Source organism: Coloeus monedula, assembly GCF_965178545.1.
Source record: "Coloeus monedula genome assembly, chromosome: 11".
In the NCBI taxonomy this organism is placed as follows: Eukaryota; Metazoa; Chordata; class Aves; order Passeriformes; family Corvidae; genus Coloeus; species Coloeus monedula.
The window spans coordinates 399,773-521,668 of NC_138791.1; the positions used below are offsets into that span (position 1 = coordinate 399,773).

At 46.0% G+C, this 121,896-nt stretch overlaps 1 protein-coding gene across 8 annotated transcripts; it reads left to right on the forward strand.

Moving 5' to 3' along the window:
- Positions 1–8,151: 8,151 nt before the first annotated feature.
- Positions 8,152–111,485, forward strand: WNK2 (WNK lysine deficient protein kinase 2). Of its 8 annotated transcripts, none has more exons than XM_082288851.1 (29): positions 8,152–8,333; positions 8,593–9,376; positions 46,479–46,651; positions 47,615–47,835; positions 52,209–52,366; positions 60,568–60,656; positions 60,895–61,114; positions 63,588–63,876; positions 66,928–67,124; positions 67,911–68,054; positions 71,514–71,705; positions 72,747–73,289; positions 76,231–76,545; positions 79,351–79,400; positions 79,985–80,150; positions 80,231–80,347; positions 80,500–80,667; positions 80,871–80,916; positions 81,093–81,209; positions 81,636–82,657; positions 84,119–84,191; positions 85,483–85,538; positions 85,612–86,303; positions 86,788–87,002; positions 88,474–88,689; positions 89,605–89,703; positions 95,204–95,248; positions 96,734–96,987; positions 110,337–111,485. In XM_082288851.1, exons 2-29 carry the CDS (start codon positions 8,666–8,668, stop codon positions 110,436–110,438), a joined length of 6,690 nt encoding a protein of 2,229 aa, XP_082144977.1. In that variant the 5' UTR covers positions 8,152–8,333; positions 8,593–8,665; the 3' UTR covers positions 110,439–111,485. The 8 variants fall into 8 exon arrangements, with proteins under 8 accessions (XP_082144977.1, XP_082144971.1, XP_082144973.1 ...); XM_082288845.1 differs by lacking the exon at positions 110,337–111,485 and adding an exon at positions 102,651–104,833; XM_082288847.1 differs by lacking the exon at positions 110,337–111,485 and adding an exon at positions 102,651–104,833 and having other exon boundaries at positions 84,119–84,170.
- Positions 111,486–121,896: the final 10,411 nt, after the last annotated feature.

Sequence of the window (121,896 nt, forward strand, 5' to 3'; positions counted from 1 at the left end):
CAGATTTAAAATCTTATTTTAATTTCCCTTGCAGATTTTTGGGATGTATCTGGGTGGGAGACCTCACATTTGTTTGAATGCATGTTTTTACTCAACAAGCACAGGGACAATGAGCACAATTAAACAGGGAAATTGTTATATCACACGCTGATCCTGCCTTCATTTAAATCAATGGCCAGTCAGTGCAATTACACCAGAACTGGGACCTTGGCTCAGACATAGCACTTGTGCTTAGAGCCTACGTGGAAATTCAGGACATTACACCAATTTCACTCAGTTGTCATCTGAACTATCTGTTGTTAAGTATAAATTAGTTGCTCTTCAAATCTTACAGAGTTTTAGTTTTATATATTTGTCCAACACTTTTACTTATTCTGAATTACCAGACAAATACTACCATCCAATGAATGATATCTGATGTTTTCAAAATACCGAATTTTAACGTCTGAACCTGGGCTCCAGACCTTGGTGTTTGGTACCCAAAGTGAGATATGTTGCTTTTATTTTTGGAGGTATGTTGTAATTAGGAGGTCTCACAGGCTCTTCTTAAACCCTTTCTCATGCAGTATGCCGACTGTCTAGGCAGAGAGAGATCAAGGATTCATGTGCAGCCTTTTGCTGTTGTCAGGGAAAAGAAGGAGAAAGAACAAAGGGCCCTGGAATCTATTGTCTGTGGTCTGAGGTGTCTTCAATGGATTTCTGGCTTCCTCTTGGGAACTGGAAATGATAATTGCAGCTTCTCTACACCGTGGTATTTCTCAATTTCTCTTTTGTTGTGTTGGACTGACAGATGAGAAGGAAAATTTTGACATAGCAATGTGCCATACATATTCATCAAATACTGAAAACTGGTAATGTATCAACGTTCTTCTGGAGCATTATTTTACAAGGCATAAGAGTAAGAGCAAAATTCTATTAGGAGCTCTTACAGCAATTCAGAGCTGGCTGTGACTCTGCAACACGCATGTACCAGTGACTGGTGTCCAATGTCTCTCCACTAATTCTTATTACAAGAAAAAAAGCCACACATAATTCTGCCCCAAAGGATGATGCAGCTTAAATTGAGTTAGCCTGGAGAAAATGAGGCTTGTGGGGGGGGCCTTTTCACTCTCAGCAACTCCCTGACAGGAGGGTGTAGCCAGGTGGGGGTTTCTTTTCTCCCAAGTAACAAGTGAGAAACAGCCTCAAGTTTCCCTGGCGGAGGTTTAGATCGGGTAATGGGGAAAATTTCTTCACTGAAAGAGTTGTCCAGCTCTGGCACAGGCTGCCCAGGGCAGTGGTAGAGTCACCATCCCTGAAGGGATTTAACAGATGTGTAGATGTGGCACTTGGGTTACTGGTGAACAAGCCGGTGCTGGGTTAATGGTTGGACTTGATGACCTTAGAGAGCTTTCCCAGCTGTACTGATTCAATGACTTTTTCAGATGTTTGCAGGGGATCCAGCAGAGAGAAGAGCAAGAGTATACTGAGCAACTGCATACGACTGCAGGAGATGACACAAGGCCACCTCTCCTGTGTAGCCCACGCTCCGTGTCTGAGCACTGAGTCTATGGATAGACCTCTTTATCCTGATTGTACTGCCTGCTTTCCAGTGATGCCCTAGCGTGCCAGCAGAACAGTCAGGACTGAAAGGCCTGGTCATGTATCTCAAGTGTCGTGTATCTCAGTCACCCTGGGACTGCAAAAAGTTCCTTGTCCTTGTTGTGACCCCTAAACAGGTTTGGAGCTCTGTGTCCATGTGGTGACACCCCTCAGGAAGCCAATGGTGTTTGCTGCTTACTTAAAAGTACTTAAAAATGAAGTGTCAGTGTACTAAACAGGAGGGTCTCATGAGGAGGGTAGAAGATGAAGGTTAAAAATGAAGTGTCAGCATACTAAACAAGAGGCTCTCATGAGGAAGGTGGAGGATGAAGGCTGTTTGGAGCACAGGCGTTGACTCCTCAGGTCTTTCATTGCCATCCGTGTGTGACACAGTTTCTATATTACTTAACTGGTTAACCTTTGTAAATATTGTTTTAACTGCAGGTTTAATCCATAGTAGAGGTACTTGTGACTTTTGTCTGTTCCTCACAGTGGTGTGCTCAGAGTCACTGGAACCAGTCGGGCAAATGGGTGCGATCCTCACAGCACTGCGCTGCTTCTGACTCATTTGTGACAGGAGCCCTTCACTAAATGCACATTGCATGGAGGGAGGGTTTTGTGCTGAGGTTTTGTGCTCTCACCACTTCTTCAGTTCATGGAAAAGCCAGGATCAAAGAGCTCAGTATAACGAGCAGTGTTGCATGGAGACGAGATCAGCAGATGTTCTTATTAAAGTTAGAAGAACTTATGCCCCATCTTTTATGTTGGGAAGAGTAATGGCACTGTCATTACATCTTAAATCTGCCTATTTTGCAACACAATATGTTAGATGGGCTCTTTGATAAAATACAGCTTCATGCTAAAAATAAAATGTAAAGGCTATTCACTTGCTCAACTCAAACATTTTGGAAAGTCCTAACCATGCTATTAAGTGTTGCATTCAACTCCTTGATTTGGTCTATTTTGCTCTGTTCCTTGTTTTGATCTAATTCTTACATTGCTCTTTCCATCTATTTTGTTTTCATTATAAAGGTACCTGAGGGATCCCAGCAGGAAACAGCACAAGAAGTGGAAGAGGTTTTCAAAAAACCCAATCTGCTCTTTGAACTCTTGCAATCCCTGTGGCCACACGGGAGCATTGGGAAATTAATTGGGTCATTCATTTGAGTTTATGGCAGGCTGAAAGCCATTGTTTTCTGGCAAAGAAAAGCAGATAAATAATTAAATACAAACTTTGGAATTATGCAGTAACTTTAAATCAAGTATTCATCATTGGGGTGGGAAAGGTGACAGGCTGCCTGTCTGGAAAATAAACCTCACCTTCGTGATGTGGCATGGAGAGATGATGCTTGATGTAAATCATAGAATTGTAAAATAACTGTATTTTTGCTGACTAAGCTGCCCTTCAGGGAGGCCTGAACAGAGTTCCCTGGGCACAGCTGGTTCCTGGGCTGGGGAGCAGCAATCACACCTCATAAATCCATACAGCAATGAAGATACTGTCCATTAACTTCTGAGCAGCACCATTAAGCTTGTTTATTTAAGGAACCTGAGAGGTAATGTGGTGGCATATTGTTATGCCTATTAAAATCTGTAGGAATTAAAAACATGGAACGTTTTTTCAGTCTAAGCTTGTCATGGATGTTGGAGTGATGTGTTGTACCAGCGTCACACTGCAGGACAAACAAAGATAAATGGAGATCAGCCCCTCCTGAGGAGGGTGACACACACCTTCCCACCCATTGCTGCCTGGCTCCCTGACCTGCAAGGTGAGTTTGCCAACTGCATCCATCATTTTGACATACAGACATGCTTTTTTACACCTTTGTGATTAGTTTGTATTAACTCAATGACTTAGAATGATAGGATTAGAGTCATTAAGGTTGGAAAAGACCTTTAACATCAAGCCCAACCATTAATTTGAGATCAACTGACACTTAGGAAAAAGTTCTTTGCTATAAAGGTGGGGAGGCCCTGGCACAGGGTGCCCAGAGAAGCTGTGGCTGCCCCATCCCTGAAGGTGTCCAAGGCAGGTTGGATGGGGCTTGGAGCACCCTGGGATAGTGGAAGGTGTCCCTGCCCATGGCAGGGGGTTGGAATGAAATGACCTTGAATCCTTCTACGATTCTATGCTACTTGAACTACTGTATCTATATTGTCTCTATAAACAAATAGAACAGAACACAGATGACCTAACAGAGAATATATTGTGAAACTGGGTTTTTAAATGATCATTCTTGTTCTTTCAAAGAAAACACAGTTACTACATAACACTGCCTTAGGGCCCATAGCACATGTGCAGGTGTAAGAGCGTACCCTGGGTGCAACTGAAAGTAGCTCTCAATAGGTATCTGACCTGATTTCAATCAGGTTATAAATGATATAAAAAACCAAGTTACTAGAAAAGTGGAGGCCTGTATAGAGGTTTCCATGGTCCCCTGCAGGCATTTATTTTAAACAAATAAAAAAATTCTCAGTATCTGAGAACCTGAAAGTCAAGCTGGTCGAACTGGACTGAACTTCCTCACACAAAACTAACAAACACAGAAAGAGAGTAATGGCTGTTATTATGAGAAAATGGTTATTTTTCTCCCTTTTAAAACTAACACTAGCTATTAACTGGGACAATCTGTCCTGCTCTGTGTCAGTGAGTGACTGACTGCTCCAGCCAGCAGTGAGAGGAGTCAAAGACAGACCTGTGTTAATCTACTTGTCAAGTGGAAATGCCCATCTGTGCTCTGGGGCGACGTGTGTCTCACTCAGTGCCGTGCATGGAGAGAGAACTTCACCCAGGGGATGAGCATCTTGGCTTTCATTCCTGCAAAGAGCAGTTCTCCGAGTTAAAGGCTTGATTAAGGTCACTGTCTGAGGTAGCACCTTCACTGCCAGTTAGTTGAAATGTGCTATAATTTCCAATGCCATCTGCATACCAGTCAGCTCTCAAGGGTGAAGCTGCTTCCAGCTTACTCTGATGATGGTTGATGATCTAACAACCAGGAAACTGCAACTGTTCATCTTTTTCCATGCCCTTTGCTAATAAAGCCCTCTGATGTAGTATGCTGTGCTGGTAATACAACATCCTTGTGTCTGTGTGTCTGCTGGCTTGCAGACAAAGGACAGGACAGCAGGAAAATCAATAACATGCTTCTGTTCTGGGTAAACTGAGGAAAGGAGAGGCAACCCAATAAAATAGCTTATCACAAGATGGGTAAGGTTGGAGGGGACAACAGTGGGTCATCTGGTGCAATCACTCCTGCTCAGGCAGAGTCATTCTAGAGTACCTGGCACAGGACTGTGTCCACAGACAGTTCTGAAATATCCCCAGTGAGGGAGACTCCGCACCCTCTTTGTGCAGCCTGTTCCAGTGTGAGGTCACCTGCACAGGAAAGGTGTTCTCCCTTACAGAAGCGTAGCTTTAGGTGACTGTTCCCATTGGCTGAGGGCTTTGGATAGAGGACAGAAACAAGGAGTGAGTCAGCCCCTACTTTGGGTTTCATTCCTGTCCACCGCATGTGCTCGCTGAGCATTCCTCACCAAGCAGGCGTGTGCTTGGGACAGGGGGCTGGCTTGGGACTGCTTGAGCACAAGCCATGGGAGAACCGGGCCCTGGATCTCTCCGCAGCGATGCGTCCATTGTGGTCATTGACACTTAGGAAGGCCTGGAATGACAGCTCCTGATGGCTAAGGAAAAGTTCTCTGTCTGCTGGGGAGCATCCCTCTGCTGGGATGGGCCATTGTTAACTGCCATGGAATGCTGGATCGGACTGTGGGCCAGTCCCAGAGCTGCCCACGCCCTGCCACGCCACCCCGCAGGCCTGGGTGCGCTGTGCCCCCAACCCTGCGGTGCCGCGCTGTCACAGCCCTGCCCAGCTCGCCCAGAGCGAGCAGAGGGCAGCGTGGAAAACGTCAAACAGCACAAGTGGGAAGAGGCTTTTTCTTTCCATTTTAGTAGTATTAAAGATCACTCATGCAACAGTCTCCGAGCGCTTGATAGTGGTTCACAATTAAGTTTGTGACATGCAAATGATTGCTAGGTTTTCAGTAGACAAATGGGCACAGGAAGAGCCCTGGGGACCATGTGGCACCGGACAGAGCGAAAACTCAGCTGTGAGAACAGGTCTTGTTTCATCTGTGGAGCCCTCGGAAGGGGTCAGGGGACACCGGTGCAGCTTGGCAGTGCTCACGTGTCCTCCTGAGGCTGGGGTGGGATGCTCCCTATACCTGAGAGTGTGCAGATTCCCACTTCCTCTGAGAAGGCCTGGCAGACAGGGAAATCCAGTCTCTTTTCTTTTTTTCCCCCCACATTTTTCTTGATTGTGGGTTTTGGGGTTGGTATTTGGTCAGCTCTAGAATATTCCCCATTTTCTCCGGTCCACCTGCAGAGTGAAATGCTGCCAGCTACATTTAGCCCTCTCATTAGCCTGAATCTTATCCTTTTTCTACATGGTGGTGGGAATTTCCATTGCCAGGAAGAGAGTTCTAGGTCAATTTATGTAATAAGTAGGAGAAGGTGTCAGAGCTCTTCACCTTCCCTGATTTCTCCTGGTAACTGCAGACTGCTCTCTGTGTACCAAATCTCCATCTGCAGAGAGGTGCAGAGCCCAGCATACAGGACTAATGTTTGGGAATTTGGGTTTCTATACATCACACAAATCTGTGTTTCATGCCACAATTGCAAGTCCTAGAAATATCACTGATATTTGAACACTTCAAAAAGCAAACCACTGAAAGATCAAATGGATCCATGAGACTGAATTATTAGCGAAGTGTGATTTGTAAAAATAAAACACTAGTGATTCTATTGACAATAACTACCTGGTTTCTTATTCTAAAAGGGTCTTTTAAAAATAATTCTTAACAAAAATTAATCAATTAAAAGAAGAACTAACTATAGTTGCCTGACAGTCAGCTGCCTTTCCCTCAGAAATCTCAGGGAATAATTACTTGGTAAAGCTTCTCTTTTTATTTTTCTTTATTTACTTAAATTTTAATTATGAAAACATATGGTATTTTTTAATGAATCTAATACTTGAAAAAGCCGCTTGGCAGTAGTGGCAACCAGAGTCCTTTTGTGAATTTACAGAGCAGAAATGTCACAGCTGCCACAGGGCACAGCCTTTGGCAAAGCCAGTGTCCCACATCTCTGACCTCACCTAAGGGTGAGTTACAGAACAGTTTGGGTTGGAAGGAATCTTAACACTCATCTCATTCCTACCGCCTGCCATGGGCAGGGACACCTTCCACCATCCCAGGATGCTCCAAGCCCTGTCCAACCTGGCCTGGGACACTTCCAGGGATGGGGCAGCCACAGCTTCTCCGGGCACGCTGTGCCAGAGCCTCCCAACCCCCGCCCCCCCCGCCAAGAATTTCTTTCCCATATCTCATCTAACCCTGCCTTCTGTCAGTGGGAAGCCATTCCCGCTTGTACTGGCACTCTAGACCACCACCCAAAGTCCCTCTCCAGCTCTCTTGGAGTCCCTTTAAGCAGTGGAAGGAGCCTTGAGGTCTCCCTGGAGCCTTCCCTTCTCCAGGTGAACACTCCCAGCTCTCTCATCCTGTCTCCAGAGCAGAGGTGCTCCAGCCCTCCAATTATTTTTGTGGCCTCCTCTGGACCAGCTCCAACAGGTCGATATTCTTCTTGTGCTGAGGCCCCCAGAAGTGGAGGCAGTGCTCCAGGTGGGTTCTTCAAAGCACAGATGGGTGTCAAGATCCAAATTTCCCTCTATCTAGGCTAATTCCAAGTGTTGGTCACAGTGAATGATGGGGTCAATATTCATAGAGTGATTAATGAACTACCTGGAAAAAAAGAAAAAAACCCCAAAAAAGATAACTCCAGGTCGTGAGGCTTGTCATGTGTTCTGACCTGCTGTAGCACGGGTGGGCTGTGAGGTGTTTGCAGTGGCCACATCTGAGTCAGTCCCTGGTCACGTTCTGCATTTGAGGAGTGCTGAGAGATGCTGTGTGGAAAGAGTATCCAGTTTCCCTCAAGTCACCTTCCCTTTGCTTGCAGCCGTGATAATCGGCAGCTTGGCACACCCACCTCCTGGATCCAGAGATCGGATGGAGCTGAGGCCGGCGCCCCGCACCCACCCCACACCTGCACGGGAGATGCTCTGGGGGAGATGTCTGGGGTGGATGCCCTCGCCGGGATGCTCTGGAGGGGATGCACTCGGGAGATGCTTGCCGGGAGGATGTCCTCGGAGGACGCTCTCTGGGGATGCTCTTGGGCCCGTGTGTGCACCTGCCGAGGGGGCGGACGCTGTGGGGCGCGGACCGAGGCGGCGGCGGGGCGCGGGACCCTCCCATTGTCTGCGGTGGCGCCGGGCGGGGCGGCGGAACCGGGGGTCGAGAACGAGGGCCGGCCGCCCACCCTCCGCAGCCTCATTGGCGGCCGCCGAGCGCCGGTGCCTTAAATGGGCGCTGCCCGGGAGCGCTCCCATTGACAAAAAAAGCGGCGGCGGCGGGGCGGGGGCTGCGGGCGGGGGGCGCGGCGGGGCTGCCGCAGGGTGCCCGCGGGCAGGGGCGCGGAGCCGCCGGGTGCGGAGCGGGAGGCGCGGCCGGGCCGGCGCTGCGGCGGGGGCGGGCTGCGGCGCAGGGGCGGGCGGAGCCGAGCCGCGGAGCCCCGCACCGACAACGGCTCCCCCGGCCCCGCCGCGCACCCGGGCAGGCGCACGCTCGGCGGAGCCGCCCCTCCTCCGCCACACGCCTTCCCCCGCGCATGGCGCTGAGCGCGGCAGCCGCCGGCTCCGCACGTAAGTAACGGCCCCGCCGCGCCTTTGTGCGCGGGCCCGCCGCAGGTGAGGCGGCCCCGCCGCGCGCCGCAGCCCGGGGCTGCACCGGCCGTCCGGCGCTCTCGGCCGCGCCCCTGCCGGGGACAGGGAGGGAGCCCGGTCTGAGCGGCCGGGGCCCGGCCCGGGGGCCCGGCTCGTCGGAGCCCCGGGGCCGGGGGAGGTGCCTGGGGGCCGGGCCGGGCCGTGGCGGCGCTTCAGGGCTGCGCTCTGCCCCGCGCAGGTGGCGGCGCGGGCGCGGCTCGCGGTGACTCCCCCGGGCCGGGGCGGCGGCGGGCGCTGACACCTCGGACCGGATGGAAACTGGGGGCGATGCCAGAGCGGCACCTCGGCGGGGCGGAGGCGGCGGCCGTGCCGGGGTTCCAGCGACTGCCGAGCCCGGCGCTCCCCCGGCTGCGGAGACTGGCGTGAACATGGATGGGCCCGGCGGCGGGGGGAGCGGGGCGGCCACGGCCACGGACGCTGCTGCAGCGCCGGGAGCCCCCGGGGCCCCCGCGCCGCCGCCCCGCGGCCCCGGCTCCAGGGACCCCAAGCTGGTCCATCAGCGGTTCCTGCGAAGGAGCGTGGTGGACTCGGACCAGGAGGAGCCCGCCTTCGACCTGCCCGAGGCGGAGCACCAGCGGAGAATCATCCTGCTCCCCAAAACCAGGAGGATAATCGCGGAGCGGGCGAAGGCGGGGCAGGGGTCGGTGGAGGCGGCGGGCCGGGAGGCCGAGTGCTCCGGGGAGCCGCGGGCAACGCCGGCCTCGGGCAGCGCTGCGGGCGCCGAGGAGCAGAAGGAGCCAGGCAAGGACGCGGAGCGGAGAGAGGCGCAGGATGCTGCCAAGGACCAGGGCAAGGCTAAGAAAGAGGAGCCCGAGGAGGAGGCTGATATGAAAGCGGTTGCCACCTCGCCGGATGGCAGATTCCTAAAGTTTGATATTGAACTCGGGCGGGGATCCTTCAAAACGGTCTACAAGGGTCTGGACACGGAGACGTGGGTGGAAGTCGCGTGGTGTGAACTGCAGGTAAGCCCAGCTGACCCTCCTGTGCTTTTTTTTTTTTTTTTTTCCGCCTTATGAGCCGGGAACTAAAGGCACCGTGCCGGTGTCATCCAGAGCAGCTCAGCCCTGAACAGCCTTTATGGTCACCATCGCTTAGGATCCAGTGTCTAACTATAGCGCAATATCCCCATTGGCTCCGGATCCACCACCTTATGTACACTCCTCCCACGCTTAACCCCCTCGGCCCGGCGCTGCTCCAGCCGCGGATGCCGCGCAGGACCCGCCTGGCGCAGCGAAGGTCACGCGTGGCTCCCGCGGCCGTGGGAAAGGGCGGAGCGGGGCTCCTTGGCCCCGGCCCCAGCCCCTTCTCGAGGCAGCAGCTCTGGGTCAAAGTGACACCGACCGCCAATGATTTCGAGTGCGTTTGCAGGAGCAAAATTTCCTTTTGTGTTATGGCCTCATAAAGGCTGAGGAGCTGCTCCCCCCCGACCTTCCTTCTCCCCTGCCATGGAATTGTCACTGTCCTGGTGAATCAAACCTCCCAATACGCCCCAGTGCTTGCCTTTTTTAAGGCATCGTGTGTGCAGTGCTTTGGTTAGGTCAAAGACCTAGCTGTCCAAATACCTTTTAAAAAGGCAGATTTTTACATTAAAGTTCTAGATGTTGAGAATGAAGTAATATCATCCAGTAATAGTTGAAGCCATCCAGTAATATGTAAAGAGAATGAAGGCTTAGATGCTGTCTTTCCTTGTTACCCTGTTCTTGGTGGGTTTTGTAGCCTTTAGTAAAAATCATAGTAGTACATGCTTAATTTTTCTTTTGCTTATAGTGTCTGTTACCTCACTTTCGTTGGCATCCATTGGAATGAGACCTAAGAGAAAAACCTAGTAAAAACATTTTTTTATTTTCAGCGTGAGCTACTCTGTAACTTAGGTGAAACGAAGTTTAACCCTTCATTATAATTTGGGGTCTTTAAACTCCCGCTGGGTGGCTGAGCTTTATGGCCTGCAAGAGTATTTGAAACTGACATGGAAATAACGTGTTATTGTAAGACTGAGCTCCTGGGTTTTTGTTTATATTTTAATGTTGGCCTAATCTTTTTGTAAATTACTCCTGGCTGCCTGGGATAGCTGTGGATGGATGTGCAGTCACATCTTTATTTGCTGATGATTTCATTACACAACATAATCATAATTCACTGCAGCACTGCTCCCTTAATAAGAATTATGGGGAACACTTCTCTCTTCATAGTCATGCATTCCCTGGCTTTTATGGGACAGGGATGCAGAATGGGAGACACAGCAGCCAGGCAAGGTGTGGTGGGCTGGTGGTGAGGGGCTGAACCCCTCTCTCCTCCAGCCCGGGAGGTCTTGGAGGGTTTGTGGGGAAATGGGGGAGCCTGGGGGATTGCCAAGGGGATTTAAAAGAGGGCTGCTGGAGGGAAGCCTGGGGGCAGGCCTGGGCTTTGTCTGGGTTTGCTGGGAACTGAATCCTGAATATGTAAGGCTTCTACTTCAGCAGACTGAAATCCATGAGGGATGGTGACTGGGATGCTGTTGGAAGGCAGGTTGTCCGAAGGAAAAGGCTGATGCTGCTCCTGTCAGGCCAGCTCCATCACTGCAGAGCCATCGCACAGACCCAGAATTCAGCACGATGCCAGGTTTTCACAGAGTGCTCTAGCAGGGGGATTGACATAGATGTATTTTCCACATATTTTCTGTAATAGAACATCTTTAATGACCAAAGACTGCCAAATGTATTGCAGACGCGGCATGGAAGTGCTAGGCTCTGGGTCATGTACACCTAAGGAAGAGACTGGGAAGGCAAAACTGCAGTGTGAAAGCTTTCTTACCTGGTGAATGGCCTTCTTGTTCTTAATTACACTTGCTTAGGAATTCTTGAACTGACTGCATGTGAAGAAATCTGTATAATGCTCGAATTCCCATTAGTTTTCACTATATGTGCATCAGCCCAAATCAGATCTTATTGCTAGGTATTTTCAATTTAATAAAGGATTTGCTTTAGGCCTCTAATCGTGGAAGGAAAACTATTGTTTGGCTGCTTTAGAGAAATTGGTGTGAATCCCTAGGAGGCAGGGGCTGCTGGGTCTCCTTAAACTCCGCTGTATGCAGACCAGAGGTAATGTGAGATGGTATGTGACTCTGGAAACCAATACTTTGGTCTGGATTGGGAAAGCCTCATTGAATGACAAAAGCCTTTAACGACTACAGGATTAAAGCCTGTGCCTCTGGGCTGGATTTGCATGGAGGAGGCGATGGGAGAAGGTGTGAATGGCTGTGTTGTCTCCAGTTTGACTTGTAAAATACTCTCTCGGTTCAGCTGGGGAATTTTAGGGAAAACATTCAGAGGGTGCTTTCAAGTAAATCACTTTATTAATGGCTTTTTTTTTTTTTTTGTGAGCTGTGCCAGTTAGATCTGCCCCTATTTGTCTTTCTCCGCACAAATTTGAAGTTCCCTATAGGTAGCAGAAGACTGAGTGGAAGCCATCATATCACTATGCTGCTGGAGACAAAATGCCTTCCTCTGCAGCCTCACACCATCAGAACCCAGCCCAGAGCCTTTTTGTGGAAAAATTGCTGCAACCTGTAGTTTTTTCTTCTGGAGATGCGCTTGTGCTTGTTACAGTTGGAGCGGGGAAGTTAAAGCGAGCAGCGTTGAGGTTCCATGCAGGCATTAATCCTCTGCCCTGGCTCAGCGTTTTTTCAGCCCGGTTGTGCTGTTGCCTGTGTGTCTGTCTTTGTCCATCTGTACAAAGGCCTCGCGAGCCATTCTTGTTCAGCGGCTTTATTTCATTGAAAAGACGGCTTTAGGGTTCAGAACTGAAATCATGGCTCTGATTAGGGCAGGATCCAAGCGCTAACCAAATGATCTGGGCTTTAGACCTGTCTGAAGAGGTGAAAGCTATGGCTGAATTCTAGCTAGAAAATAAGGCTATTGTTCCTTCGTGAAGCTGAAGTGCCAGAGCAGGATTAGTGTGCCCTTGCAGTTTTGGAAGGGTTTGCGTTCCAAGGTTTTCAGCAGCTGTAATTAATATTAATTGATGGCATACAATCGCTGTGTGGTGAGGCTTTGGCAAAACACTATTGAAGTGTTGCACTCCTAAGTAAAATGTTGGGTCATGAATAAGGAATACAGGCTTTGCCACTCCCCTGCTTACAAGCCAAATACTCCTTTTAGTTAGATGAATGGTTTCAGAATGCCCATCATGTTTCCCTTTGGGGATATATAGGGACTCTGCAAAGAGTACTATGGTACTATGAAATGCAGGGGCCTCATTGTGCTTTGTGGTTCTTGCTTTGACTGTGAATACTGACACTGTATTTAATTTTAATTTTTTTTGTTAAGAAATGGGGAAAGGTTGGGCTGTCTTATCCTGTTGTTGCAGGAAGGTGGGAAATGCCTGGTGATCACCCCAGGGAAGCCAGGCTTTCTCCAGTGCATAAGGGTGCTTAGATGGAGGCAGGACATTTGGTGCCCAGGTGCTCCGTGCTCTGAGAATGTGTGGGAGTCCTGAACTGGGCTCAGTCCCAAGATGCATCAAGATGTTGGATGTTGGAGGTATTTGGGTAGCTGTGTAAGAGCAAAGGATGAGCAGAGGTCAGTTCTCCTTCCACACCCAGATAGCTGAAGTGAGAAATCCTGGGTATTAGAGTAGTTCTGACAGCATTTTCCAATGGCCACCAAACCGTGTGTCTGCACTGGTAAAACAGCCAGGAATAGCCATGCTGCCCTAGTGGCAGTGTTCTGCTTCCCACACTCACAGATTTGCTGTGGGCTTCTGGTAGTTCTGCTATAGTTATGTCGGGAAAAACTTAAATATCTTTAAAATAAGTGTTTTAGTTCATGGTTTCATAGCACTTTTCTGCTTTAATGTCACTACCAATCTCTTCAAACTGCTTGAACCAAAGGAAAAAATGTGGAATTACACTGTATATTACACAGTATATTTGAAGTGACTCAGTTATTTGGGAGCTTCAGGTTTTTGGAGGGCATGGATCTTAATTTTCAGTGAAGTTCAAATGTGGATGTGTTTCTGGACATATCTTAAATTATCTCTTCCCATATTAATACTGCATATGAATCAAATGAATTTTCTTGATCTCAGTTTTTGTCCCTCTACACGAGAAGCTCACACAGACTTGCTGCTCAATTTTCATATGGCATGAATGGTCTAAAAGTAAAAGATGAAATTAGACTTGGTTTTGATGCAAGGTGAATAAAAGGGACATTTAAAATAATTAATGCTGAACCTGAGTGAACTTGCCTATACTTGTTTCTAAGGCCAATAACCTTTCCTTGAAGCAAGATTTAAAGTTTGAGCGGGGAAGGGAGGAAAAGCTATTTATTTCCAAGTGTGCTATGAGAGCATGCTATGATCCCTATATAACTATTTTCTTAACATTTTAAGCAGTGTTTTCATTCTTATGTTCATTTAGAAGATGTGCAATAGTAAGAGACATCGAGGACTTTAGCTCAGATGTTTTGATGTAAGCAGCTATGTTTGCATGCTTACAAGTGGGAGCCAGTGTAATGGACAGTGTTAAAGCAAGTTTGCTTTGCTTTAGCTGGCAAGTCACTGCTGGCTGAAATAATGTGGAAGAGGGAAGATGTCTTATGCCCCTGTATCGAAATTCCAGGGTGGTTCTTCCTGAAAAGGGTAGTAACTCCAGGATTTCCACAGGTGTGGTAGTTTGGCTTTTAGTGTCCTTGCTGGCTGGCAGCATTCATCTGATGTTGAAATAGTAGCAGGTTACTATCTGTGCTGGTAATTTATTGGCCAGGTAAACTTTGTAGTGTAAATGAACAGAATAATTTAGAAAATCTGGGAGAAGAAAGGAGAGAGAGATTGTACCTGAAAGCTTGAATCTGGTATTGCTGTCTGCTCACAGTAAGTAAATTCCAAGACCAATTTTGTCTGTTTCCAGTTAATTCTTGTGAAGGTGTCGTCTGTTTAAATTGAAACAATTAGTTTAGCTGTGCTTTACAGTGTCAGTATGCAAGTGTGTGCCTGTATCACTGGTGTTTGTTAGCAGAGCTGTTGCCCTGGCATGGAGAAGCAGGGCAGGGATATGGTAGTGAACTATTAATAGATGGCTTCTCAAATTCAGTAAATGAAGTAGAGCTGGGTCAGGCTTCACATTCTACTTGTGAATCACACAAAACTTCTTTCTTTTGCTTTCGAGCACATTGTGCCTAAAGGTTGGTCGTGTGCTCTTTTAATTCTGGGGAAACTCTTCATACTAAATGTGTGGATCCAGTTGCCATAAGCAGAAATGACTTCAAATCAAAACTCGGTGTAAAGGATATTTCTGGTCCCTTTGGTCATCTCATATCCACAGCTGATGGGGGGTGGAAAAAGTTGATGTTGCAAGCGGTCACCGTGGTGACCCTTGCAATTGATATGCAGCCTGACGTGAGTAAGGTTTGCACTGACGGTATTGTTTTGTGGTTAGGGTGTACCACAGGTTTAAAAGTTCAGAGGCAATGGTAATGATGTGCTAAAAGATGTTGGCTACTGGAGTTAATGTGTTTTGATAGTCTGAATGATTAGAGATGCTGCAGGGGTTTGAGAAAGTGCCTTCTGGAAGGGTAGGTGGAAGGTAGAAGCCCTGCTGTAAGGATTGGGTACGAAGGCATTGTTGAGGAGAGGAGGTAGGGCTAAGTCTCTCCTGCCTCAGGAGCCTACTGCAGTGGTTCCTGTGGGTTCGGGTGCTGAGAAGTTTGGGTTTTAGATTTGCCATTGTATGGCTGTTGATGGCCAGCAGCAGGACACTTACCTGTGTGTGCATTAAGCTCTGGGCTAGGTCTGCTGGCCAGAAGACATAAATATAAGCTAAGTGCTGATGTGTTGTGATCCTTGGACAGGCCGTAGGTGTGAGGAAAGGGCAGCCAAAGGTGTGTCACGCGAGATGTGTGACACTTGGTGCTCCTGCTGGAAGAGACATCTTCATTGCACTGCAACAGGAGGGGCTTGCAAACAGCAGCTGGAGAATATCCAGAAGGGTCATGTGGAAGCAGGACTGTTTTTCTTCATGTTTAAGTTTATATATGTGATATTGAAGTTGTGTTTGGAAATGTATCTTTTCCCTGAAGTGACACTGGTGGACAGCATGGGTGCTATCCCAGTGTTGATTTTGGTGTGCCTGAAACTGACCTTGGCCAAGAAGAGCAGCCTAGGATTTTCCTTGTGGGGTTGAGAAATCGACTGGAAACAACCTTCAATCCAGTACCTTGCTATTCCTATGTAGCTCTGAAAGGAGGGAACCAGCTCCCTGCTTCCTGCTGCCCTCCTGCCTCCTCGGAAGCAGAGGTCAGCCTTCCTGCAGGAGGGGTTCACAGCCGCGTTCTTCGCAGCACTGCCTGGAGTCTGCACCAGTACAAGAGTACCTGTAGATCCTTCTAAATCCAGTTTCCACATAAACCACAAAATAGAGCCCCTTTTATGTGACTAATCTTCAAACCATAGGAACTTCCCATATCCCTGATCAAAATCTTATTGTCCTCCAAAGGAATCGGGTCTGTATCTGCTTCTGGCATTATGCTTACCCAAACTCTGCTAGTTAGGAATTTAGTCCATTCAGAATTAGCTGCATAGCTTCTTAGTGGTTCTTTTGACATGCAAATGCCCATGGCCTGTAAAAGACACTTCGAGTTTGGGACAAGGAGTGGATCACAAGTCCTGCTTGTTCTTCCTGTCCCCTGCTATCACCTGTGTTGTGGATACAAGTTGTCACATGCCACTGAACACCTCTAAGCCTTAGGAAGCATCTTATTTCCCAGTTAGTTGTCTGTAGGGATTGGTGAACCTAGACTGAGTTTTAAATCAGCTGGTAATAAATGTGCCCTGAAAACTTTCAGGAGTGACTCTTATGTGACATGCAGGTAGTGTGGGGTGGTGATGTCTCTTCTACTCAATCCCTTAAAGAAATATAAGTAAACTCATACCTGTACTCAATATATATTGAGTTTTATTTTTTGGGAGATGCTCCATCTTGGTCTTGAATGGTATTACCTGTTCTTTCAGTTCGTCATCATCCCCAAAATGCTTTAAAAAAAAAAAAAGAAATTACACCCTCTGGAAAATAATTGGTTGTATAGTGTTAGTACAGTAATATGGCTGTGTGATGCAGTGGGGGTAGTGGGCAAAATGAAAGGCCACATTCTGGGAATGTCCTTCTGGTTTAAACTGTCAAGGAAGGAGTCACTGAAGACTTAATACCATCTGTTCCTCAGTTGTTTGCTACAGAAGGCTACAAACCACTTATTCATGAACTCTGAGGAAAACAGATAGGAGAAGGCAGGGTCAAGTAACACTAGGGGAGTTCTAACTTGGCCATTTTATGTGAATTCAATCTGATCTTCATTCTTGACCTTTTTGAAGGAAAATTAAATGCTCTTGGAATGGTATTTGATCCTGTGATGAATCTCAGCACCACCTTACTAAAGTTAATGCGAGTTTTAATGTAGTTTTTGGTTAGATAAGTAAACTTAATGTCTTTGATTCATATTTTTTCTAGAAAAATGAACACCTAGAAGGAAATGAGCATGTTTTTGTTACACACCAGTCCTGTTTTGTAATGCTTTTTTGGGGGAGGAGGCTGTACAGTAGCTGGTTACTAAAACTATTAATAAATCTTTTTCAGATTCTGAAAGTCCTGATATAGTCCATCTCTATTTTAAAGGCCTTTTGTTTCATCATAATTCAGAGATTTTGAATGTAAATCTGTCTGGATGATGGCTGCCTTATTGTTTGTTTGGGGATTTTTTTGTTTTTAATTTATGTATTTATGTGGATTTGGGGAACTGTCAGGTATTTTCCATTAACTTTGAGCAAAGTGTGAGCCTTGATAAACCGTGGTTCTGAACTGAGCGTGGTAATGTGATGTTCTGTATTCCTGAATTAACAGGGCTTGTCCAAAGGTAGTGTCAGTGTATCTCAAATGCTTAAAACTGCCTGAAACCCAGTCAGACTAAACAGATGGAGGAAGGGTTTTTTTCTTTAGCTGAATAATAAAATTTTGTCTATATTCTATAAAGAGGATTTATTAAAAAGAACAGACAACAGTTGGTCACCTCATGTATTGAGAACTGAGTATTGATTTTACAGAAGCAGCATAAACCAGGCATTGCCTCTGTCTGCTTCTGAAGTGGATGTTCCTTTCTCTCACCAGCGCGTGCTCGAAGGATTAAAATTACGGTGTTTATTCCAGATTTTTATACAATAAGCAGCTTTTTCACGTTGCCTGTCCTGATGCTGGATTGTCTCAGTTAGAGGAGCATTTCAGGTGCCCCATTGTGCTGGCTGGAGCTGGAACAGCTGTGGTGCTTGACTGAGCAGACTCAATCCTGCTGTTCAAATAGAACCCTGGGGAGAGTGGGGGGGGAAATCACAAAGTTTCCAGTGGATGTAGCTCATTGCTGCAGGCCTGTGCAGCACTCTGCTGAAACACTGGAATCAGTTTTACAAGAGCCAGATATTATCAAAATAGGTTTGTTTTGTTTCAGGCTTTGCTGATTAATTAAGGAAAACAGGCATGGTTGTGTGCATCTGAACTTGTTTTGTTTCTCTTTCGTATCACTGTGTGTTTGGAGAGCTGTTGTAGATAATAAAGCGAGTGTTACACAAATGAAATGGACTTGCTTTTATCTCAATTATGATAACACTTATATTGCCTTTGATTGCTAGTGCAGGATGAGGATATAGAATCCCAGCATGGTTTGGGTTGGAAAGGACCTTAAAGCTCATCTTGTTCCAACCTCCTGCCATGGTTGTGACATCTTCTACAAGCCCAGGGTGCTCCAAGCCCTGTCTCATATCTTGTGGCAAACAGCACAGTTGTGACTGACACGGATGGATCTGCATGTACTTGATGCTGTTTGTGCATATAGAAAATTAATAGAAAAATACAAAACCACGTGTTTTAAGTCACAGGATACAGGGCAAAATGAGTTGGGAAGAGTGACCTAGAATGGCTGTTCACATCCTATCTGTGATGCTGCTTCTTGGATTGTGTTGTTCTGGGGATGCAGCAGCAGTCCCACTGCCCTCCAGGCTTCTAACATTTTTTTTTCCTTGCATGAGTTGTGATACCTTGTGTAACATCTTTCACTGACCTTAATGAATGTAAAAATCATTGTGGCAGTTCAGCCTAACTGGAGCCTGTGATCTCCAGGAACATCCAACACAGGCAGAGGGGAGTGAGTGAAGAGGGAACATAAAGCAATATTTGGGAGTTGTTTGTATTGTAAGGGCCCTGTTGAAGCTCATGTAGTACCATTCCAGGAAACAAATGAGGATTTTTGTGTAACTTTCCTTTAGAAACAATGAGAGGAAAGCTTCTGCTGATAATCTGCTCATCCCTGGATGTATGGCAGACTCCTGAACGGGACAAAAGTCACAGAAAGCAAGTTTGAACTATAAATTCTTTTAGTCTGCTGGGATCTCAGAGCCCCATGGGTGTCAAGTAGCAGTGATTGCTTGGTCTTTAAATAGAAAACTCACTTTGGAGTCTCCATTTAAGACTTGGACCCACATCAGGCAGTTGGAGATAAATGTGGGCATCCAGGGCAGGATCCTAAGAAGGTGAGCAGGGGCCTGAGGGAGCAGATGTTGGGGGGAAGGCTCCATCCAATAGCTGGTTGCCCCTGTCTTTGGACGTGTGAACTGCCTTCAGGAGAGGTCAGACCTGTGGTGAAACACTGCTGTCTGTCCAGCAGCTCCAGCATTTCCTCCTGGGATACCCTTTCCTAAGAACGGAAGAATCTTCTGTCTTGAAAGCATGAAGTTGCAGGAGGTGTGCTCCTCATTCTTTCCTTTGCTGCCAGGGTGGTAGTTTAGGGGGTTTGGTAAAGGCTTCAGTGACCCTTGCACATGTGAGAGGAGCTGGGAATGAATCTCCCCTCTTGGTGTAAGTTCTTTAGCCGACGTTTGGGTGTTGTGGCAGGGGAGATGGGCAGGACCTCTTCCAGGTATAAGAGAAGAGTAGGTGCCACCACTCGGCTTTCTCTATGGGATAGGTGTGCAATTTGAGGAATGGCTGCAGAGTTAATTTCTGGGTCCCAGCTGTGTTTGCACACAGGGGGCACATACCGAGGCTGAGACGTGTGCTGGAGGCTGGAGCTGTCGCAGGCACCTCACCTTGAGGAAAGGCACAGAGCCTTCAGCGTGCTGGCAGCTGCAGGACTGGCTGTCAGAGCCCCAAGTGCCTTCAGGAGAGTGCATTTGGACCCAGATCAATTTTATGCCTTATTTTTTACAGTCTCATGTTAAATTAAGCCAGCTGGATGGATTCCCACGTGATACAAGATGCTATGGAGGCACGCTGTGGCTTCCTCTGGGCTGTAGACAGCTCTCTGAACCCCTCTCTGTGGAAGAGGATCAAGCCTTCTTTTCCAAGTATAGAAGGAAGAAACTTGTAGCAAATAACTGTGGTTGGGAGAGGGAAGTGAAATGTCTTTTTAACTCAATGGAATAATTGGTGCTTTTTGGGACTTGACTGCTTGAATTTCTGTCCCCACTTGTGACCCACTCTGCCAGAGCCCATTCTCCTGCCGTGCAATAAGTACACGACATCCCCACAGGGGCTGCTGACAGGGAGGGCTTTGATGAGAGGCTGACATCCCTTACCACGAGAAACAGTTAATGCTTAAAACGTGTGTGATTAAGATGTGTGTGTATCTGTTCACTTAGATGAATCTAACATGGCAAGTTTTTAACCACTAAAGCTACCAAGCTATTAGAAACAGCAATTCTTCCTCTAAGTAACACACAGGCATTAAATACAGCTTCATTTACTGAAGTGTGGATATCCTTTTTTCTAGTTATCTCCCAGGTAGTTTGAAGGAAGGAGATAAGCTCAGGTTTATTCACCTGTGGGCTTCAAAGGAAGTTTTGCTCCATAGCTTTGTTTTAAGGCTTTTCTGTGTGAAATGAGACACTTGGTATGATGAAGCCTGAGTATTCAAAAGCAACTGCCACAACGAGGGGACTGGGTATTTGATTTTAGCCACACAAATACTATCTGGACTTTTTCTTTTATTTGTGATGTTGCTGGCTAACAACCCCATTTATAACAAACACTGCTAGGGGTTGTAGTCCATGGTGGGAGGGCATCTCTCAGCATGGAGCTGTTGATGGAGAGCAACTGAAATGGGGAGGTCTGTGCCTGGGGCAGTTGGCTTTGTCCAAGCAGGACACCACAGAAAATACACACTTTACTGACTTGGGACCTGCAAATTGAATCCAGTGTTGCTGCTGAACCCCACATTCTCTGTGGGTGGTGGGTGTGGCTGATGCTGGTCTGGCTTTGTTACAGGTTAGGGAAGGGTTACAGGGTGCTTCATCAGCCCCTTCCTGCCTGCCTTTGACAATTTTAGAATCACAGAAGGGTTTGGCTTATAAAGGAACTTAAAGACCATTTCATTTCAATCCCCTGCCATGGGATCAGACAATTTCCACTGCACCAGGTTGCCCCAAGCTCCATCCAACCTGTCCTTGAACATGTCTAAGGATGGGGCACCCACAGCTTCTCTCAGCAACCTGTGTCAGTGCCTCATCCCCCTCACTGCCTTTTCAGGAAGGCTTTATTAGTAAAATGGATGCTACTTCACAGAAACTTCCAAGTAGGCTTTTAAAAAATTGTTTAAATGACTTTTTTCCTTCTCATTCCTGCTCTTTCCTGTCTTCTGCCACCCCTTCTTAAAGTTACAAGGACATGGTTCTGCTCTTAACAGCTTCTGCACTGCCATAGGGTATATGCCTTTATCCTTTTCTCACATCCCTTATTTTTCTTTAGAGGGTCATCTTCACAATTGCATGAAATTATCTCCTGTGATTAATCCAATGAGCTGCCATTTCACCTGTCAGCCTCCCAGATGTGCAGGGTGTTTGTGCAGCCTTGGGACCATCAGTCGGTGACAGCTGGGACAGCATCTGGTGTCTCTGAACATCCTGATGAACCTGAGATGGAAATCAGGATTTGCAGAGAAACAAAGGAAAAGGGGGTGGCACCTAGTCTGACAAGATGCAAAGGCAATTTGTAACCTCTTGTGCAATAGTTGTTTCTGATTCTTAGCAATGACTGATAGTTATGATCTTTCTGCCTGCCTTTTTGATGCTTTGGTACTGCAGTTCTGCTCCTGCAGTTACAATCCACGTGCTGGAAAGGCTTTTCTTAGAAACAAGCTTTGATAAAACTTATGTATTGTGCATTTTTGGTGTGCTTTATGCTGTTTGCTATATCTCTGATTTTTACAGTTGAAATTGTCATTTATGATTTCTGTTAGAGAAAGAAAAAAGTCATTTAAACATTTCCACAAAGCTAATTTTTGTGTGCAAAAAGAGAGAACAATGCAATGTTTTATGAACTGTGACCTTTGTGCCTTGAAAGATGTATAGGGCATATTTCCAGATGGCTTTCTGTCAGCAGGGTAACTAATGAAATCCCCTGGCAGTGGGAGTCCTTGGTGCCTAATAGGATGTGAACTCCCTGTATGGCAGCTTCAACAGTTTGGTTATTTCTGAAAGTGCCCTTTTTTTTGGGTTTTGCAGCTACTAGGGTGGGGCTTTTGCTGCAGTTTTGTATTCAGTGGGTCCAACTGGAGAATTTCTCCTTCCCTTTTCTATCAAGTTTACTGAAAATTGAAAAGTGCTTTGTTGCCACGTCTTGCTACCCTGATTTACTCACTAAATGTATTGTGGAACATATTTTCCTCAGGAAACAAAGGCTGCAAATCAACCTTTGAATGTGTTTTTGACAACCACTAGAAATAACAAGAAAAGGGGAGTTTTCTTACTCTTACAGTCACGCAGTGGTTAGTGTTAGAAGGGACCTTGGAGCTCACCCAGCTGCAAACCCCTCCCATAGGCAGGGACACCTTCCACTGTCCCAGGTTGCTCCAAGCCCCATCCAGCTGGGCTTGGACACTTCCAGGGATGCAGGGGCAGCCACAGCTTCTCTGGGTACCCTGTGCCAGGGCCTGCCCACCCTCACAGGGAACAATTCCTTCCCATAAAGGAATTCTTGTTCTTCCTAAGTTCGTTCAGTTGGTGCCAGATACCAAAGTCCCCGTAGTTTTGTGTGTATTTTTCTTGCAGGATACATATTTCAATAATCTATAATCTGTGACACAGCAGAGTGTTTAAGTGTGTGACTGAAAAAATTGAGAGACTGGTTTAACTGGAAGATCTTACACATGCTGGAATGTTAATTAGTCATAGAGGTCAAAGACAGCCAGATGAATAATTAGTTATGAAAACCTGTTTACCTGTTTTTAACATGATCAGTTTAAAAAAAAAAAGTTAGAAAAGAAACATACTGTTTCTAAGGTGCTTGTGTACCAAAGTTTTAGCCCCCCAAAGTTTTAGCCCCACTGAGGCAGGGTTTATGCATGTTTCAATAAGCGTTCTGTCTAGCCTGTTCTTTAAGGATGTGACAGATTTTGAATTGTAGTAGCATTCCCAGAGCAGAAGCTTTTATTCTTAGGTTGCCCAAAATTCCCATGCAAATTTACCCGCTTTAAAAATGATTGCGTGCAGTGGTCGTGCTGGGATGATGGCAGGTCTTGAGAATCTGGCACCATCAGAGTGAACGCGGGGTTTTCTTTAACCGATGGGAGCTATCGAAAGCATCGCTGTAGCTGGGTGGAGTCCGCAGCAGGGTGTGAGCCTGGGCTGGGGCTGGAACCCCCACGAGGAAACCTCCCGGCAAAATCAGTGTATTTGCAAATAGATGTATTTTTATAACATTAGGTAGAGAGTTCAGGGGGTTGACTTCTCCTTAACCTTAGATATGGAGGTGAAAATATAGGCTTGAGTGCTTCCTTTGCTTTTCAGAGAATATTCTGGTAATGCTACCTTTCTTTATGAAACTGATTTAAGGAACATTGTAGCTGCTCTCTGGCTTCATTTTTTAGTGCTGCACCTTGTTCAGTAGCTGATGTGGGATAAACCTGGGAACAACACTGTGAGTGGAGCAGGGGGGAATCCCTAAGAAGTGCCTGTGGAGGGATTTGACTGGATTTAGGTTGCTTTGGTCTCACTGTTGGGTTGCTGTTTTCTTCCATATTCATGGCAGGTGTTTGCTTTTTGTTTTCTTGGGCTTTGCTTGAGGCTTGTCCGTAAGATGGATGTGAGCATTCCTTTAGAAGAGCACACACATGTGCAGTAGTTACCATAATAAAGTGTTTGGACAGGTGACACAAATACAAGACTCTAAATTTGTCAGTGTCCTCCTAAATATAAGAACTAATAAATGAGTTTATGGCAATGAGTGCTATTCTTTCTTAAAAGTTGTTTTGAAGTGTGTGGGGTTTGAAAATTAATTGCAGTATGTGGCATTCATGGTGGAATAGGTAATGTGCTTCTGGTAGGTTGAATGATTTAAAAAAAAGTATTAAATCTTGTTTAGCTTGTGAGTTCTCAAGTGCTTTCTTTAAAAAGGACCTGGAGTCGTTTAGGTGGGCTGTGAACTGGTTAGGTAGTTCTACCTAAGGCTTTTACAAACACGTGGAAGTTTACTCTGTGACTGATAGTCAGCTCTCCCTTGAGCACTGTGTGTGACGTGCTGATCATTTGCTCTCATACTCTAAGGTGCTAGAAAGTTAAGAAATTTGGGTTTTAAAATGGAATTGTAGCTGCAATGAAGGCTGTGCTGAAACTTTTGTTTCATTGCAGTCAATAAATTTTTCATGACAGTTCTAATTTTGAAAGCTCATGAAAACAAAGCTTTAAAATATTTTAAGTGAATTACTTCATGACTCATAAGTTTTTTTCCCATCTTGAAAATGTCTGGGGCTTTGTATGGGATGGTAATCCATGTCTAGATCTTAATGTTTTATTATTATTATTTGTGTGATTTTGAAACCATTGACTTTCATGGAAATCAGCTGAATCTGCTGGCAAGACTAATCCAGCCTCCTGCTGCAAGAAGTCCTTTGCTGAATCCCTCTGATCATCCTTTCCTGAGAGATCTAGAATTCAACTACAGCTTCTTGGAACCTCTTAGAGCTCCAACCTGTACATTTTTCATCTTGTAGACTAACATAATCTACAAGAGTTGGAGTATTTAGTGTATTTTTAATCTTGTAGACTAAAATAGGGATACCAAATACAAACCCCTGTTGTAAAGGGATCCCAGTTTACTGATGCCACGGATAATATTTTAAAGTACTCTACCTGAATTTTAGTCTTGCAGACTAAAAATACATGTTTTTGAAAAAGACTGCTATGCAGTAAATCGTATTCTGTTTGTTTCAAGAGTGCTAACACAAACTGAGTGTTGTCTGAGAACTTTCTCATCTAGAGCTTGATGAAAACCAAGCTTTTGTCCAGATGAAAGGCTCAGCATGGTGTGCTGCTGATACTGAATCCCCAGGGAGGCTGCCCACTGCTCTAGTTCTTTGCACTGCAGCAGAGAAATGCCACAGATTATTTCTATAATCAGGTTAATTGAAAGAGTGGAAAGGATAAGGAGAGATTTTCTGGATTTATAGTTGAGGGAGAGTGGGAAGGACTGATGTGGCCCATGCTGTGCCTCTGTAGCCAGCAGCTGGGAGTGCATGCTCGGGGCCAGTGCCTGGAATGCTCTTTTAATAACATATTTTTTACGTGTACATTATTGCAGTGGGAATTAATGTGTTTTTGTCCCATAGAAATGTCTTGGGAGAAAGGTGTGATAAGAAAAATCTCTTTAGCTAGCCTTGTCTCAGTTTCAGGGAGAAAACTTCCAGACTCTCTCACTTGAATTTCTCCCACTCTAGGTAAGGTGATGGGAATTAAACACGAAAAAGAAAGTACCCTGGCGTTGTTCAGTTTTTTTCTTTGAAAGTTCAGTAGGTAAGGGCATTTATTTTTCACCCTGTATTTCCTGGTTCCTTTTAGAAGCTGCAGATCAGGACTGGTGTTTTACCTTTATCACCTGCCCAGTTGAAAGTTGAAAATACTGAATCCTATTCCAGGCTGAGCTCACGAGATTTTTAGAAGAAATTGGTTGTGCATGTTTATTAAGTTGCAAAATCTTATTTTCATGTGAAGTCTCTTAGTTTTGTGGTGCATGGTCTTGGTGTTTGGTTCTTGTAGGGCTCCAGGTCTATCATTGCAAGGCCAAAGACTCCCCTTGGTTGTCCACAGGGTGCATATCTGGGAGATTTGTCAGTTGAATCATAGCCCAAACCTCTGTTGATGTATTTGTTTACTATCCTATTTTTTTTCTGTTTCATTTGAAACCATTTTTATTCAGGGTAATGTTCTGGAGGACCTAATGCGTAGTTAATAGATTAAAAAAAAAAAGAAAAACCAACTAAAATGCCCCATTGGGAATGAGGGGTCATCACAGAGCTTTTAATTTCATATCCAACCAAGCAGCCGTGGTATTTAATCCATCCTTGGAACAGCAGCCAACATATAAAAGCCATAATAAGAAAATTATTAGTTATATCCTCTTCTCAGTTTAATGGGATGTCCTCTAAACTAACCTGTATGGGCCTGTGGTGGCTTGGTTTTTTCCTCTAGGTTTTTAGTAACTAATGAGAAGCTGTCTGGGCTTTACAGGATAATTCATTGTGCTTCCTCTGTTTATTTCCAGATAATTATTCTTCACAATGGGTATCCCTATTGTAAGGGATTCCAATTACTAATGCCACAGAAAATATTTAGTTATTCTGAACAGACCTATTCCTCTAATTTCTTCAAAGTCCCATTTTAAGTTAGTTAAGTTCTGCTGAGTTGAATTAAGAGGTGTTTTTTATTCTGGTTTTAAGTGCACACCTATTTTTTGTAAGAGATCGTTTATATTCTTTCCATCTGTTTTGCATAATTTTTTGGTTGAAGTATTCCTGAATTTCTTTTTCAAGAGTCTGCAAATTAAATTGAGTGAGGAAATCTTTTCCTCACTTTACATAACAATTTAAATAAACTGTTATGTCTCAAATCAAACTTTTATTTTAATGAATGCAGGGTGCATCATAAGATGTGGCTGTGCCGTATAATACACTGCAGTTAATGAAAAATCTTCTGTCTGAAGTTAAAAATATGAAAAAAAATCAAGCAGGTTCTTCTATGACAGACAGTAGCTCTTCGGAGCATTGAAACCGTCTTCGGAGGAATGTATTCAGATATCTTTTTTAATCATCAGAAATGAAACATTGGCAGAGGTGGCTGCAAATGTCTCTGGTGTGCAGGGTGGGCTGGGCCGGGAGCGTGGGGGCATCTCCATGGGACCGAGCTCTGTCTGCAGGGCAGCAGGCTCAAGGAGAGGGGTCTGGCAAAGCCTGGGGCATGGAGCAGAGCAGGAAAGCAAAGATGGGTTGGGTTCCCTGCTGTGAAATGTGTTGGTTTAGCAGCATGTGCGTAGGTATTTTGGGGATGGGAGATAAACTGTGGTGGGATCAGTGGGTCCTGCTGGGGCTGGGTACGTGGTGATGGCCACGAGGCTCCAGGTGGACCCGTGGGCACTGCCCTCCTTCTCTGTTCAACTGGCATGGGCAAACAGAATCATAGACATCTAAGGTGGGAAAAGATCTCTTAAGATCATCAAGTCCAACCATCCCCAGCACCACCACCATGTTCACCACTAGACTATGTCCCCAAGTGCCAAATCCACGCATTTTTTGGGCACTTCTAGGGATGGTGACTCCACCACTGCCCTGGGCAACTTGTGCCAGGGCTGAACAACCATTTATGTGAGAGTTTGTTCCTAATATCTAACCTAAACCTCCCTTAATGCAACCGTAGGCTGTTTCCTCTTGTCCTGTCTCACTTGTTGCCTGGCTTGTTACCTGCATAACTCGTTGCATGAATAACTTGACCTATTTGGAAACATGGAATTGTAACAGAGCCTCTTTTAAAGCACAGCTGCAGGTCAGGCTGCCATTAGGGCCTTTTCTTCCCATGCACAAGTTGTTCCTACACAGGCTGTTTCTCAGTTGCCTGTGCTATTGAGGAAGAGGATGATTCATAGGAGAGAGTTCCTAATGTTCCTTCTTCTCAAAACTGCTGTGAATGTGCATGGGGAAATGCAGTTAAAGCCGATCGTGGAGAGCTCTGTCCACATGCAAAGGCACAGTTACATAATGTGGGCATGAAGAACAACAAGAGCTGTTGTCTGCAGCGAATTGTAGGACAGCGAAACTGTGAGTGGTTGGGAACAGCAAGCTTGGCATTCCACACCAACACACAGGGCAAAGGGAGTGGGATTATCCCAGACACCGACTGGTTTGCTTGATCCCAAGTGTTTGCATAATATTCAGTACTCTTTGGACACAGCAGAGGGAAAATGCAGTGCAGGAGAGAGTTAATCAAGGTCTTAAGATGAGTGAGCTGTGCACTGCCTCTGCCTTGTCAGGCACGCCAGGGCTTTCTGCCCGGCTGGTTTGCCATGAGCGGGTTATCCTTAGGGCTCTGCAGTAGCCTGGGACCTGACACACACCCAGCTGGTGTCAGGTTGAATTTGGGTTGCTGCTGGAAATCATGTTGCACTGACTGGCTGTTTGGTTTTGGGTTTTTTTTTCTGGGAGGTAAGGAATCAAGTAACGTCAGTGCAGCGGAAAATTGAGATGGCACTCCAAGTGTTTTTCCAGGGAAGATATGGTAAATGAATGAATGCTTGCAAGAAGGGTGACTCAGGGACTCAGGATGACTGAGGGAGGAGAGGAAGGAGGAGTTGGATGTATTGGGGTGGATGGTTGTGGAAAGGGACAAGCTCACAGGTCAGGAGCTGCCAGCAGCATGCGGTCAGAGCAGGGATGCCTTCTTATCCCCCTCTCTCCTGGGATGGCTGAATCCTCTCCTGGTTCCTTCACCTAAGTGGAGCTGGCTTGAGTCTTCAGTGTAAGATGGGGCTTGGAGGATTTCTTCCCTCTGGGTAGGATTTTGCCTGAATTACTTTCTCCTTTTGCATTACATTTGCAGTGAGTTGTGGAGAAAGTTCTTGCCCTTTCTCTGCCTTTCAGGTGGGATGAAGGATCGAAGCTGCCCTTCAGCTGCTGCTCTGAGCAGCACCTTTTGTGTCTGCCTGGCCACTTGCCTTGCCACGGTGGTCAGGAACAACAGGCACCACATGAATAGAGCAGTGGGGCTGGGGGGAGATGCACATGAGTGGGCTGGCCCAGGTGGCTTGGATGTGAACACAGTTGCTGGGAGAGGAGGATGCAGAACCTCCTCTGAGGTGTTGCTTTAGGAGGGATGTATCTAATTGGGATGTATGAGCCTCCTCAGGCCTTTCTGAAAAGCTGTTTCTGTTGAAAGATTAATATCCCAAATGCTGCAGTGCCTGTAGCCTTTCCTGCATTTTCCCTCTAATTGGAGTGCCTTGTCCTGTGGTTCTAAGGCAGAGTGAGTGCACCAGGAAATGAGTTAGAGCTGTATTGTGTACCTGGTCCCACAGGTGAACTAAACCTGTGCCTCGAAGTCTGAGCACTCACGTTAACCTCAGCTGGTGCTGTGTTGCAATGCAATGTCTGCTTTTCAGATTATTTTTAATTAAGAATCTGTTGAGCACCTGCTGGGGCTCTGCTCTTCCCAAAGCTGGTATATGTATCAGTAGGGGAGTTGTGAACCATGAAAGATGTTCCCCAACCTTATTGTACAAAATGTTGGGCACTTCCCTTGGGTAGCTGGCCACGTGCTATCTGGTGCAAACCACTGCGTCTCACTTGAAGAAAGATGTGGACTGGTCCTTCAGAATCCAGCATGTGATTATGACAGCACAGAGAGATCTCAGGTACGTGGCTGGTAGTGAGAGATGGTTTGTCCATTTGAAGAATAGTATCTGAAAAAACCCACAAATACTTTCTTAAAGGAGGAGTTGAGTGAATGGCCACCATGTAGAGGCAAATAATTAATGGGCTCAAAATGAAACTAAGGACATGTAGGTTAGAGAGCAGGGAGACCTTTCTGACTAAGAGCAGTTAGGCATTGACAAATATTCCTTAGGCAGGCTCACTGGAGCTGTGTGCAGGTCTGTCAGGAATAGTTTAAAAATCATGGCTCCTATCTTGGAGCAAGGGAGCAGACTGGTGATATTTCCTGGTGACTTCCAGATGCACTTGCTGCAATTCTCTTACTCTACCCTGTGGCATTGGTCACACACTCAGTGTCACAAGGTTTGCATTGACATTGATATGGCCAGTCCTGTGAGCACTGTTATTTCAACCAGCACATGGATAACATAAGTTTGGTTTAGTTTGGTAAGGAGCCAACCTAAACTGAATAGCCAGCTCATCTTTAAACTGAGATATTGGCAAGTTCTGTTTACATTTATTTCATAAAGAGTGGGTTGAACTGGTTTGAGATCATGTAGGGCTTATGCTGCATAACTGCAAATAACAGCCAGTCCAAAAAACCGTCCCTGTTCTGCTCCGGAGGAATCAAGCACCTGAGAGCAGCAGGGACTTGTCTGGGTGCATGGACTGCCCTGACAGTCTTCAAAAAGGAAGAACCTATCATGAAGGGCCACCAGAGTGAGTAAATGAAAGGAGAATCTTGCTTCTAAAGCAAGGCTGGACCTCAGCTCAGTTAGCCTGGCAAGCCAAGAGGTCTGTAATAACTCTCTAGAAAGGCCAAGGGAGGGAAAAGTCACTATAAGGAAGAGAGCTGTGAAGGCTAGAGGATGAAGTTGGCTCGAAGGACTGTATCTCAGCTGACTTCCAGCAAACTAAACAAGGAGGAGGAATAAAGGTTTAGCACAGCAAGAATTCTCAATGTTTTAATATGAAGATTGCTAAGTTTATGAACAAGATTGATTATCTGGCATGTCCTGCACTTGACCTTGGTTGTTCTCACGTAGGAGGCTTCCACAAGAAGAATCTCTTTCTTCTAAGACCTTGAGCTACTGCTTGTCTCTTTTGTCAAATGTCAGGAGCATATTGTCACGATTTTTAGGTTTCATCCAACACCTTGTACTAGTGCAAGGTGGAAACTTCAGAAAGAGAAAGATTAAAACCCCCCCACTTAAATTAGTAAATATCTTTTTTAAGTGCTCATATTGCTTCTGAATTGCGAGGTTTTGCCTTTTTTTTAAGATCTGTAGTATCTTGAAGTCATGCCAAGTTTGCAACTGCATGAACCCTTGAGTTTTGAACGTACTTGTAAAAATAGAGATTTCTGTTTTCCAGATAGTGCTTCCTATTTAAAAAGAAACAGCAGAAAAGGCTCTTTTTCTGCTCATGAGCCTTGGTGCCTCTTGGGTTGTTCATTTACACTCTTGTTTATAGGTTTGATTTTTGTTGGAGTTGTTGGTGACAGCTGGAGGCTCAGAATCAGAAAACTCACCCAAGTGTCTGATGCCGGTGGACCCTTGAACCTGAAAGCAGAGATAAACTGGTGTGACCTGATAGTGGTTTATCCAGCATGGAAGATCTGGACAGTTTTTAAGCAGAATGTTGCTCTGCACAGGTAGAGGGTGTGACTTGTCTGGTGTGCAGAGATGGTCACGGTGCCTCGTCAGCTGAGGCACTGGAGCCTCGGAGCAAGGGGGGGGCAGCATCAGTGCTTGGCCCTGGCTCTTGGGGTCTTGCCATTCCTCTGGGATTTGCCTTCCAGCCCAAAGTGATGGTGTCATCTGTGAACTAATTTTGTCATCCTTACTTGTTCAAGCTTCATTGTTATAGCTGTGGAAGTGATGTTAGGGTGTTCCTAGATGCTGATGTTTCCTCCTGTCTTTCTGATCTTTTTTAAATGGCCTAGTAGTGGTGATTCTTTTTTCCTTTTTTTTTTTTTTTTAGTGACAGGGTTGAAAAAGGTTTTCAGCCAGTGTTTCTATGACTTAATTTGCCAGGGTAACTGCACATCATACAGAATCCTGCAGAATGAAGGAGCCTTATCTTGATACCTTCTAGAAATGCTGTGTCTGGGAGCATCTGCCAAGGTCACTCTTGGTAAGAACACAATCTTCCCAAGGAGGCCGTATCGAATGTCTTGCTACTTTCTGCTCAGCATGATCTGAAAGTGTTGAGCTAGTGTGGATACTGTCAGAACATACGTGGTGGGGTTTGGTCATAGCAGAGGAAAAATGCAACACTTAAATCTCAAAAGCAGTGAAGCGTTAATGTGTCATTTTTGGCTGTGGCTGAAACACTGAGGTTAATGCTTGTTTTTCCGCAAAACCTCATCTCTTGAGAGCAGGTCTGTTCCTGGCTCAGTGCGTATTTAGTGAAGCAACCAAGTAAATAGACTAGAAGAAATCGTTGGTTATTAACTTAAGGCTGGTAAAGAGAGACAGTAGTAATAACAAAAGAGGAACTAATCTGATTTGTTGTAGTGGTAAATCAGCTCTAAATTGGTTACTGTAGTATCATTATGTTGAAGGGGTCGTTTTGTGAAATAATAACGCTTTATTGGAAAGATTATTCAATTATTACGGTTTTTACTAGGCATTATTTTAACACACAGTATGGTTTCTGTAAGGACACAGAATGAGTGTGTGTTTGCCCTCCTCCCATCCTGACTTTCTGTTACAGTAATATAATTGCTTTTCTTTCTTTTTGATATAGCCTGAAATGAAATGGAAATGGTGTTGCTGTTGTGGCCAAGGTTTACAGTTGTGAACCATCTCATCAATCACACCTGCTTTCCTTCCAAATGTTTCCTTTGGCAAGAACATCTGTTGAGGAGAATACCATCATTCCCTAGGGCACCATTTTCCATATGCTCCCATTTCAGGATAAAATTAAACCAGTGGACCTTGACAGTGTTTTCTTAACCAGAAATGGGTCCTTGTGCTTCTGTTAGCAGAACACAGACAGTGTTATTTAATAATGGCATGAATCACTTCCACTGGTGGTCTTCTGGAGAGCAGTGCTGGCTGGCTGTGAGTGGAATCGCTCTTCGGCACACGAAGCAGATGGTGTTTAGTCACAGAAGTGTCGTGTGTCCAATCTGGTGCTGCGTGGCTCACTGACAGGGTAGTGATTTGTAGAATGAAGAGCTTGGAGGTATGGTTACCACCAGGAGGAAGAAAACAGGGCTCCTGTAGACTTCCTGCAAGGCTAGTAGAGCTGTCAAATGCCCAAATTTCCATGGGCATTTCCTTTCGGTGAGTCTGTACATATTGTCCAGGAAATTGAGGGCTCCCTGCGTGATTGGCAGGGATCTGAGGCGAGTGGGCAGGCTGTGCTCAGCCCAGCTCTCGAGTGTGGGTGTGTTAGTTTACTGTACATGCACAGTAAGTCCAGCCTGTTCTGGGCGATGACGCTCGCAGGGTGGGCTCAGGCTGACATCTCTGCCTGTGTGGGATAGACCTGTATGGAAGCCATGTGGAAAGGCACAGCCCAAGTGGGTTCAGGCTGCTGGTCATTTCTCACTGCATCTCTCTCCTCCTGCAAAACCGTGACCCGGCAAAATTAGCATCTGTGAAACCCCTAGTGATGCTGGTGTGGATGTGAAGTGAACACTAAGGCAGTGCACAGGATCTGTAATAAGGCTTTTGTTTGGAAAGGAGTGTGAAGGCCCAGAAATCCCTGGCAGCTTTCAGGGAGTGAAGCCCATTGAGAGAGTGTGCACACGAGGATAAACAGCTGCCACATTGCACTGTGATTTTTTTCTTTTTTTTTCTTTTTTTAAAAAACAAACAAATCCCCCTTTCGTTTAAACTGTGCTTTCTGAACTTTTTCAGTACCTCCCCCACAACTACACATCAGCATGAGCTGTGAAGAAAAGCACAAACTGCTGTTCCTGACTTCAACTGGACTTTAAGGTGGACTGAAACCTGTGTGTGCTTTGCACTTGGGTACAGTCCATGGCAAGTGAGGGTGTGGCCTTGGGTTTTAATGTGTCAGTGAGTTTTAAAGACAGCCCTGCCCTCTTATGTAAGCTTTTAAGGTATTCTCATGCCTTATTTGTGCTATTTATCATGGTGTCTTACCTGCATTTCCTCTGCAATATACAAAAAGGGAGAGTGTGGAAGGCATTGAGCAAACTATTGGGTGAGAATTGATGACAAGACACTTCTGATGATGAGTTGAATTAGACTCTAAAATTAAATTAATTCATCCTTTCTCTCTGCTGTATCTTGTATTAATACAGGTCTTGCTGAAATTTCTATAGGAAATGTGTAAAGAAATAAACTATAAAAGAATTAATACAACGATAAAGTGGGATTTTAAATATGTAATTTAAAGGGCTGAAAATATGGAAGGCTGTGAATGCCCATGCAGTGATGCTAGACAGTGTCCCTCCAGAGATTCTGAACAAAAGCATTTAATGCAAAACACACACTTCACCAGCGGGAGTTTACCTAAGTGAGAGGGATCCTGTGCGAGACAGCACTGAAAGCATTACTGAAACCCAAAAAGATTTCGTCTGCTGGCTTCCCCTGATCAGCTAGGAGGGTCACCTCATTATAAAAGGAAATGAGGTGTGACAATCCTCAGCCTAGCCCTCGTGTTTTGCACCTGTGGCTGCTGAGGACCTGCCCTGCCACAGGAGCGTGGGCACCCACGGGCTGGACGTGGGGGCAGCTGGGGCTGGGTGGGGGGAAGGCAAAGCTGAGTCCAGCTTACAGCAGTGCTAGACAGAAACAGGGACTATTGGGAGTGAGGGAAGTAGAATCATTTGAGGGTATCTCTTTTTTTCTTTTAGTTTCAGTAACTGTCTTGACCACTTCCCTGCAGGGTTCTCTCCTGCGTTTTTCTCCCAGGGTAATGTGGTTACAAGTGGAACGTGGTTAATACACTGCTTGCTTTTGTTTCAGCCCACGCTGCAGACGTCTGCGCCTTTGTTTTCCTGTACAAGCACCGTTTTCCCCAAGACTGCACAGTAACTTGTTGACTGATGAAGGCCTTTCATCTACTCACCTGTCACTTATCCTGGGGACTGTGGGAAGCGCAGTTCCAGGATTTTCATTCTGTACAGTGCGCGTCCATTACTGCTGGTGATTAAAAAAGTCCTACTCCAACTGCTGGTTCTCTTTCACTGGTAATTAGGCTGTTGTTTCACAGTAGGAAAAAGCTTTTATTCTGTGCAATCACAGGGACCTCAGAGAGACCAGCCTTTGCAATCTTAAATGGGCATAATTATTGGTCTTTATTAATAGAAAAGCCTCTAAGGAGAGATGAAGTATGTGAATTTTGTAACATTAAAAAAATAATTACAAAGCCTTTTAAAGTCACATGAAAGCTAGGCATAGTTCCCAGGTCATTTTTCCAAACTTCTAGTCATGTTTTTCGTGATGCTATTTTTGTGATGTATTTTAAAAGTCTTACTGAGCAAAGAGATCCATCATCAGAGAAACACTACCAGTAGTGTTATTTATGGATTGAATATGGAACCATTTTAAGGTGCACTGAACCAATGGTTTTTCAACCCTACATTTTGCTGGCAATGCAATTTTCTTAAAAAAACCAAAGAACCAAATACAAGCAATCAAATGAAGTGCTGTTCACTCCAATTAATATATGTATTTGCACTACTGTTTTTTTCTTCAGCTGTTTAATTTTAAGAGATTTTAGTCCTTTTATTTACTGAAACTGATAGAGAAGGGCAAATCCTTCTGTTGGGCTGTTTCTCTGGGGATGGGTTCTTCAGTTCCACAGTGCCTTGTTGGTGTGCCTGAAGTCAAACACCAGCCAGATGGAAAGGATTTTTTATTTGCTTTGCATAGGTACACACCAAGGCAGCCAAGAGCAACATCATCTTTATAGATCCCCTCTTAAAGGAGTTGGTAAAGTCAGTTTTTGCATTTTCTTCCTCTCAGCTGAGTGTTTTGTGGGAGAGAGCGAGAGAACAGAGAGTGGAAGGTTTCTGTATGTTTTTCAAACTAGTATTGGGTTTTATGAGTGTAGGAAACAATATGTGATTAAACATACAACAAACCTTTTTTGGTAAATAGTCTCTGTAAATACTATCTTCTTGCACTACTCCATGAAATCTGAGTGTGAAGCTCAAGCTACCAGGCAGTTCTTTTCCATAACCTAGTTTTCCCATTTGGAAGTCTTTTGTGTATTCTTAAGCCATCTGAATCCTGGGCTGTATCACCAGCAGGTCAAGGGAGAAGTTTCTCTGGTGGGACCTGGAGCACTGCACCCAGCTCTGGGGCCTCTACATGAGAACCATGTGGAGCTTTGGGAGCCAGTCCAGAGGAGGCCACGGGACTGCTCCAGGGCTGGAGCCCCTCTGCTCTGGAGCCAGGCTGGGAGAGCTGGGGGTGCTCACCTGGAGAGGAGAAGGCTCCAGGGAGAGCTCAGAGCCCCTTCCAGCGCCTAAAGGAGAGCTGGAGAGGGACTTGGGACAAGGGCTGGAGGGACAGGACACAGGGAATGGCTTCCCACTACCAAAGGGCAGGGATAGATGGGATATTGGGAAGGAATTGTTCTCTGTGAGGGTGGGCAGGCCCTGGCACGGGGTGCCCAGAGCAGCTGGGGCTGCCCCTGGATCCCTGGCAGTGTCCCAGGCCAGGCTGGACATTGGGACTTGGAGCAGCCTGGGATAGTGGAAGGTGTCCCTGCTCATGGTGGGGGAACAAGATGATCTTTAAGGTCCCTTCCAACCCAAACTATTCTGTGATTCTGTTCTTGAAATCTTTCAGAAAATTATATGTAGTGTTTCCTGATTTTTGGGGCTTTCTGTAGCATCTCTGTCTGATGTTGTTTGTTAAATACAGTCCATGTAATAATTCTTGTATGACATTATAAAAGCCATACTGCTGTCAGCCACAGATTTTAAATTACCAAACAGCTGCGATTGAGGAGTTTGAACACACCAACTCATAAGGAATGTGTCTGTGCCCACCAGTTGGGAATCTGAGAGTACAAGACGAGGGTTGTTTTGGTTGGGGTTCTTTTGCTTATCCAGTTTTCAAATTCTTGTCATGATGGGCTGCAGGGACTCCTATCACTGAGCATCACTCATGTTTGTTTGGATTTGGGGCTGCTGACTTTATGTTTTCATAGGTCCTGTCTAGCCAAGGTTTGATCTTTCTTGTTTGCATTTGTTAATGGCCATTTGAATCAGTATTTTGGGCCTGTAGCCAAGGTCATGTGTCTGGTAACATAACTGGGGCTGTAACAGAATGGTTTCACGGACTTCCAAGTCACAAAGTACCACTGTGGCTGTCTGATTGAGTCTCCTCTATGTGCCTTGCTTTGTAAGAGTTTCTTCAGTGGATTTGGTAATCCCTGGCACTCTCAGATAAACTGTGCAGCCCGAACTCCTTAGGCATGGGCAGCATGGGCCAATGCTTCACTGGCTCTCACAGCCCATCCTTAAAGGCTGGCTCCATGCTAAGGGGCACAATGCTCTCTGCACTGGGAGGTGCCCTCCTCAGCAGGAGGGGACCTCGGGCTCTGCTGGTCTCCCCAGCTCTGTTGGGATCAGGCCATGGCCAGGCATGGTCCAGCCCCAGCATCGCTGGGCTGCTCACACGCAGTTTACACAAGAAGCTCAGTCCCTGTTTGTGACCTGTCACTTTTATGCTGCAACACTCTCCTAATTCTTTCTAAAGTGTAGCATTTGTTACTAATGATGGGCTTTTTTTCACAGTTCTTTGTAAAAATGCAAATCACTTTGTTAGCATAAAACCTGAGCCCTGCAAAACCTCATGAAAATCCTCAAGGATGTGTATTTTTATTGCTTACCCAATTTTTAATTAATTTATGTAAACAGATATTTTCTGTTTCATTACAATTCTTAATGTGAAGCAAATGCATTGCAGAAATATGAGTTTATTATGTCAATGTTATTATCTTTATCAGCCCAAACATATAATCTCCTTGGAAAATGGCCCAGATCTGTTTCTCACATACCCATGTTGATGTTACTCTTTCATGCCTTGCTGTCCAAGGGATGGGGACTTCAATTTTTAGCTCTTAGTGTGTTTTAGTTAACGAGCTCCTGTTACTCTTTTGAGCAGGGCTACAGAATGTCAAGCTTTGCAGGAGGGAAAAGGAAGAAAAAGGAACTATTTTGTTACAATGTGATGCTTTCAGCTTAATTCCTACCTATTATGAGAGACTGCGATGAATGTATCCTGTCCGGGAGTGCAGCATTTGCCTTGGAGTGTTTTCTAACAGGTTGTCAAGTGGTGTTAGGAATGCACCAGAAGTGACAGCTCCTTTCAGCACTTAGAAAGGTTCCCAGGAAGGCATTTCCAAACTCCAGACACATGGCTCTGTTAAATGTTTAGGAGCTGGGATACCCCAATCTGAAGAGTGGCTTTGTGACAGTGAAAAGTCCCTCTCCTCACTTTCCCAGAGCTTTGCAAGCATTGCTGCAAGGAATGCTTGTCCAGTCTCTTGAGTTGTTATAGCAGAAAGAATGGGCTACTGGCTTTTTCCTTCATCTCCACGCTATATTCTTCCCACACATCTTTTCTTTTGAATTTTACCTCCAGCAGCAGCAGTGAGCAGTTGGTCCTTTCTTGGGTGCTATGTGCTGTGGAGCAGGGCTGGAACCAGAGCAGAGTGTTCCTGGAGCAGCTTCAGGGCCTCTGAGGCTCAGGACTTTCCGGGTGTTCATAGGAATCACAAGGTGGTTTGGGTTAGAAGGGACCTTAAAGCTCATCCTGTTCCACCCCTTGCCATAGGCAGGGAGATCTTCCATTAGACCAGGTCGCTCCAAGACCTGTCCTGCCTGGTCTTGGACATTTCCTGGGGAGTTGGATATTTGCAATTATCTGGTCCTCTGCGAAGATGTTTTTTTAAAAGCAGAAAGAGCAAATTATGTTAAAGGAATATTTTCCAGTATTTTCCCCCCAAAGGTCCCTAGCTAAAACTAGAAGCAGGTTGGGATGAGAAGAGCTCTCGGTACTGCTGGTTAGGGTGCTGCTCTTCCATAGATCTCCAGGGTGCACCGAGGAACTCCTCATCCTTTTTCTGTGTGCGTTAGAAATGCAAACCGTGGGCACAGAAGCATTAAATGACTTGGTGTAGGAGGCTCAGCAGGCCACAGTGTGAGGGAAGAGCTGAGAAAGTTTCTCTCCAGGATCCATTAAGCCACTCTTAGAGTTTAATTTAAGATCTGTGCAAGGACACATCACTTTTCTGTTTTCTAGCTATTTTACATTCCTATCCCTCAGTGTAATTAAGTCCAGCATGACTGTATAAAGGCACATATGAAATTGGTCAGTCTTACATGTTTTGTGGAAACAAGGGTGTGAAAAGTTCTGAGATGCTGAACTGAAGGCTGTGTGGGCAAGTTTTCCATGCTTGCCTGGCACCAGGACAGCTCTTCACTGGGAGCAAAATAAAATATGTCCAGCTCAGTAAGGCTGCAGTCATTGGGGTGATAAAAGACATGGATGGTACAAGATGTTCTCCTGCACAGGGAGCTGGAGGTATCTGCTGCAGCTCTGCCCAGCAAGGCTGATGATGGTGATGATGAGAGACCTCATTGTGGTCTGCACCTTCCTCCGGAGGAGCAGGAAAGGGGGCAGGCACTGATCTCTTCCCTCTGCTGATCATTGATAGGACCTGAGTGAACCAGCATGGAGCTGGGCCAGGGAGGGTTAGGTGGGATATCAGCAAAGGTTCTTCCCCAGAGGGTGCTGGGCACTGCCCAGGCTCCCCAGGGAATGGGCACGGCCCCGAGGCTGCCAGAGCTGCAGGAGAGTTGGGATAGCGCTGCCAGGGATGCCCAGGGTGGGATTTGGGGTGTCTGGGCAGGGCAGGGGTTGGATTCAGTGATCCTTAGGGGTTCTTCCCAGTGCAGGGGATTCTATGGTTCTGTGACCAAGAGGATCTCTATGCTCAGTGCTCTCCTGGGCTCAGCACAGAGGCAAGTGAGAAATGGCTTTTGAGTGCTGCTTTTATGTGACACGTGGTGATTTTGTGAGAGGAGTGATCACGTTAGAGGTACATTCACTGTGTGTAGGAGCAATGATTTGAGGAACTCTGAGAATCTCGCCTACAGTTTACTCCATATGTCTGGTTTGGTGGGGAATCTTGGGGTGTTTTGTGGGTTTGTGGTGGTTTTCTTACTAATTTGAACTTCTTTGAGGTAGTTTCCTAAAATAAGTGTAATTTAGATTAATTAGTCTATAATTGAAGACTGTGACGACCCACCCTTAAGGGGATGCCATTACAAAGTCTGAAGGGGCTGTTCCATGGGTATCTTCTAGGACTGGTAAGGCTGCCTAACCTTGGGTTCACTGACAAATGCAACACAGTCCAAGGGCTTTATTTGAGAGGCAGAAAATACATCTTCTACTCTTCATCCCGCCACAGAGGGTAGGGGGAAACAGGGGAGTGAGAGAAAGCAGCTTGGAGAGTCCCTGTGGAGGAACGAAACCGGGAAGTACCATTCCTAAACCACAATCTCAGACCAACTGAGCATCCTGTTCCCTGCTTAGGGTTGCTGGTGAATTATGATTAATTCACTGGTAAGAATATTTAAGAGTGTTTCACAGACTGAAGTATGCAATTTCTAGGTTATAACAAGATGGGAAATGGTAGCAATAATAGGATGAAAATGCTGTTTGCTTGTTAGAAAGGCAGGATCGAATGCTACCTCAAGATTAAATTTGCCAGAGCAAAGCTAAATCAAACTCTGCTTGTTCTGCTAATTCTTTGTACTGTGTTAATTTTGGTTGGCGAAGCTCATTGGCCAAGGGAGAATTAATGTTTGAACACTGTTTGATAACAGAGCATGGTTTGGGCGCCTCCTGGCAGGCTGCAGAGGGTGGTAGGAGCTTCTCTGGCAGGGTCTCTGGTGGGCAAGGGGTGGCATTCTCTTCTTTAGGAAAAATACCGTATCTGTGTAGCAAACACACAGAAAAGAGAGTCACAGAATCCTTGAATGGTTTGAGTTGGAAGGGACCTCAGAGATTATCTTCCAACCCCCATGACCTTCCACCAGACCAGAAAATTTAAGGGGATTTCATACCTATAAAATAAGTTAATTTGAAAACTGCCCTAGAGTAAAGAAGCACAAAGGGGATAGCTCCTCTCAGCATGCAAGTCCCTGCTGCTGGACTGGTGCTGGGACAGGTTTTGATGGTCACAGTACATTGGGAAGCACAGCCCTTCAAAGGCAATGGAATCTCTCTGGCTCTTGTCCCCCCTTTCCACCTCTCTGAAGGTGATTTTTTTAGGCAGCAGCACTGAAATGTCTCCCTCCACTCCTGCTGTGGGCCAATCCAGGATTGAGCCTCCAAGGGATGGCTGGAGCATCCCTCCTGTGCTGACAAGGCCAGCACTGGAATGAGGGTAATTTTCCTGCCCAGTTACTGCGTTTATGGGTTACAGGAAGTAGGTGAAGCAAAACACTTGTTTTTAAAAACACAATTAATTGCTGCTTAAATTTCAGTGAATGTTGAGCTCAGAAGGGATTCCAGAAAATACTGAAACACCAGGTTCTCATGACATGCCTGGAGTGGTTTTTTTTGTGGTGAGGGCTTTTTCCTTTCAGAGGGGATCTGGTGTCACAGTTTGTCCAGATTTTTTCACACACTGATTTCTGAGTTTCCTTTGAAAAAGGTGTTTTGTGAGGCAAGTCAGAACTGTTTTGGTATTTCATATGCAATCACAAGCTTAAGTGAAGCCTGTGAAGCACTGGTAATTAAGGAAGTTAAGGAGGTGCTACCTGAAATTAATTCAATTGCTCATGACAAAGAACTTCTTTTGTTTAAGCATTGGTTGTCATGGTGTGGTTATGCTGGGAGGTTTTCACCTGTAAAACACACTCTGCCCATGTTGTTGAGAGGTTTTCATCTATAAAAAGCATGCTCTGTCTGTGGTGTTGGGTTTCTTGGGTGTTTTTGTGGCGCTTGAGTTGGGATTGGAAATTTGGGATATTGACTCCCATTCTTCCTGCCCTTGCAGGATGAGCTGCTGAAGTTCAGTAGAAGATGTGAATCCCAGCATTCCTCTGCTGTAGGGCTTTGACATGTGCCTTAATCAATTTAGAAAACAACAAGGTATGATTGCATCCAGCAAAAAAGCATGCTCAGCCTTTTCTACCTTGCCAAATTTAGCCATAAAGGTCTGAATTGAACTCCTAATTTTCCATAGATTTCTAGCAATGACTCAGGCAAATAAGTAAATCTTCCTCAGCCTGTTCCATAGCTCCTGTTCACTGAATTGTGAGTATCCATGGGGACAAGGACTGCTTTTATGCCTTTGGAAAATGAGTTCCCCCTGGGAAATCTCCCTGCGCTTCACTAGCGCCGCTGACAAATAGCAGGTTGTAACTTCGCTGAGGGTGACTTAGTGAAGAGGAATGTTGGCTGGATTCTGATATGGAATGAAGCTGTAAAATTTTTTTTCTTGATTTGCAAGTTGTCTGATGGCATCTGCTGTTTGTTCACAGAGAGGGGATTTTATCCTTTAGGATTGTTCCAAGTGATAAGTGCTTATAACTGAGTGTACAGGGTGTGGGAATGAAAGGTCCTGGATGCTATAAAACATGTATTGCATAGGCAGGATAACACTAAAGACACAGAGCTGGTGCATGGGAGCAGAACTGTGCTCCTGTCCGTAAATCCATGGGCAGGCAGCTCCACAGCAGACAGCTGGCACTGGGTCCAGTGACTGATTTCGTACTCGAGGCCATCTCTGATTAGAAGCGTAGCTGTGGTACATGAGCAAAAGTATGTACTTGGAATGTAGATGTGAAAATGTAATGATCTGAACAGATGTTCGTTCTGCTGATGTAGGTATTTGATTTCTGTCTCTGGGTCAGAAGTGCCTGTGGTTTTTCTTTCTTCATCACTGATGTGGGTCAGGGATGTTAGAGCTTCTGTGTGACGGAGGTGAGCCCTGGCCTCATTTGCTGACCTAATGCTCCTACTTGCCCTACAGACAGGCCTTCATCTGTTCAAAATGAGATAAAATTAAATAACCATCAGTAAATGCAGCTATTTAAGAATTTTAAAACAAAACAAAACCCTCAAGAAAACAGTATTTGTTGGCTAGCTAGACACAGGAGCCCTTAGGCCAGGAAGTAGGTAAGATATCCAAGTGTTTAAAGTAGTTTAAATTTTTTTAACATTAGTGAAAATTCAAGACTTTAAAAGGAGAATATTTTAAAAATTCTGAGAAACTACAAAGCAGCTTTTAGTTGGCAACAGCTGTGCTCCAGACCCTGCTCCTACATGGTTCTATGCACTGATAGTGAAAAATTTGTGTAGTCTTGTTTGAAAGAACCCCTTTCTTCATGGTGGGGGGATGGAGTTGATTCCCAAATCTGTTTGCCCCTCACAAGGAATTAGGCAAGAAACTTGACCTCGTTTGTTAATCTTGGAAATCTTCTGAAGGCTCAGGTGAAAGCCAATCTCCTGCTTGTATAATTTTCAGATCCTTAGTCAGAGCCCATATGTTACAACCTGGAGGAAATGATGCTTGGGGATGACTAACTAAGCATGTTCCTGCTGTTAATTTGGGTGCCATTCCAGAAATTTAATTTGTAAGTTTTCCCTTTCCTTTTGTTAACACATTTACTTAACTAATTCCTGTCTTTGATGGTGTTCCCCACTAAGGAACTTAATGAAGGGATAAATTTTATATTAACAGAGAGAGGCATTTTTTTTGCCCTGCCTGTGATGAGTAGGGAGAAGCAGAGAACATACATGTGTTGGATTAGCAGAACTTTGATTATAGATAGGATATTCACTTATTTGTATCTTCGTGTGGCAAACATCATGTTAATCCAGTTTGAATGGTTGTGGGATTTACAGAGATTGAGGCTGTAAAGTGCTATTCAGAAATTCATGGAATCACAGAATGGTTTGGGTTGGAAGAGACCTTAAATCCCATCTTGTCCACCCCTGCCACGGGCAGGAACACCTTGCACTGTCCCACGCTGCTCCAAGCCCTGTCCAGCCTGGCCTTGGACACTTCCAGGGATCCAGGGACAGCCACAGCTGCTCTGGGCACCCTGTGCCAGCACCTCCCCACTCTCACAGAACAAACATGTTACTGTGAGGCTGGTGAGGCCCTGGAACAGGTTGCCCAGCTGTGGCTGCATCTTATCTTACCTTGGTGCTGAGTAGTGGACTTGAGCAGCTTTCAGTTCTTTGAAATGGAATTACAATGTCACCTCTGGAGCCTGGACTCTGTGTCCCAGCAAGGAGGGAAAAAGCCAAGAGATGTGAATGTCTTAAAATGAGGGACAGTGTGTCAGTACTTGCAAACTGATACTGGTATCACCTGAATCACACTGAGAAGAATGTTTTCCTCCAGCTCATGCCTGGAGGAAGGCCAGGGTAGCAGTAGTGCCCTGAATGCAGTGTAGCAGACAGAGCACTGAACTGGTTTGTCACTCCCTGTGATGCCACTGTTAGATGTGGGAAACCAAGGAGGACCAGGGCTGTTGTGTATAACTTGGCATCCCCAAGATTCCTGTCCAGCAGCTGAAAACATCTGCTGCATCAGAGAGCACGGAGATTGTGACTCCTTGGATGAATCTGGAAACTCAATTTATTCGTCCAAATTTTGATAAATTTGAGTTATGCAAAGGATGCCTTAAATCCGGTTGAGTGGATTTAAGCCAGGATGTATGGGGCTTGAAGCAACCTGGTCCAGTGGAAGGTATCCCTGCCTGTGACAGGGACTTGGAATCAGATGATCTTTAGGGTCCCTTCCAACCCAAACTGTTCAATGAGTCTATTTTTACCTTTCTTTGTCATGACCTTTCCAAACAATCCTGTTCTCTATCTTAAAATGTAATGCCTGGAGGTTGTTTCAGGCTTACACCCTTAGCTTTGGGATGAGGACATTTTACCTTGTGTGGATTATATGATGGGGAATAAATGTCTGTGACCCCAGTGAAGGTTCCTTGGGTTTGGATTAAACCCTGAGTGAGTCATGCAGTTAAACAGGTGTTTCTGCTGCTTCAGAGTAGAAAACACTTCAACCCTTAAGCCTTTTTAGAATCAGCTTATGTTTTCTCCAGTGACTCGTGTCAGGTTCAGCCTGGAGGAATTTAGAGGAGGCTGATTGAGCCCTGATGGCAGCAGAGACCCCTCCCGTGGTGGAGGCTGCAGCCGCAGGAGTGGCAGCTCTGCCCTGGCCCTTGCCTTGCCTCTCCAGCTGGAAAACAATGCTCAGATATCAGTCTCAGGAAAAAAATCCGGATTTTATTCTACTGTAATTACAAATAAAACACACATTTGTCTTCCAGAATCACTTTGTTGCAGTTGCCAAAATGACCCTTGCTCATAATATGGAGACTATACAGAATATATAGTCTATATAGTCTGCTGAAGGATGGTTTTAAAAGTTACCAATAAAGTAGCAGTGGAAAAGTTCTCACAGTGCTCAGAAACCTGGAAATGAGAGTCAAGGACTGTGGTAATCTTTTTTTTTCTTTTTTTTTTACTTGGAAAGTTTTTGCAAATCTGCTGGATCTGTGTGGCCACCTTTCCTTTTCTCTGCCAGCTCCCACTCTGCTCTTCCTGCCTTACACAGGGACTTGCTCCCTCTCCCTAACAGCAGTGTGTCTGATTTATTCTACAGGTTTTAAATTAGATGGAAACTCTGCAGTAGGGAAGAAGTGATGGATTTGAGAGCAATTCTGTGGCTCTTCTTGCCTGACTCGTTAGACAGCCTGGTTTTTTTTCTTTATGGAAAAGGCAGCTGGTGCAGAGCAGCAGGGGTGCTGCCTGGCTCGGCTGTGGCATTGTGTGTGCCGCTGTCCCTGTGGGGCATGGGGTGCTCCTGGCTGCCCTGGGACCCAGGCCTGGTCACCACAGGGCACCCTGCACTGCCCATCCCGAGGGCTGCTGCTGCTGCTTGGGCAGGGTTTGCTCTGATGCTGCTCCACGGATTGCAAAGGGAACGGAGAAACCCCTCAACAGCCCCAGTACCAGGGGAAAAACTCCCCCCATGCACACACAGCACTGTGGCAGGGTTTTGTCATCCACCAAGAGCCTAATCACGGTTCCAAGCCTGTGCTTCCTCTGACGAAGTCTCTGTGTGAGGCTGACTTGTTTGTAGCTGTGGGAATTCTCGTTCCCATCTTGAGCTGTCTGGGGTTGTGGGTGAGGGCAGCTGTAGAAATGGCGGTGGCTGATCCTCTTGCATCTTGGCTACAAGTCAGCTGTGTTCCCACTTAATTCACTCCGTGTACATAGGAGTGCAGCTCCTGTAGATGTGCCTAAGTGACTTGAGAAAAGGAAGATGTCTGAGGTTAAAATATGAACTAAATAATCTTGGTGATTGGTGAGGGTTTGGCTCTCTGAGTAAGAGTACCTTCTAAAGATCCCAAAAGCTCCATTTCTAGGGCAGGGGTGGGCAACGCTTTGGCCAAGGGGAGCAAACCAGGCAGGCACGATTGTGGGGACTGGGGTGGAACTCCCCTGCTGCTCTGTTTTGTCATCCTAAGAGGTCGGAGTGAGTGTCTGAGCTGCCTGTTGGAGGTCTCCATGTGCTGGTGAGGTCCAGGCAGCCCTGGAGCTTCTGTGGAGCCATGGGAGGGGCAGAGAGGCTCTGCACACGCTGGGCAGGGTCACGGCACAGCCCGGAGCTTATGGCAAATGCCCTGAAATTTCTCTAGGAAAACCAGAGTAGTAGAGCATGACATTTCACATTTCCAATCTAAAGAATTGCCATGCATATGCAGCCTGTGGAAGAAGCTGAAGGACAGCTGGAAACACTTCCTTTACCAAAAAGGAGAAAGTCTGTAAAATGAAGCAGAACAGCAAACACATAGAAAAATGGATGTGTTTGGGTATTTTTGGAAGGTGATATGGTCTTAATTTATCCTGAGGTAAACGGGATGGGCTGTAGAGCCCAGTGTGGTGAGCAGGAACCTCAGCTGGTGGTCTGTGCCAGAGCATCCCAGGAGCAGCTGTGGGCAGTGGGAGCTGTCCTGGCTGTGAGAACATTTGTACCTGGAAATGACATTCTGTGGATAGTAATACCTTGGATAATGAGTTTCAGAACACCCAAACATGAAGAAATAGCTGAGGGTTGATCCATCATGCCACGGGTGTGTTCATGGTGCCTGAAATATTAGTGCTGTCACGAGCGTGGCGTAGCACAGGCATCTCTTTGTCTTCTCAATGCTGGATTTAGGCCGAGTGCCCTAGTTCATGCATGCTGCTGCTCTCTTACATAAAAGATTTTATAATTGCTCTTGACACAAGCATAAAACAAATCTAAAATTCTGAATACCCTGGCAATGCAGAGCCTTTATTTTTGTCCATCACTAATAATAATGTCTTATTTTGACTTATAGGACAGAAAACTCACAAAAGTAGAGAGGCAGAGATTTAAAGAGGAAGCAGAGATGTTGAAAGGTCTGCAGCACCCAAACATTGTGAGGTTTTATGACTTCTGGGAATCCTGTGCAAAAGGCAAAAGATGCATCGTGCTGGTTACCGAGCTGATGACCTCTGGAACGCTGAAGACGTAAGTACTGCGCTCCCAGCAAGGGGGCTAAGAATAGCAGCAGAAATTTATAGCAAAATCCTACTTTCATATGCTGAAAAAAGCCATCTCCAGATAAAAGCAAAAAATGGAGCTGTTCTCTGGTGTCTGTCATTTGTCCCCGCATTTGAACTGCAGTGATTTGACAGGCAGAATTTTGGCCTCCATCTCTCTCTGCCTGCTTCCCTGTTTTGGTTATGCAACTCGAAGCTGTTCTCTGGTGTTTCATCTTCCGCCTGTGACGTTCAGATTTGTCAGGGTGTGTTTTGTGCTTGGTTTCGTGCTTGTATTTGCATGTTTTGTTAGGGACTTCAAATGGAAGAGCACTTGAATGGTAGAATCTCTTAGAAGCTGAAGGTGCTCTAGGTTATCTCCTAAACAATATTAATTAATAGCTTCTGATACTGACAGTCTTGTTAAGGTTGATATAAAGCAGTTGGCATGAATTCTGGAACAGATTTTCAGCCCCAATGGGAGAAGTACTCAGCCAGTGTGCTACTCTGCCAGTGCATTAGCAGGCCCTACATCTTCCCCAAATGTCCCCTCCCAACCAGCGCTTCAGGTAAATGGAAAGAGATGCAGGTGCATGGTAAAAAAGTCAAAGTCTTGTGGCTAAAATTGAACTTCAGTATTCTTCTGATTTGAATATACGAACATATTCTAAAACTGTTCTCTGCATGCAGTGAATTGCTGAGCTATTAGACTTCAAAATATTTGGTTGTATTTGCACCAAAAGTGCTTATTATCATCCTCCATAAAACTGAATGCTCTAATTCCTGCTTTGAAAAGATCTGTTTCTTTCAATTTTGGGATATTTCTGTGCTGCTCTTGTGGCATCTAATAAGGAGCTTTTATCCATAATGGAGTTTCAGCTGTTAAACCCCTCAAATCTAACAAAATGTTTTCACTTCCTTTATTTCCACTTTTATGTATGTTGTGCTCTAGGTATCTGAAGAGATTTAAAGTGATGAAACCTAAAGTCCTGCGGAGTTGGTGTCGGCAAATCCTGAAGGGTCTTCTTTTCTTGCACACAAGAACTCCACCAATAATTCACAGAGACTTGAAATGTGACAATATTTTTATTACTGGACCAACTGGATCTGTGAAAATAGGAGACTTGGGTCTGGCAACACTCAAGAGAGCTTCATTTGCCAAAAGTGTAATAGGTAATGCTCCTGTTCTCCTTGGCTTCCCTCGGTCAGTATCGTGGCTGTCTGTTTAACATCTTCCTTTCCCATTTTGCATTAGTGGTTTTTAAGTTGCAGATTGGTAGTGGAAGTTAAAGTGGGTTTGGGACTGTTGCCTTTATACCACTGTAAAAATGGGAATCAATAGGTAATGATATCGTAACTTCCTCTTCTCCCTCCTCCTGTATCACAATGGTAAAAAAAATCTTTTCTTGGCTCTTTAAATGGAACATTACTTGATATCCACAAATCCCTCCCTCTCCTTCACTAGGAGCAGCAAGGGTTCAGCAGCTTGTGTGTCCTTTGAGAACAGGCTCAGTGCCTGATTGGAGGGAGAATCGAAAGCACAGGGAAGAGGAAGGATACCCTGTGCCCTTCCTGGCAAGGAAGCCTGGGAAAACCCTGGGATACATTCTGCCTCCAGTGGTGCTGGGGTGGGGCTGGTTGCTGATGCTGAAGGTTGAGACTGTGGTGCTGGTCTCCTCTCTGGGGACATTGTGGGGAGCTGGAACATCATATCCCAGTGCTGCGGCACAGGCTGCAGCCCTGGTCCTGCTGCCACGCTGGCCTGGTGGGGTCTGCTGAAGCCAAGGCTGCAAGTTACTAAAAAAAATATCAGTAAGTACAAAATGTAAAGAATTTTTCACTTCAATTACTTTCAGCACCTTCTACAAGAAGGCAGGAGAGGGACATTTTGCAGGGTCCTGCAGTGATGGGACAGGAGGAGTGGCCTTTAACTGAAGGAGGACAGGTTTAGAGCAGATACAAGGAAGAAATTCTTCCCTGTGAGGGTGGGCAGGCCCTGGCACAGGGTGCCCAGAGCAGCTGTGGCTGCCCCTGGATCCCTGGCAGTGTCCAAGGCCAGGCTGGACATTGGGGCTTGAAGCAGCCTGGGACAGTGGGAGGTGTCCCTGCCATGGCAGGGGTGGCACTGGGTGGGCTTTGAGGTCCCTTCCAACCCAAACTACTCTGTGATTCCATGATTCTCAGATATACCATATCCAATACCCATATGAGAAGTGTTAGAACTGAGGTTTACTTGAACTGGGAGAACATTTTCCAAGTGACTGTTGAAGGACATTTTCCCTTGTAAAAATTACACGTAAGCGTTTTGGGTCCAAATGGAATGTTTTCCTGAATTCTCAAACAATTATCTTTTTCACCCAAGCTTCTGTAGCCAATCTCCTTTGTTCAGACCCATAGGTGATGGTTCTGGGAAGCTGCTGCGAATTCCTGAGGAATGTGTCTGGAAGGGGAGGGGGAATTACCATGCATGCAGGCATATTTCAGCTTACAGTATTAACGGAAATTAGATTCTAGGCAATAAAAGTTGGCAAACTGATAGAGGCAACCACTGGTCCCTGACTAGATATGAAAATAGTACCTGGTCTTTCAGGCAATACTTGCTGAAATAATCACTTTAAAATCTCAAATTTCGGATAATTCTTGTTTAATTCTTTGCACGTACTTGCACAAAAGTATCATCCTTAATGCATAGGGAGCCCAGTATCAGTGAAGTCAAAACGACAGAAATTTCAGGTACATGCTTGACTGCTGTGGGTCTGCTTAACCTCAGTGATTTTAGTGACCTCATGTTTGTTTATATTTGTTAAGTTTCTCTAGTTTTTAACTTCTGGTAATTGGTGGTCTTTTTCTCTGTTGAGGGTCAGTATTTCTTGAGATAATTTTTTTTGCAGGATAACAGTTGTTCATGGGACATAATGGAATAGTATCAATAATAACAATACTGGGAATAATGTAAGTAATACCAATACTGGGAATAATATCAGCAATAGCAGTACTGGGAATAGTATCAGTAGTACCAATACAAGGAGTAATATCAGTAATACCAATATTGGTAAGAATATTAGTAATACTAATACAGGTTTTTGTAGAATCAGTTGTGAACAGAACACCATCAAAATACACTCATGTCAGAAAGGAATTTGATACTGGAAGGGCTGCAGGATGCTGGCGAAGTGGCTGCATTCATTTTGGCAATAAAACTGAGCTTACAGTTTTCATGAGTAGTACTGCTCCAAGGAGAGAATTAAGAAGGCTTGGAAACACTGCTGATGAGTAATTCTGCACCCTCTGCAGAGGTAGTGGCTTTAAAGGCATATTAGTAGCTGCATTTTTACGTTGGCTCAAAGGGATGAGGTCAGCATGGCTGAGCTCCAGGTCCGGCCTCGCTGCGTCCGAGCCGGCGCTGGCCTGACCTTGCAGTGTCTCTGCAGGAGCCCAGCCAGGGCAAAGCCTCCTGCCAAGAGCAGCTGAGTGGATGCTGAACAGCTTCACGTGTAGGTGGTCTGTTATGTTGAACGATGCTTGTAGGTATTCCTTTCCACCTCAGCGAATGGGGGAAAATGTCATTTTTGTCTTGTTTTGGAATGGTGCCAAATTTTCCATTTGCTTCTTAGACTATTGCTATCACTTTTTCAGATTTGTTTTAAATGCTCTGTAATTCATGAGATTCACTGCTGCTGCTGAATTGTGTTCCTTCTAAAGCAAGGCAGCAGCTCCAAAATCATTCCCTGTGGCAGCTGTTAACCCTTTCTGAGCAGCAGCCTCTGCCTTGGTGACAGCTGGGGGAGAGGGACTATGCTGAGCCTCCATGACACAGGTCTGGCTGATCTGCTAAGGCTGGACAAATGAGTGTCTTCAAGGTGGAAGGAACATAGACAAGGGAAGAGATCAATCCTAAATTTTGCAAAATTAATTTTACAGGAATGCTTGGTTCACAAGTCAGGCTGAGTCTACTTCAGAAATGTGTGCAAAAGCAGACTCTAATTTCGAGGGTTGTCCTTTTTGTTGCCATTAAGAAAGTTTAGGACAAGTCAGAGAATCCTAGAACCCTAGAATGGTTTGGATTAGAAGGGATCTTAGAGATTGTCTTGTCTGCCATGGCTGGGACACCTTCCACTTGACCACTTTGCTCCAAGCTCTGCCCAGCCTGATCTGGGACTCTTCCAGGGATGGATCTTCCTCAGTTTCTTTAGGGAGTTGGGTGATGGCTTTTAACTGGAAAAGGGGAGATTTTGATTAGATATTAGGAAGAAACATGTTACTGTGAGGTTGGTGAGGCCCTGGCACAGGGTGCCCAGAGAAGCTGTGGCTTCCCCATCCCTGGAAGTGTCCAAGGCCAGGTTGGATGGGGCTGGGAGCACCCTGGGATAGTGGAAGGTGTCCCTGCCCGTGGCAGAGGGTGGATGAGATGATCTTTAAGGTATCTTCCAATCCAAACCATTCTGGGAATTCTCTATGCCAGAACTATTTTTTCTGATTGTATGTTACTTTAATTACAGTTGTGCTTTTGCTGCTGATCAGAGATGTCATAACAAAGCACTGATGGGATCTGCCAGGGCTGGGGGTAGTTTGGGTGCTGAGGCTGGACAGGCGGAGTTTATCTGGGTCTTTCTCGTGGTCCAAGACTTGCCACTCTGTTTTTGGCATCCCAGCAGCTTGCTGCTCCTGTCTCTTGACACACCACGGCATCAATCTCTCTTCCTTCATCCTTTCTACATGTAAAAAGGAAATAAACTAGTCATTACTCCTAAGCATGAATTACAGTATGAGATACAGTTCCTGGAATGAATTACCCAAGTGTTAATAGTTTTCTGTTTTGCTTGATAAGCCCCCCCTTTTCAGAGTAGTTTGCTGTGCAAACGTTGTAGGTGTTGGAAGTTGCTGCTTTTCCCCAGGCTGCAGCTCCCAGAGCTTCATTTCATATTTACCCAGTTCCATCAGATTCCTGACGCCCTAATCCCTATTGAGTAGGACCTTACTCTGTAAGTAGCCTCATTGATTTGTCCCACTAAACCAGTGACAGAATTAGGTTTGATGTTTTGTGCATGACTCTGTAGGTGATTTGTGATACTACTGGCTTTCAAAGTGCTGTCTGCTGGTGGTTACTCTGTATCTCTGGAGGAAACAAAAGTATTCAAATTTGCACTGATAAAAGCAAGAGTGACAGTACTTGGTTCTTCTCCCCTTTTCACCTCCCCAGACCTGTACACATCCTTCTCTCCAGCCGGCCAGAAACCATTCCACCACTTCCACTGGCTGGAAATGAGCTATAGCTCATTTTCTTGTTCATTTTTGAAATTTTTCATTCTTTTTCTTCCCCCTCCCCCGCACCCTGCTTCCCCCCTTTGGATTATTACCAGCAAGCCATGAGCATGGAAGTGCGTGCGTTGGCCTTGGATTTCCTCCCTGGGGGATGCTTGAGCTCTTGTGAAATAATCTCGCATGCACCTATACACAGTTGTACTGGGCACACTTCCTACAGGTGAAAAAGCTTGTGGTTTAGATTCCTGTAAAAAAATCAACGTTATCTTTGTACATCCCTGTAGGTACCCCAGAATTCATGGCCCCAGAAATGTATGAGGAACACTACGATGAGTCTGTGGATGTCTACGCGTTTGGAATGTGCATGCTGGAAATGGCTACCTCAGAATACCCTTACTCAGAATGCCAGAATGCTGCTCAAATCTACCGGAAAGTAACCTGTGTGAGTACACGTCCTTAATTGGTATTGGATCTTGTCATTTGGAGGTTTAAAAGCATATTTTGATGAGGTGTCAGTACTGCTGAGTGTATACTGCGTTGTAGAAGTTGAGGTATCTGAGCTCTGGGTTACACAAACCTGTTTCAGGCTTATGCATAAATTTAAAATTCTGCACTTGGGGTGTATTTTCCTGGATGCAGCTACATGAAATATTTTCGGTAATCTTTGTCACTGATTTTATCTCCATCAGCCACAAATACAGCCCAGTGGGCTGCTGCTTGATAGTTTAACTCTTCTTAGAGCATTGCTTTCAACCCAGAGCCACTCAGAAATAATTTTAAAGCCCACAAAGGCCTCAGAAACTGCTCAGCAGTGCAGTTATCTTCATCCTGTGTCTGGAGCAGCTTCCTTGGCATTGCAGGGAGGTGAGTGTGTGCAGCCATGGATCTGCTGGCTGCTGACCATGCTCTGTACCATGGGCTTGCTGAAAACCATGCTGCAGCTTCTCAGAGACATGGAATGGGTTTGATGGCTCAGGGGAGTTCCTTGCCTTTATCCTTGTTATTCAAGGCTAGGTTGGACAGGGCTTGGAGCAACCTGGTCTAGTGGAAGGTGTCCCTGTCCATTACAGGGAGGTTGCAATCAGATGATCTTTAAGGTGCCTTCCAACCCAAACTATTCTGTGATTCTGTGATCCTAGAGCCACGTGGTTATTCCATGTTGTTACTCTGTGGTTCTTTATCACAGTGTTTATTACCTTTGGCACAAGGGGTGTTGGCTCTGTTTTGGTATGTAGTCCTTCAGATATGGCCTGAATGCTACCAGTGTGGGCAGCTTAGGGGATACCTCCTTGGACTCCACAACTTCAGAGTGGCTACAAGAGGCTCTTGTGATTTTAGGCTCTGTGGCCTCATCTCGTGCATGTGAGACCAGTGAGGTACCCAATATCACTGTGGGAGTGGCTGGCATGGTTGGCTGGTGTTACTGGGAATGTGTGTGTGCACCTGGAGCCACGGAGAACATCGAGCTCTTTGTTGCTCCATGTACCCAGAGAAGCTCTGTGTACACCTCTTAGCCATCTGAAATATTGGTAGTTAAGACTTTGAAAGGCTCCTAAGCTTCATTTATCAAAGCAATATCCAAGATGGCAAAGAATAATGATTAATCAGGGGATTCCAATTAGATGTTATATTTCAATTTGCAGACTTAAGTAGCTATTTTTTTAAACACTGATGGAAGCCTGAGCCAACTTGTTTTCTATGGCAGTAACCTTTACATGGCTCAGGATTAGATGGTAAATTATTATAATTTGTATTTGTAAAACTGGCTTTATACTGGCAGCTTCGGAGAGTGGGAGATGATGTTTATCACATAGAACAAGCACTGGCAGAGAAGCTGTGGAAAGGTCGTTGTAAGGGGTATTTATTTTTGAAGCAGAACTTTCTGGCGGGGAAAGCTGGAGACAAAAACATCAGGTACCAGCATGGAGGGTGTGCAGTTTTTGTCTGAATTTGGGGTAGTAGCAGTGGGAGCAAAGGCGCCAGGATTCCTTAGGTGGCAAAATTGGCACTGCGGTTTTTCCAAGGAAAGGGTTAACCAGCTCCCTGTGGAATGGAGAAAGCCCAGTCAAATGCCATGAGCTGTACTACTGTCAGGCAGGAAGGAGGAGCAGGGGGTGGACCTCTGGGGTGAGGGTGCAGGAGGAGCCTCATGTCCTGGGGGAGATCCTCTGTCCTAGGAGGAACCTTCTGGTGGGCTCAACAGCTTCCCTAGAGGAGCTGCTTCTGCAGGAGAGCTGCCGACAGAAGGGACCCTGCTCCGACCTGCGTGAGTCGCCTGCGGGGTCTGAGGGACGCAGCAGCTGAGGAGGAGGTGTGGAAGTTCGGGGTGTGGGGTCCTGAGCCAGCACGATGCAGTGGGGTCTGCCCTAAGCTGGGCAGTGACTGCACACAGACAAAGTAACTCTAAAATCACTTGGATGAAGAGTTAGGGTTGGTGATGCAGCAGCTTGTGCGAGCCTTGGGGCTTAGAGACTGAAATACAGTCAGAAATGGATTGTAGACTAAACCCAAGAGGCTGAATTACTGTTTTCTTCCAGTATTAGATTAGGTTTGGGGCTCTTGCTAGAGCAGAAGGTGGCTCTGACCTTCTTGGGTGGAGGTTGCAGAGCCCCTGAATGCTGCAGCTCCTCAGTGAGACATTTATGTACTTTTTTATGAAGCTGGGGCTTTTTTGCACCAGAAATATAAATACTGTTTCTAGTGTTTTAAATTGAGGGTCAGCACATTGTAAAAATATGTTTGCTGTGTCTAGCTGCCTGATGCCTTTATTTAAAAAGGATAAAATAAAATACCTTTCTTTTCATGCCTTGGGCTCAGCATTGCAGTGGCAACCACTGGAGGTGTTGATAGCTTCTGCAGGGTTGGAATTGCTGGCTAGAGTTTGCATCAAGGAGCAACAACCAACAAAATCTTTAGACTGCCTACCTTCTGTTGAGTCTCACTGAGCTGGCATTCCCTCCACTGCCCAGCACAGGCAGGGCATGATCTGGGTTTTGCCACTAAAATACCTTTTTCAGTAATTTCTATTCTGTGTCCTATCACTCTGCCAAGCCCGTGCCTGCTACTAGGGCATAAGATACACGTCAAGTCCTGGCTGTCCAAGTCATGCACACTGATAGTCCTTATCAGTGTAGAAAATATAAACACTACCTTTCTGAGACATTATTATTTCAGCATATGTCACATTCTGCATGTCTGTAGTGTAAGATTATTAAACTTTATCCATTTCAGTAACCTTTTATTCTGCCTGACCATATTCTTATGGCTTAATTGCTGCTTTAATTTTTGAATTCCTGTTTTCCCACGTGTGCCTGTGTTTGCAGTTGTCCAGGATAAGGTGGTGGTCATGTTTGGAAATGTGCAGAGGGGCTCATTTTTCTGCCAGACAAGATGTGCTTGTTCCAACTTGTCACCTCTCTCTGCCCTTTCAGCCTGAATGATGGAGTGTAAACAATAAAAAAATGGATATGTACTGTAAATAGAAAATACATCTTTCCCAAGCAGTGGGGCCAAGCCACATTTACCACAGTTCACTTTGAAGTGATTTCCTGGTCAGCATATTTGCAGTGCCCTTCGTTCTGATGCCATAATCTCATTTTTCATGCATAACTTGATGGTTTTTCTTACTCAGATTTTTTTTGTGTTTAATCATTCTGCCAAGTGATTTTGATGTAGACAATAGTGATGAAACATTGAAATCCGTGACCTTCCCAGGCGGCTCCAGCCCAGTGTTTTCTTAGGGATGTGCTGCAGAATGCACAGCAGAGCAGCTGCATCTCCAGGGAGTTCCTGGCCATCTCCTTGGATTTAGTGGTAGAAACCTGTGCTTCAGAACAACCCACCCTGTTACAGTGTTCTGGTTTTCATTTAAAGCTCTCATATTGTTTGTTTTCATCCACTATTGAAGGTTTTCTCAGCATTTGCAGGCTGTATGCCATATTGCACACACTAAATAAATGCTGTGGCTGTGGCACAATGACAGCAGGCGAATAATGCTGTGAATGTCATTGCATGGACTTCTTGTGGCTTTTGGAGATCATCTTAGATCTGCAGGTAATCCTCTTAGCTTCGCGTTAAGATGGAGCACCATTCTGGAGTGAAACAGATGAGTTTATAATTGCACACAGTGATGTCATGGAACAAAATCCTGGTAAAACTGAGAGCTTTACCTTTATTTCAGTGACTTCAGAGTGTGTGTGCCAGGGTGGTTTCAGCTGGAAACATGGCTTCAGCTTTTTTGGTAGAAGGTTTTTTCCTTTTTTAGGAATGACATGAGTCTACAGATTTACCTTCAAGTGGGAGGTGGGGTGGTAGCCCAGAGCAGGCTGTCCTGGGGTGGAAAGGCACGTTCTAGGGGCCAGGAAAGCCTCTAGAGAACTGACTGACGTGGGTCAGACGTGCTGTTGACTTGTGTGGCATTTGCTGTGTCCCTTCAAAGCATCACGTGCTGCTCTTCCAAAGTGTGCTCTGCTGATGGAAACTGGCAAGTGGCTGTTTTTAGACCCTGCAAAACAAGCAGCACGTTTTTTCCCTCAGCATGAAGGCTACAACTTTCATGTCTGTATGTGTCTGGCTGTAGACTCAGCTGCCTTGTACTGGAGGGCAATGGATCACAAATCTAATTGCTTCAGAAGGAAGGGGATGGGAATAAATGCTGGTGAGGGAGTCAGAATAAATCATCCTGTTGGGGACAGGAATTCTCAAATGGGAAATTATTTGATCTCTCATTTTGCTTGTGGTTTATATATGTGTATCTATATTTTAACATTTAAGGACCTTGTATTATCCTTATGCCCCTTATGCCACCCAGCGAGCCCTGCCTTTCACATGTGGTGGTGTTGAGTTTATTTTAATTTATAGCAGGCTGTACAGCTTTCGAGCCATCATGGTTAATTTCTTAGCTAATACACTTTGAATTTTGGTGCCATGTTTCCTTGGGAATGCTCAGGGAAGACAGATGGCTTTTGTTGAAGTGAATGAGATGGGGCCTTTGATGGCAAATAGAAGCCCCCTTCATTGTCAGGGGCATAGTGCTGCAGGGAGGGTTTGCAGCATCCCAGTGAGATGGCCTTGGAGAGTTTAATGAAGAGTAAGAAACAAAAGGGCCCTATAGCACAGGGACAGGGAGAGAACACTTTGGCAAAGCAGCTCTGTTCAGTACTTCACTCTCCGTGTTTTGTCCTTGTTTGTTTTAGTCATCTATTCGTAGCTTAGCTGTTCAGCAGATTAACACAATGGATCTTTGGAGAGGAGTCGGTGTTCCATCAAAAGATGGTGAAAATAAAGTGTTGGTGGAAGAGTTACTTTTTAAATTTGTGGAAGCAATTTATAAAGTCAATATTGGGAATCAGTCATCGAGGTTCTGCTAAATGGACTGTTTTCAGGCAAACCTAATTTCTAGATGCCCAACATGTCCCTCCCTGCTCCATCCCAGTCATCTCAGAGTTAAGGTTGAACCATGTACCTGAAGATTATTTCTGAATTCTCAAAAAAAAAAAATTAAATTGGATGAAACTCTGATATGCCTCGTGCTATTTGTGTCTTTCATATGTTCATTTTGTGTAAAGATACCTATGGAGTGCTTACAAAAATTGTAAAAAGCAGTTGGCAGGATTCCTTGAGTGCATAGAGATGTGAGCAATATACTCCTCTAGGTAGTTGGAAGCTCTGCATGGTATGGTCTAAGTTGTCTCTACTGTTTTTTTGGTTTTTTGGATTTTGTATGTGTGTGCATTTTCCCCCCGTTAAATGGGTACTGACACATGTTTGTGGGATATTTTTCAGTAAACATTAATCTATAGCAGCTGATGGTCTTTCATAGAATCATGGAATGGTTTGGGTTGGAAGGGGCCTCAAAGCCCATCCCATTCCACCCCCATGTCGTGGTCAGGGACACCTCCCACTGTGCCAGGCTGCTCCCAGCCCCAGTGTCCAGCCTGGCCTTGGGCACTGCCAGGGATCCAGGGGCAGCCCCAGCTGCTCTGGGCACCCTGTGCCAGGGCCTGCCCACCCTCCCAGGGAGGAATTTCTTCCTTATGTATAATCTAAACCTGCCTCTCTTCAGGTTAAAGCCTTTATTAGGTCTTATTACCCTTTCTTCGTAGTGAGTGTCACACTGATACGAAAATCAGTTTTCTCACAGCAAACAACAGTGTACTGAAATGTACAGATTTGTCCTTTCTGTTTTGAATTGATTAAGTTTTCATGCAACTCTTCCTCACTGGAGAGCACACTAGGCTCCTGTAGCTTAAAGGTGAATTGGGGTACAGAGGAGTCCTGCTGAAAATACGTTTTAGTGGTGCTTTGTTTTCTTTCATTTCTGGTTCAGGTATCAGAGCTCTCCTAAGAGCTCTCCTTGGCACACTGGAGCCAGCCTGGGCACTCCAGTGCCTTTTGACACATTTTTCTAATACACAAAACTTGAACCCTCATCTCATCAGTAAGATTTAGGGTTGCTTAAGCAAATAATTCTTTTTAGTGGGTCACAGCCAGCCAGCCAGCCACGTGTACAGATTATTTTGGTTTGTTCTCACAAAAATGGGTTTCTTTGGCTCTCTGCAGCTTTCTGCTGAAGCACAACTGGGGAGCTGAGTATTCGTGTGACTATTCTGTATTTTTATTACTATTTTTTCAGAATTTATGGTTTACATATTTCACTCTAGAATTTTAAGACAAATAGGGGGTTGTTGACCTAAAATTAGTAATTAATAATGTTTGAAGTAGAATCTGAGGCTTGTATAGCAACAGGATGTGCATAATAGGATAAAGTATAATCTGATGCTGGAATATTCAGAAATTCTCGAAGAGGCTCCAGCCCTCACTGAAATTCATCCATAAAATTTACTCAAGACTTAATTCAGTGTTTTACTTGCAGACACTCTCTGAAAATACCTGTTTTCTTTTTTTAATCCACTGGGTGAACCAAAAGTCCATTCTGCGGGGCTCCTTATCTGTGACTGCATGAGCCATTATTTACTGTTATTCCAGGGTGAAACTTTAAAAGGATTTGAATGGAGCTAAATGTCCAATTCCCATTCAGTTATGTGCTTAATCACATTCTGGTTTTTTAGATAAAGGAAATTGTGTTTCCTTTTTGTTCTGCTTATTGACTTCATTGGAAGTACTTGGGTCCTTAAGTGATAGGGTCTGACTGCATCATCTCTTCTCAAATTAATTTTGTCACATTTTCATCTATGTACATCTTGGTTTAGTAGGTAGAGGTAATCACGTGGTTTTGAAAGGGAATCAATTCTGTGATTTAAGCTGGACATCACAAATAAACAGAAGCCCTTCTTGTGCTGCCACTTGTCATGTGTAGCTGAATTACATACATGGAAGGCATTCACAGGAAACCTCCTGCTGCTCTGGGTGGAAGGAGGTGCGAGGCACTGGGGGCTGGTGAGGATGAGCATCCTTTGACAAGAGGTTACTGAGGTGGCCTCGCTGGAAGTGGCGGCTGTTCCTGCTGGAACATCCCTTCCTCCTTGTCCACAGCCTGGAATCAAAGGAAATGATCACCCTGGGCTTTGCAAACGCTCAGCCCCACATCTGTAGCTGTGCAGGTGTTCCCCATCAATATTTTTTTGGTATATTTGGATGGTTTGTACAGGGTGATGACATCATATAAGAACAGCTCTTTAGCCTGAGGCTAGCATACCTCTTCTCCTGCAGTCTCTCCTTATGGTGGTAAGATACCTGTTGTTTTAATATTATATGTTATTTTATCCGGGCTGTGTACCCTGAGGGGGATCATGCTGAGTTAAGATCTTGGTCCTGAAACACTAGAAAGTAGGGAGAGCTGACCTGTGACTGTCCTAGGAGTGTGCATGTGTCTGTGTCCCTTTTAAATCCTCTCTGTCTTCTTAACACAATCCCACCTAACCTTGAAGAAAAGCAGACTCTCCCTGCTGTGCCTGCGTGGAGCTGAGCTCCCAATGTGGGGACACTGAGTCTGCTTCTCTGGGTTTTCTTCTGCAGTGGGTAGCTGGGTGTTCTCCTTGAAAGGCTGTGCTCATAGGTTGCTGTTCCAAATCTGTTCCCAGCAAAAATGCTAACATTTGACAGAAATTTAACTAGATTTATAGGTTACACCTGCTCTACCACATATTCCCAAGGGGTTTCTAACAATATCCTGGGAAATTCAGGAGCGATGCAGAGCTATTGAGCATATTCTCCTGCTTCCCTGCTTGGTTTTTGACTCATTTTCAGTACTAGCTATCTGAAGAAAACTGTGATTATTTGTCTTTATTCATTTAGTGCTTTGAGGGTTAAGGCAAAAACATGAAAGGAATAATTTCAGAAAATGGTTATTTTTGAAATTTAAAATTAGCTATTTCTTGAATATTCACTTCAGAGTCCAGAGGATATAAAGGTAAAATTTGCAAAGGGTGGTAAAGAAAAAGAGATACCTGCCCTGTGTATGGCTTAGCTCATGCAAGGTAATGTACTAATTTTGAAGTGCAATGGTATTTAGAAATATAGTAGCCCTAAATCCTCAACTCAGTTTTGCATTAAGACTAACAACTTAAAAGTATTAGTTACTTCCCAGGTTGAATTACCATTAAAATGCAGAGAAAATATGCTTAATTTAGAGGTATAATGTAATTCTTTTTCACATTAAATTGTTTTTCTCTATGCTTTTAGGGTATAAAGCCAGCAAGCTTTGAGAAAGTTACTGATCCTGAAATTAAGGAGATAATTGGGGAGTGCATCTGCAAAAACAAAGAAGAAAGGTTTGTGCTTGTGGTGCATGAATATTGCTAAAGCTTTGGGAAATGGGAAATGTCACTTTTTCAATTTCCTTTTCAATAACACGGGAAATCCCATGTCTTTACAAAAAGAACACTAATTCATTATGGGTGAGCACCAAACATACTGTAAATGTTTCCACCTTTAACAGCAGTTTCTTGTTACAAACCTTTCTGAGATTGTTGACTTGCAGTATTTGAATCTTCTTTATATCCTTTGCAGATATGAAATTAAAGATTTACTAAGCCATGCCTTTTTTGCTGAAGATACTGGGGTAAGAGTGGAACTTGCAGAAGAAGACCATGGTAGGAAATCCTCTATTGCCTTAAGACTCTGGGTAGAAGATCCTAAGAAACTGAAAGGAAAACCCAAAGATAATGGAGCCATTGAGTTTACTTTTGATCTGGAGAAGGAAACTCCTGATGATGTTGCACAAGAAATGGTAAAATACACTTCTGACAAAAATGTGTCTATATAGAAAGTAGTGCATAAATCTCAAGGGACAACAGGAACGAGTTGGGTAAAGTAACTTCTGCTTGAACCATTCCAGGTGTCCAGTTTAGGCACTTTGCATTGACTTTGGACTGACTACTGCAAGAAAGGGGTAAATGGGGAAGAACTAACTGAAACATGTTGTTTGAAAACAGATGCCTGAAATCACAATTTAAATAGCTTAGGGACTGTAGAGGTCTGGACTTCTTTTATATTTTGCAAGCTCCTCTGCTGGTTTCTATAGGCTGTTGAATATATTTGAATTTGTTTGGAATCTGTTTAGTTCCAGACAGCAGCTAGAAATACATTAGAAGAGTCCAGAAGTTCAATCACAAAATATTATGCATTGAATTCTCCCAAATACTTTTTCCCATCTTTTCTGTTGGTGTTCCTTAGAAGGAATGTAGATGAGAAAGGTCTGTGGTCAGCCCCTCTACCCCCAAACTTTGATAGGAAATTGGGTTCACTGAGTTAGGAGTAAGCTTTGGATGTTTTAACAGATAAGTTTCACGTGCTGTGTTTCTGTATCTTTACAATTCTGGGCTTTTGTTAGAGAATCTGTGTTCCAGTTTCACCATGTTGTCCTTGAGCTCATATTTTAATGGTGTCTTTGCTGCAGTTGTTTTGGTGTTCGGATGTCACAGAGGCACAGGGACAGTGAGCACTGAGCCAGGGGTCTGAACGTTCCTGTGCTTGCAAAAGTGTTCCTATTAGACTCTAAATCCCCAGGGATCCCATTTAATGATGTCATCACCACTCTTGTTCTGCTCAGGAGGCACTCATTTTGGTAATGCTGCCTTGCTCTGCTGGAACTCATCACCATCTACAAGTTTAGTGGGAGGAATCTGGGCTCCTTTGTCTTCTTGTCGTTAGTTTGCAGTAGGTCCAGTGTTTTTCCAGCAATATATCATTACAGACCTCATTTAGTTTATAAATTGCTCTGGTACCATTACTTGCTGTTATATTTTGCATTTAAATATTGATGGCAATATTTGGAATTTTGAAGTTCTTAGGTTGCTTGGTCCATAGTTGTGATGTTCTATTTTGAAAAGGAAATAATTCTTGTGAAAAGTGTATTTAAAAGGATCATGCCCAGACTACAGTGACACTGTACCCTTTCCCAGATAATTCCCAAATAATTTTAAAATCTGTATTCTACATTAATACTTACCTAAGTGACTGCCCATGGAATGCTTTCAAACCTGAGGCTGTTGCAGGGGCAGAAAAGGGGAACATTTATTCCTAAATGTCTTTTTCTAGTCCTTGTGAATTGTGGAACACCAAAGCCATGTGCTTTCATCAATTTGTTGCCTTATGTGCTGTGGAAGAGAAGAACGCAGGAGACCTTCTGAGTCCAGGGAATTATTTATCATTACCGGTGGGTTTTTGGTAGTTAGGCAATCCCACCTGCCTGAAGGATGTGGGCAAAGGGAACTCAAAACGTTCTGGTGGGTTTGGAAAGTGAAGTTAGCTCTCCCAGCTAGTGGGTGCTGCAAAGGGGCATGGCTTCATTGAAATGAAGCTGTGTTTTAAGCTGCTTTGCACCCATTAATTTTAGCAGTGAAAATCTAAGATGTGAAACTGCCTTATGTTTGGGCAAGAGCAAAGCAGGAAAGCTTCTAGATTTACCCCATGGTTGTAAATGCTTTCAATCTGTCGAATATGCATGTTAAGAATGCAGGGAGAGCAGACAAAGCTCTGGTAGGTCATTATTAAACGAAAATTCATACCCTGCACTGCAGGAGATTATGCAAACAAATAGTATGAAGACAAATTTCCATTTTATCTGTTGAGCAGTTGAGTTCTGAGAAGCCTTGTCCCCTTTTCCATCAAGCGGGAACAGTCTGCTTTTTTCTTTGTTGAAGTCAATCAATACTGACTGACTTCACTATTTAAGAGAAGTTAATTTGAGACATAATTCTGTTAACATCTTGTCCTTCATGACTTGCTGTACTATCAAGCAGAGAAATTTAGAAAATGCTGTGTGCAGGAAAGGTTAAGGCAAGAAATTCATATTTAGAGGCAGTTTGATTCACTCCAGGTGCATTGTTCAGGGATTCTTTTTCCTGTTTTGTCTATTCTTTTAGTATTGAAAAGAAAAAAAAGAGGGGAACCCATCTGTGATTAAACTTGCTCTCCTCAATGGATGTTTAGTGGGGAACGTTTAGAGGCAGTGCATATTCAGGTCCTAGAAATTACATCCTGGGGTTTTTTAATGCAATAGGAATAGAAGTTTTACTGAAAAAGAGCCCCACCCCATCAAGCTCTTGAGTTCCTGTTCTTGTGAGAAATAAACCTGTATAAATTCATGTTGTTTCAAAATGATGTTTTCTTATTAGGAAGAGGTTTGAGTATCGCATGTGTGCTCGTGTGGTGCCCAGCCACGTGCACGGGACCTCGCTGAGTGTGTGCCTCCTCTCTAGATTGACTCGGGATTTTTCCACGAGAACGATCTCAAGATCGTGGCCAAGTCCATACGCGACAGAGTAGCGCTGATCCTCTGGAGGAGGGAGCGGATCTGGCCCAGGATGCAGTCGGAGGAGCGGCGGGACTCGGAGTGCCTGGAGAAGCTGAAGGCACCGCAGGCACAGCAGGTCCAGGTCACCTACCTTTCCCACACGGGGCACCACATCCTGTCGGAGCCTGAGGAGCCGGAGGCAGACCAGCACCCCTTCCAGCAGAACCTGCCCACCAGCGTCACCTCCGTCGCGTGTGAGTGCCGTGTTGGCTCTGTGGGCATACGGGGATAAATGTCCGAGGGGGGAGCCCACAAGGATCGGAGCTCAGATGAACTCTGTGTGATTTTGCACAGTAGCTCAAAACCCACAAGCATCCAGATGCATGACAATTATGAAAGCAATGAAGGTTCAAGAAAACAATGTTATATAGATATCTCTATATGATTCTGCCTTGGTAGCAATAAATGCCAAAACTATAACATATTTGTAAATGGAAAAGCAAGACCTGCTGCTCGACACAAAAAATGCATGTTTTCTATGCCAGGTGGTGGGATCAACACTTTTAAGGTTGTGCAAAGCATGATTTCAGAGCCTGCAGAAATTGAATTGGCACCAAACTGATTGATGATCCTTGTGGGTCTCTTCCAACTCGGAATATTTTATGAGTCTGTGATTCAAACTGGTCAAAGTGACTGGTGGCTCGTTCAAATTATGTTGGCCATGTGGAAATGCTCATTGGAAACCAGACCTTACTGAACCAAGGCACTGCAGGCACTTGTGTTTTGGAGTGACTCTTGATGGCTCACCTGCAGTTTTTTGTGATGCTGTGCAAAGGTCTGCAGCAGAAAAAAAAAAATCCATCTCTGGATGTGACATGATATAATTTAAGGTTTCCCTGCTTTGTGGGAAATACCAGCTGTGTTTTGGTCAGGCATCTTGGGAACACCAGCCGGACCTCTGGACTGGCATTGTAATCCCTGGGGGCTCCTCAAGTCATGGTCAAGGGCTTACCCTTGTTCTCCCAGGCTCTCTTTTGTCCCAAGCTCATGCCCTGAAGCCAGAGGCTTTTGGTAATGGGCAGTTTGATCTTCCCTCTGGCAGGTCAGAGTAGGGGGTCACTGATCTACCAGCCCTTCAGTCTGCCCTGGTTCTGGCCCCTAAAATCCACCTTTGTTAGTGACTCAAGCCGTGGTACTGAAATTTGGATCTGTGTGTATTTTTAAACATCTTGAAGGAAACATTGCCAGACACTTTAGCCACATCTGTGGAAATGTTCAGGGCCAGGTTGGAGCCCGCTGGGCTAGTGGAAGGTGTTCCTGCCCATGGCAGGGGGTGGAATGGGATGAGCTTTAATGCCCTTCCAGCTTGGAAGACTTGAAATTTTGTGGGAGTTCTTTTGTTTTTTCCAAGACGGCTTTTTTGATAAAATCTGATGTGCATATTTTGCTACTCAACAATTATCATAGAGTTTCTCTTTTACTGTTCTGGGCTTGTATGGAAGCACATTTAAGTTAAAGATTCATTACCTTTAGCAAGACACAGCTGCTGCTTCAATTCAGGTATTGTATAAAGGGCTGCACTGAGGTCTGCTTTGAGTACTGAAATATCCATGTGTGCCTCTACAGGAGAAGTCCCTTTACATTATATGAGAAATAGCCACATTTGCATAACACTCACAATATTGCCATATTCACAAAGCTTTTTATCTGAAGCTAAAATGAGCTCATTTCATTTTTATGGATCATATACTTATTTCATGCTAATTCCTTTGAGGAACACTGCAATTATGACTCTCTGTTTCTAGTGCTGCAGTGAAGTGACTTGTGGCTCTGCATGGCTCTGCTGGACATGAGTTGGCAAAATTTTATACTAAATATAAGCCCCACAATTTATTTCCTACTCCTCCTCAACTTTTAACCAGTACTTGGTATTATTTGACAATTTGCCATCAGATTATTTGAACATTTTCTTAGCATAGGACCTCTGTAAATTGGGGTGGCACCCGTTCATATAATTTGAGGTGGAATGTAAAAGTGGAAATTAATAACTTAATGTGTGCAATGTACATTCTATAAAAACCTGAGACTGACTCACAGCTTTTACTTTAGCACTCTACCATTAGACTCTCTTTTTTCTTTCCTTTGAGGTCCTGAATAATTGTTTGTAATAAAATGGAATTTTGTATGCGGCAGAAATCCCATAATGAGAATAGGGCTGTGTTGGCTCTTCAGAAATGAGCTGAATAAATAGAGAGGGGAGTTTAATTTTGGAAAAAAAAAATGTTGGGAGAATAGTTTGGGAGTACTGAAGAGAAATGTCATCTCTGGTGCTATTAAAAAATAATTTGTTATTTGAAAGCCAAATAAGTAAAACTTTATTTAGAGTATGGAAAAAAGAGACAATGGAAAGTGTTGGAAAAAGAAATAGTATTTAAGCTTAGCTGTAACTTTAGATGGCTTTTTAAACTGTGTTGATGTTTTCTTTCATTTTTGAATTTTAAATCCCTATTAGAGGCTGTTTGTACTTGGGATACATCCAGTTGCAGTCTGGTTGTCTCACTTCCTTTCTCAAGTGGAGAAAGCAGTAACTTAGGCTCAAACAGAGCTGGGCACTTGTACTTTACCACTTTAAAAGTCATGAAAAGACATTTTAAAATCAGTAATGCCAATATTTCCAGTTGATAAAGGACCCAGTGCTTGCCCAGTGCCTGTAGCTGTGCAGTTCCACAGGTTAACTGGGCAAATGCTCCACAAGAAACTCCCACAGAGCTCTGAGTGTGCCAAACTCACTGGAACCTGCACATGGGTTTGTGTCTGACCTTCAGTTGCACTACACTCAAGCAGGGCATCGCTTGCTGGACTAAAATCATACAGCATAAAGAATTCTGTAATTTTCATTGCTGCTAATAAAAGCAGTGTTAAAGTCAGTGCATCCCTGGAAGCTTGAACTCTAAAAGACCCTGTGATCTGCTCTGAACATGACAATTGGGGTTTCCTCTCCTTTCATCCTACAAAATCTATAAACATCTGCAATTCTTAATGTCAACCTTATGCCCTTTAAAGGAAATACTAATGTGCCTAAAATATCAGTGTGCACAGAAATCCACAGGGATGGGTTTTGGCTTAAGAGAAGCACTGTGTGCCTTTTGTAGGGAATAACACTGGTGTTGTATAATTTATTTATATAACAAAAGGGTGAGAGTAGTAAAAGTGCTAATTACATAAACCATGGCGACCTTGCTCTAAAGTCATTACTTGAACATTTGGAGTTGTTGAGCTTTTAATAAAAATGACTGTTCTTGCAGCTGACAGCACGTTTGACAGCGGCCAGGGTTCCACTGTTTACTCTGACTCGCAGAGCAGCCAGCAAAGCGTCATCTACTCGTCGCTGCCGGACGCGGTGCCTCCGGCCATCCAGCGGGTGTACAGCCCCCCCCTGAGCGAGGGCCAGGCCGTGCCCCACAGCCTCCCGCAGCTCAGCCACTACCAGCAGCCCTCTGCAGTAAGTCCAAAGCTTTCTCAAGTAATTCTGTATCCTGGGTTGTATTTCATATTATCGTTTATACTCTTGTTCCCAGAGGACATGGATTCCAGGGGTCTCTTTCTGTATTCCGCTCGCCTCTGTGGATGGTGACCTGCTCAGTTCCTTATCAATCTGTTGGCACTGAGCTGCTTTAATGGCTTTGCAGTGGAGCACTAGAAGGACACAGACCTGCTGGAGTGATCCAAAGGAAGCCACAAAGATTCTCCAAGGGCTGGAGCCTTTGTGCTCTGGAGATAGCCTGGGAGAGCTGGGGCTGGTGAGCCTGGAGAAGAGAAGGCTCTAGGGAGACCTTGGAACCCCTTGCAGTGCCTAAAGAGGCTCCAGGAGAGCTGGAGAGGGCCTGGGAACAAGGGATGGTGGGACAGGACATAGGGAATGGCTTCCCAGTGCCAGAGGGGAGGGATAGATGGGATATGGGGAAAAGATTCTTCCCTGTGAGAGGGCAGTGAGGTCCTGGAAGAGGTTTCCCAGAGAAGCTGTGGCTGCCCCTGGATCCCTGGAAGTGTCCCACGCCAGGCTGGACGGGGCTGGGAGCACCCTGGGATTAGTGAAAGATGGTGTTGTCCACGGCAGGGGCCGGAATGAGATGATCTTTAAGGTCCCTTCCGACCCAAACCATTCTGGAATTCTGTGATTCTGTGTTTAATCTCCTGGCCATAGTTGAAAACTGTTCCATTCTGATCACCGTTGTGGAGGCCCACGTTCCTGGTGGCTGCCCTCCCTAACGCCGCTGTCTCTCCGCAGCCTGTCCTGCCCGCGGTGCCGGCGCCGCCCGCCGTGGTGCCCCAGCACTACCAGGAGCCGGCGATGCCGTTCCCCGTCGTCCCCACCACGGTCCCCTCGCTCCCGCTGGGGCAGCCGCCGCCACCAGTGCTAGCTGGCCAGCAGGTGAGAGCACCGTGTCCCGTCCCACCCCTTCCCCGTGTCTGCCCTGGCTCACACTGGGTGCCCAGAGCAGCTGGGGCTGCCCCTGGATCCCGGGCAGTGCCCAAGGCCAGGCTGGACATTGGGGCTTGGAGCAGCCTGGGACAGTGGGAGGTGTCCCTGCCCATGGCAGGGGTGGAAACAGGATAAGCTTTTAAGGTCCCTTGTAACTCAGCCATCCTGTGACTCTGTGATACCTGTAGTGAGTTTGAGGCATTTGAAACTGTTCCATTGCATTTTGAGAGTCTTAGGGATGGGAAATGAGTGTTTGGCTTAAGGGATGAGTAACAGCCTTGAGAACAGTCATGAACACACTTTGGCACGTCTTGGTAGAGTTTGTCTTTCATCAGGGCTTCCCAGCATCAGCCTGAAGCTTTGCATTGGTACCAATGTGCTGTCTTGAAGTGTAAAAATCAAGTATTTTATTAATTTTGTTTTATTATTTGTGACCTCCTTTCTAAACATTTAGAAAGAGACTCTTAGCCTGGTAACCGTTGTCTCTGAATCCTCAGCAGTGCTGCTGGATGTGCTGTGCAAATACAGTGTTAACACAGTTCAGTGCAGGCACCCAGCCAGCAGCTCCATCTCCAACAGCAGTCTGGCCCTCTGCAAGTTGTCTCCAAACAGTAACTCTTGTGCATTTTGAATTATCAAATCCCACCCCAAACCCTGCATTCCTCAAAGGTATTTCCAAAGGGGCTCTCCCCAGCAGTGGAGGGGGGTGCTCTTGTGAGGGATGCAGCCACAGTTTGGTGGGATGTGGCAATTCATGGCTCATTTTGGGGAATTTACCAAAAACTTGGTAACTCTTCTTTCAGTAGAAACTGCTGCAGGGGCCAGGGAGTGTCTATACTTTGTGACTGGCACGAACCATATCTCTCCAAGCCTTCTATCAACATGTATCTCACAGGTTGCCTTCAGGTTTTTTTCTAACTTGCTGCAATCTTCTCAAAGCATCAATAATGGGGAAATGTCATTTGGTCTCCTTGAAAAACATACCCTTATGTGGGGTTTTGTCACGTAACAGGTTTTCTTCTAATGGGTGGGGATATTCTCATAGTTCTCTCAGCCAAAAATTTTACACTCAGGCAGATTTAGGACCTCACCATTTGCACAGGTCTCATTGTTGGCCTCTGGATCTTTATGCTGACAGTTCCAAATCTGTTGTTTATTTTCCACCATGAATAAATTCTGGTTTGGTATAGTAGGGTAAATACCCAACTTAATTTCTTTCACATGCCTTTTTCTCACAGCATTTCTGTCTCTTGGAGTAGTTCTATCCCTGACAACAAAAGGATTTAATGACTGGTCTGTCTTTGCTTTCTAATCTCTCCAGAAAGCCTAATAAGGCACTGGCTTTTTACAGTGTTATTTTTACAAAAATAGGTAAAAACGATCAAGTTTCTCTGCAGAACTTCCCAGAGTACCTATGTGCCTCAGAGACAGCAGTGTCCAGTGAATGTCCATGCTAAGGAGGGTAGGGAAGGACAGCAGAAGAAGGGGAAATTAGGGTGAGAAATTCATCTGCCTACAGAATGAATTGCATTGATCTTGTATCAATATACACTGGTGGATCACACATGTGGGGTCAATGTTGTATCTCCTAACTTTCATTTATTTTTCCAGTTTGGATGTCTGTGCATTTATACTTGCTAAGGTTATAATGAGGCAGAGTTACCTAATCTACCTGGATATTTTCCCCTCCCTGTGCCTTATCCAATTCACAAGCATTCTCTAAGACACAAGCTGGGTTTGAGAGGGAGGTTTTCGGAAGCTGCTCCATTCCCCAGCAGTTCTGCCGCACTGATGCGGCGTTTCTGGTGGCTGAGCCACACGTGCCGGTGCCCTCTGTCTCCTTGGTGAGCTGTGGGCAGCTGTCTGAGCTGCAGATTAACCCAGCTGGGGCAGAGAGCGGAGCAGGCACTGGGAACCAGCAGCTTTATGAGCTCAGCCCAGTGCCGTGGGCATGTGGCTGCTCCACCCCAGAGCTCGGGCTTGGTCTGGCAGGAGTTCCTCCATGGAGTGAGTGGGGTCCCCCCATCCCAGGTGGGATCTCCCCCGTCCCTCAGGCAGCCTTCAGGTGCCTCCACCTCAGCTGGTTTGCTCTGTCCCATCAGCAGAGCCAGGCCAGCCCCCGCACTGCTGTTCCCTTGGGTTTGGGGTTGTAACTGGGAAGATGCCACCTCTTTCCCAAAACATGAGGTGGCAGAGATTCTGTGCGCTGCAGGGCCTGGTGAAGCCACCAGCCCTGTGGTCCCAAGTAGGTCACCCTGAGCTAGCCTCAGAGTCATCCTTTTGAACCAGAAGGGTTTTTAAAGTACTTCCAGAACTGATGAGAGGAACTGAAGATACCACTAGCACGTCAAATGCTGATGATTTCCAGCTTTAATGCAACTTTTTCTCTCTATTCTGCTGCCCAAAGCCTGGCAGGCCAGGGGAGCAATACTTTCCCTGGGAAAATTAAAGCTACTTTTTTGGCTACCACATTGTCACTACAGTACATCAGAAATAACTGGAACCTAGCTTTTACTGCAATTATTGTGGATTATTGTGTCTCAGATAATAAGTGTTGTACTTTCCATGCCTGCTCCATTATGTAGTGGCTTGTGCTTGCCAGGATGAGCTGGGTATTAACTGCCATGGGGAAGTTAGTGGGTGGGGATTTCACAGGGCCCACTGGAACAATCTCTGGGATTTAAAGAATCTGAGTAATTACAAATAACCTCTCCAAGACAGTCAGCACTTGTCATTTTAGGTAATATACCTTGCATTTAAATGTGTTTTAAGCATGGGCTCCTGTGCAGTGTTTGATTTAGGAGTGCCAGTCCCTGCTGGGAGTTGTCCCTGCTTTAGCATGTCCTGATGGGCTGGAGTGTGACCAGGGCAGGGAATGGAGGTGAGGAAGGGGCTGGGGCACCAGGAGCGGCTGAGGGAGCTGGGAAAGGGGCTCAGCCTGGAGCAAAGGAGGCTCAGGGGGGACCTTGTGGCTCTGCACGAGTCCCTGACAGGAGGGGGCAGCCGGGGGGATTGGGCTCTGCTCCCAGAGAACAGGGACAGGATGAGAGAAAATGACCTCAAGCTGTGCCAGGGAAGGTTTAGGGTCGGATACTGGGGAAATTTTCTTCACTTGAAAGAGTGGTTAAGCGTTGGAATAGGCTACCCAGGGGAGTGGGGAAGTCACCAACCCTTGAAGTGTTCAAGAAACGTCTTGATGTGGCACACGGGGACATGTTTTAGTGCTGGGTTAGTGGTTGGACTCAGTGATCTTAGAGGTGTTTTCCAACCTCAATGAGCCTGTGCTTCTGTGCTGCACGCGCCAGGCCCATCCTGGCAGTGAGCTGGAGAGAAGCGGGAAGCGTGGCCGGCCATCTGCCTCTTTGTAGCACACCAGCAATAGCCTTTTTTCCTTCTTGTCCCTCGCAGCAGCAGCCCATGTCGCAGCCAGCGTCGCTGCAGCAGGTGCTCAGCAGCCAGCCCGTGTGCCCGATGCCGCCGGCGCCCCACCTGCTGCCGCAGTTCCCGTCGCAGGGCTCGCCGGTGGCGGCCAGCAGCAGCCCCCTGAAGCCCCTGCAGATCTCCACCGTGCCGCAGCTCCCGCCCGTGGCCCCTTCCCAGGTAACGCGCTGGGAGCCGGCGTGTGAGCGCATCCGTTTGAGGAGAACTTTCCAGCTAATAATTAACGTGATTTGCAGGTTTTGTGTGGCTATTTTGACTGCATGCCAGTTTAATTAGGCGATAAGAATATTATTGCTTTTTCCTGATTCCGTGTGTTTTCTTTACTTGTTTGGTGAATCAGAAATCTCCGTGGCCCAACTCTGTGCCATGCAGTTAATGGCAGTTCCAAAATGGCAATAATTTTTTGGGGGTTGTTTTGGTTTGGTCTTTTGTACTGTCACCTCTGGCACAATCTCTTCCCCCTCCCAGGCTTGAGAGCATGAGCAGTTGCCCATTTTTTTTTTCTAATTTCTGACCTCCTGACTTCACCACTTCCCCCAACACCTGCCATCCCTGTCTGTGTCGTTCTGCTCTGGTTCTGTTCTCTGGAGCAGGTACAAACTCTTCCCTTGGCCTGGTAGGGTGGATGGTGCTGTCACTGTGCTTGGTAGTGACAGGCACCATGATGTGAAGCAGCTTGTGCCAAAGGGCAGGAGCAAGCTGCTGCCGTCATGCCAATGTCTGCTTCATCACTGGGAGATTTTGATTGTAAAAACCCTTTTTCTGGGCTCTTCTGTGCTGCCTGAGTTGCAGTTTGTTTGAAAACAAGGGTTTAAATTGCCTCACTTAATTTTGCATGAAAAGAGTTTTGCGTTAGGTCTGGCCCAATTCCTTTCAATTTCTGTTAAAATGAAAGCAGCTTTTAATTAGGATGTTGCTTGAAGGCTTCGGGCTGGTGTTAGAAGTAGTTTTAAGCTTCTAAGGTATAAAAACGTCCCCCACAAATGAATTTTTTTTTTTTTGCTCTTACTAATGATTTAAGCATAAATCAGTTTTTATTACTGTTTGTGATCCTCAGGGAATGAATGGAAGTGATTAACAAACAGACATAATTATCCTCATGGCACAGGTGGTTTTTATAGGGACTTTTGTGGCAAATGAAACTGCTTTATACCGTCAGTGAAAGCATGGGCCATTTATGCGATATTATATTTTTTTCAGATTCCTCAGTTTCCTGTCATTCCTGCAATTACTCCTCTGGCAGGGCTTGACAGCCTCCCTCCAAACCTCTCTGACATACCTGCTGCAAACGTGCCCCCCATTCCTGCTCCCTCTCAGTACTTTGCTCCGGCCGTGATCCTGCCCAGCCTGCCCATGAACCCCACACTGCCCATGGCGCCCAACTCCCCTGCCCTGCCCATGCAGGCCGTCAACCTGCCTCACACCACCGTGGCTTCCTTGGTCCTGCCCTGCCAGCCCATAGTGCCAAACATGCCGGCGGCCACCATCCCGTTGCTGGCCGTGGCCCCGCCGGGGGTCCCCACGCTGCCGCCGCACGCCGCCGTGCCGCCGCTGCCGCAGCAGCCCGTGTTCCAGAGCGCCTTCCAGCAGATGCTGCCGAGCGACGCGCCCTCGCCCCACCACGCGCAGAGCTCTCAGGCCGTGTCCCAGCCGCAGCCGCCGCCGCCTCCTCCTCCGGCGCTGCAGCCGAGCATAATCCACGCTCCCGAGCCGGCTCTGGCCGCTCCGGGGGCGGCTCACCAGGTAAATCCGCGGGGCCGCGTTCCGCAGGGCGCTCTGTGGCACAGCCGTTCCTGGGGCTCTCTTCCTCACAAGCATTAATCCTTGGTTTTGAGATGTTTGGTTGACTTCTTGACGTCAGTTCTGGAGGTGGTGGCTGGAGCTGTGGGGTAGCGGGTGATGTCTTCCCCCAGGGACAGGGGTTATCCGGGGTATAGGGCATAGTCCAACAGACTTTGGACAGCGAATGAGCAGAGCACTTTCTGAATTCCCTCTTCCTTCTCTGTCTCAAACCCGGGGAGGTGTGAGCTGTGGTTCTCCCGGCCCAGGAGGGCATGCCAAGCCTTGCCAGTGCCTGTGCCCTGGTCTGTGTGGGATGCAGGGGCTGCTGGGTACACACAGCAGAATATGGGGGAGCTGGCGGGAGCAGTGGAGTTGTTTTGATGTAGAACATCTTCAAAACAGCAGAGGGACGTGGCTGTCTGGCAATGACTCCGGAGTGGAAGAGCACTGTCAGACCTGCAGGGTGGGGATGGATTCTCCTGCAGACCCTTTCCCCCCCTTGAAAGAAATGGAGCATAAATGGAGCTCAAGTGTTAGCAGTATTTACACAGAAACTGCCTCAGGACTCCAAATTGACAGTCTGTAAATACTTCTCTCACCACATCTGTGGTATGTCAATGTGAAACACAGTCTGACCAAAGCAGGAGAGGGCATTCGATCTGTTAATAACAGCATTTGGAAAGTCTGTATTCTGCCAGATTCCTTCACCATAACACACTGATTAAAATTCGTGACATCCCATCCCAACCTGCCATGTCATGGCATCTTCAGAGCAGTACATAGTTTTTAAATTTTTCTCTTTAGCTGTATATTTGGTACAGAATTACTGTCATTGAGAATGTCAGGAGCATGGAGCCTGGGAATGTTACTCAGAGTTCCCTGTGGCTTTAGAAGGAATTAGGTGCAGTGAGCATGGCAAATACCAGAGCTGGAGAGCTGATATTCCCAAACCATCCTGACACAGTCATTAGCTATCAAATATGTGTGGAAAAGTTGCATATGGAAGAATTTAGGATAGAAAATAGCTATTATGATGTGCCAAGGAATATTTTAAAATACATTGTTCAGATTAGAAGACTTCTAATGGAGAGGTATTTCTGTGTATAATGCTGTGCTGTTTTCACGGTTGATGTTTAGCACCTCTGAGTTTTGTTTTGCCTGGGTATGTCTGTATGGGCCATTCACTGAGGAGTTGGACTTGATGATCCTTGTGGATCCTTTTCAAGTCAGAAAATTCTGTGATTCTGTGATTTGATATCAAAATATTTTGTGAATTATTTTAGTTAAATAAGATTTAAAATAGAACCACCCTTCAGTGGCATTATACCATAGTTGTCAGTCTAACCACCCCCCCCCCTTGGGCAGCCATGTAACTCTGAGGTATTGTGAAGCACATCCTGTCTTTATGTTTATCCACATTAAAACCTGGAATAATAGTTTCAGCTCATACCCAGAACCTGCAGAGAGCGTGCAGCAATGAAATCATGTGGCCTAGTTCTCATCTGAGTCTTACTTTTTTTTTAATGTATTTTCCAATAGCCTTAAGTCTCTCTGTGGTGATACTTCAAAAAAAGTAAAAATTGGGCACACTTTTACCTAGTACTAAAAGTCTTTTTTCTTCCATATGCTCCTTTCTTTCCTTCTTCCTCTTCCCACAAGCTCAGTCCCCCTGGAAAAATACATGATGTACCTAAAAGGAGAATGTTCTGTTTTTAAATGTACAGCTCAGAAGGACTGTTATGCAGAATAACAACCCAGTCTCTAAGGTAGCTGGCATCCTGTCGCCTCGGTCTGGTTCCCACCAAGCGCTTACGCACTCGAGTTATTTTAATGCCCTGGAGAAATCCACTGAGATAAATGAAACTCCCTCCATCCACATGGAAATGTTGGCAGGATTGGGGTCTTGGGGCTTGGCACATCAAGGGTTAAACTATGACTTCAGTGTGTAAAGTGCACTAAACTGAAGTAGGACACTGGTGTATGTTCGGTGAAAATGAGTTAATGGTGTCATTTGTACCAGGTCCTGGTTCTACATATATGGCAGATTTCTTAAAATATCCTGTTAGGTTATGGGTAGAGTGTGTTTTTGTCTGCATGGAGAGTGTGGGCTTGTTGAAAGCAGAGCAAAGTATTCAGGAAAATGAATTCATCACCTAAGATCTTGAAGCAGGTCCAGAGGAGGCCCTGGAGCTGCTCCGAGGGCTGGAGCCCCCCTGTTCAGGAGCCAGGCTGGGAGAGCTGGGGATGCTCCCCTGGAGAAGGGAAGGCTCCAGGGAGACCTCAAAACCCCTTCCAGGGCCTAAAGGGGCTCCAGGAGAGATGGAGAGGGACTTGGGACAAGGGATGGAATGCCAGGACAAGGGGGAATGAATGGCTTTCCACTGCCAGAGGGCAGGGTTAGATGGGATATGGGGAAGAAATTCTTGGCTGTGAGGGTAGTGAGGCCTTGGCACAGGTTTCCCAGAGAAGCTGCGGCTGCCCCATCCCTGGAAGTGTTTCAGGCCAGGTTGGACAGGGCTTGGAGCACCCTGGGGATAGTGAAAGGTGTCCCTGCCCATGGCAGGGGCTGGAATGAGACAAGCTTTGAGGTTCCTTCCAACACAAACCATTCTGGAAGTCTGTGATTTTTCATTTCTTAGGAAAATCTGCCTTTGTCCCTACTAATAAACGAGTCCCTCAGCAATGCACGTTGTCATAATCGTACAGAAAGAATACTTAGTTTTTATTTGGTTATTTCAGAGGAAGTTTAATCTCTGTAGTAGCTACTGAGAGCACCCAAGCCCAGTCGCACTGCAGAGTTTGAGTCCTTCCTTTGTGAACGCCGGTGACTTTGCTACCTTGTCACATACGTCCTGAGCCCTTGGAGCAGAGGTGTGTGCTAACAGCTCTCATTGTGTTGCAGCCCATGCCTGGACACACTCAGTTTGCTCTGGAAGCTGGAGCCCAGGTGCCTGTGCTGCCGGTGCAACCCTCGATGGTCATGTCACCGCCACTGCAGCTGCAGCCAGAACTGGTGCCGCCCTGCGTCGCTCGCGAAGGCGTTCCCCAGGTCCATGGCAGCCTTGCCACAGCTGCCCCACCTGTCCCCATAGACCCTGGCCTGCCTCTCCAGTCCTCTGCTCTGCTGCAGCTCCAGCCTGATCTTTCCCAGCCACTGGGCCAGCAGCTCCCAGCTCCCTGCTCGGCTGTCTCGGCAGGCGCAGAGACATCTCAAGAGGTAGAGCCCTTCCTCTGAAGTAACTCACCAGCCTCAGCCTTAGTCTTCATAGTTACTCCTGTGTGAAACAGTGGGCTCGTTGCACAAGGGAGGTTATCCCCTCACTGCGTTGAGCTGCTGCTCCTCGATGCCAGCAGCTCTGGGTCAGCAAATAATTGGCTATTCCAAATGAAACCTCATGTTGTACCTCAGGAAATGTCTCATTGAATTCATGAGTCAGCAGGACTAAGTGCCTCCTTGTCCGTAGCTGAGCACAAACACAGAGATAGAAATTAAGAAATTCTCACTGTGGGTGAGTTAGAAGATGTTCTGTAGAGTTTTACCCATGTTTTGTCCAGTCTTGTTTTAAATGTCTCAAGCACTTGTTCAACCAACCATCATTTGCCTTAAGAAACTGCTCCACAATCTGAGTCTTTGTAATGTGAAAGCCCTTCATGCTCCTCAGCTTGAGCCCGACTCCCATTTCATTTGGCATTGTATCCTTGTGTATTGCCTGAAGTCTACTGTAGCCCTGGCATTTTTGTTTCTTCAGATACTCATAGGCAGTGCCAATTCTCTGTGGTCATAGAACCAGGACACTTTTTGTTGTTTCCCTTACAGAACTGTCAGCTCCTCCTGTCTGCGATTTTGACTTTTCTTTCCACTCCCATAATTGTTTAATCTTCAGTCTTGACAGAACATCACAGAACATTTCCTTCTCTTCAGCTCCCCATTAACAAAGCAAAACAAAAGCTTTGGCATTTCTATCTGATTTCAGGAAATAAGTGATTTGTTCTCCACTCCTGGATGGAAATGTCCCTCTGTGATTCTGTGTTCAGAGTCGTTTCTCTTGAGTCTCTGTTCTGAGTTTCCTTTCCTCCCAAAGTATGTATTTCACCTTTTCAAAATCAATCTCTTGGTTTTGCCCATGTTTCCATGGCTTGTCACATGCCTTCACTCCAGTGCAGCCTAAAATTCCATTGGAGGCACAGCTCAGTGCTGCCTCCAGAAGATGCTCCGGAAGGGCTGTGCTAACACTAAACATGGATTCTAGTTCCCCATTTTCCTGCCCATCAGTGACAGTTTAATTCTTACCAAATCAGCGTTCGTGCTGTGACGTAGGATGTTTCCTGGTGAATGTCTGTATCCTGTTGGTTAGATGTAGCAGGAATGGTAGAGCCTGTCTGTAGTGCTTCACCTGCAGACTCCCCAGAAAAGCTTGGCTGGGTCAGGCATATCCATCACTCAAAGTACTCCTTCTCCAGCTGTGTTTTTTCTGAGGGCACAGCTCATGGCAGGGTCAGTGCTGGAACCTTCAGTGCAGGGTCCATTCCATTAGAGATTCTGGAAATATGAACAAACCTCATTTTGTTGTGCAGTGTGATATGGGGGATACAAGTTGTCCTGAGAAACCCATGGCCACTGAGGCACACGTCTGTCCTTCATGTCCCACACCCCTTGGAACATTTGACCACTGGTTTGCTAACTTCATTCTCACGTCCATCTGTAAGTTAACCCCCTTCTCTCATTCAGTTTAAGAAATGAAGCGAGCACCAATCCACGTGCTCTCCATGCTGGTTTTCTGATGTACCTTGCTAAAGTTTTCTTGGGTGTAAGAGAAGTTTCACACCTGTCTGTATAATCAAAACACCGCATTTTGTTGCTACTCTGCCATGACGTTTTTATCTCTTCTGTTGTGTTCAGGTGCGTGGCAGCACTTGCATCCAAACCAACCTGGTCAGGCAAAAGAGGTTTTGTAAGGCACTTGCTTAAGTGCATTACCAAAATGTAGATACATTATGTCTGTGTTCTCACTGTTCATTGATTCTGCAGTTTTATTGAAACTGCATTTAAGCTTGGCACGGCTTGTGTGGTGTTACAGCCAAGGAGTGGGGCTGACTGGTTAACAGCAGAGAACCAGTGGGGCTGACTGGTTCCCCAGTGAGCTTTTAACCCCAGCCCACCACTGCTTGAGAGCCAAGTGTAGCAACGGCAGTTGAGGGGCTTGTTTCTATAGCTGTGTGTCTATAGAAGGATTTTATAGATGTATGTTTATAAATATATATAAAGTTATATATATTTATGGATGTATCTGGTGTGTGTGTATAGCCACGGGTATATACATGCACGGGTGTGTGTCTTTGTGTACGTACATGGTAAGTTTGTTACAGCAGGCAGTAGCAGGGTCTGTAGCACTGTCACAAATTCTGTGAGAATGGGTCTACCCAATGAGAAAATCATGCTATGATGTCTGTCCCAGAGCTGCAGCCAGTGAAAGGGGAAGCTTTTAGGGGAAATTTGTGTAGAGGACAAGAGGACATGATGTGAGGGTGGTGTTCTTAAATGATGAATTTTCATCTTTGTAAGTTCCTCAGAAATTTTCCCACTAAGCCAAACACAATGAAAATACTGAGCATATTTCAGGAAACCATATAAAACAATGAAAATTAGCAAATAAGCAAAGTAAGCAAAGCAAATTAGCAGATACATTCAAAAATAAAAGCCAGCGGCTGCTGATGTGGAATTGTCCCTCAGGTTTTGCCACGGTGGTGAGAACTGTTTTATTCCTTTCACCATCTCATCTGCTGGACGCAGAAGAAGGGAACTGGCCAGGTTAGTGGCTCTGTCTGAAAAAGTGGTTGGTGCCTTGGACAGAAGTGATGTTGGAAGGGTAAAATAGGAGATTTATTCTATTTCCAGGTTCCAAGAACTGGTTAAACAGAATGGTTTTAGAGTTACTGGTGTCAACAGCAACACCTTTCTTAAAGGTGTTTTTCATCTGCCAATGTAATGTGTTTGCTTAAATGACCTTTTCTTGCATTTTAGGAGCAGGCAATACAGGACAAACTCCAAGCTCTGTCCCAGAGTTGTGAAAGGTATTGTTACCACCTCTTTGGCATAAGAAATGCTTGCTTTTTGGAGGCTGTTTTTTCTGACCTGACCAGAAAGAGATGGATGGGAGCATGTCTAGGGAGAAGCTGACAGTGTCCTGTGTGCAGTGTGCCCATTCTGGCACCTCCAGCTCTTTTAATTCCTTAGTTTGGGTGCAGCATCCTAGCCTTGGTGTATGTACAGCTGTATGGAACTTCTCTTTTCCTCCCTCTCCAGCGAACCTAACCTGTTTGCCCTTCTGCTGGGAGGGCAGAAAGACAGGAGCTGAGAAAATGTCACCTTAGAAAAGAAGGAACTTGTGCAGTTCAGAGAGGGACTGTCAGGACCCCTGAAGTGAAAGGACTGGGGGATGTAGGGATATATTCAGAGTGATGGAACTTTTGCTGTGTTACTGCCAGAAACATTAATAGATCATTTCTTGGTAGGTGTATCTTCCAGTTGACTCAGTCTGGGCCAAAAAATGTGCCCTTTTTCGCAGCCTCTGTTACGTAGCTTACACGTGATGCATGACTCCATTGCATGTAGCTCTGGCTTTATTTTGGGGTTGTTCTTCCTTTGCCTTGCTAAGCTACATGAGTCCAGATGTTGCTTCTGGTAAAGAGATGAGTGACAGCTTTGAAGGAGCAACAGGAAGTGGAAAGCAAGAAGGAAAGTCTTCAAAGAAGCATAAGAAATCCACGCGTGCTCGTTCACGCCAGGAGAAGTCCAACAGACCCAAACTGACCATATTAAATGCAAGTACAACCTGTTGGAGGGCAACTTTAGGGTTCCTTTGGCTTTGCCAGGAATAAGGGTTGTTAATCTCTGCATGCAGGTGTGTAACACAGGGGATAAGATGGTGGAGTGCCAGCTTGAAACCCATAACCACAAAATGGTGACGTTCAAGTTTGACTTGGATGGTGACGCCCCGGAGGAAATTGCTACTTACATGGTGAGATGTGGCTGCCCACGGGCTCTCAGTGCACCCAATTGCTTCAGGCAGCTCCTTGTGTGTGCTTGTTGCCTTAGCTGTCTGGCTGCTGTGGAATGAGGCATTAATTAAAAAATTACTGTTTTCCCCTTTATTTTGATGTCCCCTTCTAGGTGGAGAATGAATTCATCTTGCAAAGTGAAAAAGAGACTTTTATTGAGCAAATGAAGGATATAATTGATAAAGCAGAGGATATGCTCAGTGAGGATACAGAAGGAGAGCGAAGCTCTGACCAGGGAACAAGTCCTCAACAAGATGCTGATAGGCTGGAAATGAGCGAGGTAAATGCTAAATAAAGATTGCTAGTTTGATTCCTTTTTCTTAACAGCCAGATGCTTAAATTAGTTTTGCATCTTGTGTTAAAAAAAAAAAAAAATTCTTAACAAGGAAAATAATGCTTTTTCAGTGTTAAGCCTTACAATGTGAGTGGGATGATGCTCTTCTTGCACTGATCCAGCTATTTCTCCTGTTGTTTCCTTAACAGGAGAAGCGTCAGTCTCAAATGAAGACACCCATGTATCAGCAAAATGGTAAGTGTGCCTTTGAATTTCTAGTGGAAGGTGTCCCTGCTCATAGCAGGGAGTTGGAACTAGATGGCCTTTAAGGTCTTTTCCAACCCAAACCATCCTTGGAAATTAAGACAAAGTCATGATCTGGAGACAATAGAAATTCATGAGTTTGCATGTTATTTTCTTTTCATCCCTAGTTTTGCATACTGGAAAAAGGTGGTTTATTATATGTCCAGTGGTGGAAAACCCTGCTACGGATGCCCCCGAGTTTTCTCCCCCGGTACCTCCCAGTGCCCAGCCGGCGGAAGGGCCAGGTATCTCCAAACTCTATAGCAAATGTCTTCTCCAGAGCTGCTGTGTTGTTTCTCTTCTGTCCTCATGTCACTCAGCTGTGATGGTTTCACTTGATTTAGTCAGAGGAAGAAAATGATGAATTTTGTTAAGCTGTGCCTTTATAGTGTGTTCCTGGTTGTTGAACCAAATTGGGAATCTTTATCTGAGTTTCAGTAAAGTGTCAGTATTTTAGCTGTACCTTATGCTGCAGAGTAGCTGAAATTCTCATCATCGTAGTGTCTTTTCAGTGAAATTTTTTTTTGCATAATTTGAAAATTCTCATTTGATGTGCATAACAGCTATTTCCTGGTGGGAATCGCTAGTGGGTTGTCCCTGCAGCTGACTGGGGGGCTTGGCAGTGATTTCCTCTCCTTTAAAGGTTCACCTTTCAATTGTGTTCTCTCTAGACCTGGAGCAGTCGGATGACCAGCCAGTGAGCTCTGCAGTGACAGAGGTGCCCGGGGTTGGGACTGGCCAGCAGCTTCCCCTGCACACAGGGATCAGTGACAGCCCCCTTGGAGCCACCCCGTCCTTGGCACCAGCTCCTGCTGCAGCAGCTCCTGCCAGCGTACCGAGCCAGACAGAGTTCCCAGCCCCAGCGCTGCTGGCATCCGCCCCGAGTGTCGCAGAGCCCGCGGTGCCCGGCGGGGGTCAGCCAGAGTACCCCCAGCCCGGCCCCCCGGCCCCCCGAGCCCCAGGGCTGGAGGAGGCCTCCGATGCCGCGCCCCCAGCCCTGCTCCTGCAGCCGCAGGTGGACGAGCCCACGTGTGTGCCCGACGTGGAGCTCGCCTGCTGCAGCGTGGGGCCGCACAAGGCCGTGCCAGTGGCTCCGGGGCCGCTGCCCGCGCTGCCGGACGCCGTGGTGCTGGAGCGGCAGCCGGCGCCGCAGGTGCCGCACCTGCCAGAGGGTGCCTTCGGCAGCCAGCCCTTCCCCGCGGCCGCCGGCCCCGAGGCCCTGGGCTTGGCGGGGTCCCAGCTCCAGAGCCCCACGCAGGCGCTGCTGGCCGCGCCCCAGCAGCTGCCGATGGCGCAGGGTGGCACAGGGATGGCCGGCCCCGGGGCGGGGGTCAGCCTGCTCCAGCAGCAGAACCCCCCCGGCACTGCTGAGTCCGACGGTGAGGGACCCCCCAGGGTGGACTTTGTGGACAACACGATTAAAAGCCTTGACGAGAAACTGCGCAATTTGCTGTACCAGGAATATGTTCCAACTTCTTCGGCATCGGCAGGGACACCGGACACCTCTGTGCCACCTGAACAGGGTGACAGTGAATTTACCTTACCACCCTTTCCCGAAGAGCAAGCTCCTGCCCTGGCGTTGGATGGGAGAGAACCAGGCTATAGCATCCCGGACACCGGCCAGGAGGTGAAAGCTGCTGCCGAGCCACTGGTGCCCCTTGTGCCCTCGGAGGTCTTGCCCTGCCCACCACTGGTCAGTCCCCCAGCGGCTCTGCCCTTCATCCCCTCAAAGCCAGCCTGTAGGGCCGGCACCATGGCAGAGCCCAGGACCCACTGTCCTGTGGTAGGACACGTGTAGATCTCTTGCTTCCCTAAACATTTCATATCTCTGCTGCAGGGTATGTTACCTTTGCCTGCTGACTGCTTTCCACTGTGAAAGCTCACTTAAATTTTTCTTGTCAGATGCATCCCAACCCATTTTTCAGAAATGCTTGTTAGTGAAAGCCAGACTTCCCCTTTGGATTTAGAAGTAGTATAATACCGTAATTCATCTCCTCTTGGGTCCTGTGTCCAAAGCAAGCAGAAATGTGTCCATTTCTTTGTAGTTTGAATGATATAGTCATTCTAGTTCTAATGAAGATGATTTGGCTTCAATTTTAAGTATAAATGAATGGCAGTGGTTGCAATTACTGCCTTCCAAGTCAGCCTGGATAAAGCAAACACTTCAAGTGCCTTTGCCTTGTCCACATGCTGCAGCCAAAGGCAGACATTCCATTGGCAGGAGTTTCTTCTGTTTCCTGTCATAGTTTCTTTTGTCTTCTCCTGACCTTGGTAGAGCAAGACTGCCATGGAAACCTCTAAGCAAAGAGGTAATAGGTGGGCTGGGGCAGTTGTTACTGTGTGACTCAGTTGAGGCCCCATGTTAAGTTTATTCAGATAAAGTCCTGAGTTTATGAAATCATCAGATTTGCAGCACATTGGGCTTGGAGCAACCTGGGATTAGTGGAAGGTGTCGCTGCCCATGGCAGGGGGTGGAACGGGATGAGCTTTGAAGTCCTTTTCAACCCATGATTCAATCCTATGATTCTATATCTTACTTCAAAAGTGGCATTTCTGGAGATAACTCCATCCCCACTAGCAAGGCTGAGCCTGTTCTGTGTAGCATCAGCTGGAGGGATCCTATCAACTCCTCGAGGGATGCTGTGTGGTACAGGAAACCAGCTGCACTTGAGTGACTCTTCAGAGCGTGTTGTTTTCTAATGATAAATAACTTTCTACAGCAAACAAAATTCACTCTCTGTGAAAGGTGTTATGTCTCTCCAGTAACTGGAATTTGTCCTATTAAAATCTGTGCCAATAAGGAAGGAGACATAGAACTTCTGAAGACAGACTTATGGATGAGGAATATATGGTCTGGCTGGAAAAGCAAACCAGAACAAAACCCCAAGTGTGTGTGTATATATAATACACTGGTTTTCAGTAGCTTGGGTTGCAGTTCCAACTGTGATGCTGCCACTGCTTTATTTCTTCCAAGGAAGGAGAAAAAAATTGGGGGAGTTGGAGGCAAAACTTGAAGGCCACCTCCACAGGCACTGTGAAATAATTCAATATTCCCTGATAGTGCCAGGGCAGCAAGGGCAAGTGAGGGAAGGAGAACACATTCTGCTTTGTGAGTGAGACTGAAATTGTGTTTCTTTTTTCCTTTTACTGGAAGTGTGACAAGTTGGAGGTCACTGGTGTGGGTGCTCATCCCTCAGAGGCAAGAGGTGGGTCAGCAAGCGGAACAGGTAATGCTCCTCCGGCCATCCTGCTCGGTGTCCCCTCGCTGCTCCCCTGCTGCTGACTGCAAGCACTGCCCAGCACTGCTGTTCTGATCCTGCTTGTGATACAACCCATGTTAAACATCTTCTTTCTGTTGACCTTCCTAGAAAGTGCCTCTCAGGCAGATATATTTTAACCCATACGTGCAGTTCCTGTCTATGGTGTAGGTGTGGGGTATGCACATGGAAGGCTGCATTCCCAATGATCAGTTTTCCCTAAAAAGTCCCTCCAAATTCCTGGGTTTCATAAACACATGTTGACAAAAGTAATATGATCAATGGTTGCATCTCTGGGGGAAGCCTGGCAGATTCTTGGGGGAGTTCCACAGAGCACTAGTGAAGAGTACTGGTAGCTAAATGACCCTTCCTGTAGTAACATAGTAGAAGCCATAGAAGGAGGAGTATTTATTTACCTGTTTACATATTTCTTTACCTCCATTCACCTATTTATTTGCCTGCATTACCAATTAATTCTCCTCCATTTACCTTCCTTGACACGCACGGGAAGTTTTACGGGCTGAGGAGTCTCTTTGTCTCCCTACAGGCAGAGAAGAGAGTTTACAAGTGGAATGTAGCACTGTGTAGTAAAATCAGTGTATCTTAGAAACCACTGATGTTTGTCACCATTTCAGAGCTCCAGATCTGGCCGTGTCCTTGCTCTGAGCAATGTGCCATGTGAACGCAGCGTTCTCAAAAGCTTGGGTGTATTGGTCTGACTCAAAACCAGCATCCAGGGTGTGAAATGATCATGGGCTTGACTCCCGCCACTAATACTGTGCTTCTGGTGTGATTCTGTGGCCTGAATGACCAGTTTTGGGCTTATGATTTCCACTTTCAGCAGCGTGCATTTAGCTTCATTTCAGGCCCCTTGAGGTGTTGGTGTCAGTGTGTGTCAATGGCAGGGGTGATGCAGCACCCATCCATGCTCAGCAGCCCTGTGTGTCTCTGAGGCACCAATAACACCAGAATAGTCCAGGCCCAATGTATCATGCAAGTTTCATTCTTCTTCTGTTTTTCTCTTTAAAAATTTTCAACTGACTAATGAAATTCCACACTCCTATTATTATTTGAGTTCCCCAAATCACTAGATCTGCCTACCTGCATATATTTTATATTGCTATTGCCTCCTGCATTTTAGATCCTGTATTACAAAGATTATTCCTCAATGGTACACTTCATTTTATCACAATAAAAACATTGGCTTTTATTATATTAAAGCATTCCAGACATAAATATTTTTTTCCCAACTTTAAAACAGGTCCAGCCGCAAGCATCACTTCAGCTCCTGCTGCTCCAGCAAAAGGCCTCCTTCAGGTAACCACAACTAGGAGTGGTTTTCTGCTAGATTGTTACAGCTACTTTCGTTAAGCTCTCTTATTTTCTCCAGGTTGCACCTACTTCATCGAGTGCAGCTCCACAGATGGAGACTTCCCAGAGGAGCGAGGAGGCAGAGAGGACAGCTTCGCCTGCGCACACGGAGAGCGTAACGCGGCGAGCGACGGCAGATGGGGTGATGAGTAACTTCCACAGGGATGGCTCTCCAGGCTCTGGTTCCTATGGAAAACAGGCTGAGGCTCAGGAGAGTGGCACACCAGCCAAAACGATTGGCAGGTTTTCAGTCATCAGCACGCAGGATGAATTAACTTTAGCGGCGCCGCACTGCCTGAGGTTCTCGGCCCCCCCGGACGTCTATCTGGACGAGCTGCCCTCCAGCCCGGACATGAAGGCTGCTGTCCGCAGGGTCCAAACGGCCTCTTCCGTCGACGTCCTCTGCGACCAGGCTTCGAGCGACTCGGCTGATGAGCCCTTCCCTCGGCCCCCTGCTGCTGCTGCAGCTGCCCAGCTCTCCCCCCCCAGCAGCAGCACAGCCACGGACTTAATTAAAAAAGCAGCTGCTTTTCTGCAGAGGTCTGGCAAAGGTGGCTCACCCGGCCCCGAGTCACCCAACGGGCAAGGTGCGAAGATTCCTACCATCAACATAACGTCCTTCCACTCACAGTCGTCCTACATGAGCAGTGACAATGACTCAGAGTTTGAAGATGCTGATATGAAGAAAGAATTGCAGAACCTGAGAGAAAAGTATGTTGGGTTGCAAGCAATGCGAGGGAAGCTTGTGTTACCTTGCCTTGGCAGCAGCTCAGCTTAGGATGAGCAGAGCTGTGAGGAGTAAACTGGTTCTAGGCAAATCAGGCATTGCCAGGACCTTCCCCCACAGTGCATCCTGCTGTGCATTGCCTCATCTGCCAGGTCCATTTAGAAGAATAAGTCATAGAAACCCAGAATGGTTTTGGTTGGAAAGGACCTTAAAGGTCATCTCATTCCAACCCCTACCTTGGGCAGGGACACCTTCCACTACTCCAAGCCACATCCAACCTGGCCGTGGACACTTCCAGGGATGGGGAGTCACCACAGATAGATTGTTGTAGCTTTGCGTACTTGGGGACGAGCAGCTGATTGTTTTATAGCCAACAACTGTTTTGTTTCTTCTTTTACAATTAATTACACTGTCAGGATGTGGTGGTTTATCAAATACATTGCCAGCAGAGTTCTTTTATTTTTTTAGGCATATGAAAGAGATTGCTGAGCTCCAGACGCAGCAGAAGAATGAGATAGAGGCACTGTATATTCGGCTGGGGAAACCCCTTCCTCCCAACCTGGGCTTCCTTCACTCCGCCCCACCGAGCGGCCGTCGCCGAAGAACCAGCAAAAACAAATTGAAAGCTGGAAAACTCTTAAACCCTCTGGTCCAGCAGCTCAGGAGTGGAACGTCAAGCACAAGTAGGTGCTGCCCTTCGCCTGTTGCTTGTGTCAGTTGTGGCTCTGCTGTGTGATGGCTGGGACTGCTGGAAAGGATGGAATTTTTGTTGGTTTTGAACTGGCAGTGGCCATACCTGCCAGCTCTGCATTGGCTACAGTGCTTGGCAGAGGAATAATATTCCACTTTAATTTGGAAAACAGCCTGGTTACATCTCCTCCTTCCTCCAAATGCAATTTACTGATGTTTGTATTCACTTCTTAGGTGCTGTTATGCTCTATTGATTAGGTGCTGTATCTTGTTGTTGTTTACTTTTCCCTCCAAGATGTCATATAAAAAAGATGGGATTGCATTTGCTCCCCCAAAGGATGGGAGGTAAAAGCTGTTATAGAACCATGATGGATGCTTTGACCAAATGAAGTGGTGTGAGATTTTCACACAGCACTACAGTCTTGAGCTGTTATTTCTTGGAAAAGTACAAAAATATAATTTACCTGGGAAATAATGATAAACCCCAGCACCTATTTCTTCAGCAAAATGTAGAATAGAATGAATAATTTTTCTTCAGCTTAGTTCATGCTGTGATTTAGGGGAGCAGCAACATTTCCAGCAGTCACCCTTTATTTCAAACCTGGTGGCTCTTGTTTTCAGTATTACTGCATCATAGGTCTCCTTTGAATTTCCTTGCATCAGTCTTTATAGACAGGGTGTTGAGGAGGTTTTTGCTTTTAGCTAAGGGTTTCAGCTGGGTTGGGAAAAACAAGTATGTTCAGAGGCAAAAAGTTCTGTGGCCCATCTTGAGACTGAGTGTTCTTGCCCACAGGGACTGAAGCAGTGTTTGATACTGTCTGTACTTCTACATCTATCTAGATATTTATGTATTGGTATTTATCTGTAGATACCTAGGTAAGTGGCTCTATCTATACTTCTGCCTACACAAATATCTCAGGTAAAGAGGCTTAGAAACCAAAATACTTTTGCAATCGTGTTACGTGAATTTATCAGCAGAGGTATCTAACAGTGGCAATGACAATTATACTTAAATAGCTATAAATAAAAAGTTTCTTGTGTCTTTACTGCAACTTTTTATTCTTCTCCATTTGCTTAATTTCACCTTTGGTGTTGGAGAGCAAACCTCTGTGTCCTGCTTTGTCATTCTGTGCGTTCATCCTCCTCCTCAGCACCCCAGCAGCTCTCTCTTTACTCCAGCAGTGCTCCTTCTGAGGCTCCTGAAAACACAGAGGAGAAACTGTAAAAATCAAACCTACTCCAGGAGCTTCTTGGAGAAACAGGATCAGGGATAGGAGGTGTGGATTATTTTCTGGTGCAGGCTGTCCCCAGTGTACTGTGTACTGTGTTCCATCCAGTACAGCAGAATGGTGAACGGCTCTTCCTCTTGGGGTCAAGACATGGATTATTTTTAGGCAGGGATTTTTTATTCAGAGATTTCCTAGCTTTTGCCATTGCACGTGTTCTGTTTGTTTGCTCTTTCAGGTAACCTTTCAGACTCTAAAGACTCACCCCACAAAGAAACAAGTAAATCGCAGCCGGGCTCCCCCGAAGCCGCCGCGGTGCCTCCTGGTGCAGCCCCCGCCTTTGGGAAGGCTGTGCAGACCCAGCAGCCCTGCTCTGTCAAAGCCTCTCTGTCCTCTGACATCTGCTCTGGCCTGGGCCCCGACGGAGCTGATGCCAACGCAAGCTCTGGCCAAGGTGATTTTTCCTGCCGGCTGTTCTATGTCTCTTCCAGCACATGCTAAAATTAGTTCCCTTCCCTTAGGCTTGAACTTTTTAGGAGTGGTAGAGGAACGTGAATCTTTGACAATCCAAATTACTGGCCTGTCTTTAAAAAGATCATTGCAGTATTGTCAGAAGAGCAAAATTTAAGTATCTTACTGAGTGTTACCAACACTCAAGAAAGCATGCCCAAGACATCCTTAATTTTTAGGAAAGAAATACCTTTCAGTTTTGCCAGCAGTGGCTTTATCCTAATACCTTCTCTGGAGTCTGCCTTACAGATTCCTGAGAAAAAATGAAAGGAAAACAAAAAAGATACAGAAGGCTAGGAGTTTGTTTCCTTTGTTTCATTTTTTTTTTTAGCCCCTTGATTCCAGTAGACCCAAAGTTCCTCATTTTAAACTATCAAACCATCTTGGGCATGAGAGAAAATAAAAAATGAAATTAAATGAAAACCAAACCCAGGGGACCAAGTTGTGTTTCCTTTCTGTAAGGGGTTCACTTTGTGCATAATTTTGGAGTCCCAGCCACAGGACTGTAGACTGGCTGCACTCCCAAGACCCCAGCTCTGAGACCTCTGTGTACTGCCCCCATCGTAGGCTTTGACTGAACTTGTTGCCATGCATATGGGAAGTTCCAATGATGATTAAAATACCTTCCTCTCATTACACATCCTGCCAAACTAATCTACAAAATATCTATCTGTCCTCTTCTGCTGTTATTGCATCCTTTGTGTATGGTCAGTGAACTTGCTCCTCTTTGGCAAAGTTAAGGGGGAGATGTGGAGGTTTAACTAACAAAGCTGATTTGACTGATGGTTTAGGACATCTGATCACAGCTACTTGTACTTTATAAGTGTCTTTGTTTTCTTCCCTTTATATTCATTTACAGGCTGGACGGTTTTCCACCAAACGTCTGAGAGAGTGACCTATAAATCTAGTAGCAAACCTCGTACCAGATTCCTCAGTGGACCTGTGTCTTTGTCCATCTGTTTGTATTTGTTCTTTTGTATTTTATCACAGTCCATCTTTCTTTTACCCCCTTTTTCCAATTCCATGGTTTATATCTCTAATATGTTTGGCAGGATGCCCCTTTTTCTGAACCATCTTTTCTTTCTTTTTCCTTTCTTTTAAGTAATCATCATGAACACACCTTATTTATATTAATTTTTCATATGAAAGCTTTTTTTGCACTGCTTTTGGCTCATGCCTGGGCACCAAAAGCATGTGTGGAAGATGTCATCATTTATTATATATAGCCTGATGGTAAATTTTACCCTGGACTTATCAAAGCTTTTGTACTTTATGTGATTTCTGTTGAAGTAATTTTATTTGCAATGTGGCAAATATACATGTCTGCTGTCCCGGTTCCAGCGACAACAAAATGAAATCCATCCTTCTGTAGACGAATGGTCTCTTTCACACATGTTTGGACTCTGAAGACATGCATGTAGCAAGCTGATACAATTCTAGAAGGTCACTGGAGGGTATAACTTCCATACAAGGGCTGTATTAACACAATATACAGTACTGTTTATATCCACTCTATTTTCTTTAATTTTTTCCCCGCTCTTTGCATGTGGAAATGCTGAGACAACAGTGCTCCAGCTAGTTCTTTCCAAATCTCTGTCCTAGGTGGGCTTTTCCCCATGCAGTCACTTTAATTAGTTTAAGTGAGCAATTTTTTTGATGTACTCATAAGCAGCAGGAAGATCTGGTTACTCTAAGGGAGAGTCCCATCAACTTTTTTTTGTGTAAGCTGATCTGGCTGAAGCACTTGACTCAGTTTATTTTCTTATGACCTTATGTGACCTCAGAGATGAAGTCAATTAGCAGTTCATCAAAGCATAAATAAGTAAAAAGCAATATCAGATTTTCAGATGATACTTGGAAATGGATTGCTAGGATCCAGGAGTTTTGTCTCAAATAACTGTGCACCTTCTATTTGTACCCTATTTGTCTGACTTCTAAAGTAATTGGCAATTCCACCAAACGATATCAAGCTACTTAATGAAAAAATTAAGACTTTTTTACCCAATTGTAGATGCTGCTTTTTAGGCAAACGGATTTTGCTTGTACAATAAAGATATGTTGTGCTGAACAGGTACTATAGGCCACTTACATATAACCTTAGAGGGGCTGATAATGTTCTTGACAAAGTGTTTGGTTAAATAACTGTGGGTTTACAGTAGTATCAGATCTCCCCTTGGAGTTCTGCATTGCTCATTACTATCCAAGTGGTTCAGGTCAAAAGCACAAGACCACTCCAATACACTCCTCCTAATTTTATAAATAAACAGTATTTTAAAAAATAATCTTGATTTTTTTTTTTGTTTGAGCTCCCTGAAAGCCCAAACACTCAGGTCACTAACGTTTACAGAATTTATTACCATGTAAGCTTTTAACCACTGGTGAAGTCATGAGACAATTTTGCATTTAGGGATTTTTTTCTCTGAGAACCTGAGGGGAATTCTCAGCTCCCAAATGTTCCTGTTTGGTGTTAGAGCGGCCACAGTTATTTCTTCCTCTGCACATGTAATTCCCAGAAGCTGTTTCATTAATCTTCCATGGAATTACTATTCAGTAGGATGCAAAAAGTCTGGGAGATGGCAATTAAAAACCAGTGTATTAAAAGTGTTTGGGTGTGTGGATATTGTGAATGAATCCAAGGGAATATGTAAATCCTTTGAATCGTGAAGTTTCCTGATGCTTAAATAACTCAGCATGACTAATTTCTCAGCCCATGTGCTCTCTCAGGTTCTTCTGGGCGAGTGCTGGGGAAGGTTTGGCCTCCCCCGTCCCTGAGTCACAGCAGGAGATGGGTGGCAGTTCAGGCACTCCACGTGGCACTGCAATCCTGGGTCACCCCTGAGGGTTCCAGCCCTGAGAGCACAGCTTGGCTTCCAGGGGTGCCTCTCCCCCGGGCTGCTGGGCAGGTCCCCACGGCTGCGTTACGGGCAGGCTTGGTGGGGCAGGAGGTTATTCCAGCTTGTTTTCCTGGTGAGCCCAGCAGGTGGGCTGGGTGTGAATGAAGGGCTGGGGCTGTGGGCAGTCCTGTCCTTCCCGAGGCGGCTGGGGCTGGGACTGCGGCGGGCAGGACGGACAGCAGGACGTTCTGTGGAGCTGGTATCCAGAGCAGCCCTGACTGCAGCCTCAGGAAGAACAGGGCTTGAGGAAGGCTGGGTTGGATGGAGCTTGGAGCAGCCTGGTCTAGTGGAAGGTGTCCCTGCCCATGGCAGGGGGTTGGAACAAGATGGGCTTTTAAGGTCTCTTCCTATGTAAACCATCCTTTGATTCTGTTATTTGAAGGTGATGATGATGGCAATACCAGGTGGCTGATGTTCCTTCCCCTCTGGAAGGGATGTCAGTTTACCCAGCAGGCAGGCAAAGCCAAGCATTTGGATTAGTTGCTAAGCATGTTTGCATCCGTGCCCCATCCTTGGCAGTGCCCAAGGCCAGGTTGGACGGGGCTTGGAGCAGCCTGGGGTGGTGGAAAGTGTCCCTGCCCATGGCAGGGGGTGGCACTGGATGGGATTTAAAGTCCCTTCTGACCCAAACCATTGCAGGTAGGATTCCATCCTCTGTGCAGTTTACAGGGCTGGGACACCGCTGTCCAGTGCCAGCAGCTTGGTGGCACATCCAGCCAGTTCAGGGTCCTGGGTCTGCTTCATAAGTCAAGGTTTCCCTGGTATTTTTTTATTTGAGAGCTGTTGGGAAACATTGTGCTGCATTTTCAGAAATGCTCTGAATCTGTATGTTTGGTTCAGGAAAACCAACCCTTTGCTGAGGTGGGATAGGCCAGCAGGAGACCTGCTGCACTGGCAGAAAAGTTGGCAACAACTTTAAAACTAAATGTTCAGATGGATTAAAGACAGTATCACAAGGATCTTGCTCTGGTTACAAGATCCAACAGACTCGAACACTTTCACAGTGTTCTCCAGGATTTTTTGATCTGTTCCCGATGTCCAATATTGACTTCACCTTTGTATGTTTAATGAAATAAAATATTTTTGATGGGCTTTGGCATAATTTTATCCTGAGTTCCTTTCCTGGGTTAAACTGCAAGGGTGCCCTAGGGAAGAGTTACCACTGATCGTGAGTGGAATTTTCAAAGCTCCATTTGACTTAGGCTTGGAATCTTGTGTAATGCAATTTTTGCCAGGTCTGTAGCAATTCATATACTGTATGTGCATATGCAATTATGGAAATGGTCTGGCAGTTTATTGCCATTTCCATTTTTTTGTAGCTTTCCAGCTTTTTGGCAGCTGTTGAGTGCAAATATGGGACAGTGGATTTTTTCTGTTCTGTATGAGATAATAGCTAGTTAATTCCTCAGATAAGAGATCTGGAATTGGAGGCAAAATGCTCTGCTAAACTTTAGCAGTCTTACATTAAATCTTAATTATGATTCATCTCCTTAACTTTACAGTTCTTAAACACGTTAATTTTAGCAGTAATACAATTAATCTGGTGAATTAGACCTACAAAGTGAATTTTTAACTGAATTTGAATTCATAACCAGCCATGGCCGATGGCTGTCTGTCCCTGCTTCAGGCAGTCTCACCGCTTAGGGAATGTTTCCCATCTCCCACGCCCCATGCTGGAGTGATACCCCTCAGAAGGAGCAGCTCTCTTTTTGGTGACTGACTCTCCTGTGATACTTCCCTCAAAGCTGACACCCCTCACGCGGGTGTTTCATGAGTGTGTTGAGTGCTGCCACTTTCTGTCACTTCCCTGGGTCGGATTTGGCACCTGGCGTGCTGGGAAACCTGTGACTGAGTGTGCAGGAAGCAGAGGGGTTGGTGATTAAAGTGGTTTTACCTGCATTTGAGCACGTACTGCAGTCAGCTGCCTGCTTTTATTGCTCACAGGCAGGTGCTTTCCATTTGCATTCATATTGTGCTAAGAACTGCCTGTTGCTGCAGGAAATAGCCTTCTAGGATTGCTGCTGTGGCCACTGCCATCATGGGGAGTTGTTTCCATTATGAGAGTTCGTAGCTAACTTTGGGATAGGCAAGGTAAGGTATATCTGAGGGGAAAGAGGGCAAAAGATATAAGAATACAAGACAGATGGTTGAGTCGTGAATTTGACTGTGTTTGTTGCCTGGGCTTTGAGATGAGAACTGAACTTGGTCATGCTTGCATTGCTGTAGTCATGTCCTTCTGATTTGCCCAGGGTAGAAACCTATATGAACTATATGAAGTAATAAGAAATTCTTTCAAAGCAGTCCTCTGTTCCTCATGCCACCCACATCTAAACACAAACATCTCTTCTCCCTTACTTCCTCTCTCCCTCATTTCTTTACTTTCTCTTTCTCAGTCTCTGACTGAAGTCACTTCCTTCTCCTCTGAAGACTCATTCAGGGCCTGTGTCAGCCTGGACCTGCAATCTCTGAGTTTAAAGCTGCATTTCTGGCACAGTAACATAAAATGTTACACCACTGTTTAGTCTAGAGAAAAAGCACATCCATCCTCTATCTTACTTTTTTTGCCCCAGTCTGATTTTGCTCATGGTTTCAAGTGCTTCTTCCCAATGAGCTCACCATAGCCCATGTCAGACACTCATCTCCCCCCCATACCATAACAATATTCTTCTTATCAAGTCCAAAATACCTTTCAGGAAATTTGGCACCCAAATAGCAACGGTGCCGATGTCTGGCAAGATCTGACAGTCGAGTCGGGGTCTCGGCACACTTCTGGCACTCTGCTATCTATCAATAGACTGTAAAATCATGATGAAGGATGGAACGAGGCAATAACGAAAAGAACACATAGTTCAGTTAAATTAAAACTCTGCTACCCTGATGGATTATTTTTCTGCACTTGGATAAGGCATAAGGGAAACTCATTCACAGTTCTGTTCAATTGAAGTTCAGAGTCTCACATTTAGACACAAATCCTACAAATAAACTATTTGGAAACAATTGGCCTCAGACCTGCAGAACAATGTATCTTTTTGGACTCGTAAAACAGGATTTTTAGGGTTGTTTTATGGTTTGTCTTTGCAGCCAGACTAGCTTGACTTGTTCCTGAAAGCATTTTTGGCCTCCAATCACAAACTAAATTGACATCATTTCCTGCATTAATAGAAAACAAATCAAAACTTTCTATTAGGAAGCCAAGGCAATTTGGAAAAAAAGAAAAAAAAGGAAAAGAAAGAAAATCAACAAAAATTTTTTTTAAAAAAACCAACCGACCAAAAAAAAAAAAAAAAAAAAACCAAACCCAAACAAATGCATCTTTAAGTCATGAGCTCTTGCTTTTGGCATGCTGTGGTACTTTCCAAAGCTTTTGAATGGCTGCACATTAAGAAAGGTTTGAGCTGTCCAGTTATTTAGGCTTCCTTTACTCACCTGAACTGCTGACTTTGTCTGTCCTTTCTTGCATAATAACTACTTTTTGATTGCTTAAAAATACAGAAGCTTGTCCGTCCGATTTGTTGTGTTTAGTCTTACCTAATTCTGTGTGTCTTGTATTGTTTTACCTTGTAGGGTCCACCTTGAAACGACTATGTCTAGGCAAAGATCACAGTAGTAGTAACTATCCCATTTTTGTTTCTCAGTATTTCCTTCATGGCATGGGATGTTCTTTGCTTTTTTATTATTATTATTTTTTACTAAAAGCTAGTTGTTTAATAACTAGAGCTGATGCACTTCTATGAAACTAGACTGTATAAACTGTGGTACTTTGAGACTAATGCATGTGCTGTGATGTCTTGGGAACCTCGCATGCTGCAAGAGAGTCGTGGTGTTCTGTGTGTGAGACCGTGCACGCATGCGGCCAGGAAACTGGGTCCCGTGTCTGTCTCTGAAATACACACCTTTATATGACTGCAGTTCTCTGCTGGAGGAATTGATAGCCTAAAACCATCCCAGCCACCTTGAGCTGCATGAAATATTAAACACCAATTGAAGAACTTTCCTCTTAAAATCCTTACTTTTCTCACTTTTACCCCAAGTAAAGGAAAAGGAATTGAGCAGTATTCACTTAGAAGTGACGTTGCAGGTTGAATGCATGATCATTTAAAGGTTATTAATGTATTTTATATAACTGTAGGACTAATTAGTGTACTGTTTCATTGGCTGGTAACTGATTAACAGAGAAAAGAGTAAATGTTCATGTTTGCTTATATAATAATTTTACTACAGTTCTATGAACTTTTTGCTTGGAGAGATGGTCTTTATTTCCAATCTTTAGCTATCTCAAATATGTTAGCTGAGACATTACTTTACATTTTCTGCTTAGGTCAGATCCAGACTCCTTCAGTTGCAGTCCCCTGCTGAGCTTGCTGTGTCAGACTTGTAGTCACTAAGCAGAAAAAGGACAGAAAATTTTGTTTTACTAGCTCTTCTAGAAAGAAGTGAACATATAAAATTAAATCTCTATCAATAGTCTTCCTGACTGCTCTTACCTATACTAGAAGTTCTCTATCTTTGTCTCAAACAGTCACCCCACCCACTACATGCTCTCTCCTCTCTCTTGTATACTTTCATGGTCCTGATGGGGTTTTTTCCCCAAAAATAGGCAAACAGCCACGTGAATGGTCCTGGCATCATCGAGAGAGGTGGTGGGTTCCCAGAGCCTCTGAGGCGCAGGAACCAGCCCTGCCTGTAACCTCTATGACAATGACAATTTTCCAGGAGGACAGTAAACTTATGCAAGTAAAATAAATGGTAAATTCGTTTTATAAATGCTTGCAGTGTTAGCAATAGATCCCACCTCCCATCTCTGAGGAGATGCTGTTTGCCCTGGGATGTCAGCATTACAGGGCTGCATTCCTGGCTTCACGCCCTGTCCTTAACTTCACCCAGCACAAGTTAGTGGCCAAGGTAACATGATGTGATAGAAAATGCAAACCCATTGGACTTGGACCATTTCTTTAAGCAAAGGTGTTCTGCAGCCAGGAGGGGGAGGGTTAGGAGTCCGAAAAGCCACCATTGGAGTGGCAGTAGGTGAGAAGGGGTTTGAGCTGAGAGGTGAGGCAGAGACACCATCCCAACTCTCTGTGTGTGATTTTCCAGGATCCTCGACCAACAGCCTGGTGACGTGTCCTGAGCCCCTCCCGCAGTCGACGCTGCAGGTTCAGGCCAACAACAGTAACAACAAGAAAGGGACGTTCACAGACGACCTGCACAAGCTGGTGGACCAGTGGACGAGCAAAACTGTTGGAGCTGCACAGACAAAACCTTCTTTAAACCAACTGAAGCAGAACCAAAAAAGGCAAGACATGGAGCCAAAGGCTAACCCCATGCAAACGCAGAATGAGACATGTGGAGTAAGTGGCCCTCCTTGAAGGACATACCTTTTGCTATGTGTCTGACAGCCTTTGCAGAACTCAGATGCGCAGGAGGACATAGACTAAAATTACTCCAGATAAATGCTTTCTATAAATGTCCAGCTCTTTTCATTCAGTACTAAATCAATTCTTTTTAAATTGTCCTTTGGAATAATCTTAAGGGATACATGGGCAGCAATATATATAAAGATATATATTTTAAAATTCCAAACCGCTTATTAACAGCGATACACAGCAATACTCATATCGTTACCATCTCATCTGTTGCTCAACTTCAGTTTCAACTATTACTAAAGTTTTCTTTTTGGTATTAACCTTCCTTAGAACAGGGGCTGTGGCTCAGTGGTTGCAAGCTGTTGTTTGAGTGGAATTGGAGTGAGTCCTGTGCTGGGAGAGGGGACAGCTGGGGCTGTGCTGACCCCTGCTTCTTGTACTGGGTATCTGGACAATACCATCCTCAGAAATGCTGTCAAAATATCCTACAACAAACAGGGAATTGGAAAGCCCCCATTCGTCCCTTCACGTTCTCAGCAGCAGGACAAAGCCCTTGCAAGGCGCATCTGCGTCTGCGTTCGGTGCTGGTGTCGCGGCTGAGGGCTGATACAGAGGCACCCAAAGGAATGAGCACACGTCCAGAATCCCAGTTTACCGTTCTGTCCCACCCTGGGCTGGGTTTCCAGACCTCTTCCTTCTCACAACTGGAGATTCCTTGACTAGTAATTTTTGCTTAGTTCATTTTCTTGGAAGACTGCAAATTGAGCCAAAATAGAGGAAAATAACAGCAAGGAGCTGTTTTGTAATCCCTCAAAAGCAAAAAAATTAGATTGGATAGTAAACCATTGCCTTTCTGGCATGTAGAAGGAAAAAATCTTGTAGCAGTAGTAGCTCTGTAGTTGTTGGTGAGGTGAGATGTACCAAAGCAGGAACCTCACCAGTGCCTCTGCTTTGGTACCTGCTGGTTCCTGAGTGAGTAAATAATCCTTTTACACAGTAATGGTTTAACCAGCTCTGGAGTAAGCAATGCCTGCTTAGGACCCTAATAGTTCTCATAAAATAAGTCAAAGTTGGTGCTAGTAAGCCCAAATAGAAGATTTCCATAAAGTGGTGGGGAGGGCACAGATTTTGTTAAGTCGCTTCTTACTCTCTTTTGATGTGCTTTTTGCAGCATTTTGGTGTTTTTCCCCTGAGACCCCTGCAGAAGTTTGAAGTATTTGATGTGGATGTTTTGCCCACCTGTACCTCTGGAGAAACAAATGGTTATATTATTTATTTAAATCACCTTTTAGTATCAATTTAGGGTTGATTTTCCCTCCTGCAGTCTTGGTGTCTCTGTCTCAAAGCCTGTGGAGAAGGCGGAGTATCACTGTGAGAGCAGCAGGAATGTCCCTGTCTCAGTACTCTGCTCTTAGAGGGTTTGTATCTTTCTCAACCACGGCAGTTGTTCCAGGAAATCAACAAAGCTGACTGAAGTTTTTGGAGGTGATTTACTAAGAGCACGGAGAGGTTGGGATTCCCTGCTCTTCAGTTCTCATCATTCCTTGTTGCTCAGAGGAGTGGCATCAGTTGGAGCCCTGGGGTGGGTTGGGGCATGAAGTCCTCATAAGGACTGTGGTGGCTGCAGCAGAGATGCAAGGGCAGATGGCAAACGTGACTGGTGTAGTTCTTGTTGAGTGTTTTGGCCATGAGGATGGCACAGGATGCTGCAGGTGGCAGAAAATAGGGCAGCATATATGATACATACCGTAGCATATGGTATGATACAGAAGAGTTTGACAAGGGTTGGTTTGGGAGTTAAGCATCGTTCTGCTGTTTGTACCCTTTGAAATTCACCCTAAAGGGGAAATTGAAGTTGAGGGAGAAGAGGGTGGCATGGTGTTGGGAGAGAAATGGCCAAAGGAGGAGGAAGGGAACAGCGTGAGAGGACTCCTAGTGTGGACAGCTGGACAAGTGACCTGTGTGTCAGTGTTGGAGGGATGAGGTTCTTGGGGAGATGTTACACCTGTGCTGAATCACAGCTGAATCAACTGGAAAGACAAAAAGAACTTGGTAAATCACATAAAGGATGGAAAAAATAGCTTTCCAACAGGGAGAATCTGAAGGTCGGGCTGTAGTTCTTCAGTTCATCTGGTAACACCGTCTTTTTTGCTTCTTTTGATCAAAAATGCCTTTGCAAGAAAAGAATAAGGAGAATTAAGCAGATTTCCAGCCCATCAGAGAAGGTTATAATAAGGTTTTATGTTGGAAATAAAGGCTGGATAAGTAGGAAGCAAAGTGATTCTTACGCCTTTTGTGGTTTTTTGTTTTGTTTTGTTTTTTTTTAACTGGAACAAACTAGGACGGAGCTGTTAGGGTGGGTTGTCTCACGTGAGCTTGGTTTTGGGAAAAGCTGTTGTTGTTCCCATGTGATGGTCAGAAATGAGGGGTTGGGGGTGGCAGGATTTGTACCTTCACTTCTGCATTGTCTCTGGGGGTTATTGTAAATAGAAATGCCTCCCTAAAGGATTTTCATACAGGAGTAGAAGTGAAGGGCATTGTCCCACAATGAATAATACATTAAACAATAAAAAAAAGATATATAAAATATCAACTATACATTTAAATAGAAAAATGCATTTTTTACATTAAAATTTTCTCTTACTGTTCACCCACTGTTATGAATATGCAGGGCAGTTGTGTGGCTGACTTGAAATCTTTTCTTTCCCCCTGCAACAGAGGACTCACTTTCCTGAGTTGCCTCTTTTTTACTCAAGATTCCTTCTACCACCAGCAGCAAATTGTTTGCTCTGAATACAATGTATTATTTTTTAACTAAGTCAAGGCTACTCTTTAAGGCTGGAAATAGAAGAGTAACTTGGAAGTGTGTTTAATAAGAGTGAGTGGTTTTCATTCTCTGTCATCAGTAGTGTAGACAGCAATAATGTAATGGGGATGCAAAGGATTCTGCTTTGTTTCTGTGGAAGTTACTACAAATCCTGATTGATCATATTAGAAATTTGGGGGGGACCTTTCAAAGGGGGAGGAACTTTCATCCAATTGTGTCACAGGAGCACTGAAACATTCCTTTTCAAATGGTTTAATGAAGTGTGGAAATGCAGATTCTCATCAGCAGTAGTCTGAAACGCAGTAGGAAATATTAGAAAGAACTTGAGGTCAAGCTGCCTGAGTGATTTCTCTCTTTGTGATCTTTGTGAAGATATGATGAAATAATCATTTTTTACAGGTAATTCTGGTTAGCATTTGTCATGGAGTAAGCTTAGGAATGTGAGCTGCCTTCTGTGCAAAGAATGCTGAATATTGTGTATTTAAAAACACTATTTGGAGATGCCTGAGAATGAAGGGCTTGCCAAAAATGTTTTCTATTCTCCATACTGTTGTGTAGCTCCATGGGTTTTAGAGAAAAAAACGTTACCCCAGAAAAGCTTAAACCTGTTCCCAGTGCACAGTGAGGTTGTTTCTGAGAACACAGGGGTCTGTGGCAGTGGGTGACGTGCACCAGGGGCTTGGACACCTCAGGAGCATCCGAGCCTCTGCTGGCATTTCCTGACTCGTGGGCTTGGGCTGCCAGGAGCAGCTGTGCTGGACATGGCCACTGTGCCAAAACCAGGCCACAGCACCTTCACCGTGTCTTCCCTCTCCATTGGATTGGGAAAATAAAAAAAAAAGAATCTGTGTTTGAAGCTATTCAACACTGCCTTGGTCTGAATGGCAGAACGGTTTTCCAGGGAACTGGTAAAGCACACACACAGATCTTCAGGACTGCCTAATAGCTTTGGGGTTTTAGCAAAGCAGTCAGAAATGATAAAAGAGATGGATTATCATCCTTGCCTGCTCGTGTTGGCAGCCAGCTCTGACTCTGCCCTGCCACTCAGTTTCATTTCAGCAGTAGCTGGTCCACACAGAAGGAAAACACTGATATTTGTGGGGTCGCCAGCAAAAGAAAAATCTAAATCCTGTCACCTGACAGTATTGGAGCTGTGAGTATCACTGGGGTGGCACTTTGAAAGTTTGCCTGGTAAAGCACAGGAAAAATTAAAACAAGTCCAAAGAACAAACTTGGGATTTGTCATAGAACCATAGAATGTCCTGAGTTGAAAGGGACCCACAAGGATCATGGAGTCCAACTCCTGGCCCTGCACAGGGCACCCCAAGAGTCCCACACGTGCCTGAGAGGGTGGTCCAAAATGCAATATTTCCACAAACACCTGTTGGCATTCCTCACGGGTGCTTAGTTTGATGGAAACCATCATTTTGAGGATGTTAAAACAAGAATCTAGTAACAGCTTACAGAAGTCTGCAGGTCTTACAAGTATATCCTTGGTTCCTGTGCTTCTTGTTCTTTGGTTTGTGTTAATTTTGGTGGGGTTTTATACATTATTGGCATTAAATTCATGATACTGAAGCATCTCTTTCAGTTCAATGTTCACCATCAGATTCAGGTTTCAGGTGAGAATGGGAGACAGGGAAGTGAAGGAGGGTATCAAATAGTTCTTTATTTTTCTAAAATTGCTCATGGAACAGAGGTTAATGCCCCAAAGTGGGACATTGCTATTTTTATTGTTAATTGAGAAGAGATATTAAAATCAGAAACATGGAGTAAGCATCCCACACAGTCTTATACATACTTTCATTTTTTCTGCTGAAATTTCACCTTCATACCAATTTTATCAATTGAATGTGAAATATCACATGGATGGGAGATTCCCAGAATTAAATAACACGCTTTTTTCCTTATGCCACCAATAGGTGATGGCCTGGTGGGAGCCCTGGCAGGGAGCTGTAAATTCTGTGACATGAAAAATGTAATGAAATGCTGCAAAGATTTGGGGTAGCAGCAGTTCCCACGGCATTATGCAGGATGGAGTGTGTAATTTGGGAAGCTCTGCCATCCCATATTGAGGGAGGAGAGCTCTTTCTCTGCCCCTCACAGGCAAAAGATGAATAATTGAAGTGTATGTTAATAGATCTTTAGAAAACCAGCTGGAATTGGTCCTGGCAGCCCACGAGGCAGGGCAGCCCTGCTGTGTCCTCGCTGGCTTTGCCTCACCTGGGCACAGCCACCGCGAGAGGTCTCCTGCCACCCTCGCCATGCTCAGTTCCCTGGGGCCGGCTGAGACAATTTAGTACAGAAATAAGGGCTAGAATTTTTAAACCTCTTTTGAGGCTGGCTGTAAGAGAGTGAGATTTGGGTTAATTCTGCATTTAGTGAAGTTTATTTACTTCTATGCACAAGTTAACAGATACTTGAGTTCCTTTGGACATGCAAGGGCATTCATTTTCACTTGTTTAATGATGCTTCCTGCCTTCTTAAAGAATGAGGTTATATTGAGGTAACGTTCCCCTCTGCCTCATATCAACCTTTTCTATTAATTTCCAAATATTCTGCCTTTAAAAAAAAAAAAGAAAAGAAAAGAAAACAAAAACAAACAAACAAACAAAAAACAACAAAAAAAACCAAACCCAACCCCCCAGCCAAAGTATGAAAGGAAAAAAAAGAGCCGAACCCGAAAGAAAGCCCCAAGGACACCGCGGCACCGCTGTGCCTGTGCCCCCAGCTGCCCGGGCCCCGGCGTTGGGCCGGGATGCTGCTGGCATGGGGAGAGCAGTGCCCTATAGCGACACTTCTTGTATTTCTCTTTTTGTAGGTAAATTCGGTAAGGACAGGACTGGGGAGCAAGTGCACCGTGCCGGTGGCTTGCCCCGTGCCCGCGGGATTAGCTCCTGGAGCCGCACCGTCCCTGCCAGTGCCTGTGCCCGGGCCCGCCCTGGCGGGCGCCGTGGCCCCGTACGTGATGCCTCTCTGTCAGTACGGAGCCGTGTTCCCTTCGCCCGTGTACGGAGTGCCGTGGCCGGGGCCGGTGGCGCAGCCGGGGCTGGTGCGGGGGCCCGGCGTGGTGCGGTTCTCGCCGCTGGGCCGGAGCTGCCTGCGGATGTACCCGGTGCCGCTGCAGCGCCCGGCCCGGCCGCCCGGCCCGCGGCTGCGCCTGACCTAGCGCGGGCCTCGCCGCGGGGACGGCCCTGGCCACGGTGGCCTTGCCGTGGGTGACCCCGCCGCGGGTCCCAGTGATTTCGACGCCGTCACGTTGGAGTGTTTGCTCTGTAAATGCCATGATCCGTGCGGGACGAGGCGGGGCCCCGGGGCACCGCCGCACCCTGCGTCAGCAATCACTGTGAGGCGGCGTCTCCACAGATCGTTTGTCGTTACGGCAATATCTGCTTCTGTTCCATTGCTGAAGACACTTTATTCCTTGTGTTCTGTTTCACACTTGCGATCCTTAACATCGATGTACTTGAATTGATAATTAGCAAATTGTACTAACCCTGCAGGAGTTCAGTGCCTTGAATCTCAGCTTTCCAGTCCCAGCTGGAAAGAGATGTACAATTATTTGAAAGGTGTGTTTTATTTACAATCTGCTTGTGAGTTGGAGTTCTTTTTATTTGCAAAGATATCGAAGGTTTACAGTTGATGTTCCTCATCAGCTTCATTCTGCTGTAAATGCTTTTGTTTTTATTCACGGGTTGAATTTTCATTTCTGAAGCTTTTAGAAATAAGAATTGTGGGGTGAGGTTTGTTTGACACGTTTGTTTGATGCAGTGATCGTAAAATTGTTGGTGTTTGTGCAAGGAGTAGTGAAGTGCACATTGTAATGTAGGAGCATTTACAGAGTGATCCAAGGAAGGTGTATACAAGGACAGGGAATAGCTTCAGGCAGCACTGTCTGTTCTCCTTCCCAGCCTGTGGTAAACTCATTGTAGATGGCGACTTAATTCTGTAACAGGCAGCAAATGCTATTTTCCTCTGGATCAGCAGCACACTGGATTTCATTTCCTTTCCCTATCTGGGCTTTTATAATTTAGTTAAATCACAAGCTCATGCATGTGCCATAAGTGAAGACGAGTAATGGAACTCTTGATCATAGGAGAACATATCTCCAGATGGCTGTAAGACCCGTGCAAGCAGAGCACGCGCACGTGCCCTGGCTCTGCTCGGCCGCCGAGGTTGAGGGTGATGTCTGGTCCCTGGTGTGCCAGCAGTGTTCATGCTAAAACAGAATGAAAATGTGAAGCTGTTCTTTCTCGTATCTGACACTTCAGGTTTGGAGTCTCACCGCCTTCTGTTTGGAATTATTTATTTATTTATTTTTTTATTTTTACCGAAGTTTACGCTCCAGGTGGCACGGACACCTCTCTCCTGTTTGAAAGTTGCTTTTTGCCCATTTTACTGTGCATAGAGCCTCCACCTGCACCTCAGTGTAAAGGCACAAGGTAACCACTAGAGCTGGTTTGCCGCTGGTAAGTCTCCTTCCCTCCCACAGTGCCACGGGCAGCGTTACAGGCACAGGACCCGGGTGCAGCCACCCCCAAAGGCGCCGCGACGACGTTTTGTAACCCTCTGCTGAGGGGCAGCGACGTCCTGTGCTGCCAAGCTGTGAATTGTATAGTTCTATTGTACTTCGAGCATTATACCTGTCTAAATTATTTTGTTTGTACCCTTTGAATATATTATTTCATCAATTCAGTTAGAATTGAATTTTATAGACAATTATGCAGAGTCTTCTGCCTGGGCAAAATACTTACTGCAGTAAGAGATTTCTGTTCTCTGTACCATGTATCTTTAATTTGTTTGGGTTTTTTAGATTCATGTCTGTATGCTTCATGAGCAAACATGGAAAATATGTTCTCACACTGGGTTCCCTTCGGCTCGCACTGAATCCTACAGTTTATGTCGCTATTGCCTGTATAGTCCATCCCTTGTATACTGACAAAGTCAGTGGCACTAAAAGCCCCGAGAAATTGTATAGATTAAAAAGAAAAATAAACATTTTGTGCTTGAAAATGGTGTGAAAAACCCAGTGTTTTTCTAAAATGTAGAACAGTGTCAATTTCCAGCTCTTCCAGGTTATTCTGTGTTTGTTTTCCAGACTCACTCTTGTCCCTTGACTGTGTAGCGGGAGCAGATGCGGTGCCTCCAGCAGTTGTTGGGTGCTCCCCGCAGCGGTGCCCCGGGGGTGCGTGCTGGCACCTCATGGGCACCGTGCCCTGAGCCCTTTCCGTGCTGCTCCCGGTGCTGGGCTGCTGCAGAGCAGAGGGGTTCTGAGCACGTGAGGATGCTCAGTTTGGCAGGTGGGAAGGAGGCCCATGAACTTTGTCTCTCCTGAGCTGCAAAGCACTGGGGAAGCCCTTCTGAAGGGTCTTGGCATCATTTAATGTGAGGAAGCTTGGTCCCGCTGCCAGCACGCTCTTGGCAGTCACCATTGTTGGGTTAGGCTGCAGGAGGAATGAGAGAAGGGCATGCAGGTGTGACACTCCTGCTTCTGTCTGTCCGTGTGGCTTTGCTGTCTGTGCTATGTTTGTTGGGAAGTCTCTGGTCCACGCTGGTGCCCGCCTGCCCCACCGTGGCTGCATTGCATGGCTGTGCTCCCGGGAGAGGCGGGGGTGGCTGCGGAGCAGGGCACGGATGCAGCTTCCAGGGCCTTGGTGGGTGTGCACCTGCCTGTTGCACTGGGGCCAAGCAGTAGCTCAGAATGTGTTGCTGGCATTGTTGTACTCGTGATTTTTAATTTCCTGATGGCCCTCTTGGCTGCAGCTCTTCTGGCTGTTCACCTCAAGCCATGAGTTTTTTGCCCTCAGTTGTGAGGATTGTTTTGACCTCAGTGGCAATTAAGCAAATGATACGAGATTAAATAGATGGAGCAACTTCTTAAGCAAAAGGTGAGCCAAGGAGTAAGAGGGAACTGAGGGGTCCATACTGCACCATCAGACCAGGAAAACTGCACCCCAGAAGATCCCCCACAGATCCCAGAACTGAACTCATTCCTGACTCTGAATGTTGCTTCAATGTGCAGCAAATGGGTCAAACCTGCTGGTAGAATTCCTGGCCTTGCTGGTTCCAGTCCTGCATGTCCTGTAGCTCTGCCATCACCCAAATTCCCAGCCAGCACTGTGCTGCAAGGACATGTGGGAAATCAGCACAGGTGCTCAGCTTTGAATACCAGCTTTCAGTGAGGGAGCTCACAGATCTAATCAGACCCTGATTTTCAGTCTTTCAGTTACAGAAATTTAATACAAATCTTGAAAGAATGTTTTAACCCCCAAAGTCACTCACCCAGTAGTAGGAAAGTTTTGAAGTTTTCAGTTTGGGAAGTTGGGAAAATAGTTGAAGTTCACCTGTGTGCCGTTCATTTGGCTTTCTGATTGCCTTATGTCGTGATGGAGTATCTTAATGCACAACCACATCCTGCTTTCCCACTGCATTCCCAGCTTGCTTGGAGTAAGACTGGACATGGAGAGGAGCTGCTGCCGCTGGCACTGCTCATCTGCCACAGGGATGCAAAGCTGGGCACTGGAGATGGCAGGAAGAAGCACTGGAGTGGTTTTAAGGCTCTTTTGCAAATCTGGATTCGACCTCCCTGGCACAGATTTTGCTCAAAGAACTGATGCAGCTCTGTCCCTTGCAGTTTGTTTGCCTGTTTAACTCTGGTCTCCATTCCACATCTTTAAAGAGGGATTTTTTTTTTTTTAATTCCTTTAAAAAAGAAAAAAAAATTCTTTAAAAAGTTCATTTGAAGAGGAAAGATTGGCCAGAGCAGCTGTGGCTGCCCCATCCCTGGAAGTATCCAAGGCCAGGCTGGATGGGGCTTGGAGCAACCTGAGACAGTGGAAAGTGTCCCAGCCCATGGCAGGGGGTGGAATGAGATGAGCTTTAAGGTCCCTTTCAACTCAAACCATCCTGGGACTCTGTGATTACTTAACCATTGCTCCATACCTGTCTCCACACTGCTCCATTCTTGCCTTCTACTTTTCTCTGAAATACTTGGCCTTAGTTGGGATCAAAGGCACGGCAAGGGACTGAATGGGTGAGACGTGGCAGTCTCTGTGCTCCCACAGAGATACTTGTGCTGGGGAACAGGGTGCTAAGAGAGGATTGCTGGAGTGAGCTCCTTCCTCCATGGGCAGGTTTTGCTGTTTGGGGTTTGCAGAAGGAAATCACTAATACTTTGAATCATTAGTTTAACTTGGCTTTGTCAATGGTAGCTCTTTCCCTTCAAGCATTTTTCATGATCCTAGTGCATTACTGGCAGGTCTGGGAGCATTCAGAATTTTTCCCCATGGACACTTTGTGGGTCCATGTTGATTGTGTCCAGTGTGCGTGTGTTTGAGCAGGAAAAACATCTGTCCTCACACATGCCTTGGGAGTTGGCTTTGGAGAGTTGTAATCAGAAGTCTCCCTTCTGAAATTTATATGACCTCAGTGTTGCTTTCCCTGTCATCCCCACTCTCCCCACCACCCCTGCTGCAATGAAGGAAAAGGTTCAAGGCTTTTGGAGTGAGATTGATGTTACTCATCAGATATTAGCTTTTATGGCAAAAACTTGCCTTGTTTTCTGCCTTGCTGCCAGCTGGTTCCCCCCAGGTTTTCCATGGCTGCTGTTGAAAGTGTTGGCTCAGAGATAGTCACCCATGAAACAGTTTCTGGCTGTGTGTAATGTACAGTAAGGTTGCCTTGCCCTCTCCAGTTCTTTGTCTACCCCCCTCTGTCCCCGATTTCTGGTGATTCCTGTGGGGAAGTCTGGGCACGGTGTCTCTGCAGAGCTCTTGTTGTCATGGATAGATGAATGTCTGATATGGGATTGAATTTATATAACAGCAAAATGTGATTGTGTGTTATTTCTGGCTATGGTTATTTATCATGGATTGGTCCTTGAGGAGCACCTCAGTGATTCGTGGTGTCGGACTGTGCCTGGCTGGTGCTTGGGCAGACTCAGCTTCAGTGGAGTTGTCTGATGTGCTGATCTCTGTTATTATTTTATCCCTGACAGTCATTTTCCTGTCTGTATACCCCAGAAATGAACCAGTTTGTTGATCTGATGGGAATTGTGCTGTGACTCACACGTGTCGGTGCCTTCTGGCAGGGGCAGCACCTCTGGCTGTGGAGTGATCCCAGTGGGTTCAGCAGGACAGGGATGCTCCAGCCCTGACCGTGCTGCTGCTTTTATTAATGCAGCTGAGCTCCAGAAGTGCAATGTAATGAGATGGATTTTAGGAGCTGTCAGGTTACAAATTTTGCTTTATGAAGGAATTTGTTGCTCAGAGGGGTTTGGATGTGCTGCGCTGCTGATGTTGGCTGTGTCAGCACAGAGATCACTCACACCTGATTCAGCTGGAAGTTAGGCTTGGACCAGGAGGTGGCTGCTGTTGGGAATGATGTGGTCCTCTCTGCTCCCTTCTCAGGGGTACTTGTGTGCTGTCAAGGCTGTTGCTGCATATGCTTGGATCTATAGTTGGTTATTAAACTTCTCCCTTGAAATAACTTTCTTGTGAGGAGTTTAGGGTCTGCATGGGTCGAGCCTTCAGTCTGACACACAAAGCCTCGGGAAGCTTTAGGGCTCCCTTGGTCACTGTGGAGAAGCTGTCCATAGACAGTGCCCCATGATTCGATAAAGTATCTGTTATAACAGCGAAATTCCTGTGAGAAGCTCTTGGTTTTCCCAAATCTGGTGAGCAAGGAGCACTTGGATGAATTTCTTTGTGCAACAGGATGAATGCATGGTGAATATTGAGCACATTGCTGTAGTCACAAGGCAGAGGGAAAAGTTAGGATTATTTTTTCCCCTCAGAAAGGAGCACATCCCTAAACTTCACCTTTCTTTATTGAGGCACCACTTGAGCACCAGCTATGGCAATGTGGCTTTTGAAGAGCTGGGCATGGTGAGAGCCTCTCCAGCCACTCTTCAGCGGACTTCTTTGGGCCTGTTGCAGTTTTTGTGAGGTATTCAGGGGTCTGATGCCTTGTAAAAACTTAGGAGATTTAGAAAGAAATAACCAGCTGCCAGTCCTTTTCAAATGGGGATCCTCCAGGTCTGACATAAAATAGCTCCAAAAAGCATTTACTCTTGTGTTGTTTTTTCAATCACTTTGAAAATAAGGTAAAAACTTCTCAGCATTTCTAGTTTGTTTATCAGACTAGACAGACTGAGTGCAGTATCTTTGTCCCCATTAGGCAGCAGCTGCAGGCTGTGCCGTGACTGCCTTTCCCCACGGTTCTGCTGTCACCGAGCAGACGCCGGGGTAACCGCGCTCCCCGACCTCGGCAGCGCTGCTGCCCTCTCAGCCTGGGAAAGCTCAGGCTGACTGTGGAGTATGAAGTGAGCACCTGTGGGGTTTGTTTGAGGAGCCAAGTGCCCAGGGAGCTGGCTCTGCTCTGGGTGTTGTGGCTGACCCACTGCTGCCAGATGTTTTGTCGCAGTTACCTAGAGATGGTAAATTTTGTCCTGTCTTGCTGGATGAAACTCCATGACAAATGCTGGGTATCCACAGTGAGCAGGGAATACAGGAGGGGGAAAGCTGGGATTGTGTTTAACAAATGCAAAAACCACAGAGACCCAGCAGGAGCTGGGCCAGACCCAGGCAGTGTGTGCACCATGCGCTGTCCCCAGCGTCCCCCGCCTTCGCTGCTGCTCCAGGGACTCCCTGCACGTGCTCTGGGTGCGCCCCGAATCCGTCTGCTCCATCAGGCCAGTCTGTGGCTACCACCCCACAGCAGTGTGCATGTGTCTGTCTGTGGAGCAGTGCCTGGGTGCATGTCCCTGCCAGCATGTCCCCAGCACAGCCAGTGCATGTGGTGGGCGTGTGCTGGGGGCTGGGGGCACACAAGGTGACACCCTGTGCTGCTGCTGCTTCCGTGATGTGCTGCTCCTTGCCTTTTATCCTGGTCCTGTCACTGCTGTGCTCTCCCACGTCTGTCCAAGCACCTTGCCCTGTGGTCTGCTCCTGTGGCAGGCGGATGGATCCCATCCCTGCCGTGGGGGGGCATGGCATCCCTGGGGCTCGCTGCAGGGGGGTCTCTTCCAACCCAAAGCGTTCTGTGCTCTGTGACCCGAGGCTTGGCTCGTTTCCGTCGGACAGGGGAGCCAAGCCTGCAGGTGTGGGGAGCACGACCTGCCCTGGCAGCTCCACAATCCTCTGACACATCCACACATCCATCTCCCCTCCTCCCTCAGCAGCAGGGACCCAAAACACTGAGCCAAACTCTGGGTGTCTCTGCTGGCTCTTTCCATCTCTGCCTCCTGGGAGCCTGGCTCTTCCCCCACGGGAATCAGAGCTGTGATCTGAGGGCCCTGCGAGGTGCTGAGGTTCTGCCACCAAGAGAAATGGTTTACACACCTGAGCTCTCAGCACAACAGCCCATCTCTGTTTCCCTGCGGGACTGGGAGCGCGCTCTGGCAGCAGCACCTCCCACACACTTGGGGTCCACCAGCTCACATGGCCCTTTTGGGTTTGGTTTGGGTTTTCCTCGATGTGAAATCCATATATGGATTTTTTTCTTTTAGATTCTGAAAGTGAGACCATCAGCGACTGACACGTGGCCCCCACAGCTACGGTGCCAAGCGCGAGGCCCTGCCACGGCTGAGGAAGAGGAAGATGGGAAATGATTTATCGTGTGTGAGGAATTCTGTGCCGTTCTGGTCCATTCAACACAATTTTGTAACTTCTTTCTAATCATTTTTTTATTTATAGTTGGAAATACAAAAATGTTATGCAATAAAAAATAAAGGAGAATTATTTTGGGGGAAAAGGATTTTGTTCCAAATTGTTCCCTTCCGTTGTGAGCCAGGTTTCCATGAGCAGCAGATGGAGAAGAGGGAGGAGGAGGAAGAGGAGGAGGCACTCCTTCAAATGCTTTTTGTTTCACACAGTTAATTGTCATTTAAGCAACTTTCCAAGCGATAAGCTAGGCATGCATACAAGAAAGATAAGTTCCAGTTCCATTTAAATTTCTCACTGTTCTTTTTTAAAGATGGGATTCTATTTTAAATCCACTTAAATCAAGTAAAAAACCTCCGGATCCTGGACTGGAGAATGAGTCTGCTTGTCACTTCCCTTTTTACCTCTCTCTTTTTCTCATAGACTGGCCACATTTTCTTGCCAGACTTAAATACAGTCTCGAGTCACTGCTGATTTTAAATGTAAGACTGAAAACCTTCCACACGCGAGTGGGTAATTGGAGCCATTTTTAAGACACTAAAGTGCCTTCAATGATCTAAACTGATGCAGTGGGGGTTTCTTTCTCTGGGTTCACTGGAGGTGGGTTTCAGCTGTCTCCTGGACTGAGGTGATGGACAGAGTAGATCGTAGCAATAATCTCATGAGCAATCATTTATCGAAGGACTGCTCACCTGGTTTTTAGAAAGCTGGGTTAGCACTGTCCTAAGGAGTGGGAAAATGCTGCTCCTGCTGTTACATCCGGGCCCAAAGTCTCTGCACCCACGGGCCTCCCTTGCTGCTCCTGCATTCCCAGCCCAGGCTGTTCTCACCCTCTCACTCTTGTTTTTGACACCAGAGCCTCAGGAACTCCCCCCTGCCTGTCAGCCTCTCGGTACCACTCTCCCTTGCAGCTGGAGCCTGGCGTTCTTTTTTGTTGTTATCTGCCATGTCTGTCTCTTCCAAATCTTGGTTCTAAACAATAAATCTTATTTTGATGCTGTTGTTCCCTATTTCCTTTCCACCTCGGCCCCTCCTGTCCACCAGTGGGGATGAGGAGACTGCAGGTGGAGGTACGTGTAAAGCTCCAGAGCCATTCAAACACTTGGTTAATTCAGAGATTTTAAGCCCCAGGGCCAAAATATACATATTTATGTTAATTTTCTGCTTCTCTGGGGTGCCTCCTGCCCTGTCCTTTTCCGAGGAAATGGGAAGCATCACCTGCACAGGAGCAGGGAGTGGGTAAGTGGTAAAGGCTAAATCATTGCTGGCCTTGGGCTTCTCTGCTCACAGGAGGGACCAGACCTCTGTCCCTGCCCCAGGGGGTGGGAGAAGGGGATCCAGGTGAGCGGGGCACCTTCCTGTTTCCCTTTTGGTTGTTCTCTTTCCCTGGCTGGGAATGCAGCTCCCTGCTGGCTGGTGCCATGGGGCAGCACGCTGGGTGAGGGGACAGGGGTGGTGTCCCCGACGTGCTCCTCCAGGGATGAGCCACCATTCCAGTGATCACAGCAACAAAGCACCATGCCCTCATCTCAGATTTTTATTCCCAAATTTAAGAGATGGTTTTCTCCAGGGAAATCCCTTGCAGGGTCTCCTGGGGTCCAGGACTTCCTTCCTCAGTTGTTCTGAACCTCTTCACTGCTCCTACAGACCCTTGAGTCACCGGGAACCAAGGGGCCTCTGACTCCAGATAAGCATTTTGTAAATATTCGATTAATACTCAGATTAAAAATAAGGATTAGTATCAGGATTAAAGCTCAGGAGTGGAAGCTGCAGCAAGCCCTGGCTTGTGGCTGCTCCCCACGTCTGCCCAGCCCACCTGGCTTTGGATAATCTCTCCTCTGAAGGGCTGCTCCCCCTGGGAGGGTACCCATGTGTTTGCTGCTTGCTCGATAGTTTGGAGCTGCTGAGGGTCCTTGAGCTCCTCTGGGATGACTCACTGAAAGGGATCTACTGATTCATCCCATGATCCTGTGAGGGAAAATGGGTTTAAACTAAAAAAGGAGAGATTTAGATTAGATATTAAGAAAAAACTGTTCCCTGTGAGGGTGGGCAGGCCCTGGCACAGGGTGCCCAGAGCAGCTGGGGCTGCCCCTGGATCCCTGGCAGTGTCCAAGGCCAGGCTGGACATTGGGGCTTGGAGCAGCCTGGGACAGTGGGAGGTGTCCCTGCCCATGGCAGGGGGTTGGAAAAGAATGGCTTGTAAAGTCTCTTTCAACCCAAACCCTTCTAGGATTCTGTGGTCCCAATGTTTCATCCCAGCCTCCCTGCTGGAGCACCAGGAGAGAGAGTGCTGGGGGTTTATGGCAGCTGGCAAAGGGAAGAATAGAAGAAATTACAGGGGGAAAAGGGATTCTTTTGGTTGAGAACTATTACAAACAGCATTAAAGTTTATGGAAGAATTCTACTTTTTTTTTCTCCATGGAACAGGACAGTTCTTGTTGTTATTCAAGTAGTAAGTAAAATCACTTGATATATTAGAAAATGTGTGTTTGGAAAGAAAGGCATTTTAATTTGAACAAAAAAAAAGATTTGTGGCAATGGAAGGAAATCCCTGCAAATGTTGAAAGTGCAGCTTAGTTCCCTGCAATTTCAGGGGCTGCTGAAGCAGTGAAGCGTTTGGGTGGCTGCTGATTTTGAGGGGTGGGGAAGATTGGAAAGGTTTCAAATCCCCTCTGGATTTGTACAGTTTCTGTAAGACTTTAGAGAATGTTTAAATGGTTTGTTTTCTGTGCAGTTTCCCAGTGCTTTAGTGGTCTGAGCAGGAGAATGACTGTGAAGTAAAAGAAGGAGTAAATTTGAGAGACCAATGTGACACTTGGGGGCATGTGGAGATGTTTGAGGCTGCTGGAGGTTTAACAAAGATTCCAGGGGCTTGTAACAGTCATGGAAATGGGGAGCCAGTTAAAAATGTCAAACATAGCAACATCATTCTCAAATATTTGCTGATGGCACATGAGCTGCTGGGCTCAGTGGCCTGTGTGCTTTGGGAGAGGGATGACAGGGGGACTCCACAGGGCTTTGCAGCCCTAAACATTTTGTCTGGGGGGACTTTGGAAGGTAACCCGTGTTTGTTATCCTTGTTAAATCGGAGCATGCATTGGTTTTTTTTAAAATAGCCAAAAATTGGTGTCAGTGGAGCTCTGCATTGCTGTGCTGCCTATTGGTGGCAGAATGAACCTTCTGTATCATGCCCAACGTTAGCTGGTGATGCAGGGATGGGAGAAGGCATCTGGAAGGAGACACCCTCCTCCCAACACCCTCCCTGTGGGTTTGCTCTCACACGTGCGAAGCGATAAACGCCCTGAAAATCCCTGGCAGTGGCCCATTTGCTCTTGCAGTAGGATTCTGGGAGCATATTTCTGTATTTATTTTCTATTTATTCAACACTGAGAGATGATATGAAGAAGCTGACAATTAGCAATGCAGAAAGAAAAATATTTCTGTTTACTGATGAGCAAAGACAAGTAAAGGGACATGCATCCTGTAGGGTTCAGCACTTAGAGGCTTTTATTTGTCCTTTTCCTTCTATTTCCTTCCACCTGCCAGAAGGGGTCCCTGCCCATGGCAGGGGGTTGGAATTAGAAGAGCTTTAAGGTCACTTCCAACCCAAACCCTTCTGTGATTGTATGATTATTCTTCACTGCTTTCTACCACCTCTTATTACAAAAGCAGACAAGGAAAATTGTTCCGAAATCACCTGCCTGGATGGTTTCTCCACGGGAAAACACAACTGCTGCAAAGCAAACCCAAATGCTCCACTTCAGCTTGAGGTGACACTCTGAGCAGATTTCCTGTGCCCAGCTCCAGCTGAATTAGAAGTGCCCAGCGTGAGGCCGTGGCCCCGTCCCAGAGGTGTGGGACCCTCTCGGAGCCGGGTGTGGCTCTCCATCACTTCTCAGTAAGCTCTGAGATGCTTTAGTTCCCTCCTTTACCTGGGCGCTTCATCTGCGTTCGCACACGTGCAGAGTTGGTCCCGTTGGGAAAATGCCTCAATTTCATGTCTTTCTCACAGCACGGTTTATTTTCTTTATTTAATCTCTCTGGGTAAACTTTTTGCTGGCTCAGTATAAGGAGCTCAGGCTACGGTGGCAAATGAGGCATCCCCAGGGGTGATGGCCCCTGTGCAGGGCAGGTGGGGCTGTGCTGGTCACCAGTGGGTGAGGAGGGTGGGGGGCTCAGCTGGGCCAGGGGGTCCCTGATGGACCCTCCTGGAGGGACAACCTGAGATTATGTTTTCCAGATGAAAAAGCAAAGGCCCCCCTTTTTCTTTCCTCTGCTCCCTGTTCTGCAAAGCTGGAGCATCCCAAGGGGCTGTGCCCACCCTGTGGGAAGGGTCTCTGGGAGCTGGGGCTCTCGATGGGAGCCCCAGGGCAGAAAAGGGCTGGGCAGAGAGGGTGCACACCTGTACACCCTGTGACAGAGTCATCCCTGAGACTGCCAACTCATGGCTCAGCTTGTCTCTTACCAGGGAGTGAACCAGAGGGAAGGGCTGGGAGCAAACATGGAATTTTTTTTATTGTCCTTTTTAATCAGATCTAGGACAAAATCCTCAAGATGTGGGCTGGAGCCTGGAGAATTCCCCTGTGCCAGGCCAGGCTGCGAGCTTGGGGCAGGCAGGGGCGCAGCACTCTGTTACTGGCCCGTAACTATTCAAATCTGTGTTTTTTAAGAAACCTCTGTGTTACATCCTGGCTTCACAAGATACTGCTGTTACCAGCAGTCCGTGAAACGACGTGGACGTGTGTGAGCTGCTCAAACCTGTTCCCAAATTCTGATTTCTACAGAGGACTCGAGCTGGAGCGTTAAGTACAGCAGCTGCGGGGTGGGTTTTCCAGGGTGGGTTTTTCCATGCACACCGAATGCCTGATGGGCCGGAGCTGGCTTTCAGTGGCAGCAGCCCTCTCAGCTCTTTGTCATGGTGATCAGCAATGCTTCGTCGTTGTCATGGCTGCGGGGTTACTACTGAAGCCAAAGCACTGCACAGCCCCTTTATTCATAGTTTCAGTGTATAAACTAATTAAGTCAACTGAAAGCAGCAGTCTGTTCCCCGCGCCTTGTTTTTCTAATATGCGGGATCAGATAGACCTGATTCCTGCCGTCCTCCAAAATATCCAGTCTGACTCCGTTTCACTTCCTTGGCTGAGTTTTGTACCTTAACACCAAGCAAAGTTCACTGATTATTTGATTGCCCAGAACCTCCTTGCAAAATTGAAAAGGTCTCTGGAAAATATCTTTTGAGCTGCTAAGACGAGGCTGAGAGCCAGTGTGTTGCAGCCGTGCTGCATTCCTTATCACTGCTTTACTGGGGCAGGAACCCAGGCACTATGTTTAGTTTCTGAGTTTATGCATTGTTGGGTAAAAAAAAAGAAAGATGGCAAAATGCCTGGGGGAGGATCTCAGCAGAGCTCCTCACTCCTGCCCCCACCACGGCAGGGTGGGAGGATGGAGAAGGACAACCCCAGCTGCAGCTGGCGGACACAGTGTTCCCTCCGGCTGGGGAAGGTCGGCTGCATGGGGACATGCAGCTCATTTTTTATAAAAACTCAATATAAGCAGAGGCTCTGTGTGAGCCTGGGAGCGATGGAAGGAGCCCATCGTCTGTGTGAGGCGGCAGTGGCGGCGCCGGCGGCAGCCGCTGCTGGGAAGGAGTTTGGGAGATTGGGGGTCCCCACTTGGTGTCTGGTCATTGCTCAGCTCATGGGCAAAGGAAACCCAGACAGGGACCCTAAAAATCTCCTTACCCCTGTCTGAGTGTGCTGTTGTGTCTCCCCAGGAGGACAGGCTCACTCTGACATGCAGCTCCTCACAGCCCTCCCGTGCAGGGGAGCAGCGATGCAGGAGATGCAGGTGCCACTGGATCTTCTCAGGGTGCAAAGGGAGCTGGAATTCGCCCTCTTGTCCCACACGGAGCTGTTGGCCGTGGCCAGCACAGTGCCTGGGAGATATGTGCCCCTTCCAACTCTTTGCTGCTCCACAAACATGCAACAATAATTGCTTTGGCTGCTTTCTTAGCAATTATTTTTACTGTTAATCTCATTTTGACAGAATATTTGTGGGGAGTAAACACAATGGAGGCCCAAATATAACAATCTATGAGTGGGAGATGATCTTCTCTAGCTCCAGCCTTGGCCTGGGGGCTTTTAAGGTGCTGAATGCACCAGCTGGAGCTCCTGCCTCTGCAGATGCCGCAGGTTCACTGCTGGCAGTGTCCTGGTACAGCAGGTGTGAGATTTGGGACAGGGGCAGAGAGGGGTGGGAGGAAGCACCCTGCGGGTGGTGCAGGGCTGTGTCCTGCCCACAGAGCTCAGAGCATGCAGGGGCTCACTGTAAGATCCCCAGGAGAGACAGCAGGGGCTCGAGATGGCAAACAGAGCAGGGCGAGAGGAGGACACGGAGTGCAGGACAGGGACAGCACAACCCAGCAGCCACCACAGAGAATTCCACCAAAACTGAAGGAAGTTCTCCCAAAGGCTCTGCTGTTTGCTTGTCAAAATCTGCCAGGATAAACTTTTTTTAAAAGTAGTAATACTGTAGGAAGGTGGCAGAGACAGTTTTGCAGAGGGAGGTGACAGTGACTCCTTGCTGCTGAGGGATGCTGCAGAGCTGAGCCCACCCTGCAAACGTGGGGCTTTGCGAATTCACCGCCCAGGACTCGTACCCTGGTACCTGGCACCTTCCCTGGGAGCAAAACATAAGCAATTTTCACATGTAGCTGAGAATGCTGTGTTTTAGCAAACTGCAGACCTATTCTGGGCTACCAGGTGAAGGCACACAACCATTCCTGTGCAGGAAGGACTTTCATGACTGATAAACATCAGATTCTCCTTTTTAGCCCCACTAAACAAAGCACAGCAGAAAACAACTATTGATAAATCCCCTTAGGGATAAGTATCAGGCTGGAAGAACTACATGAGTTAAAGGTTTAACGCCTCCCTTTTAATGGGTATCAATTAGTCTTGAGTTAATGCAGGCTGGAAATTAGAAGACAGTTAATAGTAATGGGAGGATAAAAATTCTGGAGCACCATGTGATTACAGAGGTGGTTTGAGAAGCCCATGGAAGGATTGTGCAACTGAGTAGAAATTCCTGAAGAGAGAAAATGGCTTTTTGTTGTGAGTCCTGAGGGATTTGGTGGACTGCTGTGATTGGAAACAGAAGGGACTTCTGGTTTTTCCCCTGCCAGATTCCTAGGATTATCTCTGGGGGTAAGAAAAAAATCCTGTTGGTAGATCACCTAACTTGTGGGTGTTGGGTTGTTATTTTTTTCCCATCTTCTCAAGCACTGAAGATTCATCCCAGCCCGAACCAAGGTGCAAGTGAGATTTGCTAAGTGACATTAAAATCCTGTGAGTCTGGCTGGCAGTGCTGCCTGGTGTCCTCACACCACCGACGTGCTCAAGGTCAGGGCTGGGTGGAAACTCCTCACTTGGCCTTGCAGACTTCAGCCTTGGCAGAGGCTACCGAGAGCTGGTCCTGGTGTCCTGCTGCGTGCAGGGGACGTGGGCACATCCTCATCACCAGCAACTGTCACTGAACAGATGGGTACCTGGGGGCAAACACCCCAGGAACCCGCCCTCCCGATGACTTCTCGAACGCTCTTCTTCCTGCATGTCACAGGCAGGAGCCCAGACTTGCAGGGCAGGGGCTGCCATGCCTTGGCAAGTAAGCAGAGGCCCTTTGTGCCCAGCTGCAGGCAGGTGTTGGGGCCTCAGAGGGTCACCTGCTCTGCCTTCCCCTACCCCGAGGTCTGCAGTCATCTCTCACCCAGTGCTCGGTGACCTTCTCGTGGAGAGCAGGTGTGAAAACGGGGATGGTCCAACCTGTGCCCGAGGGAGGGGCTGGGACACGTGTGCGGTGCCAGGTGCCAGCACAGGGTGTGGCCACGCACAGGTGCCAGCACAGGACTCGTGTGTGCAGTGCCAGGTGCCAGCACAGGGTGTGGCCACTGTCCCCTCCCTGCCTGGGCCCGCAGGCGTTCGCTGCTGCCGAGGGTGGTTAAACGCTCCTGGAGCAGTGCGTGCTCACCTGGAGCATCCCAATAAATGACGTATTCACCTTCTTTCCGCAACACAGAAATAAAGTCACAGGTTGATATTTCATCTGTTAAAGTGCATATATTTTTGTAATAAAATTCCATGCAGCACTACAGAGGAGATAACACATGATAAGCTTTCCAGCTCTCCTGTGGATTTCCTTGGCCCCCTGTTAGCAGCCTCAGGGCTGGTTAAATGGTCTGTTTCTGCTGGTTCTGTCACAGCCATAGTACTTTTGTGGCCTCTCAAGTGAACACCCTGCACTCTCCAGGCCATTGTCCTTTCTTGCTGTTACACAGTACAAGCCCAGAATATTTAAAGCATGTTTTGTATCACACCAGGCTGCTCTAGAAAGAGCTCTTCACTGATTGTAAAGTAATTATGGAGGACAAGTTTCACTCAGTCCCAAAATAGCCTGGCATCAAATTCTCAGTTGAAATAAACTGCTGTTTTGCCATTGCCTTGGGCACAAACCGACCAGGACAGAGAAGCAGCAGGTCTGATCCCAAGTGTGAGCTGAAGAGCTTGGTCATAAAACTGATGGTGACTTAGACTAATTTATTCTATTTAATTTAATTTTATGTTATGTTATTTCATCTTATTCTATTGTTTTTATTTTATTTTAGAAACTGCTGAGAAGGCTGAGATTAGTGGGGCCTCTCAGAATATCCAGGTCAAAGTAGTTAATTATTTAAACCAAAGACTGAGCTTTCTTCTGAGCCCTTTTAGGTTAGCAGTGAAAAATAACCTCTGGTTGAATGCTGGGAAAGCAGGAGATGAAGATCATGATTTAGCACTGCGGATGTTCTGGGTAAGGATGACCTGTTCCTTTGTGCCTGCACAGCAGCAGGCATGGGACTGCCTGTTGGGGCAAGATGAGTAAACATTAATAACAAATCCAGAGTAGTCCTTGTTCAAGCAGCACAACTCTAGCAGGGGAAGATCTGGCAGATAGATTAGCCCCCTCTTTTTGTTCAGATTTGAACCCTATTTAGGCAGTGAGGGTTTCTGCCTACTGATCTGGATTTCTAGTATGGGAAAAGCTGCTTTTCTGATACGTATCCTGATACAAGCTCTCCTTGATAGCTCATAGGATCAGCAGCAGTATCAAGTACCTGGTGGGTGCTGTAAATACAGGGACGGACCTGTAGTTGCTGCCCTTTAGGCATAGCTTTGCCAAGTTTCAGTGGTTATTGGACTCTTGGACTTTGTTGTAGGTCAGGATGCTGCTGGCTGAGCTGTGTGTCCTCACAGCTGTAATCTGTTCACTGCTGCTCCTCCAATTCTGAGGAACCACAGTGGCTCAAGGAGAAAGAGTGCTGGGACAAAGGGCTTTACAAGGAAAACTGTGGGATTAAAGGATGGAGGTCAACCATTGCCATCAATAGTTTAAAAGGTTTTCCGCTGGTGATAGAGCAAGAAGGCAGGCACAGGTAACAGCTGGGTTTCTGGCTGTGTCTGAAGGAGGACTAGAGAGGGATAAGGATGAAAACATCTCAATAAATCATGTAAAATGGAAGGCACCTCCATGAGAAAGGGGCAGAGGAAGCAGAATCAGCAAGGGTGGCTGCAGCTGGTGATGGGCAAGGAGAGAGAGGGGAACAGGACCTCTTCAGAGTAAATCCAAAAGTTCAGTCACTTTACATCTTCCACTGTGCTCTGGGAATTTTTACTGGATAACAGTCCTCCAACTTTCTAAATGATTTTTCAATTTTAATGATATTTTAATGTCAAACCAAGTAACCCATGAACAGCATCAGGCTGCTTGAAGTCAAGCACATGAATACTGTAAATGACAAAGCAAAGTGGAAGACTAAAAGAATGAGAGAGTAAGACTGTGACAACAATTTGGAATGTCAGGATTACCACATGTGATGGCTGGGTAAAATACAAAGTATGGTTTCTATTAATTTAGTTAAAGCCATCTGGTTTTTTTCACATATTCTCTCAAAATCTTTCGTCTTCTATGAGTGCCGGAGCTGACCCCTGTTGACTAAGATATCTTTCACTGAATAGGTTTGTACCCAAAAAAACCCACTCCTTTTCCTTTGGTGAAGAAAATAGCATGAATCGTGTTTTTCCAAGGTTAAATGGGGTTTTTGTTTGTAAAGGCAGGAAGAGAGTGCTTCTCAGTAGTACTACAATTGACTAAAATAAACCACTGACTACTCAGCAGCTCAAAGGATACCTGTGATTAGCATTTAATCAAACAAGGGGACACAGGCCTAGTACCACCCTGTCATGTGAAATAATGAGGGTATTTCCTAACCCAGAAAATGCTTCTCATTACCATTAGGGGCAACAGAAAAGTGTATGTGATGCTAAGGATCTGTTCTCAAGTTCTGAGATCAGCATGTTGCTGTAGCAAAACCTTATCTCTTGAATTCCTAATAATGCAAAGCTTTTTCCAGAAAAAAAAAAATGCATAATACATGAGGAATGATAGAACTGATGATAGAAGAATTGATGATAGAAGAATGATAATTGGAACTTCTCAGATTTAAAGGCCATGCGAAGATCTTGCATTAGATCCATGTGATATGGATGTTTTAGATGACAGTGTCTGTGCTACAAACTGAAGGCAAGGCCAGACATCCCTGATATTGACAGGACTGCAAGTCCAGAGTGCCTGTATTCATGACTGGACTTTGATCATCCACAGGAGGTGACAGGCAATCTGCAAAACTGAGAGTTGCAAATGGATTACCACTACTAGAAAAGGAAGAGCAGGTAGCTGGGGAATACCTTTACTTACTTTGTACACCCGAATTTTAAATCAACTGTCACCAGAGTCATGGAGTAAATCAGGCTATCCCAATCTGGTTTTGATCTAATACGTGATTTTATATCAACAAACAGCATGTTGGTACTAGTGGGAATGATTTCCCATGTTCCCTGGCACTTCAGTGCTGTGGAACAGGCTCCAGCGACTGATGCTCTGAGAGACCCATATTACCAATATGCTGCCACCAACAACCAAAGCACGTGCACAGAGGAGAGGACTAAAATTCTCAGGAGAAGAACTAGCAGGGAAAGAAAATCTCATTTTCTGATTTCCATTTATAGCCTAAAATAGCCTGTCTGCTATACCTGTTCTTTGGGAAAACAGTGATTATGAAGACTGTGGTGGTATTTACTTCCTGGCAGTGTTGCAGCACTCATGGGGTACTTTGAGTTGCAAATTCTGCCTGGCAGAAACTCAGTGGAGTTAATCACATGTAGCAAATTAAATAAATTTTTTAAAAGCTGGGGGGCTTAGGAGGACCTGCAGCAGGTGAATGTTTTCTGACCCTTTCTAGGCAAACTTTCCCAAATCGCAGGGAATGGGGAGGGTAAAGACAAAGGGCAGTGGTGGGTTTTGTATACAGGATCA

What these genes read in the sequence shown, in the direction of transcription:
- WNK2 (XM_082288845.1), top strand. Translation starts at nt 8,666, where the DNA reads ATGGAAACTGGGGGCGATGCCAGAGCGGCACCTCGGCGGGGCGGAGGC. An exon ending in CGCCCGTGGCCCCTTCCCAG is followed by an intron (nt 71,706 to 72,746) that starts GTAACGCGCTGG and finishes TATTTTTTTCAG; the next exon opens with ATTCCTCAGTTTCCTGTCAT. An exon ending in GAGTGGAACGTCAAGCACAA is followed by an intron (nt 87,003 to 88,473) that starts GTAGGTGCTGCC and finishes TTGCTCTTTCAG; the next exon opens with GTAACCTTTCAGACTCTAAA.